Source organism: Melitaea cinxia, chromosome 2, assembly GCF_905220565.1.
Source record: "Melitaea cinxia chromosome 2, ilMelCinx1.1, whole genome shotgun sequence".
Lineage (NCBI taxonomy): Eukaryota > Metazoa > Arthropoda > Insecta > Lepidoptera > Nymphalidae > Melitaea > Melitaea cinxia.
In genome coordinates this window covers 3,271,999-3,416,177 of record NC_059395.1, presented here as the reverse complement: position 1 = coordinate 3,416,177, position 144,179 = coordinate 3,271,999, and the positions used below count along the sequence as shown (strand labels likewise).

The following is a 144,179-nucleotide window of genomic DNA, read 5'->3' as shown; positions in this document are numbered from 1 at the left end:
ACCAGAGGTCCCGGGGCGAATTGGGGATAGGGTCGGCGTTTACGATGCTTCCGGTGTTTCAGACGTCTATAAGCTACGGTAATCGCTTACCATCAGGTGAGCAGTACGCTTATTTTCCGACCTCATTGTTTAAAAAAAAGATACTACGATTTTTATAAGAACTTACGTGTTCAGTGACTAGTGACTTTATAGCCCTAATGTTATGTAAAATGTACTGTTTTTTTCCCTACACGTAGAACTATTAATACAACGTAGATGAAGTCGTGGATATCATCTAGTCATCGATATATCATTACATCCTCTTTTTTATCGTAAACTAAAACCTCAAACGATGTATCGACAATCACGTGTTCTCAGTTGTCCAAAACTGCATAACACAAGTAACGTCATTTATGACTAATACATATCGGCGACAAAAAACTTACCATCTTAACAAAAGTGTCGTAATTCCACACCGTTACAAGCTTCTTAGCTATACTCTCTATATATAAAATAAACTTTAATTTTAAGGCTTTAAAGTTTAAAATAGTTAGGAGGATGAGACTTTTGCAGGCGGTCGGCGCTTTTGACTGAGCGAGATAACATCTACATTGGACAGGTAGGCTTTTATTACCGTCCCTTAGTCCCTAACCACGAATTTTAGTGTTACATATCACACGGGTTCAACGAGAAAATTTTGTACGGCTATGATTAAGTAGTTAATACACCTGAAAACGATTGTTTAAGATAAAGTAATTTTATATTCAATTTGTTAAATTATCTTTTCAATTAGTTACATTGTTTTAAATGTGTATAGCTGTATAATATAGTTTAAAATGTTATAAGTCTTTCATATACATATATTAAAGCTCCTAATATTTAATAATATTTATTTTTAATTTTTAAAGAGATATTATTTAAAAAACAAAACCTGCGAACCGTTTTTTAATTAGTTTCATATCATGATCCCGATCAAAGTAAAATAAATGCACGCAATTGTCACGAATTATTAATTTCGATAATGACACTAACGCACCCACATACTGTGACAGGTAGGTTCAGGATTGACAAACGAACTGAGCACAGCTGTAACAAAATGATCTCCATTACCAGCACAGCAAGGGTTTGAGGAAACGCATAAAAACTTGTTCAACAGAATCACCACGCAACGAATTTAAAGCAATTCTGAACTTTATTACGACGAGATTGGGATTTTTGTGAAGCTTTGTCGGCACTCCATTAATAAATAAACAAACACCGCTCGCAACTAAGATGCTACGCCAGAGATCCGGAAACAAAACAGTGCGACCGCGGCAAATGTTTACCCTGTGAGGACAAACAGTGCGGAGACGGCATAAAGGACCCTCGGCGTCAGGTATAGCAACAAAGTAAAACTGCTCATTAACTGTTATACAAAGATCTGCACGAGACTGTGCACAATAACTTTTCTATTTTAATTGAATAGACGATAGTTAGGATAGTACTCGCAGTAAAATTTAATGTTTTGAGTATCGTTCTTGTGTTATCAGTTTAAACGTGACAGGGAATTCTTAAATTCCAAATACAAGATGTCCGTACGAATTGAGGCCAAATGATATGATGTTATGACAAATATTCGTTACGCGGACACACTAATTAGTATTAAAGATAGCAAATGCGAAGACGGGTAAGAATTTTAAAATTCGTATTGTAGTATTAACGCGAAACGCGAGTAACTTTATAGCCAGGTGTATAAGTAAATGAGAATTTTATGCGACTTATAGCGGGCGAGGTTCAATGTACGTGATCTGGAACCAGATCGAATGGAGGTCCAAGGTTTTCAATCATGCCGGCCAAGCGCCGGCGAGATGAACTGCATTCCACGACAGTCTTTGTCATGTTAACCAAATAAGCGCTTCATTATTATGTTATTTTAACAAACCTTAGCGCAACCGTTTATGTCGTCCATTATCCTTTTTGTCAGCCACACGAATACCACATACCACAATTAACATAGTAAGAGATTCAAATCCAGTACTTCTGACTACTGAAAAAGGTTACCAGTCGTCTCGTTCGGTTGAAGGACAAAAAACGTTATTAATTATTAATCACGTGCGCTGTACCGAGGAAAACAACGTGAGAATGTTAGCATAACGATCATGTAGAAATTCGTAAGCGAATTTGTATTTTATATTACGCGACGCTTGAATAATTAATCTAGCATAATTGTGTATGTAACAAACAAATCTATCTATATATAAACTGATAGCCCTATCACCTACAATTCATTCCAAGGTTTCGCTTGATATCCAGATAGGAGATAATAAGATTATGGTTAATAATCCCTGACCAATCTATACTAATATTATAGAGCTGAAGAGTTTGTTTGTTTGTTTGAACGCGCTAATCTCTGGTCCGATTTGAAAAAAACTTTCAGTGTTAGATAGCCCATTTATCGAAGAAGGCTATAGGCTATATATCATTATGCTAAGATCAAAAGGAGCGGAGCACCAATGAAGAGCGTTTCAAAATCAGGTTTTTTTTTTCAAGTAACTATTCCACACGGAGGAAGTCGCGGGTAGTAGCTAGCCACTAATAAAATAACATAATAAATTACATACTTAAATGACGAGTATGTGTTTAAATATGTATAAGAAACAGAGAGTACGTTCGATGTCGAAGCCAACTAGACCGGGGAGCGTGAGGGTAGTGAGTACTCGTAGCACCCTTATGTAAAGAGTCTTGTAGTACATTTGGCACACAGTTACAAACTAACTGGAACATATATTCACTCAGTGGCGTCCGCCGAAGTAATTACAGCTCTTCACTGATGATGAAATTGATTCGTTTTTATAAATATTTAGATAGTAATATCGCGTCCTTCTCCTACATGGGGAAAGAGGCCTATGCCCAGTAGTGGGATATTACAGGCTGAAGCGTATCGTCTCTTGAATAAATATTATTATTCGTACACGTTTTTTGTACGTTTATACACTTTCTGCAAGCTCCGACGGAGAATTTAATTTTTACGCATACCCATGCTGCAGTTTTGTGTTTATTGTTTTATCTCTTTATTCAGACTATCATATATCTATCACACTTTATTTAATTTTACTTTTATTTACGAAGGTTTTTAGAAGAAGTTTACATTCTAAATTATCATTAAGTTATTATTGCGATAAGTCAAGCTAAGTTAAACCATATCGCTAGTTAATCGCAAATTAAAAACAATCAAAAAGCAACAATGCAGCAAACTGCAGCTTTAGTAAAATCAATTTGTGATTAAAAGCGGAGAGATGTCGATTCTGGTCCTTTGTGCCGTTCGACGACTTTTTTGTACGTCCGAGTCGCCCACTCGAGTTTTTGGAATTCCATCTGTCCCCCCACCACGCACTCGCCGCCGGGGGTCTACGTTCATTCATAACACCGCGTGATATCTATCTCTTGACACCCTACTAGCGTTTGTTTCGTCTAGCCAGCGACTTCGCAGCTCACCCCTAATTGAGACTAAATTACGTAAAAAATTATCGAAAACACTTTATCACCAGAGATAAAACTAAATACTATCGAAACAAATAAAAATATTCTTATAATGAATTTTTTAATAAACAATTATAAAATTTCCAATTTTGCTATCAAAAAGTTCGTATTATAAAAGTAGCACAGATAAAATACAAAATGATAAAATGTATTAATTTGTCAATAGTTGAGCTGTGTGTATTTTTAAATCTTCCATCCGTTCGAGCGGAAACGTTGAGAAAACAAGACGTATTGTTTAGATACAATATTGTTTATTCTGAGATAAACCACCTACGTTGTCTATGGTCACCGTTAAAATATCATTTCGTTCGAAAAAGGAACAATTATACATTTTTTTTAAACCTCATATGGCACTCATTGATTTTAACTTTGCTTTGTTTTTATCTTTGCAATAAATCAGAGTAACGTCATAAATTGTGTCCGTGTGTGTGTGTTAAGGAAATAAGTCAACCACACATACGAGTAACGCAGTGTAGAATATAAATTCAATCACAATGGTGTTTGAATTTTAATACTGTTCGCGAAAGTACTGGAATAAAAGATTTGTGTTCGATATTTAAAACTTAGCTCCTGCAACAGTTTTTAGTGTCAATTAGAAAAAATACTGTTTTTCATAAGTTATTTTTTGACAGCTATTGTTTTCGACTATTGTAATATTACTGGATAAATATTGACATTGATAAATTTATCTACTCTTTTTTTTGATCATTTACGAGAAAGCTTTAGCCCTTCACCTACACAGAATATTTTTGTCCAGCAGTGGAACTCGTGCAAAATGTTACAGTAAAGTACAAATAAAATACTCAATTTCCGTGGCATGCATATTTCAGGCCCATATATATAAAGGGTTTAAGAGATTAACAAAAAGCACGTATGTCAGATCCAGCTCGTGGCGTGCCAGACAACAAACAGGCGTGATAGTAAACATTTTCATGCGATTCGCAACAGTCATTAAGGCGATGCGCGGTGGCGCTATGGACCGAGGTGATCGGCCGGCTCTCACGGCATAATAATTACGGAGCTGAGTCGCCTTCGTACTTAATACCCTGGCTCTGTGAACCGTTCACATTACACCGTTTCGGTAAAAGTAAAAGTTTGTCTATGGTATTGAAGATATATCAGACCATACATAAATGAGTAATAGACAAGAACTTTTTTTTTAAATACGCAATAGCATTGATTAAAAATTTTACATCAATAAATAAAATAATTGTGAGACAATACAAACAAATATTATATGCAATTAGGCAAAGGCAGTGACCGCTAGACCATCACACAATAACTGTGACCACTATGTCAGTTTGTTAATAACAGACATAAACAGGAGTAATCAGGAGTTTGTTTATGACAGCGTATCATATCATTTTCACACTATCTCATCAAAGATCACTCGTTAATAATATAGAACGTATGTGTCGATAATACCCCATTTAAATCTCTGTTTATTATATAATGCAGTACCTATTTATCTTTTTTTTAAAAAGAGATATAGAGAGATATCAACAGACTTGAAGACTTGATACGATAACTAAAATCCATCTATCATGATGTACAACAATGTAACAAAATGGAAACAAACGGGAAATTTCAATTCGGAAACAAAATAGGCGATAATAAATCACGTTACAGTATCAAAGAAACAAAAGTGGTAACTGGGAACAACCAGTCTGACGTGTTAAACGCGGGTGGAATTGCGTTGGCCATCTAGGACGAGATAATTATTACGACTTCATTAGAAACATCAAACAAATGTATACATATATGCAGACATGTAGTTGTACATATACAATGCCAATATATATATATATATATATATATATATATATATATATATATATATATATATATATATATACACATCACTTAAATTAAAAACTCAAACTAAACCAAGACATTTAAAGCCTCTTACTTCTCTTAACGTCAAAAGTAGTACAGGCGATTAGGTTTAAAATAATTTCTCCTAATTTAAATTGAAGACGATTCAATCAAACATGATAATTGATTTCATTTTTCTTCTTTTATTATAATTCAGTGCTTTTAAATGTGTTATTAATAAATTTGTTATTAATAAATTAATTAATAAAGACAATGCGTTCCGTGGCGACCAAGCGCTCGATTACCGTCTGGCCGTTAATAATGAGAACGGGCTCTACTGCCCTGCGTCTGCCCGCCGGACCGCATTCCACTCCCATGCGACCGCCTCCTGACTTCAGGACTCACCAAAATGTCTACTTTTTATACCATATTATACCACCGTAACGGGCAACCCTTTCGATACAGATCCGCGAACATTTCTACGTGTACCGCTTTGCCTTATCTATCTTTGAGTTTGTTGGTATAATTGTTCATATCTTTTGGTATACACAGATTGTCCATAAATGGAGCGAAAAAGAAAATCGAAAATTTAATATACACATACATATATGGTACAGTGTAAGTACTTAGTCCGTATCTTTATTATTATGCAAAAAGAAAACACATATAAAGGCAGTGCGTTTTTGTATGATTGTACTTGATAAAGTGCAGTGTGTGTGTGCATGAACTTGAGCACGTTTGTGTGGGAGTGAAACAAAAAAAAAAAAACTATCATGTTAACTCATTTGTTTTTTCTTGCAGGCGAATCATAAAAACAAGGTGTCAGACGAGGCAGTGACGAACGCTGAAATGTATCGAAGCCCGAAGGTGTAAGTCACGACAGTCGATTCACACGAGTTTTGCCTGTTCCATTAACTAAATCGGACGATGACGAATCGAGCAGTAAATCGAGATTATAATCATTACGAGCTCGCGGGGTCGCATTCTTACCGAAGAATCCGTGAAGCGATGGAATGCACGGAATCGATTCCAACTCGTTTTGTTTTCGCCACGTCATAACTCGCCCTCGATCCCATGCTCCTCGCATTGTAAACGACTATCAAATTTGCCAATCAACATTTTTAACCCTCTAATTCCTTGTATAAATACCTCTATCAAGATTCAACGCAATTGTACGCAACGCGTATGTGTAAACATCGCACCTAAACTTTTATTGTCATAGAATAAAGGAATGGCAAAGTTTGTAGAAATGGTCAAGTTTGTTGTGATTAAACTATAACTTTATAGAATCATAAAAACGACTGTAATTAAAAATTAATGAGAAATCCACATGCAATATAAATATACTGTCATATTCATCGACCTTCCTTGAAAATAAAAGGACCATTATAAAATAGCGATTTTGCCGTGAATATATTTATAATATCATCTCGTAATATGATACGTTCAATTAATATTAAGAATTTATATTAATTTTATGTATTGTTATTTTAAATCTGAATAAATAAATATAAATAAATAAAATGTTTATTTCATCAATAACCAACGCATTACAATAATAACACAAAGGTTGACTTCTTCTTTTGAGTGCAATAAGCTCCCGTGCCAGAAGGAGACTAAGCTTTACAGAGAATACAATTGAAAAACGAAAATTGTTAGTAATAACCTGTGTGAATGTGTGTGTGTGTGTGTTTTTGTGTATAAAAACTAAGTATTTAGATATCCAAATATTGAGAATGTTTTGTTAATTTGCGGTTTACGTACACAAAGTTGATGTGTAAGAAAATCATTTAAGTTATTGCTTAAAAAAAATTCGTTGCTTGTATATTTTTTGCTCGTTTAAATATTGAAATATAAATAAAATTTATTTTGTTTTGCACAAATTACAAGAAATTAAATATACTCGTATTTTTGTACACCATATTTTTAAATTTTGATCAGCGAAAGTGGGACCATAATCTTTAATTTAAAAACTTTTAATTGAAGTTCTTTTTCACCGCTATGAGTATTAAGTAGCTATTAATTTCTCTCGTTCTATATTTCAGTTGTTTTATTTTCATTTTCTATCGACTGATTTTACCATCTTAATTATTTGCCCTAGGTATTAGACTGCGATAGAATTCGGCAAATATTCGTATGGAATTTACGTCATAATAATACTTAGTGAGAAAAATCAGGGTTAGCTAAATAATTATGACGTCAATATCTTGTGATGAAAATGAATACAAACATTCTTAAAAGTTCAAGAAAGATGAGTCATTATAACCTTATTACTTATAGTTTGTGTCGATACACGCTCAATATACTTATTTAGATTATATATTCAAAACATAAACTATAAATATTAGAAACTGACTTCTTGTTTTCCCATTTACAATTTATTTAAAAAAGCTTATACGTTAATTGGCACGTGGGCCGTTGACTTCTAACATCTTCAAAACGATAAATACGCAAAATGAAATGATGATAATTAGTTGCTAAAAACGACGATTATTTACAAAATAATATTTGCTTGTAAATTGCTTGATAATTTTATCGTTTTACGTATTTTTTTCCACATATAGTATAGTAACTATTTATTTAAAGATAAGAAATGAAATTTCAAGCCACCAACAAAAAAAAAAAAAAAAAAAAACTGACGATTGCAATCTCTTTAAATTATAATCATTGTTATAAAGAGTAAATGTCACGAATCGATACACATATATATTTTTAATTAGCTTAACATCTTAATAATGCATTAGCAAGTTTGCATAAATGGAAGGCGGTGCGGACAAAAGAGGTTGTTTTACCGTCTAGACCGGTCTGTGGACAGGTTGCCACCTGCATGCCAAGGCATGTCCGGCTGGACTCTGGTCTCCGATTAATCAGAGTTTTAATCGTTGTAATTCAACCGCATACCCACTTTTACACCTGGATCCATATTGCTATATAATCTAGTATTAATGCAGGTGAGTCCAAGTTATTTGTCGAGTCCATTTATTAATTGTTTATACGCGACAAGAAATATTTTAATGTTATTGAAAGATGTCGTTTTGCATCTAAAATTAAGTATTTTAAAGTTGAGTCATAAAATTATACATTTTTAGTTTATGACATAATTGAATATTTCCTATATTCAAATTTTTTTTGCGAATATTTGACGGCCGTTTACACTAATCAGAAGCTGTCGTAAAAACGAAAACGAACGGAAAAAATCCTATCGAAAACAGGTAAAAGCAATCACTTTTTAACCATGACAAGAACTTAACAGCAATAACCGGGTCCGTAATGATTCAAAACGAATGTTTTAAATTACGTAGGAAGTGAAAAACAGTATTTTTATATTAATTTCCCCTCGAGCCGCAGGATACGTGTAGTGATGTGTAAACCGTGTGGAACGTTGACAAAACAATTTCGTCCATGGCTTGCGTCAGAACCGACCTCGATATGTTGGTACTAAACGATATTAATGATCGATAGTAACATTTAATACCGATGTTTAAGATCATGATCTGTAGGCTATTCCTATCTTATTACTAATATTAATAATAAGCTTGTATAGAATTAGAGCTGTGTGGCTAGGCAGTACAGAATATAGCCATCCCCTCTCTTCCCGTGGCGTAGGATACGACTAAGGGATAACACAGTTCCACTACCACCTTGGAACTTATAAAGCCGATTGATGGCGGGATAACCATCCAACTGCTGGCTTTGAAATACACAGTCGGAAGACGGGCAGCAGCGTCTTCGGTGCGACAAAGCCAGTCCCGCGTTCACCAACCCGCCTGCCCAGCGTGGTGACCATGGGTACCTACTACAGTTGACTCTCGTTAATTCAAACCTGCGATAATTCGAACCTATCTATAATTCAAAGTCATCAAGAGCTCCTTACAAAATCTCTTTATATTTCGAACTAAATCTATACATTTTTATACCCTTGGTAATTCGAACGAAAAAAAAAAACCATTGCCACGTAAAACGACGCGTTAATTCGAACTCATCGGAGTCAAACACTCGACAATTCAAAGTTGCAGAGAGAAAAAAACAGAAAGCTTGTAAGTAGGTACATTTCGAGACAAGTTCAAACTCGTACATACAGGTATCATCGTACACGACTCTTTTTTTAACCGACTTCAAAAAAAGGAGGAGGTTACTCAATTCGACCGTATATATATATATATATTTTTTTTTATGTATGTTCGGGGATAACTTCTTCGTTTATGAACCGATTTTGATAATTCTTTTTTTGTTGGAAAGGAAATATCCGTAGTTTGGTACCATGATAAGGAAACCAGGATCTGATGATGGGATCCCAGAGGAATCGAGGGAAACTTTCAAAAATCGTAAGGGTGACTAGTAAATTTAATCATGTTTTCATTAAGTACTATAAAGCACTACTATTTAATAAAGGTCTGGAGTCGATCTGATGATGGAGAAGAAAGATAGTAGAGGGAACTCCTCAACAATTTATAGCAATTACCTGGTTTTTGAACTTAATTCGTTTCTATTGATGAGAACTTTGCACCTGTATGAGTTATAAGTGCCATTACAGTCTGATGATGGAGACAAAAGATAGTCGAGGGAACTCTTTAACGATTTATAGCAATTACCTGCTGTTTGAACTTAATTCGTTTCTATTGATGAGAACTTTGCATATGTATGAGTTATAAGTACCATTTCAGTCTGATGATGGAGACGAAAGATAGTCGAGGGAACTCTTCAACGACTTATAGCAATTACCTGCTGTTTGAACTTAATTCGTTTCTATTGATGAGAACTTTGCACCTATATGAGTTACAAGTGCCATTACAGTCTGATGATGGAGACGAAAGATAGTCGAGGGAACTTTTCAACGATTTATAGCAATTACCTGCTGTGTGATCATCGGTGTCGCAGGACCAGGTTTGATGATGGAGCCCAAGAACACTCGAGGGAATTTCTCAACAATTTACAGCAGTTACCTTTTGCTGTTTGACGACCGCTTTGATATAATGGTGCATGTGCCGTGTCGGCGGCGCCTAAACACCGACGGTCGCGGGTTCTATTCCCGCTCGGAGTGGATATTTATGTTTATACAAATATTTATTTTCGGTTTAGTTGTTAATCCTTGTGGTTCTCCCAACCTAGCCTCAGAGAACACGCTAGGCTGTCAGTCCCGGTTGTTATTACGTACACCTGATAGCGAACTTTACTCATAGTATGTCGACGCTTTAGCGCAGCGGTCACAGCACCGGCTGTTGCGCTGGCGTTAGTGGGTTCAATCTCCGCGCACGACAGATATTTGTATTGGCCATATAGATTTTTTTTTTTTGTCATTGTCTGGGTGTTTGTGCTTGTGTATTGTGTATGTTTCCGGTCTCTCGACACAAGAGAAAAAGCATCCTTGTTAGGTCTACCCATCACTAAAAATAGTAAAATAAAATAATTTTTAACAAAAAAAAAACCGACTTCAAACAGGAAACTAAAAAGTGAAAAATAAATTTACTTAGTACAAAGTAATTCGTATTTTGATTTAGTTAATCAGAAATGATTAAATAAATATTTTATAATTTTGAAGTTGGTGCCAAGTAAATACTACAACAACCTGGTAACAATAACAAATACAAACAACACACACACAACAAACAAGTACAAAAAATATTATTAGATATGTCAAAACAATAACAGAATAATAACAGTATTCAACCTAATAGTCAATGAAACAAATTATGAAAGAAAACTGAGTACAACTTACGAGTAGATACTAGAGTAGTTATTGTTTTACTTGGCACCGACTTCAAAATTATAAAATATTTATTTAATCATTTCTGATTAACTAAATCAAAATACGAATTACTTTGTACTAAGTAAATTTATTTTTCACTTTTTAGTTTCCTGTTTGAAGTCGGTTTTTTTTTTTGTTAAAAATTATATTATGATTAGTTTGACACACACTTCCGCATGTATTGGTTTGTTTAGTTATGTTTCAATTACTGTTACTCTTTCGTTGTATACAGATTAAAAGTTTGCGTCAGTTATGAGTCCTAAAAAGTATAAATCCTTGACAATTGCTGAAAAGAAGTTAAACGAAAAAGTAGAGGGAGGTAAGAAGAAAGGTGACTTTTGTCATTGTTAAAGAATAGCTGTTAATAAATTTGTATGTAATAATTGATCAACACTTAATAATTCGAAGTTTTATTTATTTTCTCCCAAAAATTTCGAACCATTTGATATTTCGAACACTCGATAATTCAAAACTGTTTCGAATTAACGAGAGTCGATCGTGTATACTTACTTAATAATATAAAGTTAGGGGGCGTCCATAAATTACATGAGGTGTTTTTTTAAATTTTGTGCCCCCCCCCCCCCTGGTGAGATGTCGTGAGATTTTATTCAAGACCCTCGCCCATCCCCCAATCTTACGTGAGATTTTTCAAAATGTGGGGTTCTTAAAAACGTAAACGCGTTGGATTGTTATTGTAAATAGAAAAAAAAAAATGCTTCGTGCTTTTATTTACGACCAGTTAAGACTAGTAATCAGACACAATCAACAAATCAGACGTCGAAGTATGAATTAATTATTTTCTTTCGAACGAATTAGTGAATGATCTTAATCGTATTACGATTACGCTTAAGATTAAAACTTAAGCGTGTACAATCTGGATTAAATGGACCAAAATAGTATTTTTTTTTTGTTTCAATCATAAAAAAAAGTGATATTTGCCCCCACTCTCCAACGTAAGATTAGATTAGATTTGACTCGACCCCCTCCCCCCTTAAATATCTCACGTATTTTATGAACGCCCCCCTAACGAAGCAATAAGGGTAAACTAGAAAATTAAAAATAAGTAAAACTTCATTTGGTAAACTGAATTTTACCCTTGGTTTTAGGTTATGTTTTAAAAACTGTGCAAGAGTGTAACAAAAAAGTCAAACTACAGATCCAAAAGCTTTAGCAAAATGGATATGTGATGGAATGATTTTTGGTTATTTTTGAAAATATTGTATCCGAATGAACTATAGTATTAATTAAAGTATTTAGTTTAAAGTTTTATCGCAGAATTTGTCTGCTATTTTCCTATAATATTTGGTTTTGACAGGGAAATTAAAATAATAATTGTGTTTGCTCGCAAACGAAAAAAAAACCGACTTCAATTATATCGACAAGTAATACAACGTAGATCGACGAAAAAATAGTCAAGCAACTACGCGTTATTAAAGATTACTCAAAAAGTAGTTATCAGATCTCGATAAAATTTATATGTGACCACATGATAAACATCGGCTTTCGATTAAATTAAAAATTATCAAAATCGGTACACCCAGTAAAAAGTTATTACGGATTTTCGAGTTTCCCTCGATTCCTCTGGGATCCCATCATCAGATCCTAGTTTCCTTATCACGGTACCAAACTAGGGATATCCCCTTTCCAACAAAAAAAGAATTATCAAAATCGGTATATCCAGTAGAAAGTTATGCGGTATAATACAACGTAGGTCGACGAAAAAAGCGTCAAGTAAAAACACATTATTAGATATAACTCGAAAAGTAGTTGTTAGATCTCAAATAAATTTAAATGGGACCAATTGGCACACACCACCTTTCGATTAAAACAAAATTTGTCGAAATCGGTCCACACGGGCAAAAGTTCTGATGTAACATACATAAAAAAAAAAAAAAAAAAAAAAAAAAAAAATACAGTCGAATTGAGAACCTCCTCCTTTTTTGGAAGTCGGTTAAAAACCGACTTCAATTACATCGACAAGTAATACAACGGAAGTAGACGAAAAAATTGTAAAGTAGATGCGCGTTATCAAAGATTTTTCAATAACTAGTCATCAGATCTCGATAATGGAACTACATGACAAGCATCAGGTTTCAGGTTCAAAATAAGGAACTAGTCTACAAAAACTACTCAAGTAAATACGCATTATTAGATATAGCTCGAAAGGTACTAAGTAGCTAGATCTCAATTAAATTTAAATGGACCTACATAACACGCGCCTTTCGATTAAAAAACATCAAAATCGGTCCACCCAGCAAAAGTTCTGAGGTAACATATTATATTTAAAAAATATAAAAGAATTGACAACCTCCTCTTTTTTTGGAAGTCAGTTGAAAATAACAGTGAAGTTAGCCGGTGGCTAAAGCTTCTACAATTTTGTGAATATTCATAGCCCATTTTTAAAAGATTACTTCATCACTTCAGCCTATCGCAGTCCACTGCTGGACATAGGCCTCCCCAAGTTCGCGCCAGACATCCCGGTCTTCCGCAATCCTCATCCAGCCTACACCGGCAATCTTACGTAGATAATCGGTCCAACGGGCCGGAGGACGTCCCACACTACGTTTGCCAAGACGCGGTCTCCAATGCGCAAAAGATTACTTAGGTATTTGATATACCTAATAGGACACTGTCGATAAATATAGACACCGCATATCTAGGCAGTGTTATTTATTAAGTTTTATTACTGGAGCATATCGCTCGCAGCCGTTTGTTATGACAGGAATTTAATAATAAACAATCCTTAACATTAGTGATGTAATCAATACGTCTGCGGTTTATTCGTGGTATAAGACGGAAGGAAGTTTCGATGATATTACATATTATCGTAAAAATTTTAGTAATTCGCTTTATATCATCAATTTTAGGACGAAAAAAGAAAAAACATGCTTTATATGTTTTACTACATTTCAAAAAGTATTCCACAATTATAAAGACATTAAAATTAATCGTACAGAGAAAGATTGAATTTTTTTTTTAAATTTTAAATGTCAAGTTATTCTATACCCATAATTACTTTGCACGAAAAAAAACCGCTTGTCTTCGTATGCGGCATCCTGCTTCCCGAGGAATTCAAAGGCCTAATTACAAAATGAGAGGTTACGGAGCACGGTACAAAGGGCTCGATGAAGCCTGTCACTGATGGAGTTCCATTGAGATAACTTGATTGAAAGGGTTCATGAGAAAGCCTATAATGGCTCGTATGCTCCAATAATGGAATTCCATACTGCGGTATGTATAGTTTATGCGAAAATTCTATTCCTTACTTTTTTACTTAAAACATAACTAAGGGAGGGGACAGCAGGAAATTAGCTGCACATAATCTAAAGCAGCTCGACTGGGGTAGTAACCTCGACATTACAGAGGATTACAGGTAAATAATACTGCTTTTAAGAAGTTTTGTGTTTCTGTTGGAAACTGGTGATCAGAACTCCTGAAGGGGATTGGGGATAGGGTCGGCAACGCGCTTGCGATGCTTCTGGTTTTTCAGGCGTCCATAAGCTACGGTAATCTCTTACCACCATGTGAGCCGTACGCTTGTTTGTCGACCTAGTTGTAAAAAAAAAACCTACTAAGGTCACAATAAAATAATGTGTATTTATTTCGTTATATTTAAAACTTTATGTTGAGTACGAATAATAGTAAACATTTTGTAAACTTTGATAGGTGGTTGTTAGCCTTATAAAGTGTATGGAACAATGATCGTAAACGTTTCTTGTATCAACTTACTATTACGTCAAAGTAAGCGAATAAAGCGCTGCAGTAAAAAACCTAATGATTTTTCATATGACACTCGAGAATAATGTAGCTGTCTGCCAGTCAGAGTTTTCAAATTGGTTTAAAAGTTCCAATAATCAGCCCCTAGAAACCTTCAAGAAACCTTAAAAACTTTAGCGTGTAGTTAGCTTACTGTTATAAAATGCAACTCTTCATTTATGTGATAATAATTTATCAATTCGTCGTAAGTCTTCCAATTTTCCACGGAAGTATAACTTCGTACGACTGAGTTCATTACAAGCCCCACTTTCCCGGTAGGACGGGTAAGTGATAAATAATTAGTAATCGTTTGGTTACTAATCAATGATTGCGGTTCGTCGACCTGTCGTGTGTTTACAGAAGTCTTGTTGACCTATCAACCAGTTCTCCCACTAGACAATTTGTATGTTATACCAGTTATTAGTAGGGAGAGATTTTGATCCTACGTTATGGGAAATGGTAGTGGGATGATTGGAATGTAAATTAACTTAAAATTGTTGAGAATTTATTAAGACGCCATCTTTAATCGCCGATTCTAAATAAAATACTTAAGCTAGCTAGTCTTGGTTATACCCGCAATATTAAAACTTAAAAAAGTGTTTAGTAACACTTTAATTGTTTTATTATGCTTTAGTAAAAATACAGTTGCTTATTTTTTAATCCCGACATCTTTCCCAAAGTGGTCATACGTTATCTATGAAATGAGATTCCCGTGTCACACATGATAGATAGGCTAGTTTGGAAAGTATCTAAACAGGATACAAACCTAACGATAACGACACGCATCCTTATAATTTTGAAGACGTGCTGTACAATTTTCTCATGGATTCTTGAAATATTATTTATTTCACAACCAAAAATATAATAAGTAATACAAAGTTATTATTTATAAGTATTTTATGTTACACCAGAACAAAAATACTACACAGAAAAAGAACACAGTAAAGTATCAGATTTTTTTTTATTAAAACAAATTAAATCGTGTAGGATCTTTGAAAAAATATATGAAAAAAAAAACTTATATTTAGAGTGAAATTAAATAACAAATGGATTTCATTAAAAAAAATTAAACATAAATTTTAACAAACGCAGTATCCGGAATGTAAATTGAATAGTTTTGGAACTACAAGTATATAATCAATTTTTTTTTAAATATCGAGACGCTTAAATTAAAACTTGGTATTCAATAATAATGTAGAATTCTGGTTTCCTTCGAAAATGAAATAAAACTAAACATTTTATAACAACCATTAAATGAAGGTCAATATTAGAACTGTGTAACATCCAGTTTCGGTTGCTTTTGATGATTGTTTGATTAAAGACATTTTGTATTCACACACGAAAGATGTTAATACGTTAATATTAAATCGATTGCAGGTAAAAGCTGTCGTGAATTACAATCGTTTGAGTGACTCAGTGGATCCCTTTCCGGTGGTCTAACAATTCCCTCATTCAAATTATGATACTAAGCGAAATATAATGAACTGTTTGGCGAGAATATATACACACACAAATGCCGGTAGTTGGCGCGACAAGTCGCCCGTTAGAACCACCGGTGATCGAGCGTCGCATGCTAAATGAGCAAAGAGTATGCAAAGTTCTCAAACTTGATACACACGTAGTTACCAGAACTATCAGACGTTTTATCCTTATTTGGTAATACGGCGTCTACAAAATTTAATAAGGGTTATCTTTATAACGAAAACTGGTTAAGATACCGACCTTCGTAATAACGAACGACGACAAGTAACTACGTATTTGCGTATAAATTGCATAAGTTGCTGGACTAGTGTAATTAAAATATTGCATTCCTATAATACATAGATTATAGAGTTAATTGACGTGGAAAAATTATTCGACATTGGGTTTATTAGTTGGAAATTGATATGATAGGTGTAGCTCAGTGGCACTAATGTATTAGTTTACACTTTACATAGAGGGATGGGCTGGCGTTGTACGACTTCAAAGCTATCGTCACGTACGCCTGTTGTAACGAGAGCGTCTCATTAAGTTTAACAGTATCTCGGGATTTGACGTAAAACACGTACTTCTCTTTGCATGTATGAAGCGTTAAATAGTTTCGGTGTAATATGAATCCCACCAAAAACATTTTCATGTAAAATGTTGCCAAGACGAGATCATATGGCTCGCACTGTCAAAAAGTGATCAGATCTCATGTAGATCCAAGCTTCTAACTCTACACGCCCTAACTCTACAAACCCTAACTTCACAAACTCTACACCTTAGTCAAAATATGTGGCTTGGCCGTTTCGCTACCGTTACGTGGGCGTAAGGTGAAAAATTTATTCACTGATTATTATTCTTCTTTTTATTTTTTCTTTAATAGAACTATTGTATAACAGAAAAGTAATAAACAGTGAATAAATTTTTCACCTTAAGCCCACGTGACGGTAGCGAAAAACGGCCAAGCCTCATATTTTGACTAAGTTGTAGAGTTTGTGAAGTTAGGGTTTGTAGAGTTAGGGCGTGTAGAGTTAGAAGCTTGGATCTACATGAGATCTGATCACTTTTTGACAGTGCGAGCCATATGATCTCGTCTTGGCAACATTTTACATGAAAATGTTTTTGGTGGGATTTCACTTCTTTTTGTAAGTTGCTTATGACAATATTATAGTTGCATTTTACCTCCGACACATTTTATACCATAAATATCATCCAAACTCACCATATTTGGTTTAAGCAAGCTGTTTTTGATTTTATGTTGAACTAATATGCAAACGGTGACCTCCGCCAAAACTTAAATACCAAAATTACAAAATGTAAATTTTCGACATTGTACATTTTAAACTAATAACCGATTTTTTTAATGTATTTTTTATTATTATTTATAACAAGCAGTAACAAGTAGTTTCTATATCATTTTTCAGACCTCTAGCATCAAAATTTGCGGAAGTCTCATACAAACTTCCACCCCCTAGTTTAAGGGGTTGGGGGGTAAAAGTTCCAAGTTTTATAATTTTTTTGTTGTTTGTGTACTAATACTAGCTAACATACCAAATTTCAGCTTTCTGGGACTTCAGGAAGTACTCTATGAATTTTGATGATCATCAGTGAGTGACGAAATCGGGGTTTTTTAGATATCAATAAAATCTAAAGTATAAGAGCTATGCAATTGAAACTTTATTTGTTTAATAAGTCTACTATTGACACCATATCCTGAGAATTTTATTTATCTGGTGTAATCCAAACCCAAGTTATGATGGTTCAAAAAAACGACGAAGCACTTCGAGAAAAGATAGGTAGTGCTTTTCGTTTTTTTTTTTTTTTTTTTTTGGCTCGTCTTGGCGGGGGCACTACCGTGCCCCCAGATTAGCGTATGTTTGTTGATTATTTGTGTATATTATTAAGATAAGAATAAGATAATTATTTATAAAACTATGGCATTGTTAGATAATAGTTTATTGAATAGATAAACAGCTGAGTTTGTTGACGATTCTTTCTCAGCAAAAATTACATTCTGAATCGATGATAGCTTCACATTTAACATAATTAATTTACTAGAGTAACATAATTGATATTTCTGAATTCACGAAAGTGTTTTTTAAGTCCGACCACCGCTGTGGTGCGTGTAGACACCTAAAGGGCCGTCGGTTTGCGGGTTTGATTCCCGTTCGGGATTGATATTTGATTTGTTCAAATATTTCTTTCCGGTTTGGATGTGTGTCCTTATGGGTCTCCTCACCGTGCCTCGGAGACCACGTTAAGCCGTCAGTCCCGGTTGTTATCATAATTATCTGATATCGATCGTAACTCATAGTATGGAACATATCCGCCAACGCGCAGTGGAGCAGCGTGGTGGATTACTCTCCAATCCTTCTACTTGATGGAGAAAGAGGAATGCAGTGGGATCGTGATTGTTTTTTAAGTCTGGCCCGTATAAAGATATTTTTATATTTTTTTTTTGTCGTGTCTCATGTACCTTTAAAGTCTGCAATAAACTATTCAATAACTATTTTTAGTTAATTTACGAGTGCATACATATTGCTGTTCTGGACATTATTTGATGTCCATAATCAAATACAAATCTATACCTTAGCAATAAACAATTTTTTTTTTCAATAAACAACTCATAGAATATAGTAGTCATCACAATGAAATAGTATGACTAATGTCATAATAAAAAATAAGATTACGTATGGAAAAATGTTCAAGCCTTAAATCCATAATTATTCTTCGATTACGACAAACATGGTATCATTACGTTATTTATAACTTCCTTTAAAATAATCTGGTTTATTTCAGTCAATAAAAGTGAATTTACGATCGACTTTCATTGAAATGTTGAAACCAATACCAAGATCATCCAACTAATGTCATAAATGTAAGTTTGTGAGGTTGAATTAATCCAGTTTGTTACTACTATGCAAAAACTGCTGAAATCACTGTAATTTAATTTGGTAGCCCATTTTTTTTTCACCTGATATTTTCACAGGATCGGAAACATTGCGGTTGAAACCGCGAGACCTAAATATTTAAAAACTATCTTTGAAAATTGTATTTACCGTATGGAAGCTCGCCTACGCTCACAATACCCGTTTATTGACCACGCTTTTTTTTAGCCTTACGAACATTTTCTGACAATAGATTATACAATTGCATTTATGCATAAGTTATCTGACTGAACACATACAGAATGTCTGAGGTCATGCACTTGAAGTGTAACGAAGCTTACAGTACTCTGTTCGCAGAAACATTAGGTGATTCTGTGTATGTCGCAACTCTATTGCACAACATCGCCCACTAGCATCTACACCTACATCTTTGTTGCGGTCGGACCTTACGAACTTTATTGGTAACATTTTATAGCCAACCAATCTTTAACATCTCATTTAAGCGTTACAAAAAAGTTACAAAAGATTACAATTCATTTGTATCAACGATTCCGTAAGAAATAAGGATTAAAAGTTTGACAAAGCTTTTATTATCTCTACTAAAGTGGAATTATTGAAAGCTCGTTCGGAAATGAAAGACTTCTTGTCTTAACTTGTTCTTGAACAGGTAAAATGTAGCGTTTCCTTATCGGCGGGGGTCTTTTAAGTTTTTTTAACAATAGCTACCAACCCTTAGATGTCTTTTGTTTGAGTTTATATTTATATAGTTTCGATATTTTTAAGTTTTATACATCGCTAACTTTGACAACAAAGATTTTTTTTTGTTGTTTTACGCTATGTATTTATATTGCTTCATTACAATCTGTAGGTGCGGTCTATGTACTTTGTTTAAAATACAATATTTCAATAGACTATGAGTACTAATAAATCGCTATATAAAAGTTTTTTTTTTTTTACATATTTGTGTTTATGCATATTAATATAATAAATTAAAGTTAAAATAAAATCGATGAACTTGTATAAAAAATTAAAGTAATGCTAGATGTAAATGATATAATATTATCATTTATCGGTATCAAGTGTAGGTGCAAGGCGCGTGATTCTCACCTGAATTCGGTTGTTGTTCTATATCGATCATCGACAACATTCCTTTCTTTTCAAATATACTTTGCACAGATGCACATGATACTTCTGTGTCAGCAGCAGAAGCGGCCGCCAGGAAGCTGGTAAACAATACCAAACACAATATTTGGCTGCTCATTCTCAATCCAAAAATCGATTTTTTGTTAGGCGACAGTTTTACACTAAAACACACGTTCACAGCCATGTTCGCGGTTAAGTTATACACTTAAATGTCAATAAAAGTTAACTTAATCCACTATGTTTTTTATAAATTAAAGTGAAATTAAAATATTACTAATTGAAACTTTGGACAGTTTATACGCCATAAAAACGGCTCCCGACGATTCAACTGCGATCCATGACGGCCGCAGCAAGACTGCGCTGGCTGAAGTGCGCTGAAACTGAGTATACTCAGTGCTGACAGTAGTTGCCAGCGCCAATAAATATATTTTGATTACTCGACGTGTATAAAAGGATTAAATAGGTATTATGAAAGAATATTCATATAAGTAAAAACTAATTATACAAATAATAAAATTAAAGGTTAATTCACTGGAAGATTTAAAGCTATTTGTAAAGAATGTAATCAAGTGCAATAGTACGTGCATTGTCGCTTTCTCTGTCTTTATCTCTGACATAAGGAGTGATGAAAAGAGACGTGCGTAAATTTCTAACTTCAAGAAAAAGTTAGTTCTTTGCTTAATGGCTTTTAGGGCCGGTTTTTTGATCCGTAGTAAAAGTAGAGTTAACTATTTGTCAAATTGACTATAGTTAAGACACTAACTAATGGTTAAGCCGAAGTTTCGTTTTTTGATCGCTATTTTAACTTTAGTAAGTATTAACGAATAGTTAAAGTATTGCCATTGCAATGAACCTAGGGTAAGGTCATTTTTCGTAGGGAGTCGTTATTTTCATATGGTAACATTTGTAGATCCGAATGCATTTTGACGTTAGTCGTGACGTGATATGTCAAATTCATGTAAATTCACTGAATTTTCAAAAGATTATAATAATTGTATTTTTAACCGACTTCAAAAAAGGAGGAGGTTACTCAATTCGACCGGTATATATATATATATATATATATATTTTTTTTTAAATGTATGTTCGGGGATAACTCCGTCGTTTATGAACCGATTTTGATAATTCTTGTTTCGTTGGAAAGGAAATATCCCTAGCTTGGTACCATGATAAGGAAACCAGGATCTGATGATGGGATTCCAGAGAAATCGAAGGAAACTGTCGAAAAGCCGCATAACTTTTTACTGGCTGTAACGATTTTGATGATTTTTAATTACTTGTCGATATAATTGAAGGCGGTTTTTTTTCGTTTGCCTGCAAACACAAATATTAATTAAAGATTAAAGACTAGCTTAAAATAAACTTAAATAATGACGTCAAGCAACAAGTAAGTGCAAGAATTGTTTTTAACTTTTTATCATAATGTAAAGCGGTTCTTGAAGATCATAATATGTTTAATATTTTCCATTTCTTTGTATAGAGAACGTAATGCCAACTTTAACCAGGATGAGACATCTAAATTAACGTTGCTTCTTAGAATTACCCCATATTGACCAGTAAAAAAACTGACTATGCCAGTAATCAGCAAAAAGATGCAGCCTGGCGATCACTAGCCGAAAAGTTTAACTCTGACAGACGCTATGAAACAAATTGCAAAATTCGACATCATCCCAATGCTCCAGCGGCGAATTACGTTTTTTTAACACCTTAGGTCTTCTCATTAGAACGTACTCCGTAACTATTTCATCATCAGATGAACTCTCGATATGTCAAACTATCTGGTTATATTTAAATTCATTAGGTACCTACAAAATCGGCGTAAATACTGAACTCGATATTCAATTTCAACGAGTTACGAAATGATATAGGTACCCAATACCTTGCTTTGAAGACAAAATTATCAATGGACACGGTATAAAACAAAAGAACAGATGTTGATTTTGTGAGAACAAAAGTTAACTATTAGTCATATGGCTAAACCCTCGACGTTGCTGTGGTTAAATATTTTAACTATTTGGTTACTTTTTCAACCATTAGTTAAGCTAACTATGGGTCAAAAAACGTATTTTATAGAAATTTAACTATTTGTTGCAATTTTTAACTAATGGTTGTCTTAACTAGGGATCAAAAAACCGGCCCTTAGTTGTGTCAGTTTGACACATATCATTTCGCCAATGTCACGTGGGATGGAGAACACACGACGGAGATTGTTATTATTTCGGTGGATTTGAGAATACAATTTAGTTAAATTTTGAAAATACACGAAAATAGTATGTATTTATTCACAATACTCTCAAAATGTACAAAAATATAAAAATATTTATAAGTATATAACATTGTACTAAATATATATATATATATATATATATATACATTGTAATATTTACAATTTAATTTTATTATATTTAATATATTTACATAAAAACGAACACAGAGGACTAAACACAAACATTAATAAAGATTCAACATTTATAGGGCGGGGAACTTCAGGAGGGAGTACGTCATACAACGGATGAAGGAGTTTGGGGCAATTAAACAGGATATGGGATGGAGATCCTTCATCTAAACCGCATTCACAGAGTGAATGGTCCCGTACTCTAATTTTTGCGAGATGTCTGGGTGTGCACGCGTGACCTAAACGCAACCTGCAAATGGTCGAAGTGACCCAGCGATCGGCGTGTCTAAAACGGAAAAACCATGGTCGTCTAGGGATTTCTGGTTGCAGGCTCGCATAGTATTTACCTTTTACCATTTTGGATGATATCCAAGATGATGTCCACGAATTGGCCAACCGAGTATTCGCTACAACACCAAGATCATAACAGAAATTTTTATAGTGAGCATGGGAGCCGATTTGGATGGCAGATTTGGCACATGAATCCGCAGTCTCGTTGCCGGGAATATCAGAGTGACTGGGAATCCAAACAAGAGTGATCTGCAATCCTTTCTGATGACATAAAAACAAAACTTCCCTGATCTTTAAAATAATGACAAATCTTTTTCTGCTACGAAACGGGTTTTCCTTAATTGCTAATAGGCAACTTAAGGAGTCAGTCAAAATTACGGTTTGTCTTAAATCATGGGAGTGGGCATATAAAATAGCTTCCAAAATAGCGACTGCTTCACCGGTGAAGACCGATGATTCAGGCGGGCACTTAAACTGTAAAATAATTTTGAATTTTGGGATCCAGCAGGCTGCGCCAACGCAGCTATCTGCGGACAGTTTAGACGCATCGGTATAAATAAGTAGATGATCGGACCAATTTTGATGAACTACATAATTAAAGAGAGACTTAGTGTTCGGGGAACCTTTGATAAGACCAAGGTTCGTAACAATGACAGGACGATGTACAAGGGCTTTATAGGGAATAGAAAAAAGAGGATTTATAGGCAGTTGAATATATGGATTTGGAAGTTTAGTAAAGTACAGGAAGCTATTCAAAAGACATGATTCGGGTTTGTTGGGATTGTGAATTTGTGATAGTTCGCTTAAACGACTCCAAAGAGGATGTGAAGATAGCTGTAACATTTTGCTGACAAACCGATCACAAAGGAATTGTCTCCTTATTTGCAACGGAGGGTCAACGCATTCAACCTGCAGAGCATTCGTAGGTGTAGATTTCATAGCACCCAGAATGATTCTAAGGCATTTGTATTGTATTTTATTTAGTTTTTCTGAAGCTGATTTAAACTTCAAGAAAAAGGAATTATCTTTTTTCATTCATAATAACATGTCAAACATCAGTCAGCGCGATGTCATTTGTACTCCAACACTCATTAATTTGGCTATACTGGTGTGGTTTTTAAAATTTACTTGCCTTTCATTAAAAATAGTTTAAAATAAAGTTACGGTAAGATCAAGAAGTTGTAAAATAATTTAATAATTATTAACACCTTTGACCTTAGACTGTTGCATTATACATTTTTATCTTTTGTATCTAAAAAAAGTTTTATATAACGTTCACCGGTTCAACAATGAGGATATATTTGTTGAAAACTGTCTCAAACACTATTAGAAAACAATGTTATTCTACGAAAAATGTGAAAAAGGTGACCCACTGCATCTTCGACATGGATGGTCTGCTTTTAGGTAAGTTTGCACTTTGCATAACGAAAGTTTTACGTTCGACCTTAGACTGTTGTCAATGTTGATACACAACACGAAACGGGGTTACGTTGTTACGAAATAAACGATTTCAATTAATTTTTTTTAAGTTATAATCTTTTAGGCTGAGACCAAAAATAAGCTATTAACTGATACAATAAAAAAAAAAAAAAATATAATTATATTAAAATCAAAATATACTTATTAAAAAATGCAATTGTTACAGATACCGAGCAAGTATACAAAAAAATGATCACACAGCTATGTGCGAAATATGGCCACAAATATACTGATGAGCTGATGATGAAAGTTCTCGGTGGTACCGAGCAGAGGTTATCTGAGATATTATGTAAAGATTTAAATCTTCCCGTGACACCTACGGAATTTCGTAACGAATTATTAGAGCTAGGAGATACCATGCTCGCTGGAACACCTTTATTAGATGGTTAGTATTAAGAATTTTCTTCCTTAGTCGTACACTCTTGTCAGAGTGGTCATGGTTGTGCTGACAAGGTACATAGCGGGGAGTTTGGTGGGTTGATAACATTTCTGAGGGTAGCTCTGTCTGGCAATATGTTTCCTTTTTTTCCGTTGGAGGTGTTGCATGTATATGTTAAGAATTTGTCTTTCGTTATACATTCAAATAGAAAATTTTCTATTCTAAGGATAAGTGACAAGCTAAGATTAGGAAATTTACTCTATGTAAAAAAAAATATGGTATCAGTGTATATTAATTTAATAATTTATTAAGGACATATAATAAAAAGTATTATCAAAAAGTTTGGATCATAATTATTGTTTAATTTTGGATATGGTATCTTATCATTGAAATTAAATAATGTATGTGGTGATATTGGTCAATAGGTAACATGCAACCCAATTAAAAATTTACTAATATTATTGTTTTTTTTTTTGTTTGCCACCCGCTCTGGTGTAGTGGTACGTGAAGGTGCCTAAAATCCGACAGTATGCGAATTCGATCTTAGCTCGGAATAAATATTTGTAATTTGTGCAAATATTTCTTTCCAGTTTTTTTTTTAATAGGTACAATTCTAGAAACCTACTTTTTAAACCTTTCCTATGTTCATCATCATGTTTATCATCACAGTACCTATATCTAATTGATTAATTGGTCACTAAGAAAAAATATTGTTTTATTATTTCAAAACATTTTTGAATATCATATCAAAAATTGACCACTCCAGCGGGGTTCGAACCCACGTCTCCGACTGAACGTGTCGGCGCTCTAGCCAATTAAGCTATGGAACGATGTACCCGCTAGAATTATTAGCTTATTTGTTATAATATCAAAATAGTATCTCATATTATCTACGTAAATTGCCATTATACATATTTATATCAACAATAGGTGTGCAAATAGGGTGTAAAAGCGGCGTACAACTGCAACAGGTATTGTTTGTTAAAAGGTCCTAAAAATCATTCAAACATCATTAGAGTAAAAAATTTGGCATTGTTTGAACCCCTTGAAATGTTTTCATATAAATTATTACTTTAAACTTATTGAAGTATATAATAGACATTTCTTTTAAAAGGAACTTCTCAGTAAAAAGAAAATTCGAAAATGTTTTTAGAAATGTATATTAATAAATGCATATTTAATTAGAAAGATATACATATGTTATAACGTTTACAAAATCATTCAAGTTGTAAATAAAATTAACATCGCCATAGTCAACCTAAGCCTCCATGGCAGAGCATAGTTTTTCTGAATTATATAAATTGATACCATATACATTATACATACATTGATCCTCATAATGTCTGCCGAATTGAGAGTATCTGTTGTGTAATTTGTAACAACTGTGTCATCCAGATAAGCCCTAATAAATTTTGAAATTTTGAAAATTTTCGATCTGGGTTTAGATAAATTAAATTGAACTTGTCTTGACATATATTTCGAGCGAATCTTTTTTTTTATAAAACGCTTCATACTCAACGGCACCAAGAAGAATATTCTCGTGTGTCGAAGGTCCGGAAACACACACAATACACAAGTACAAACTTCCAGACATAATAATATAATTATAACATACAGCCAATACAAATGTATGCAAATGGGAACGAAAAGCCAGTGCCGTGACCGCTGCGCAAACGCGTTGCCTTATTGTCAATCAGAAGTTATTAACCGCGCACCTACTAAGTGGGATGGCAAAGCAAACTTTGTTTTCGCTCTGTGGGTACGTCCATCTAGCCCACTAAGAGTACCTATTGTTTCTCAGCTGCTAACTTGTCCCGTCGCCAATACCAAAGCGGTGCTTCTAAAGGCACTATACAACTTCTGTTGTTTTTGTCGCTTTTAATAATGATGTTTGAAGAATAGGTTCTGAGATAAGCACATAAGTAATTGCTGATTTTTTAACCGACTTCCAAAAAAGGAGGAGGTTCTCAATTCGACTGTATTTTTTTTATGCATGTTACATCAGAACTTTTGACCGGGTGGACCGATTTCGACAAATTTTTTTTATCGAAAGGTGATGTGTGTCAATTGGTCCCATTTAAATTTATTTGAGATCTAACAACTACTTTTCGAGTTATATCTAATAATGCGTTTTTACTTAACGCTTTTTTCGTCGACCTACGTTGTATTATACCGCATAACTTTCTACAGGATGCACCGATTTTGATAATTTTTAATTTAATCAAAAGCTGATGTTTATCATGTGGTCACATTTAAATTTTATCGAGATCTGATAACTACTTTTTGAGTAATCTTTGATAACGCGTAGTTACTTGACTATTTTTTCGTCGATCTACGTTGTATTACTTGTCGATGTAATTGAAGTAGATTTTTTTTCGTTTGCCTGCAAACACAATTATTTTTGTACTATTATCAATATAAAGAAATACTAACGGTATTGAAGGTTGATCGTAGGTAGGCATCAAGTTTCTTTTTATACCCGTATTTGACCGCAAATACGTAAAAGGCGATTAAATTAGATTGCTTCTGCCCACAATGATTGTTCATTTAAACTTATAGGGACTATGCGAAGGTCGCAATGTAGACATGGTCAAATTAATATAACCTTTTGTATTCAAATGCTTATTGTTAACGAAATTGTTTAAGGTCAGCAAACATCACAACTAATTGACTTTATTACGTAGGTACATACATTACATACCTTTTTTTTATTTTTTTAACCGACTTCAAGAATGGAGGAGTTTACAGCTTTTTTAATGTATGTTCGGGGAATAACTTTGTCGTTTATGAACCGATTTTGATAATTCTTATTTTGTTGGAAAGGAAATACCCCAAATGTAGTGGGTTCACGATAAGGAAACCGGGATCTGATGATAGAATCCGAGATAAATCGAGAGAAACCCTCGAAAATCGTAGAGACGACTAGTGCGTCTGTTAATTTTTTTTTCGTCTACTGATACTTACGTTGTATTATTTGTCGATGTAATTGGAGTCGGTTTTTATCGTTTGCGAGCAAACATAATTATTTAAGAGCCATTTCACAAAAATCGGTAACAATCCGCGAAATTGTAATATTTTGACGTCGTTAATCTCAGTGTTGGATGCATAATGTAATTTATATTCTTGAAATATAATAGAGCAACCTTTGTTGTAGTCCATAGTCAGATCAGAATTTTGATTTATATTATGTGTATAAAATTATTAACCTTTTCATCAGCCTCCTCCCTGGGTAAACGGTCGCAATGTATACTTTGAAGTCCTACTTTTCAATAACCTCTACGTTGAAACCATTTTAAAAAAATATCATAATATGTGGAATATAATTTTGTTGTCCACTATCATAGATTTTTATTCCATTTGTATCTCTATTAAACGATAAAAAAAATTTAAAGTTACGAATATTTTCCAAATAAGTACAATTTTAAAAGCGATATTTCTCTTAGAAAACTAAGAAATTTTAACGAACTATCTTCACCAAAGTAAACTTACATCATTAAGGAATACAAAAAAGATAATTAAAAGATGTAATTATTTTTAATACATTTTATATTAAATAATAAAAAGATAGTATATATTGCCACGCATCAAGCCCGGTAAATCAGTCGAGCGCTAGCGCTCTTAGAGGTAAGGTCCACGCCAAATTCTGCGCAGCCGTCTCTTTCGCTCACACGCGCCAAGCGCCTGTTGTTATAGCGGATAAAACGCATTTGATACTTTCATAATAAAATATAAATAAAATAAACATATTACGAAAATGACTGTAAAATAATATAATGATAATTTCTGTAAACAAATGTATAATTTAATTTTCTTTTCTCACACTATCAATACAAATAGGCATTTCAATCTGTTTGTCTTGTTATTTGTTAATTAATATGTTTGTCGGTGTCGATGTCATTAAATGCTTTTTTATTCATATCGTAAATATTAGATTCATTCGTAAACTGAAAAAACTAAATCAATTTAAATAAATTGTTTCATAAAATTGATTTTTTTTAATTTTATTTTAAATTTATTGACTGTTGTTATATAACATACTTAAAATTTTTAACAAATTAATTATGTAAAAAACATTTTATACCATAGTTATAATTTTTATTATACATCAGAAAATGATCACGATGGTCTTTTGGTTGTCACACTATACGTACTAGCACAAAGATCGCGCGGCTCGTACGACTCGCGCGATGCGACCAAATTTACCTAAACTTGCAGAGCGTAAAATTGTGAAATGGCTCTTAACTTTAATTCTGGTACGGTAACTTATGTATTAGTTTCGTTTACTAAAGTTAAAATTAATTCTAAAATATTCCCGAAAACTCATTTCCACACAGTAACAAAACAACAACAACAGTTAATGCATAAATTTTTATGAGATAGAGACTTGAATTTTACCAATGTAATCTTTTCTACAGGAGCGGAGAGATTAATATGCCACCTTCATAAAACGAAAGTACCATTTGCACTCGCTACGTCATCTAGCGCTCGCTCCGTGGAGACCAAAATAGCCCAACACAAGGAACTGTTCAGTTACTTCCACCACATGGTCATGGGGAGCACGGATAAGGAAGTAAAGTATGGGAAACCGAACCCTGACATATTTTTGGTAGCGGCTGCAAGGTTCCCCGATAAACCTAAGCCAGAAAAGGTTTGTAGCGAATATTTACTCTTTGGTCTAGTATAATTGATATTCTGATATTCTATAATTTTTATGGTTTAAGGTAGCCAATCTTCAAGAGAAGAATCAATATAAATTTCCCCCGCGAATGTTGGGATAAAAAGTAGCCTATGTGGTATTCTAAATCTCCAGCTATCGTCGCACCAAGTTTCATTAAAATCGGTCCAGAAGCGTTGTTTTGCGTGAATGTGTAACAAACATACATAGATATGTAGACTGGCAAAATTATAGTCGATCATTAATTAGTAGATACCTTCAAATTACAGCTTATTTAGTGCGCATGCGTTACAGCTTATTAGGTAGTCTAAATTGATCGAAAGTATTACACCAATTAATTTAAAAAATAAACTTAAAAATTACTTTCTTGATAATATTGTGACTTGATATAGGTATTTGATTGTGTGACAGCTTAGTTCTAATAGGAGGGTGGGTAAATGTATGATTATTGTAATTTTTTATTTCATTGGTTATTACTAAATAGCATCGTCATAAACCTGCGTGGTTTTTAACCAACTTCCAAAAAAGGAGGAGGTTCTCAATTCGACTGTATTTTTTTTTATGTATGTTACATCAGAACTTTTGACTGGGTGAAGCGATTTCGACAAATTTTCTTTTAATCGAAAGGTGGTGTGTGTCATTTGGTCCCATTTAAATTTATTTGAGATCTAACAAGTACTTTTCGAGTTATATCTAATAATGCGTTTTTACTTGACGCTTTTTTCGTCGACCTACGTTGTATTATAACGCATAACTTTCTACTGGATGTACCGATTTTGATAATTCTTTTTTTTGTTGGAAAGGATATCCCTAGTTTGGTACCATGATAAGGAAACCATGATCTGATGATGGGATCCCAGAGAAATCGAGGGAAACTCTCGAAAATCCGCAATAACTTTTTACTGGGTGTGGTTTTATCATGTGGTCACATATAAATTTTATCGAGATCTGATAACTGCTTTTTGAGTAATCTTTAATAACGCGTAGTTACTTGACTATTTTTTCGTCGATCTACGTTGTATTACTCGTCGATGTAATTGAAGTCGGTTTTTTTTCTTTTGCGAGCAAACACAATTATTTAATGCTGTTTATAATAAATAAGTACATTATTGTTTATTTGATAAATAAATAAAAAAAAGAAATGTCCATCCATACTCTTACGTAAGTCAAAAATACCTAAATTTTCCACAACTGGAAAAAGCCTTTGTTAATGTGTATTTGTGAAATTCTTATTTTGTGCCTTTTATTTTCCTTCATTTCATTTGATTTACTATATTTCTCGTTAATCACACCTAAGCTCTTTTGTATGACCTCCTAACATACGTAACTGTACTGGTAGAGAATGCTATTAACTTTAAGCCCAGCTTTTGGGCTTCATTTGTATTTGTTACCTAGACTATATTATATCATCATCATCATCATTACAGCCTATACAGTCCACAGCTGGAGATAGGCCTCCACAAGCTTACACCAAAAATAACGTGAACTCATGTGTTTTGTCCATCATGTTTTCACGTGTACTGTACTGTGTGTTTTGTACTGTGTGGTTACGGTACTAAAGAATATAGCCATCCCCTCTATTCCCGTGGGTGTCCTAAGAGGCGACTAAGGGATAACACAGTTCCACTACCACCTTGGAACTTAAAAAGCCGACCGGTGGCGGAATAACCATCTAACTGCTGGCTTTAAAATACACAGGCCGAAGACGGACAGAAGCGTCTTCGGTGCGACAAAGTCAGTTCTGCGGTCACCAACCCGCCTGCCCAGCGTTGTGACTATATTCGTACTATAAAATAAATAAATTGATATTCAAATTTACTACGGAAGTCATTAAAGATACAAACCTATCTAACACTGGCTTTGCAATTATTTATCTTTTGATGCTGCACTGACATTCTTTTATTTTTGAAAAGAGTTTCTAATTAAATTTTACTGCCATTTATATATGAAATCTTAGATTTTACTACTGGGTGGTAAGTCTCCTAAAGCCATTACTGTAATATCTGCCTTACCCACTTGGGTAAACGTTAGTCATGAAAGAACTACATAATCATTTCCAGGAAACTTTGTATGGAGATACATGGTGATCTGGTTTATTAAATCATATGCTAAATATTTTTATTTTGAACTTGCCACTTATTGAGGCTTTTTTGCTAAAACTGAAATGTGATTAGAGATTTTATAATAAGATTCAATTTAATTTTCAGTGCTTGGTTTTCGAAGATTCTCCACACGGCGTAACAGCTGGTATATCAGCGGGAATGCAAGTAGTCATGGTACCCGATCCCCATTTGGACAAGAGACTGACTACCCACGCCACCATAGTGCTACCATCACTAGCTAAATTCCAACCAGAAATGTTTGGGCTGCCCCCTTTCCAGTGAGATTCAAATAGTCAAAGAGGCTAGAAAATTCAATGCGATGGTTTAATTTATCAAGTAGATGGTAGTTGTGTGTAGTATTACGGTTTTTGAGAATTTTTTGTCTATATATAAGACTAAAATGAAACAATTACAGGAGTTTTCGATTTTGTGTTCCTATAACGTAGAAGTATGTACAAAGTAGAAATTAGTACAGTTTTTTTTTTCATGGGTATTATATAGTGTTGCTATATTAAAGACCAATATTTATATTGACATAAAAAATTAAAAGAATACACCAAAACATCACAATTTTTAAATCAACAACCAGGCAATAATCAAATCAATCTACTAGAATTATTTTAGCATTTTCTAATCTATTTGTAGTTTTATACAAAACTAAATAGATTATTCATGTGGCAACTATTGATTTTTAATACAAAAAAATTGCAAATAATAAATGTTTAGAACTGGATAAGGGTCTAAATCAATCCTTTGGGCATAATAAATATTTTATTATTATTTGACTTCTTATACTAATTAAATATTACTAATATGCACTGTTAAAATGTCGGACAACCTTGCATGCTTAGAAATATTATAATATATAGATATAATTCTAAACTTAATACTCTAACGTGGATTAGGAAAGAAATAGAACATTATTTTTATATTCCACTTGTTTTATATTTTATATGCGTATTAAATACACATTTTAAATTGTTATTTTTATAAATAAGTAATTAAGAATGTAGGTCTTGAATTTTATAAATATATTTTATTCAGTGTATGAAAATACGATTCTATTGACACCTTCATTAGAATACAACTTACGTATGCAAGTACGATTAAGTAAGATTTACCTTACAGCTGATTGCAGGCTTAAAATTTATAATAAATATTAAGTAAATTAAAGGAACAAGAAGTTTTTTTTATTTCAAGCACAATATGATTATACAAATATTTAATGCAAATTTGTGATAATTTTAGTCCCGTGATAGTCACTAGATGTTTTATACATTGTAGTATTAAAAGTACAATAAAAACAATACTTTATTTAACTGAGTTTTAATTGAAATTAAAATATACTATGACTATTATAACAATGTAACATATTCACTTGACGAGTTGTTTAATAGCAGACAGAACATCGCTGGCAGATAAATTTGTGAGTGGTGTGCTACGTTCAACGCCTTTATCTGAAAAAATAAAGTAATAATTTTTTGTAGAATGTTGTTATTACATAATATTTGTAGTTTTTAAATCTAATGATTGATCAGTAAATGTTACGTTAATATTATACTGCAAATCTTCTACTAGGACAATACTTATTAGCATAATTAACTATTACAGAATTCATAAATACAAAATTCCTTTTAACAGCTTTTGGTGCATTTCTTGTACAGTACATAACTTTATTAAAACGTTACTGTTTTCATTTCATTAAATACTACAACAGACTACCAAAATTGGTTGTCTGTTTTATTTATTTATTTAAACTTTGGCACGTTGCTATGTGTCAACCCTGTCGTAGTTTCGGCATTGAGGGTAAGAAAATCCACATTTTGTTTCTACTAACTATTCTTAAGTAAAGCAGGTTCTTGGTTTTTTAAATGAAAGAAAACACTACTGTATATCACAAAAAATAAATAAATAGAACTTAAAAACTACCAGTATTTTTATGTATCTAATAAATGGATCTAACTCAAATATCATTCTATAGTAATATTAATTAACCATACATATATAAAATTTAATGTAAAAGAGGTACTTTTTACAATCTTGTTAGTTTTATAATTGTAGCCATAACTTGACCACTGTTTAGATCACACAGAGATTCACATAGCTCTCGTCCTCTATCTGTAAATGTTATTCATTACTAAATTCTATGAAACATTTATTTAAAACTGTTATAAAAATATAGTTAAGTACAGTACCTAGTTAAGTAGTTAATACTTGTTTAAAACTGTAGTTTTGCTTATTGACATTAAATTTAATTCAGAGCAATAGCTCATGCGTACCATATCGAGCCCAAACGCGAGGTTGGATTCCACTGCACTCACGAATTAGTATTGGAAAGTTAGGATTCTCCTTCTTGATGTTAACATAATTCTTCTGAATAAACTCTCTGAAATTTAAAAATATTCATAGGAACAAATGTACTGCTTCTAATACTTTACTAATTTTTTATACTAAATTAAAAATCAAAAAGGTCAACTATTAAACATAATATGTAAATTAACGACGATGTTTTATATGGGTATTAAAACGTATATTGCAAAATATTTTCAAATTTGTTTATTGGAGGTTATTCAAATGTTTATGTAATCAAACCTACCGAACACCAGCGGATTGTTTACTGGTTTGACATAAATGAATCCTCAGCTCTTTAAGCGCACCTCCCAAACGAATAGACATTTTGTATAATTGCTATTAGATAATTAGGTAGGAACAAAATTTGTGAATAAAATTCTCGTTCCGCATCCGCAAAATTAGCGATTTAATTTGTCAAAACTGACAGCAATGGCTGACACACGACAGGACAGCACTGACGTTTTGGATATTTCAATTTATGCAGTTTCTTTGAGATAGTTTTTACTAATATTTACTATGTATTCTATCAATTCTTTCATTACTTTTGTAAAGTAGTAGACAAGTGTTTTTAGCCTTTGAAAATGGTAAAAAGTGAAAAAAAAATATAGTAGAATAAAACCCGTCGTTAAAGGAAGAGAATACAATGAAAATGAAAGGAAAAATAAAATACGGCTAATGCGAAGTCGGGTAGTGGGAGGAGTATAAAAAGCGGTTTATCTCGATTTCCGGCTAAACTACAAGTCCTATGGAAAAAAGTTAAATGGCCATGTTGTAGGTAATAAAAAATTCACGTGAAAAATTCAAAAAACCGAGTTTTTGGTTTTTCTTTTTTTTACAAATTTTATTATTTCACCTTATTTAGACCTCAATATCGAAAAAACATCCTCATTTTCAATCGAAAATTCTCATGTCAAAATATCAACTTTTTAAAAAAGTCGGTAGTTTTTTTGTTCTTTGAAATCTTTACTTTCTGATGATGCTAAAAATATACATTACTATGGTAAATGTTCGCAGAAAACGCAATTTTCAACCACTCTTTCCTACCTACCTCACCTACCGACCTCAGATCGCCCGTAATTTATTTTTCCTTTCATTTTCGTTGTATTTTCTTCTTTTTCGAATGAGTTTCATTCTACTATAATTTTTTCATTTCAAAAATTATCGGCACGCCTATAGATGATTCTTTATATTTCTAGGCAGAAGCTACAGTTTCTGTAGTTAAAAATTTATTTTTATTAAAGATAGTAAAAAGAATTGTGTGGTTTTAGGAATCCACGATGCAAGTGAAACTTTAGTAAATAAAAATATTTACATTAATAAGCAAATCAAAACACACAGATACCGCGGAACAATTGTGATATGCGATAGTTGAACGAAAAATTTTGGCAATAGAATAAAAGTTCCACTTTGATAAATCGGTTTGAAATAAAAAATACTAGGGAACACTGTTTAACTATAAGTAGGAAAATCAGAATAGCAGCAAGATGTATATGAATATTATTTTATATAATATCCACTTGTGAGTTGTGGGTCATTCAAGATTTTCTTTATTGTTATTGATTTTGAACGATGATTAAAAATTTAACTTGTAAGATGTTGATTCAAAGGTGCTTTTTAAGGCTATTGCAATAAAGTTACTTTTGATTTCTTAATAAAAACTAATAATTTATTTAACAGTTTATTGTAGTGTAATACTTGATACATCAATTTCCTTTTTTGTACATTAAGTCTAAGTACCAAATATTTTTGATTCGATATTACCACAGAAGCAACAATTTCTCCTAGAAACATTAGAAAATCTATTGATAAAATGTTCTAAATTATTAATTAATCAACAGATTTTTTTGTTACATATTAAAAGATCATTGACAAACATAGCTAAGGAAAATGCACTCAATCTACTGTTTAAAAGGAAAACATTATTATGATTCGAGTTTAAAGGAAAACCTTGAAGTTTAGGTTTCAAACTATTACATTTTTTTTTTAACAATTTATAAATGTAATAATTTTATCCTTAAAGTGTAATAAATAAATTTAAATTTAATGTAACCTTCTAATCACCTAATTTTTTTTTCTTTAAATTTATGAATAGAATAACTTTGAATTTATGAAAATGATATAAATAAAATTTTAACATTTCTAAATCATTTTTTTTTTATTAATTAGTAGCCATGAAAGTAAAGTTTAACTACAAAATTAATTATGCCATTACTTCAAAGTTATTCAAAGATATTTCTATAATTAATTTACAGAAACTTTCGTTACTAGTAAAAATTTGCTCTTACAAAGAATTCAAAACAATGTTTATATGTTTGTAAAATTGACAATCAATTAAAGACTTGATCAAGTTAAAGATGCTATTACATTTTTTTCTAAAATTGCAACAATAAGAAAACAGTGAAAGATCTTAATATTATAAAAAAAGTAATATCATTAATTTGTATATACATATTTACATCTTAATTTAAAAACCTCACAGATTAGTATGCAATAATGCAAATATTTTGTTTGATTAAAAACTTTTTAAAAATGAAACTTTTAATTTACTCTCCTACATATTTCAATGAAAAATTTATTAATTCACAACATATTATATCCTAGTTTCGATAAAGTTTAGGAAACTGGAGTTCTATTAATATTACTCTAACGGACGAAGAGCTTAGAGCTTTATACAGTTGAGTACTAGGTGTTGTTACTAACTTAATTGCCAAAACGCTTTAAATGTCCACACTTCTAATCCATCCTCAAAATAAATACAACCGTATGATGCCGACGACGTCACTTGCTGATTTAGTCAGCTGCACAAATCAAAAACAATAACAATAGCGATCCACTCTACTGTACACAGCTCCAGACTGTACAGGACAAAGCGAGACAGTAGTAGTATTACAAACGACCCTAATTCTTCTAAGAAGCTTTGCTCTTGACTTTCTGATTCTATACACATATTGTGTATTCTCGCTTTGTTCTGTGGGCAGCTGTTAAGCTTCAGCTAGCCGGACACCGGCTCTAAGGCTTTAACTCCGTCTGCTGTTAGTTCCTGCTTTTGACACCATTCTACAAAGTCGTCAATGAGTACCGGCCAGGCACCTTCAGCGTCATAATTACTCATTCCATCATCTATTTGTGTAGCAAAATCTAATAGGAGGTTCCACGTGTCTTTTGGTATGGACCTTTTGTGATGATCCTGAAACAGTTTTTGTTTTAAAGTAAATTATTCAGACCATGGGGCAGTTTTTTGCGATCCATATCCAGACAAGCACACCCGAGGACACAAACTGCGAAATATCAATTGTCAAGTTGCGCGCGGCACACTTAGTGCCTACCGTCCACAGCACCGTACTGCGGCCCGGTGCCGTGCCATGTTACATGCCGTGGATATAGGGCCGAGCCCTTAGTTCTATTTTTTTTAACAAACGAGCACCGAAAATTTTGACTGCGTTGTTATTGATTCACGTAATGAATATAGAGCCCGTTTCACATAAACGCTGTAGTTACATACACACTCAGTTGACTCAGCGACTACCTGCGCGTAGCACGTGTTTTAGTGAGTGAACTAGTCAAGATTGTTTGTGCCTGAGTCATGGTGGAGATGTTTCCTGTTGTAAGCGCCCTTTTCAATCTACAGATCATCCAGACAAAATGGAACTACTATATATTAATTAGAAGAGACGTGAATAAATGCCCAGATATGGACGTCAAAGTGTTTGAAAATTGGTTTCAAGAGGTTTTATCTAAATTGGATGAGAGTGCGGTTATTGTTATACATGCATTCATCGTATCATTCTCGAAAACTTGACAAAGCACGTACAACTTTATTTCGCAAATAAGAATACATTACTGAATGGCGACAGCTGAAAAATATTGCTGGTGACGTATCAATGTTAAAGTTGCAACTTTTGGATTTAGTTAAGCAAAACAAAGATCGCTTTGAAAATTTTGTCGTAAACGAGATGACTCTAAGAATCGTCGCGTCATACATTAGGCACCGCATCACTGTAAGCTCAACCCAATTGTGCTTGTTTGGGCTCAAGTGATGGGCGACGTGGCAGCAAATAACAATTTATAAAATTGATGAAGTTAGAACTCATTTTACAAGGAGTAGCAGAAGTTTTACGCACAGCGGTAAATATCCGGCTCAAAGTCTGGAGCAGCCCGACTGGGGAAGTACCTCAACCTTATAAAAGATCTTAGCTAAATAAAACTGCTCTAAAGAGTTTTGTGTTCCTGTTGTGAGTACGATGACCAGAGCTTCAAGGGAGATTGGGGGTAGGGTCGGCAATGCGCTTGCACTGCTTGTAGTGTTGCAGGCGTCTATAGGCTACGCTTACCATCTGGTGAGCCGTCCGCTCGTTTGCCGACCTAGTTGTATAAAAAAAACTATATAGCCAAAACTGGTCATGTGTTAATTATGTGATAACCAAAATCGAGACAAAAATGTACGAAGTCGACAATTATGTATAAAATATATTAGAACAGTTTATTAATTTTGCTGTGTGGCTACAGCATTAAATAATATAGCCACCCCTTCTTTCTTCTCGTGGGTGTCGTAAGAGGCGACTAAGGGATAACACAGTTCCACTACCGGAACTTATAAAGCCGACAGATGGCGGGATATCCATCCAACTGCTGGCTTTGAAATACACAGACCGAAGACGGGCAGCAGCGTCTTCGGTGCGACAAAGCCAGCCCTGCAGTCACCAACCCGCCTGCCCAGCGTGGTGACTATGGGCAAGACACGAAAGTTCCCGCCATTTTTGGCGCGATCTTGTGAAGGCCTATGTCCAGCAGTCGACTGCAATAGGCTGTACTGATGTGTCTGCAGAAAGTTCATCAGAAGGAAGTGACGGCGACAATTTTTAAGATTACCAAAATTATATAATAATTTTTTTATTTATAAGTTTATGTGTGTAATACATGTTTACTATTATATATATTTAGATGTTTGCCTCCCTTTTTAGATAAAACGTCACCATTACTCCACATTAATTATATATCATTTTATAGATAATTGCTTACTTTATCGGCATCCACAACAAAAAATTATCATTGTTTTTGTAATTAAATTGATTGTTAAAATAATTGTGTTTGCTTGCAAACGAAAAAAAAACCGACTTCAATTACATCGACGAAAAAATAGTCAAGTAAATACGCATTAGCAAAGATTACTCCAAAAGTTGTAATCAGATCTCGATGAAATTTAAATGTGACCACATGATAAACATCAGCTTTCGATAAAATTAAAATTTATCAAAATCGGTACACCTAGTAAAAAGTTATTGCGGATTTTCGAGAGTTTCTCGATAGTCGTTCGATTTCTCTGGGATCCTATCATCAGATCCTGGTTTCCTTATTATAGTACCAAACTAGGAATATCTCCTTTCCATCAAAAAAAGAATTCTCAAAATCGGTACATCCAGTAGAAAGTTATGCGGTATAATACAACGTTGGTCGACGAAAAAAGCGTCAAGTAAAAACGCATTATTAGATATAACTCGAAAAGTAGTTGTTAGATCTCAAATAAATTTAAATGGGACCACTTGACACACACCACCTTTCGATTAAAAAAAAAAATTGTCGAAATTGGTCCACCCAGTCAAAAGTTCTGATGTAAACATACATTAAAAAAAAATACAGTCGAATTGAGAACCCACTCTTTTTTTGGAAGTCGGTTAATTATATATATGATGGCTTTATTTTTGAAACAACATCAACATGATTGACAATTATTATACTTATTTAGTGCGAATTATTCACACGGGTATTGCTAGTATCTAAAATTTTTTTTTGTTGGTTATTTATAAAATTATTTACATATAAAAATAATTTAATTTTCTCTACAGTAAATTTTAGAGGTATTTAATATGAACACGCCTTTACAATTTCAAGACAAGAACAGAAGCGTTGGATCCACCCCTAACAATCTCAATCTGTCAATATTGGAAATGTGTGAGATATACTCAGTACTCGTTTGTTAAAAAAAACAGACTATAAACGATAATGTCCTATAAACTGTCAGACCGTACTGTCAGTTTCATAAACAATAACAAATTCTAGTAGTAATTACAGGCGACGGACATAACACCCACTTCCCAATGCTCGTGTACTTTATGTGTTGCTGTCTAAACATTTTTCCTATCCCTAAAAATGACATGGGTCAGTGTACACTAATGCTGACAATATTGGAAATGAGAGAGACACACACTCAGTATTTATTTGTTAAAAATAATTGTGTTTGCTTGCAAACGAAAAAAAACAGACTTCAATTACATCGACGAGTAAACACAATATAGATGGACGAAAAAATAGTCAGTTGAAGTTACTGCGAATTTTCGAGTTTCCCTCGATTTCTCTAAGATTCCATCATCAGATCCTGGTTACCTTATCATGGTACCAAACTAGGGATATCTACTTTCCAATAAAAAAAGAATTATCAAAATCGGTACATCCAGTAGAAAGTTATACAACGTAGGTCGAAGAAAAAAGCGTCAAGTAAAAACGCATTATTAGATATAACTCGAAAAGTAGTTGTTAGATCTCAAATAAATTTAAATGGGACCAAATGATACACCACCTTTCGATAAAAAAAAAATACAGTCGAATTGAGAACCTCCTCCTTTTTTTGAAGTTGGTTAAAAAACAGACTATAGTCTGTGTATGTAGTGACAAATTATTATGCAACAAATTTTATCACTGATAAATATTAAGGTTACCTACATAATAATACTTTTCTACTAAAGAATAAAGAGCAACTCTAACAGTAGTCTTAGCACTTCAAAGACAACAAAGAATTCATGAATATGTTTTTTATCCATCACCAACCCACGTTGAAGCAGCGTGGTGGATTAAGCTCTGATTCTTCTCCTACATGGGGAAAGAGGCCTATGCTCACCAGTGGGATATTACAGGCTGAGGCAGGCATGTCTTTTATATTTCAATTGTACAGACAATACAGTGAACAGCAGTAGTGATACAAATACTCACAGTTAGAAACTTGCACCAAGCATCAAGGAACTTAAATCTCCCACGGAGTACTATATTCCAATAGGCTACGGCCATATCGAGTTCTAAGCCCTTCTGACCTAGATTTTTGGCATAATTAAACGTAAATTGGTAGAAGTCTTTAAATTTATTAGGATCTTTAATCTCTGATTCTAAAGTAGGCAACTTTGCTTTTAACTTGTCTATGCTGTCGACCCCCAGTTCTATGAAACCCGTCATGAACTCTTCCTTAGTGAATTCACATTGAACTGCAGCTTTACATTTCCACGCTATTATAAGAACTAGTATTGATTCAGGACTTAAATTTAAGTCTTCTAAAAATTTCATAACACCATCAACGGTGATTTTGTCATTCTCCTGTTGATCTCTGTATTTGTTAAATAGTTGTTCTAGCTTTTTTCTATCTACTGATGCCTTGACGGGATCTTTGTAGTACGCGTCAGGGTTCTGAAAATAGTTATCGCTCGCCAAGTCAAGTTTCCAGTCGTTCTGCGAGAGACAGAATATAGCGGTACTTTCAGTAGTTTGCGTGAATGCTACGAACTTCTTTACTTTGTCTCTCTGTGATGATTTTAATTTATTCTGAAAAGAAAACGCAGTAATGTCATCATAACCTTAGATTTTGGGAAACTGTCAAAAATATTTAGGTTTGCAAATAAGATTTGGTTGTATTTAAGTAGGAATAAAAATTTTTGTTTACGTATCACAACCAACTTAAATACTAACCATTTTGAGGACTTGTTTGTTATTTATTATAATGACTTTCACTATATTCACTATTGTTTCAACATCGGAACTAAAAATGAAAAGCAACAATCAAAGACAATTTTATACTTTTACGTGTTCAATGTTCAGTCTATTCTAATAAGCTTACGACCTACGAGTCTCGATTCCGTGTATTAAAGACGATATAATAAAGATGATATAATTTTATAGATCCCTTTGGATGATGATATTTTAGATAAAGTTTTATCTTGATTACTACTGTTAAATATTTTTTTTATATATAAACTGACCGTTATTTATTTGTAAAATGAAATCAGAAATTCAATTGACGTTGACACTGATCAATCATGGCATGCATAAAACCAGCTGATTGCCAATTGACTTATTTGTCATGGAGCTTCTAATTTGTAAAGAAATGATCACGAAATGATCCTCACGGAAGCCATTATACAAGAAGAAGAAGAATAATAATAATAAATTAGTTATTTAAAATTCAATGCAGCGAGGCATAACTAACGCTTTGTATATTTTATTTACTTTAGATACGAAAAAGTGAAAATTTGTCTTAGATTTACTTTGTTTCCGTGGCTGCTTTAAAATTAATTAAAATTTGAGAAAATTTGTGTAAAAAAAATTAATATAAGTAACAAAAAATGGTCTAGACATCAATGAAATTAATTAAATAATCCGTATTTTTTTGTGAATATAATTAAACTTCTCAGAATGTGGTATTTTATTTCAAAACAAGTTTTTATTGGACAAAAACATAACCTCTATAGGACTTTAAAAACCATCGCTCCAAGAGTTAGATTTGCCCCAAGTCCAACTGGATACTTGCATTTAGGAGGTTTAAGAACAGCTTTGTATAATTATCTATTTGCAAAGTCTCGTGGTGGGGTATTTATATTACGTATAGAAGATACAGATCAGACAAGAAAAGTGGAAGGTTCTATAAATGCTTTAACAAACGACCTAGAATGGGCAGGAATAGAGTGCGATGAAGGACCAAGTAAAGGTGGGAATTTTGGCCCATATGTGCAGAGTGAAAGACTAAATATTTATCAGTAAGTTAAATTTAAAGTAACTTATTATATTTTAAAGATTTTAATATCAGCTAACTTATATACTCGCTTCAGCCTTGTAATATCCCACTACTGGGCATAGGCCTCTTTCCCCATGTTGTTGAAGGATCAGAGCTTAATCCACCATGCTGCTCCAATGCGGGTTAGTGGATATATTCCCTACTATGAGTAACAATCGTTATCAGGTGTACATGATAACAACCGAGATCGACGGCTTAATGTGCTCTCCGAGGCACCCACAAGGACTGCACAATCACCCAGACCACGGCAAACACCTGTATGGCCAATACAAATGTTTGTCATGCGTGGGGATGGAACCCGCAAACGCCAGAATAACAGGCACAATCCATTCTATATACTCATATACATATTTCTATACTTTATTTTAAACAAATGTATGTACATATGGTTGTAGTATATGTATAAACTCATTCATAATAAATGATATATACATAGACTTGACTAGAAAGTAGAATTATTACCGACTGTGTAAAAGAGCCAGTCAGTTGTTCAATTGTTTGATTACACTATTCTTTTTATGAATTTTTATGTTGCAGAGAATACATTGAAAAACTGTTAGCAAATGGTTCTGCTTATAAATGTTTTTGTACAGAGCGTCGTCTCAATATCCTCCGAAGAGATGCAATTAGAACCCAAAGGATACCAAAATATGATAACAAGTGTCGGAATTTAACCCCTGCCAATATTCAAGAAAAGATTAAAGCCGGAACACCTTACTGCATAAGATTCAAGGTACGATATTTTGAATCTAAATATTATTATTTTACTGCAAGATTTTTTAGCATCTACAAAATAAATATTTATACTTTTATGCATACTCTATTTCACAAAATCCAAAACTGTTTGTTAGAGTAAACAAAATTTGAGAGTGATATAGGCTTTTAAGTTCATCAAATACAGTGCATAAGAATATCACTTTTAATTTAAACTATAATCCTATTTTCCTCCTTCTCCTTTTACTCGAAGAAATGTTGGCAGCCCTAACTATCAGGCCTCCAACAGTTAAACTGTCTACTTACTACTTGCTTAAAGTTAGAGCTCAAAGTAAATAATTATTTCTAGCTATCTTCAGACTGTTCGTCGTTTGAAGACCTCATATTCGGTGGTATAGCTTATGACGTGTCTCTGAATGAAGGTGATCCAGTGGTCATGAAAAGTGATGGCTATCCGACATATCATTTTGCTAATGTTGTCGATGATTATTTGATGGGAGTAACACATGTTCTACGTGGCGTGGAGTGGCAAATATCAACAACTAAACATTTATTGATTTACAAGTAAGTATATTTATTGTTATCGTATTTTTTAATCCTACAATAAGTATTATAAAGTAATGTTAAGACTGGACTAAAATTTCGAATATTCAGTGGTCTAGATTTTGATATAGTTTGATTTATTTTGACATTTTAAGTGAAATATAGTTTCCCATATTTGTTAAAAGCCTAGTGAGCCATAAACATTGTGCAATATCCTGATAAATTGAGATTTTGTTTGTGTTGTATGTGACTGGTATGCTGTGTTTATGTGTTGTAAAGTAGGTTATATTGATATTTGTGACGTAAATGATTATAAAATAATTTAGTTTCTATACTTGAAATTATATTGCAATTATAAAAAAAAAATTATAAAAAAAATTGTTTTTTTTTTTTGTAAAACTTACCAAGAATTCAAAAGTACAAATAAGTTATTATAACCAGTGAAAATTAAACTGAGTAAATATTAATTGTCAGAGCATTTGGATGGACACCACCACTATTTGGTCACCTTCCGCTCATCGTAAACGCCGATGGTACCAAATTAAGTAAACGCCAGTCCGATGTGAAAGTAGAAGATTATAGGACCAAAGGTAGTCCATAAATTGCAAATGTATCATAAATTCCATAATGTTTTGCCAGCTTGCTAATAGCACTAATAAGTAATAATACTAACCCACTAACGAAAACCAAGTAAGGGCTCGTCCATTAATCACGTGATGCTGGGGGGTGAGGTGGGGTGGGTCACCGGGAGGAGTTTAATGACATCACGTGTATTTATACGAGTGTGTACGAAACGTAATTCTCTTTCTACCTTCACTAACTTATATCTCGCTCTCGAATTCCGTTAGCCTCACCCGATCACACTTTTCGTAACACTCTCGTCACGCATTCACTAGTTTACTCCCCCAAGTCAAGCGTGCGTTACGAAGTTTTACTTCAAAAACCACCAACAAAACCCTGTAACCTTAATATCTGTCTAGAAGTTTGTATCACGATGCCTTATTTTCCAGTGTAATCAGATTATGCTTGATTTAAAGATAATATTCTAAAAATTTGAATATACTATTAACTTAAATATAGTTACACGTGATTTAAGGAGGGGGGAGGGTTAGTCTGAAAACTTAATATCTCCATCTCTCTATCTCCTGTCTCAATATTGATTGTATATTCTTTTTTTACTTATTTATATACCACCTGCCCATCAGAAAATATACCTCTCGTTATCAGGTTGTCTGGAAGAGATTCCTTTTAGCAGTAAGGTCCTGGTTGTACGATTAGTGACTATAATTGCATGTAACACAAATTTTGTTGTTTATTGAATGTGCAATAAAGTATATTATTATTATTAATAATATATCCTTAAAATTTTATTAAAAAACATCACGTGATCAGTGGACGATCCCTAAAAGTGTAGACATAATAACACTCATAACGTTTACGAAAGAAATATTCATCATTTCCTTTATATATTAATTCGTGTGTTTGCCAATGAATTTAGTTAATTAAATGGACGTGATAATAGCATACGTATTAAACATACATTCATAAATTTTAGGGATTTATCCACTAGCATTGGTAAATTACATAACATTGTCTGGAGGAGGCTTTGAACACGTTGTTGGAGAAGGAATTAGACTGAAAACTATGGACGAACTAGCGGACGAGGTAGTGTTTCTTGATATAACTATTTAAAATTAATTATTACTTAATATAACTTATCTGTATATCCTCTCTTAACTGTGTGTTTTATCTGTGATCAATCGTCTCATTAGATTTCTTTTTCTTTTTTGTTGTTGCTATTTTAGAGGTTTTTAAAAATACGCATCTAAAGAGACACAATAATATACATTTAAAAAATCATAGTGATTGTTATCATAGTTTTCAATATTTGTGTTTTATAGTTAGTTATAATATATTCTTTCACAGTTTCATATAGAAAAAATATCATCACATCCAAGCCGCTTAAATCCTGATTTATTAGAAGAGTGCAACCGCTTGGAATTAAGACGACATCTTGAAGATGAAAAGCTGACGAAATCTTTGATATTAAATCTACAAAACTTAATAAAGAATAAGTATTCTAGTGAAAATTTAAATGTCTCTGAGGAACACGTAAGAAGCGTATTACTTTGGGCAACGTCAAGAATAACTAGAATAGAAGAATTGGTGACGCCAAAGTTCGCATTCCTCTGGATATTACCATCAAACAAAAATTTAGAAGTCAATAGAAATCTGTTCGAGAAATTGGTCAGTGATTTGGAGAACCTTGAGAAATTTGAACAGGATTCTATTAAGGATAATTTGAAGAATTTTTCAGCGGAAAACGGGGTAAAATTTCCAGTTTTGATGAAAATGTTAAGGTCAGTTCTGAGCGGGTTGAACGAAGGGCCGAGCGTCTCTGAAATGATGCAACTGCTGGGCAAATTTCAATCTTTGGAGAGAATAAAAGCTGCTATAAGATAATTTTTTTGTTTGACTTTACTTACCATATATACCTATCTATGTCCTTACTAGTGATAGGATTTTGGTGATATATACCTACATATATTTATATATTACTAGCTGTGCGCGCGACTTCGTCCGCGTGGAATTTAACAAAAAGTTATTGTTCAGTTCGCAGAGTTATAAAACAAATGAATTTCTAAAACAAAAGTAGCCTGTGCTACTCCATATTACATGATCTATCTGCCGGTGAAAGTCCCATCAAAATCGGTCCATCCGTTTCAGAGATTAGCCGGAACAAACAGACAGACAGACATGAATTGTAAGAAATGTTATTTTGGTATATGTACTGTGTATACATCCATATGTGCATTTGGAAAAAGCGGTTATTTTAATATTGCAAATAGACACTCCAATTTTATTTATTTATATAGATAAATAAGCGAAATCAGAGATTTGCGAAGAAGATTGGTTCTTTTTTAGACTAGAACAATATTTGAATGAAATACGAAACTTTAAGAAAGACTTTAAGACTTTAAGATTATCTTTTCGCTATTCGTATGTTTAGAAACATCTATATTAAAAGCGCGACTCCCTTAACGTGTCATATAATTATTGGATGACGCCTTACCCGTAAAAGTGTAATTTCCAACATTTATTTCAAGGTTTACCTATATCCTAAGGGTCTGGTTTCACCACCTATGGATAACGCTATTTGACGGATGACAGTATCCGAATGTAAAAAGTTTTTGATTGATTATTATTTTTTACTATCGAATTCTACTACATTTATGAAATATTTATCTTAGTATATATTAACATTGAGGGTGTAGTTCATTAATTGAAGAGAAATTTAATAGGTCCTACTGGCCTATTTCCACTTCGTTTGGCGACAAATTTATTTCTCTTAAAGTGTCCAAACAATATAATCTTAGTGTTAATCTTAGGCTTCAATCATAGGGTAGGGGCAATAAACACACAAATATGAGTAACAGTATAATTTATTGAATTCCCAAATATAATTATTGAGAGGATAATACATAATAATTATTCAATTCAAAGTTAAATATCAATTTTACGATGAGACCTTTAGTCGAGCTGTAAACAGGAAATATTCATATAAGTATTCTGTTTAGAAGGATATTTTTTAAAAAATCACTGCACTTAATATAATATTTAAAAAAAAAAAACACTAAAATTAACGCACTATAAAAATTGACTATGTAACACCTTATGAATGAAATAAAACAATTTTGGTTTTAAAATAGGTTAAATATGATTGATTAAAACGAAAAGAAAATCTTAAAAAAAATTTTACTTGTATTTCATTAAATCGTGTCTTGTATCCTTCTACGCAAAATAATTACCAATGTATTTAAAGTCTTGCTTTAAAAATACAATAACAAGATAAAAATTATGTGAACGATTAAAACTAAAAATCACCGTCCATTTTTTTTAATTTTACTGTAGGTATTTACAAGGAATTTTTATGATTTAATTGTTTTTATGTACCTAACGATGTAAAAATTGTTTAGTTTTCGTGTTAACAAAAAAAGAATTTTTAAAGAAGAGTTAAAAAATCTCGTTATATTATTATTTTAAGCAGATAAACCGATTAAATTTTACCACATAATCTTTGGTCTTAGAATTAAATGTTTAAAAACTTAAAATTAAATTGAGCAGCACTAAATCAGCAAATTAAATCAGTATATTTTATTACAACGATCAATATATATTTAAAGATAAAAAAAACTATTACTAAAAATCGATATGGGTTATATCGAAAAGATTATTGAAAGAACATCGATTATTATATTAAATAATACTAATAACAACAAATAAAATCTACACGACTATATAGAAAACATTTGTTTAGAGATTAGTAATGAAAGAGAGAAATTTACAGATTCAGTCTTATAACGAATTAATTATCGATAGTTTTTAATAATATAAAAAAAAATGGGAGGCTGGAAATGTAGGCCTTTAATTTTTTTTATATCATATTTAAGGTATTGAATTGAGAAAAAATTAATACAATGAATTTTAAAACAGGTTAAACAATTTTTTAATATCATATCAAAAATCGACCGTTCCAGAGGGGATCGAACCCGCATCTACGACTTACCGTGTCGGTGCTTTACCTATAGACGGCGCCACGGTCGCTTAGACCGAACATAAAATCATCATATCAAAAATTTCGATCTAACGAGTACATCGTTTCATAGCTTATTTGGCTAAAGCACTGACACGGTAAGTCAGAGATGCAGGTTCGATTTTTGATATGATATTAAAAAATTGTTTAGAACTTCTTAATGTGTGGGTAACACAAAAATAAATCTTACGAATTTAAAACAGGTTTTTGGTCAAAATAAAAAAAAAAAAAATAATTTTACTAAAAATAAACAAAAAAGAAATAAAAAATCGCAATATTACATAAAAATTATGACAAGAAAAAATTGTATAATAGACATGCACTTAATAATCGGTTACGATGTCGATTATTGCTCATTAAATTGTAATTTTTGTAGATTCGTTAAATAATTAGCATTATTAACACCATTAAATTAATTGATATGACACATTTAAATACAAAATAACTTATAGACAGAAGATAAAACAAAATGTAGACAAATTATAAAATAAATAAATAAACGCCTCGTACTCAACGGACCCCAGAACGATAAGAATTCTCATACACAAACACAGTCACTCAGACAACGATAAACATTTGTAATTCTGTATGACCCATACAAATATTTGTCACGGACACGAAATAGAAAAAACTATGGAAGTGTTAAATGGGCGGGGCACGCGTGTCAAAAGTAAGTGGAGCTACGCTTACTTGACTTCAGAGTTCAGTCGCCTAGAAACATTGCTTGAAGTTAATCATCGTACTCGCCGTTCATAGATCTTTGTCATATAATCATGCCTTACTGTGCCATTTTACAATGCAAAAATGACAGGAGTAGAAGAAATCTTAAGAATTAAAGTATTTCTTATCACCGGCAATTAACCATATACATAATTTTTATATAATCCTATTTAATAGCAAATAACTGAAATATATATATTTCAAGGACAAAAGATAATTTCAAAATAGTACCTTTGGATTTGGGATCGTTTAAGCTGTTTTGGATTCAATTATGTCCAGTCAATCATCATGACTGTTTGCTTGAGTGAGTTTGGCAACACCGGTTTCGGTAATAAAATTAGCCGAATCAGTAATCACACTTCCTCTAGTTTTTCTTACTCCGTGGCCACGAAAGTCAACAACCATAGTATGTCTATCTTTGCCTATCGTTACTTTAAATGACAATAAAAATGTTTAAGATTGCGATATAAATAAAAATTCGTTTTACCGAACATAGCACAAATGTACATTTAAAAATAAGAAAAATACATATGAAGTCGATAGAGTGTAATTTTAAGTAATTCATTAAAGGGTATAATCTTAGAGGGTAAAATATTAAATCGACAGTCTCAATCTACTCGATAGAAAAAACACAATTTCGAATTAAAATACACTAACAATTATTAGGAAATCACAATATTAAACGGTACTTACGACACTAAAATTTTATATTTTATTAAATATCTAAAAATTTCATCCCAAATGCATACGACTTAAGTAAAATCGATTCGGAAAAAAAGAATATTCGGTAGTAAATATGTGATTAAAATTATCTTTATTATTATTATTATTACAAAGTAGTATATTTTATTATATTAAAATAGTTCTAATAGTTCTAAGGCAATATATCCGTAAATAACGGCGGAATAAGTTTTATGCGTGTTACGTTTTTGTTTCATTTGAAACGTTCGCAAGTTTAAGAACTAATATAAATATTATATATAAATATAAGTTTAGATATACCTACGTTTATTCACACGAGTACGTATAAATAGAAATAACTCGGAGATACATTTATAAAAACACCTATAAGGCAGATCCTTTAAGGAGGAATGACCGCATCGGTAGCCATTATCGAAAAAGGAGGAAAATATTATGGAATAAAATGAAAAAGTTTGTCTATGTCACAACGAATTTTTTTTTTTTTACATCAAACCGACGCGGCCACATTACACCTAGATATAAACACGAGAGATCACATTTTATATAAAAGAGTATTTTATAAGGACTTGAACAATAAAACTTAATGAAATTGCTTATTACTATTTAGAATATTAAATTGAGATTAAGACACCTACGAGTGATTGTCTAAAGATTACTATAAAAACTTTGTAACTGCAAAGTTACAACAGTCGTCAAAATAATCGAAAATTTCACTTCTCATATAACTCAACCATAACTTGATCAATTTAACTAAGTCGATGGCGTCATTCAAGTACTTGCACACAACCATATCCACAATATATCGTATTAACAGATCTCTTGATTCAATTTTATTTCTGTGTACGATTTCTCTTTTCACAAATGATTTTTTTCTGTTTTAAATAATCGATTTATACTGGTAATTATTAAATTTTTTCATCAATCAAAATCCAAGAAAAGATGTCTTGTCATCACTGTCACTAAGCCATGCCCCTTTACCCATTAAATTATAGTAAATTAAAACGCCTGTCTGAAGGACTTACTTCACCTGGTCAATTTGAACACGACTACGACTTGGTCAAGGCTAGGCTAAGTGAAAGCGATGAGTCACTATTTTCTTAATTCAAATATACTGTAAATTGTATAACATTTTACAAAATGTACCTGTAGGTCCATTTAAATTTTTAGATATTGACTCTTGTGGCTTTTAGTCTTCTATAGAAAAATAGAACCACGTTACGCTTTTCTAAATGTCAATATTTCAAATCGATAACCAGTTAGCTGTACATGTTTGTAAGAGCGTTTTTAAATAGCCTTTACGATACTCTCTTTTGAATATCTAAGTCTATATCGGAAACGATAATATATCGTCTCCGATATTAGTACCGATAACGTGTGTGTCGTGTGTTTTGTTCCAAGTATCGTTTTTCTATTCATATTTTGTAAAATTTGCAATAAAATGGATAGTATTTATGTGATAGACCCATGTCAATCTAAACAGATTCAACTATTGGTAAGAAATTATCTATAGCCTAAGAAATACACGGTAATGACTATTCGACTAACATTGTTTTAATCTATACCTTCTTTTTAATAATTTTTAATCATTTTAGAAATATGTAGGTATACAGATTCAATAAACGCATTTACAATTATTAGTTACAATTATAATAAGTATAATTAATTTTAATGACGATACGATGAAAAAGTATTAACAATCAAATTAAGACGGATGAATAGAGTCAAAAGAAAGTCAGTTAAAATGAAAAAAAAAAAATTCTAATGAGTCTCATTCTAAACTAATTCGATTTTATCTATAAATTTTTTAATTGAATTTAATGTAATTTTTAAAGTTTAGAACGATGTTTTAAAAATGGAAATATTTTTTCAGTATTATAATATTTTAAAATCGTTAAGAACTTGAAATGTAATAATATATTGAGGCAAATAACTACGTACTTCAACTCTAACTAGATTTGACAAATTTGTAAATGACTATTTTTCTATTAAACCTGTGAATAATTTAATATCTGTCTATATTTGTAATAATTAATTTCTAACTATTTTTTAAACATGTAAACTATATTTAAATTTATCTATTTAATTTTGCCTAATATATTGCTTTTATGAGGGATAAATTTAAAAAAAGTAAATTGATGAAGGCAATACTGGCAGCTTTGTTTTACATCGTTCCAATACGGAGATCTTCAAGAAACCGAAAAGACTTCTAAAGTTTCTGGAGGAGCTTGGGTGGCAAGAGTGAATCGAATCACTCCCACACACGCAAAATAGGCGCAAAGTCGTCGAGTTGCGGAAACCAGCCCGTGTTGTACCATACCATACCATACGCCTTTTTAATATTAATTTTAGAGTATCATAGATAATTTTTTAAAGTAATAAAAAATAAAATAAAATGTGTACTAAAAAGTTTTTAATTTAAATTCTCGAGTTAGACGAAAAGACAATTATGGTAAGTTATAGGAGATAAATTACCTAGTAAATTCGCCAAACTGTTCCCTATTTTATTCGATTACATTCGGTAAACGATTGGTTATATCTTAGCACAACTTTGAATTATTTTTACTAATTCAAATCAGCAATATTGATCCTTTGTTCTCTCTTATTCTTAGTCATTCTTTACCAAATTTAAAACATTCAGCCAATCGAGAATGTTTAATGATATTTTAAGTACTGTATTATATAGACGGATTAAGCAATGAAGAATTAAGGACAGACCCTAAAAAGGTCATGCTAATAATATCATATCTGGAGAGAACAGCTGAAAATTTTGTGATTGATGAAAGATCTTTCAATATATATTTTATTATCATATATCAAAGATATTTAGAGAATCAATAAAATATTACAATTTTAAGTATTATTCTACGATATTTATTATATCAAACGAATAAAAAAAAAAAAAAAAATTGAAAATTGTTTTTTATTCTACGATTGAACTCGATTTAGAAAAAAAAATGTTGATTTTCGATTGACGAATTTAATTAGATCGTTGACAATATTACTTGTCTCGTTTTTGTTAATGAAATATGTTTAGAAAATAGTTCATTTACATCAAAAATATTAAGTGAAAATGAATTATGAATTGTAAAGAGTGAGATTTCGTTGGTAGAGGAACTTAGTTTGGAAGAGATAAAACTTCGATGTTATTTTTTTATTTAATAAAATTCACCATATATGAGAAGTAATTTGAATAGAAGACTAAAAATTTTTTTCTTACTTTAAAGAAATATAATTCGGATCGAGTATCATAAAAGTCGACAATTTCGACAATTACCATTAAATTTAGTTGATAATAGTACTTACTTATAGACAATTTTTTGGATGATTTTTTTTTGCTATTTTTTTTAATATTTAAATATTTAGAGAGCATCTATAAAGTTTTACTTTTAATAATAATCTTTCTATGAATACATACATTATTGCTCGGAAATTTGTCGAAACCGTCTGCTGTGAATGCAGTAATTTCGAAGATACATTTGTATGAAATCGCAAGGTAGATTAACGAAACTTCATTTTCACTGAGTGAGATACATAGTAAGTAACAATAGGAATGAATTAAGAATCTCTAGTTATTCTTTCGAAACATATAAAAGGCATATTTCTTTGGTCTAGAGTTGTAATTAGATTCGAAAGAATAACTTTACATGTTTCTATAGATGGCCATTCCCTTCAGAACGGCCACGTCTACGTCACTGGAGCTCCTTGACAGCCTGCAGGATTCTCTTAACGTGGCCGACCTTGGTGACTCCAAGGTCGCGAAGGTCCCGTCGTGCCAGAGAGAGTAGCTCTCGTCCCGTGATATCGTGCTTGGCGAACGCATCAGAATACTCACCGAGCTCGATGGTTTCGAGCCAATTCTGTATTTCCTTCACTCCCCAAGACCTGACTTGTGCTGCGGTTTGAGAAGACGTCGCCGCGCCTTCAGAAATACTTCGGCGACTTCTCAACCATCTGCTGCCAGCTTTCTTTGGAATCTATGAGGGGCGAGATGGGTTAGGGCGGGTCGGGCAGTGTTGGGCAAGATGGTGTAAAGACAGTTCTGGCAGTCAATTTAAAAAAAAATAGTTTAATGAAGGTGAGTTTATGAAAAATACTATACTTTTGTCTTTATGTGTGTATTTTAAGACAAAATATTTCAATGATATCTTTTAATGCCATCTAATGATATTCTACGATATGTTTTTGGAATTATGTGATATGACTGGAAAAGGTAAGGACAAATGACTAAATTAGCAGTCATTCAATCCAACATCTTTTATTATTTAATGATAATTATTAAATTGGTGCGACAAAGCCAGTACTGCGGTCACCAACCCGCCTGCCCAGCGTGGTGACTATGGGCAAAACACATGAGTTCACGTTATTTTTGGCGTAAACTTGTGGAGGCCTATGTCCAGCAGTGGACTGTATGGGCTGTAATGATGAATTATTAAATAATGGAGACACTGTAAATCGGCCCAAAATTACTAGGTGTTAGTGGTTTCTTTACTCAGCTACTTTTTATCGTGAAAGGCCTGTTAAAGTTGTACTCGTAGTAACCGCTTGCCATTTTTTTTTTAATCTGACCATAATTTTCATAAAACCCATTTGCAGTTTTTAGTAAAGTAGCTTTATTAACATTATTGTGTTTGGTCGCCAACGAAAACAATAACCGACTTCAATTACAGCGATAAGTAATACAACGTAAGTCGATTAAAAAATAGTCAAGTAAATATGCATTATTAGATAAAAGTCAAAAAGAATGGGTTAGATCTCAATTAAATTTAAATGAGACCGCACGACACGCGCCATCATTCGATTAAAAACTACTGAGATAATACAAAAAAAAAATAGAATCGACTCGAGAACCTCCTCCTTTATTGGAAATCGGTTAAAAACATCTGTGGCTGTGACGTCACGCGCTAACCTAGTGGGACTGTATGTAGGCGTCCCATTCTCTACTTCTACATCGCGCCTACACATCGGTCAAGTCAAGGTCATTGGTCAAGCGGTCTGTAGACGAGCCCTTCCCGCCCGCTACAGCCCGGCGCGAATGGAGTGAGGTACGACGTGACGTGCCTTACCTCGTCTGACTGTATGTAGGCGTCCCATTCTCCACTTGTACATCGCGCCTATACATTGGTCAAGCGGTCTGTAGTGAGCCCGTCCCGCCCGCTACAGTCCGCAGTAAAGCACGAGGTCACGTACGTTACCTCGTGAGGCTTTTTTTTTTAAATGTACCTCCGACATGGGGTCGGAGTCTGTGCTTAAACTGCTCATCCATACCGGTTCTCGCATTTATTCTTCTCGCGCTGTATGTAGGCGAGCCCTTCCCGCCCGCTACAGTCCGACGCGAGCGCAGTAAAGTGTGAGGTCAAGTTCGTTACCTCGTGGGGCTGTATGTAGGCGAGCCCGTCCCGCAGCGAGCAGCGCGCCAGGTGCGCGCGCAGGCCGGCCGCCGCGCCGCCCAGCTCTGCGCCGCTCTCCAGCAGCTCGTGGCAGCTCTCCACCTGGGCAGGTCAGCGATTCTCAACCTGTGCTCCGCGGACCACTAGTGGTGTCTGGAAGCACCCAAAGTGGACCGAGGAAGCTGGGTGCAAAATGAGTCTCACTGGGCTCATTTTTCTCCGTGCGTTTGTTTTAGTTATGTATTTTACAGTTTTCATACTAAACATCTAAGTACTTCAGATTTTACGTTCAAACAGTTGGTGGACCGTAGCAAAACAGTTATTATGTCAAAGGGATCAGAATATCAATAAAAGTTTAATCACTGGTCTAGATGAAGCCTTTAATGTTTTTGTACAAATATTTCGTCCGGTTTGAGTGTCTATCCTCGCGACTATCTAAATATAAAAGTCTAAAACTATATCATGTGCGAAGGCTTGTTTACAAGAACAATTGAGTTAGCTTATAAATGGTAGCATCCCGCTGCTGGGCGTAGGCTTTGCATTCTATCTAGGCTTAAACCTGTGAACTTGAGAGCTTGAACTGTGAGCTTAAGTGAACTACAAAGAATTGAAGTCTATCGTGGGCTCGTTTTTTTTTCGCGGTCGTCTCTGCCCGCTAGACGGGATGGCCCGAGCAACTGCTTGAGCAGTTGTGACGCACCAGCGCGGCCAGCAGATGGCCGTCCGCGTCCTGCAGCGCGCCCGCCCGCGCCAGCGCTACAGCGGACGAGAGCGACAGTGTACGCACCAGCGCGGCCAGCAGGCGGCGCAGCTGCGGCGCGGGCAGCAGGCGGCCGTCCGCGTCCTGCAGCGCGTCCGCCCGCGCCAGCGCTACAGCGGACGAGAGCGACAGTGTACGCACCAGCGCGGCCAGCAGGCGGCGCAGCTGCGGCGCGGGCAGCAGGCGGCCGTCCGCGTCCTGCAGCGCGTCCGCCCGCGCCAGCGCTACAGCGGACGAGAGCGACAGTGTACGCACCAGCGCGGCCAGCAGGCGGCGCAGCTGCGGCGCGGGCAGCAGGCGGCCGTCCGCGTCCTGCAGCGCGTCCGCCCGCGCCGCCGCGCGCCGCGCCAGCGCCAGCGCGCCGCCCGCGCGCCCGCCCGCGCTCTCGCTGATGCACGCCAGCTTCACCTGCGCCGGGGAGCGGTACGACAAATGCAATGACGGTGACTTGTTAAGATAAAGCAATCGAGAAACACCTCGCACTCCACGGCCCCCACTAGGATTTACTCCTGTGCCGGGGTTCCGGAAACGAGATACACGAGCAAAACGCCCAGATTACGGCAGTCACCATTTGGCATTGAATGAAGCTATGCGCGGAGATTTAAGCTGCTAGGGCAACGGTCACAAGTCATTGCTTTGACCGTTGCGCGAACGCGTCACGGTGAATCACGTTTTCTTCTTGCTGATTCATTTCAGCAGAATGTAAATTTCGAATCGTTGGTAGGTTTAACATAACGATAGAAACGTGCTTTATTTTGATGTTAGTGTTATTTTTATTGATTTTTGACTTGGTATAATTTGTTTGTTTGTCATTTGTAACAATTGTTGGAACTAACATAGCTTAGGAAAAAATGTAACTAACAAAAATATGGACATATGTCTGAAATAAATTATTATTATTATTATTATTATTCACATACTAGCCGACCCGTACCCACTTCGTTGGGCGTTAATTATTATATTTGTGATGCAGTTATGTTATGTTTCAATTTCGTCGACATCTGCTACGTAGGGAGACGACCACGCGAGTGAGCCGCGCGGCATCCCATCGTATAGATGAAAAAACAATAAAACGGTCATGCGATACATGATGCGCAGTGTCCAATTGTCCCCCGCGCAACAGCGGCTTACGAGTTACGGTAGCGGGCGCCTACAGCGATGAATAAAATCGTAATAGTATCGTGTATTTATTATTTTAAATTACAGAACCAAATAACATACTTTAAAGAACAAATTTTATAGCACTTACATAAATAATATGTTGCTCCCGTGTATTTATTATTTTAAATTACAGAACCAAATAACATACTTTAAAGAACAAATTCTATAGCACTTAAATAAATAATATGTTGCTCTAACGCCATCTATCAAAAATCGAGAAAACGTCGTCGATAGACTATGTCCAAACAGATTAAAATTTTGTGTTGTATACCTATAGACATGTTTAAAGAGAAACTATCTCATATCATAGGTGCATTTGTACAGTCCACTATGATGAATGATGATTAAATCAGTCGCAAATAAACTTACATTCAAACTACACGTCGTTTTCTTAAAACCAATCGCCGCAAGCAAATATCAACCTTATTCAAATGAACATTTGGTCCTTCGAGCCGGATCGTATTAAGAAGCATCGAGCCCGGCCGACCCGCGAGAACAAAAGATTATAACTTGTGTGCGATAGGGAGTCGTATAAAACGTTTTTACTTGTTGTTAATAATTATGCAAGTTATAGTTTTATAAAAGTTGGTTTTAAAAAAGCGAATTATAACAGTGAAATCGATTGATGTGAATGTGTGAAATTGTGTGAATTTATTTAAAAGTTATATATCTAGGTGACTTTTGGTGCAAATCATAATAACAGTACTTTGAGTGAGTGTTTAAAGAGATTAAAATAAACAAACTGTTACTTTACGAGAACCAATTACCTAAAACAAGTGATCGATCGAAGTATTTTGCTGTGATTGCTGTGCGAGTTTATTTGGTTCTACAATGGAGGCGCTTATTTCGTTACAATATAAGTTGTTCGATAATTTGATGAAGGCTGAGAGAAATTTCAAGAAAACTTCAAAAGAAAGCGTCAGTACTTAGAAACGAGATTGGAGTTGTTAGAGCAACTATTTAAAGATTTTAAAGACGGGCACAAGGAGGTAGTTGCAAGGGCGAAAGGTAAGAAGGAAACATATTTTACTGTGGCAAATATGAGATGTTTGAGGAGCTATATGTGCAGTATAAAATCAAGTTTACTAGAAGCTTTGCAACCTTTTTTGCCGTCAGTACCCGAATTACCTAGCCCAGCAGTTTATAATGGCGCGAACAATAATTGTAGTGATATAAAACTACCTCGCATACAATGACCTAGTTTTCAAGGCAGATATGAAGACTGGCCAACCTTTTACGATATGTTTTCCTCATTAATACACAAAAATAAGAATATTTCATCGGTACAGAAATTACATTACTTGAAGTCTAATTTAAGTGGAGAAGTGTTAAATTTACTTAGTAATTTTTCAACGACTGATGCAAATTATGAGGAAACATGGAAGCAGTTAGTTCGGCGATACAATAATAAGCGTTATAACTATAATACTGTTATGAGGAGTTTATTTTGCAAAAAGAAAATTCAAACAGGATCAGCCAATGCAATTAGGTTTTGTTGGATACGACATCTACTTAACTTAAATCTTTGGTGAACTTAGGCATTAGTACTGAATCCAGTTACGCTAACGCGTCTGTCGATTACTTAGTCGTTTCAAAATTGGACACGAAATCTGTCAAACAATGGGAACAGCAGTTAAATATGAAATGTGATGAGTTGCCCACTTGGATACAATTGAGGGATTATTTAGAGTACAGATTCAGGACATTAGAAATGATCGATACAAATGGTAATCGCGCCGCGCAACCATTAAAGTCAGCGAAATCTTTTCACGCGTCATTAGAGAAGGAAAAGGAGAAGAAGTCAAAAGCTAAACAAGAGTGTCCGATATGTCATGAAATTCATTATCTCAACCAGTGCAAGCGTTTTAGCCTTATGACACCTAAGCAAAGACAAGACTTTGTTCAAACTAGCATATTGTGTTTTAATTTTCTGGCACCAACTCATGCGGTGGTTAAGTGGCGTCAGTCGTTCAGCTGCAAGAAATGTGGGAGAAGACATCACACGATGCTACACTTTGAGAGAGAGAACCAGGAGCCAGCCAGTAGCCTGGAACAGGCAGCCACAGTGTCGTCGAGTGAACCACAACAGGAGAGGGCGAATACGACGCGAGGTGACACACACATGTTCTAGAGGAGAGCTAAAACCCGACAGCGTGCTACTTGCGACGGCGAAGGTTAAGGTATTCCATTCTAACAGTTTTAAATACATAATTCGTGCTTTATTTGATCAGGGGTCACAAGCGTCTTTTGTGTCTGAGTCAACTGTGCAGTTATTGGATCTTGTACGTAAACCGGTAAGTGGCTAGGTGTCAGGACTGGGGAATGGTCGTATGAAGATAAACACGGTTACACTTCGCTTGGAATCACGTCATAATACAGCTAGTTAATCCTAGTTATTGCTTATGTGTTGCATTAATTAACGTCACTACTTCCTTCTACCAACGTGAGTCCTTCTAAATGGTTAGAAATTGATAAGCTTCCTTTAGCGGATCCTACATACTCGACGCCAGGTAAGATTGATATTCTGTTAGGTGCAGAGGTTTATAGCGAAATATTACTCGATGGCGTTATGAAGCATTCTGATTGTAATTTAATAGCACAAAACACAGTGTTTGGATGGATTTTGTCAGGAAGAATGTCAAAGGGAGATCGAACGTTAGCAAGTGTCAATATGGTAATACAGAAGTGAGAGGGGTGAATAAGTTAGAAAGGTTAGAGAGAAAGTTATCGAAAGATTTAAAATTGAGGGAAGAATATAATAAGGTTATGAGTGAGTACTTGAGTATGAATCACATGAAAATCGTTTCTGAGAGTGAGTTGCAGAAATCAAAGGCTGTCTATTTTCCTCACCACGCTGTGGTGAGAGAAGATAAAGACAAATAAGACTAAATTAATAACACCGAAAGACTAATAAATTGTTTTTAATAGCCATAGATGGCGCTAGTTTATTTACCATTTTGATATTATATTTTAATCTTTTTCTTATTTACTGATTTTTTTGTTCAATTACAATAAAATATAGCCTATACCACTCCTGAATAGTGTAGCTTTCTGTTAGTGAAAGAATTTTCGTGATCGGATTAGTATTTGGGAAGATTAGCCCCTACATAAAAACAAAGTTATAAACTTTACCTCTTTATAATATTAGTATAGTAATTTTTGAAGTTATACTTGTTTGGCGCGTTAGGGGTTGACACACCGTCACAAAAAACCGACACCCTGAAGTTAGCTAGTCAATGAATGCGCGCGCATACCATCCCAAAAAACCGACGCCCTGAAGTTATTTATTTATTTATTTATTTATTTATTACTTCTTGCATACATATATACAAACACTTTTACGTAGTAAAAAAAGAAGAAAAAAAACAACAGAACAGAAATAAAATTAAACAAAAAGTAGTTACAATGACAGCATGCAAAGGCGGTCTTATTGCTTTAAGCAATCTCTTCCAGACAACCCCAGGTAAAAGGAGATTATTAGTAACAAAGTGCGGGATTGTGCAAAAGTAGATAAATATAAATAGAATTATAAATACATTTAATTAGTCAACGAAGAAGAAGTCAGCAACGTGAACCGAGTCAATGAAGTATAACTTCTTACGTGCGTACATAAGTACACACTCACACACTATTTTGATTTTAATTTTGAATATCGATTGATTTGTCAAGATATTTTTGGACTCAAAAAAATCACTTTATAGATTTCTCTTTACTTTATAATCCTTATTTCAGTTCTTCCTGCCTTTTTTAATATAGCAAAGCATATGTAGCATTATCTTGTAGTGACGTAATTTGACAAATTGCGATTCGTTCGCTTGTAATTTTTTATTGCCACAAAAAACTTCAGCAAAATGAAACAGAATTAATCATAATTTTAAAGCAATCGCATAATGCCATGGAGATACGTGTATTATCAAAAATTTTGATATCGAAAAGTAACCTTGGATTGTATTTATCAATACTCACGTGTTTCACAATAGTATTCACGTCATCGAGTAAGACAAGTAAATAAGCCGCTTCTGGGGGCGATAAAGCTTGAGTTGGAGCCACGGCATGCGCCTTTTGTTGTTGTTTTTCATCCCAGGCCCTACAAATAATTGGGTTGATAGTTTTATTTAAAATGTCAATATAATTTAAAACATCAGGATGCATCTCTAAGCGCAGATTTCTCAATAGTCTAGGCTACAGTCTACGAAAGCAAATTTTTATAGACAGCACAATATTTGTTTCTAAAAACAAAATGCTTTTGTTTTTTTTTTTTAAATTAATTTGTTAAAATATTATATTCTCACCCTATAGGCGGCACTTTTGAAAAACTGGCCCTGCCGCTATAACCAAAATATTTTTAATTGTTATTTATGATTTCTATTACGAGATCTTCTGATTGAGATTCAAACTTAAAAAAAAATATTTAGTGCTTAGTCGATACTCCGTCAGTATGTGTACGCATGAGTGTATATTCATCAAATTACATTAAAAAGTTAAGGTTTTATTTTTATTTTTAAATCCAATAAATGTCCTTAAAAAGCAGTAGGATACACGTAGGTACTACAAGAGTTTAAATGTTGAAAGCATCACATATAAAAAGTGGTTTTGAATTGGTCGAAGTCAGCAGTAGTTGAAGTAAGAGGAGCGGCCGTAAGTTGGTCGAAGTAAGCAGTAGGTCAAGTAAGAAGAGCGGCCGTAAGTTGGTCAAAGTAAGCAGTAGGTCAAGTGGAGGAGCGGCCGTAAGGTGGTCGAAGTAAGCAGTAGATCAAGTAAGAGGAGCGGCCGCAAGTTGGTCGCAGTAAGCAGTAGGTCAAGTGAGAGGAGCGGCCGCAAGTTGGTCGCAGTAAGCAGTAGGTCAAGTGAGAGGAGCGGCCGCAAGTTGGTCGCAGTAAGTAGTAGGTCAAGTGAGAGGAGCGGCCGCAAGTTGGTCGAAGTAAGCAGTAGGTCAAGTGAGAGGAGCGGCCCAAGTTGGTCGCAGTAAGCAGTAGGTCAAGTAAGAGGAGCGGCCGTAAGTTGGTCGAAGTAAGCAGTAGGTCAAGTGAGAGGAGCGGCCCAAGTTGGTCGCAGTAAGCAGTAGGTCAAGTGAGAGGAGCGGCCGCAAGTTGGTCGAAGTAAGCAGTAGGTCAAGTGAGAGGAGCGGCCCAAGTTGGTCGCAGTAAGCAGTAGGTCAAGTAAGAGGAGCGGCCGTAAGTTGGTCGAAGTAAGCAGTAGGTCAAGTGAGAGGAGCGGCCCAAGTTGGTCGCAGTAAGCAGTAGGTCAAGTGAGAGGAGCGGCCGCAAGTTGGTCGAAGTAAGCAGTAGGTCAAGTGAGAGGAGCGGCCCAAGTTGGTCGCAGTAAGCAGTAGGTCAAGTAAGAGGAGCGGCCGTAAGTTGGTCGAAGTAAGCAGTAGGTCAAGTGAGAGGAGCGGCCCAAGTTGGTCGCAGTAAGCAGTAGGTCAAGTGAGAGGAGCGGCTGTAAGTTGGTCGAAGTAAGCAGTAGGTCAAGTAAGAGGAGCGGCCGTAAGTTGGTCGAAGTAAGCAGTAGGTCAAGTGAGAGGAGCGGCCCAAGTGGTCGCAGTGAGCAGACCTGAGGCTGGTCTCCAGCGCGCGCGAGCGGCACAGCACCTGGGCGCGGTTCTTGTGGATGATGCGCACGCAGCCGGGCGGCTGCAGCCACGCCTCGCCGTCCACCTGCACGGGCACGCCCTCGTCGCCCAGGATGTTGATCTGCACGGCGCGGCACTGCGCGATGCGGTGCTTCTGCAGGTTGATGAGGCGCGACGCCGCCATCTGCGCCGAGCCGAACACGGCCACCACCTGCCGCACTGTCCACTTACTGGCCGACCTGGCCGACTTCGTGCCGCCGTCATATTTTAATTTTGTAATAAAAATATTGACGATCGCTCTGATGTAATGGTTCCTGTACCATTTCGGCGACGCCTAAACACCTACGGTCGAGGGTTCGATTCCCGCTCGGAGTGGATATTTGTGTTTATACAAATAATTATTTCCGGTCTAGTTGTTAGTCCTGGGTCTCCCCACCGTTCCTCGGAGAGCGCGTTAAGCTGTCGGTCTCAGTTGTTATCATGTACGCCTGATAGCGATCGTTACTTATAGTAGGGAAATAGATCCGCTAGCCCGCATTGGAGCAGGGTGGTGGCTTAAGCTCTGATACTTCTTCCACATGGGACACTCTTTCACAAAACACAAATATGTTTAGTATAGATTTATCAAACTTTTGCTTTATATCTTAGTAGATCTAACCTCGAGTATCCGATCATCGAACGACGGCGCAAGAAAGATATCATCCCCTCTCGTTCCCCCCCAAAAATTGGTTCCGCCCATAAAGGAAGGTATGTTAAGTACGACGATACCCTGAAGTTCTGGTAAAGGTATCCTTTGTCCATCGCATTCAAGTTGCACGCGTTGGCCGAGGTGTCTGAAAGTATATTTAGTTACTTTATACTACCTTACTCGTTTTATTTACTTGTTTATGAAATGAAAGAAAATGAAATATGATTCGAAGTATTTCTGGTTATAAACGCTACACGCATCTCACCTGTACGTTTTATTGACCCATTCCTTAGACCCAAGGACACCATACCACATGTAGTTCCTAGCTCTCGATCTGCATTTCTCTGGGTGTTCCTCTCTCTTATTGTGAAAGTCCAAAGTAATTTTAGCATCGATACCTATACCGAAGTAATTATTCATCACAGCTCTTTCGTAAAAGCCTTCTAGAAGAGTATCGTCTGGGTCCATCAGTGGGCTAACTGCAGCGCATAGGGCGTCTGCATTAGCTAAGAGACACTGACTTATAAAGCCTTGTGTAACATGCGGCCATGCAGGTAGCTGAACCAATGGGTTAATGATGGGTAGCTTCTTAGCTTTGTCACTACTTTCTGATTTGTTAGTACTGCTACCACCAACGGTACCTTCTCCCCAAATTGACGATACTGATGTCGATAACCTGCTTTATAAAAGAAGAGAAGAGAAATTTCATAATTAAAATAAAAAAAATGTCTATTGGTTGAAATCAGAAGCAACAAGTGTAAATCTATTTCTATAAATATTCAAATGTAAATAATAATTATTAATATTATCTATTTCATTAATTAATTATTAATTTTAAGGACTTACTTATCTGGTTCGCCGGGTTTAAATAAACTTCCACATGATATTCTTCTCGTTGCAGCAGGAGAACAACTTAAAAATTGACCGTACTCTGGATCGGATCCTAACAGCTTTGGATTATCAGACTGACGTCTCTCCCTCTCTCTGAGATTCGGTTCTGGCGAATAAACACTGAGTGTATCTGTTCCTTGATCAAATATGTCACTCAAGACTGACGCCATACGACTTTGGCAGGTTTTCATACTTCTATCTTCACTATGTGACGGTGAAGGGGGCTCTACAACAACGCTTACTTGTGGAAATGAATGCATTTGATCCTCGACATTCGGTTTATTTTCAATTGTTTTTGGTGAGACTCGAATTTGTGGAGGGCTTTGTATGTTAGGAATTTCAACACTTCTCGTGAATTCTTCGGTTGTTTTAGGCAGCAGATGTTTGACACTCGAATCATCTGATACTCTTTTCTTTATACTCTTTCTCATGTGTTTTCGAAAAGACTTTCTTGCTATGTCACTTCCTTCTTCGAATTGCGCTAAACTACAGTACTTTATTTGTTCCTCATTTTTAGCAGCGTTCTCTATATAAAAAACTCTATTTTCATAACCAAACTTTTCAACGTCAGCTTCAACCGGTTTTTTCGTTTTCGATATGTATTGATTTTTTCCTTCGTTTTTCTTCTCTAAACTAGGATGTCGACTATCCATTGGTATATCAGAAACCGTATCTGATGTGAACAAAGTAGTATCGTCAGTGTAAGTTTCGTTTTCCCCATTCTTCCCCATCATCGCTAAAAGAACTTCTTGCCCGAGCATCGAGCTTATATCATCCATAATAGACTCACCATGTAAAGTTTCGGAATTCATGTAAGTAGTATCGGATACCTCCGGAGAGTCAATATGACCAATTCCGCATCCTTCCTCAATGTCTCCCGGTTTCGTATCCATAATCTCTGAAATTAAACTAAAATCTTCACTAATGTTGGACCCTTCCGAACTGGTCGTATCTATTTCCAATTCTAAACTAGAAAGTTTTCTCTCAGGCGTGCAATTTCTGCTCGTTGCTTCTTCTCTGGCACACACGTCTTGAAAGTGAACATCATCCGTGTATGGCTTGTCGATATCTATTATAGTCAATTGGTCCGATTCATAAGTTTCTCCCTGTATTAACGAATCTCTCTTATCACTATCGTCTGAGATAACTAAATTAGGTATGGTAAGGCTACTGCTATTATACATGCCACTGGTCCGTTCTAGATCTGGCCTTAAGAGATTTTTGCATGAACTATTATCACAGGATGAGAGGAGAGAAGGCGAGAGACGGTCTTGAAGCGAAATGGAGCTTGCTTTACTACGGTCACGCTTATCGACTTCTAAATGATCTGAACTTACTGGTGGGTTTGAACTTATTAACTTAGCTATGTCTTCATCTACATCTGGAATGCTGTCGACAAAAGTAATAAATATTAGCATTATACCAAAATATAAAAGTAAATAAATAAAATTAATTATCTGAAAATTTTTATAGGTATACGATTGATCGTGTGATTTCTTTTATGGAATTAAAAAAATTGTACTAATTTAAAATATAATTACTAACTTCTCAGGCTGCATGGAAGCTGCGGATACAGCGGAGGCGGCGGACGAGCGGCGGCTGTCAGCGAACGCGCGCGGGACCGGCAGCGCGCCGCTCTCTACTTGCGGTTCCTGTGAGAAGAAAGTAATAATATAAATTAGTTCCGTAGATTTTCATTTATCTATAAAAACAGGTTATTAGCCGGATTACAAAGTAAACGCACAGGTACAGGTCACTGACCTGCGGTCGGAGCGCCAGCAGCGTGCGCGCGAGCGAGCGCAGCGCGCGGCGCACGCTGTCGGCGCGGCCGGCGAGCGAGTGAGTGAGGGTACAGGAGGTCACTGACCTGCGGGCGGAGCGCCAGCAGCGTGCGCACGAGCGAGCGCAGCGCGCGGCGCACGCTGTCGGCGCGGCCGGCGAGCGAGTGAGTGAGGGTACAGGAGGTCACTGACCTGCGGGCGGAGCGCCAGCAGCGTGCGCACGAGCGAGCGCAGCGCGCGGCGCACGCTGTCGGCGCGGCCGGCGAGCGAGTGAGTGAGGGTACAGGAGGTCACTGACCTGCGGGCGGAGCGCCAGCAGCGTGCGCACGAGCGAGCGCAGCGCGCGGCGCACGCTGTCGGCGCGGTCGGCGAGCGAGTGAGTGAGGGTACAGGAGGTCACTGACCTGCGGGCGGAGCGCCAGCAGCGTGCGCACGAGCGAGCGCAGCGCGCGGCGCACGCTGTCGGCGCGGCCGGCGAGCGAGTGAGTGAGGGTACAGGAGGTCACTGACCTGCGGGCGGAGCGCCAGCAGCGTGCGCACGAGCGAGCGCAGCGCGCGGCGCACGCTGTCGGCGCGGCCGGCGAGCGAGTGAGTGAGGGTACAGGAGGTCACTGACCTGCGGGCGGAGCGCCAGCAGCGTGCGCACGAGCGAGCGCAGCGCGCGGCGCACGCTGTCTGCGCGGCCGGCGAGCGAGTGAGTGAGGGTACAGGAGGTCACTGACCTGCGGGCGGAGCGCCAGCAGCGTGCGCACGAGCGAGCGCAGCGCGCGGCGCACGCTGTCGGCGCGGCCGGCGAGCGAGTGAGTGAGGGTACAGGAGGTCACTGACCTGCGGGCGGAGCGCCAGCAGCGTGCGCACGAGCGAGCGCAGCGCGCGGCGCACGCTGTCGGCGCGGCCGGCGAGCGAGTGAGTGAGGGTACAGGAGGTCACTGACCTGCGGGCGGAGCGCCAGCAGCGTGCGCACGAGCGAGCGCAGCGCGCGGCGCACGCTGTCGGCGCGGCCGGCGAGCGAGTGAGTGAGGGTACAGGAGGTCACTGACCTGCGGGCGGAGCGCCAGCAGCGTGCGCACGAGCGAGCGCAGCGCGCGGCGCACGCTGTCGGCGCGGCCGGCGAGCGAGTGAGTGAGGGTACAGGAGGTCACTGACCTGCGGGCGGAGCGCCAGCAGCGTGCGCACGAGCGAGCGCAGCGCGCGGCGCACGCTGTCTGCGCGGCCGGCGAGCGAGCAGCCGCGCGCCGCCGCGTTCAGCTGCTCCTGCAAGGACGCACATCAGAACACCAACATTACATTACATTAAGCATTCATTGATGCTCTTTTTGTAAGCCAACCCCTAATCCCCCCCCCCCTCCCCCAAAAGGTCACCTTACTCACCACAGGAACACAACAATGCTTGAAAGCAGTACTATTTGGCTGTGATCTGTTATGTGATCTGTAAGGTCGAGGTACTTCCCCAGTCGGGCTGCTCAAGATTATGGGCAAGATATTTCATTCTATGCTTTACCTCAATAAATACTCAGATGTTATGCGGGGATAGAAAATATCTAAATTTTTTGGTATCGTGTTTTAGTAATTCTGAGACATATATAATTTTAGAAAGTCATTTTTAGGCAATAAAACAATCGTATTTGTCTAGGGCTAACCTCAATGGAGCCTCTTAGCATTTAAAAGTTACACTTACTTTAATTATTACTTTACGGTGATAAGATCTCCATGAATATTATAGTCATCATTTGATTTTGAATACAATTCACACTAAATAGTTTTTATGAGGTTCTAGTTAGTTAAGGCAAGGCTGAAAATTATCCAATAGATAAGAAAGACCCGTGGTAACCAAGTCAGTTTACTGGTATATTAAGTACATTCAATCATAAAGTAAAGGTTTCATCACATTTGTCATTTAAATGGGTTTTGTCATTATTACACATTCTAGGATACCTTTTCAGTCTTTTCGATGCTGCCCTTTTCCGCAGCTGGTTGCGCTTCAGGTTCGCTATCGCTTGTGTCTATCGGCTCCCAATTTCTTGAAAGTAAATTAAACGTTATTTAAGGATTTACACGAATAAAAGTGTCGAGGAACCATTGCGGTTTTAAGGGTACATTATTTAATAGTATATAGTAAGGCGGTCTTATCGCTTAGTAGCGATCTCTTCCAGACAACCTTTAGAAATAGGGAAGTATGTAATGAAATCAGGTGCAGCAGCGCAATTATCATTATCATAACATTATGTACATATTATATGTTTAATTATTTGAATATTTATAATAAATTTGTTGTAACTCGTACACCTATGCTGACGCTAGACCGTTTCCTTTGCTCTAAGGTTGCCTGGAAGAGATCGCTTTTTAGCGATAAGGCCGCTCTTTGTACCTAATGAATATATTGTCAATATTTTTTCTTTCTTTGATATGTATCATATCTGTTTTTGGTGTACAATAAAGTGTATTATTATGTATGCAAGCATGATTCATTTTCGTTCCCTACTCGATAAATCCAAAAAAAAAACAAACAAAAAAAAAAAAAAACACCACACTTGACACATACGTACGTGGTCCGGTATTGTAATAAGGTGTGGTTGTGTACTAACTCGCAGCGCGCGTGGTCGTGGGCGAGGTGCGCCCTCGCGTGCAGCAGCAGCGACAGCGCGCGGCGCAGGCGGTGCGCGGCGCGCGCGGCCCCGCCCCCCGCGCGCTCGCCCGCCGCCGCCAGCCGCGTGCAGCCCGCCCGCAGCGCCGCGCGCGCCGCACTGCTCTCGCCCTGCCCGCCCTCGCCCGCCTGACACCATCCAGTTTTTTTTTTTTTTTTTTATATATAAAGTTATGTCCACAGGCTTATAGTGCCCGTGCTTTTGTTATTACGATTTTTAGTTTTGTTACTGATCGTTTACTTGTTACACTACAGCGGCTTACATTAAGAGAACTATTTTTTTTTTATGTCACTAGGTCCGCAAACAAGCGTACGGCTCACCTGATGGTAAGCGATTACCGTAGCTTATAGACGCCTGCAACACCAGAAGCATCGCAAGCGCGTTGCCGACCCAATCCCCAATCCCCCCAGGAGCTTTGGTCACCTTACTCACCAACAGGAACACAATACTGCTTGAAAACAGTATTATTTTGCTGTGATCTTCTGTAAGGTCGAGGTACTACCCCAGTCGGGCTGCTCCATATTTTGAGCAGAAAATTCCTGCTGTGCCCTACCTCAGTGAACGAACTAATTATTCTATCTTAGTATCCCTTATGTAGACATGAATCCACCGACCAAAATTATGCTAAACTTATCCACCGTTTAGCTGTACATCTAGTACTCGTTTATTCTGTCATCGTCACTACAGCCTATCGCAGTCCACTAATGGACATAGGGCTCCCACAAGTTCTCGCCAAAAAATGGCGTGAACCCACGTGCGTTTACCATAGTCACCACGCTGGGCGGACGCGTTGGTGAACGCGGGGCTGGATGGTTATCCCGCCATCGTTCGCCTTTATAAGTTTCCAGGTGGGCTGGGCAGGCGGTTTGGTAACTGCATTTATACTATAATACTGGACGGGTTGGTGACAGACTAATTATTTTATGGAAACAGAAAGGTAATAACTGCTTTCTTTTCATATTCACTCACATGATATTATCGAAATTTTATTGATCAATTTTATCCATATACTAGATCGTTCAATAAGTCCCGAGACTAGCCTGGAAATGGCGCATATATTAAAAACTCTTTTGATTTTTAAAAAGTACTGGCTATCAATACAAGAATATATGTCAAATTTTTAAAAATGGAACAATAAAATTATTGATTTTGAAACATTTAAGTGACGCTACGGTTGTAATTTCGATACAATGGAAAAAAACGAGTTTCGCGTGTTGATAAAACATTGTTTTTTAATGGGAAAAAATATCGTTGAAGCACAGCAATGGCTTATAAAATGTTATGCAGGATCAGCTCCCTCTAAAGCAACCATTTATCGGTGGTATGCCGTCTTCAAACGCGGTCGCATGGACACCAATGATGGGGAACGCTCAGGTCGTCCAAATGAAGCAGTGACTCAACAAAATATTAACCAAGTCCTCAAAATCGTATTGGAAGATCGGAAGGTAAAAGTGCAAGAGACAGCCGAGATAGTGAAGATTTCAGCTGGTAGTGTTTTCACTATTTTACATAAAAATTTGGCCATGAAACTGCTTTTTTCTAAGTGGGTGCCGCGTTTGCTTACAACTAATCAAAAGGAACAACGTATCAATGATTCAGAGCGATGTTTGGCGCTGATGAATCATAATAAAAAGGATTTTTTACGTCGGTATGTAACAATGGATGAAACCTGGATATACCATTTCACTCCGGAATCCAATCGGCAGGCAGCGGAGTGGAGAGCGGCTGGTGAAAGCCGCCCGAAGCGTCCAAAGACTCAGAAATCGGCCGGTAAGGTTATGGCGTCTATATTTTGGGATGCGCATGGAATACTTTTCATCGACTACCTTGAAAAGGGGCAAAATATAAATAGTGACTATTACATGTGCTTATTGGAGCGATTGAAGTACGAAATTGCGGATAAACGGCCTCACATGAACAAAAAGAAAGTGGTGTTTCAGCAGGACAACGCGCCTTGTCACAAGTCCGTGAGAACGATGGCCAAAATTAACGAATTGGGCTTCGAATTGCTTCCTCATCCCCCTTATTCGCCAGACTTGGCCCCCAGCGATTACTGGCTGTTTGCAGACCTCAAAAAAAAAATGCTTCAGGGTAAGAAATTTGACTCAAATAGTGAAGTTATCGCAGCAACGGAAGCTTATTTTGAAGCCAAAGGCAAATCGTTCTACACACATGGGATAGAAAAGTTAGAAAAGCGTTGGAGGGACTGTATCGCTCTCGGAGGAGACTATGTTGATGAATAAAAATTAATTTTATAAAAAAGACCTTTTTTTAGTACTTAGTCTCGGGACTTATTGAACCACGTGTTATAATGAGCGCACTACTGCTCTAACTCTCCCTGTGAGTGCGTGCGATTCGGATATGTACGGCAGGCACGCCTTATATATCCCAATACTTATTGACGAAGCTTAATACATGCCGTAATACGACGGCTCTTTTATACAGATAAAAAGGAGCCCAAACGAACTTACTTGAGAATAGTTTAGTACTTGGCAATTTCTTAAATATTACTACTTACTTATAAATTTGTTACCTGTACTATTTCCTGCAGGTTCCGAAGAAGCACGCTCTCTTCCAGCAAGTCGGGCGGAGCGGGCGGCGGCGGCGGCGCTGTGAGGGCGCGCTCGAACGTCATTATGGACCATCTACAAACAAACACATCGCTTGTATATTAATGTAATAAAGCTAAAGTGCTTGATTGTTCGTATTAATCTTAGGATATTTACGAAAGATGGCAAGGCTTGATACGAGCGTATTAGGAACTACCCAACTAGTAAGTTTGGAAAATCGCTAGTATAATTCTGACTAGCCTTATTGCATACTGTTTGTCTGACAAGAGACTTATGTTTGGGACGTATCATGTATATCCTGAATTACACGGTACAACAATCAACAGGAGGGTGCAGGATTAGTTTAAATTTTTTCTTTTTAACAGAAGACGAATCTGCCTAACAGTGATATCTGCAAGCAGATGTTACAATAACTTGAAGACAAACTATTTACCGATCAAGCATCTTGGTCGAAGCTCGCTCGTATCTTTCCAGCAACTGCTGCAGGTTAGCGGCGTCGTCACAAGACGCGCCCCAGCCGAGCACCCGCGCGAGATCGTTACCAGTACCCAGCGGCAGCACTGCTGTTTGTACCTGCCGCTAAAATGAAGGAATCTTTTTAGGTGGTAGGCTATGACACAAATTAAGAAAAGTTTGGGAACTAGAAAGCATCGTATTCCTAATTTCTGCAGCTTGCTTTTTGATATTATGTGGGTTATTCTAACGCTACTGATGTTATAAAAACAAGATTTTAATGTTTTACTATCTAATTATAATGAAACAGCTTTTTCGGAAGGACTCCCGTGACCATGGTTGCTGTAAAGTATCCAAAACGACGGGCATTTAGAAAACTTGATAAATCGCGATAAAATCCGAAAAAGTTGTTTCATTATAATGAGTGAAACTCGCGTAAAAATTAGAAAACAATATATCTTACAATACAATACAATACAAATACTTTTTATTGTACACTATCAGAGAAAAATTTTACACCGTAAAAGAAAATATAGACATGTACAAAAGGCGGTCTTATCGCTAAAAGAGCGATCTCTTCCAGACAACCTCTAGCATGAAAAGGACATGACTAAAGAATTAGACGGCATGGAGGTGTACATACATAATATATACATATAATACGTAAATATACATACATATACACATTAGACACACACATATATATACATACATACACATACATATACATATCTTACTATCTCTTATGACAAAAATCCAATGGGAAAATCATCATATTTTCCCCATAACATTACATTTCCTAGTCGCTAGTCAGTGATTATTATGTTTATTATTGTAAAGCTTTACTTTCAAAAAAAATATCATTAGTCACTATTGAATAAATTTCTCTTGCATTTATTTGCCGTTCATGACCTACAGCAGAAGATTTATATTTTCAACATAAATAAAATGCTAAAAAGTCTTACATGCATATCCAATTTGTCCACTTCCTGAAGAACCCAACCGACCGAGCCGTCGCCGCTACAGACAAGTACCCTCAGAGGCGCGAAGTGTCTAAACAATCGCAGGCCGAGGCGAGGCCCGGCCCCGCTCAGTTCAAACACTTGGGCAGGATTTAAAAGCTGTTTGAAGCGACGAAGGAATTTAACGCCCTGGTTGTCGCCTGCGGAAATTGTTCTTTTTCGTTTTATCGCCGCTATTTTAAAGCTTTCTAGCTTAAAGAGTTTTATGAGTGGCTTATATTGCCATCGTTAGATTGGAATAGATAAAAATAAATAAATTGATTTAAATCCAGTTACTGACAATATAACCTATCTTATATTCATTTAATTGTATATAATGTATGTCTTCGACACATAATCGTTAAAGTTATTTTGGTTAATACCTATGTTAAGTTTCGTTTCTCAAGACAATCCTCACTTAAAAGACGTGATTTTGAAATAAAGAGTACTGGAAAACTACACTAGGAACAAAATATTTACTAAATTAGGTATAGAAAAAATTATTACTGTTCATTAAGCAAGAAATGAAGTTTTAGAACAATTTATAAACTATGCTTCAAAGCTGTCAAAACAAAGATCTTTAAAGGCAGACGAAGTTTACATAGTTACTACGTAACAGGTCATGAGTAAATCAGTTATTCTGCCAAAATAAATGAATTCAGATGCAATTTGAAACTTACCAGATCGAGAATTGACAAAGACGATGAGCGGTGAAGCGTTAGGCGGTCTATCTGGAAGCCATCCGTCGTCTGGTCCAACGGAGTGTAACCTCGTGGGAGGGACGACGGATGCCCGCGCGGGACCAAGAGAGCAGGCGGCGCGCCAGTTTGGCCGACAGCTTGCGTGGACGCATTTGCGACACCAAATACAGCGGAAGTCTTGTAACCTGTTATAGAAATAGAATAAAGAGTTATAGTGACGACTACTCTGGATTAGAACCTAGGCGAAGAAGAAGAAGGCGCCTAGAAGCCTAAGCGCTTAAAAATTATTTCCGCTCTGGGTGTATCTTTTTCTGGATCTGCCCACCGTACCTCGCGCACGTTAAGCTGTCTGTCTCGGTAGTCGCAGACACTTAATAGCGATCGTTACTCATAATAGGGAATGTATCCACTAACCCGAAATGGAGCAGCGAGTTCGTAAGCTCCGACCCTTCTAATACATGAGTTATAGGCTGAATCAATCACTAAAAAACCGATTATTATATTTATGCCATCGATCAAACTCCTCCGCGTATTATCCATTCGACGTAACATTGGCGCAATCATCACGCGATACGTTTTTTGACACAATCTTTCGTTACAGAAGCACACCTGGTCTCGACATTTCAAAAAAAAAGGAAAAAAAAACCTGTAGTAGACTAAGAACGTAGACTGTCTTCTGTTCCCCTTGGTCACATTTTATGATACTGACTAATTAAGTCTATGACTTATGGTAATAAGTTTTGTACACACACACACAAAAAAAAAAAAAAAAAAAATAGGTAGTAAAAAATATATACTATTTTTATGTTTATTTAATGTTTCTGGAAGGATTATTACGTACACAATTTTGAGTTTTATTTCGTAGTGCAATTTTTTCATTTATACATTTTTATCACATCGACGATACTTTAAAAAAAGAACTATTCTTTATTAACTAATAAATTTCAATTTAGCTTTTATTATTTAATTGACACACTTGTAGAGGTTGTATTTGAGTTCGTCGTTAAAATGAAAAATAAAAAAAATCTTTTTCAATTTTTAATTGGGGTGCTACGCATTCTTTACGTCACAATTGCTATTGGTCCAAGTATGTTTTTTAGCACTGTATTTTATAAAGTAGGTATTCGATGAGCGTTCTGCATTGTAATTTTAATAACGTCGATAATAATGCGTTTAATTATTATTATATTGGAACTAGCTCTGCCCGCGACTTCGTCTGCGTGGATTTAACCAAAAAAGTTATTGTTCAGTTCTTAGAGTTATAAAATAAATAAGTTTCTAAGATAAAAGTAGCCGAAGTTACTCCTTATTATATCAGTTATCTGCCAGTGAAAGTCCCGTCAAAATCGATCCAGCCGTTTCAGAGATTAGCCGGAACAAACAGACAGACCGATTAAATCTGTAATAAATATTATTTTGGTATATGTACCGTGTATACATCCACATGAGTTTTATAAAAAGCGGTTATTTTATTATTACAAACAGATACTCCAATTTTATTTATTTGTAGTAGTTTGAGTGTAGATAAGATTTAGTATTAGTTATAGTGTTGTACAAAAGTTGTGATCAAATCTTGATGAATTTACATGTGACCACATGATTCACTCTGAGATCCCATCATCAGATCCTGGTTTCCTTACCATGGTATTAAACTAGGGATATCTTCTTTCCAACAAAAAAAGAATTATCAAAATCGGTTCATAAACGAAGGAGTTATACATACATAAAAATATATATATACGGTTGAATTGAGTAACCTCCTCCTTTTTTTGAAGTCGGTTAAAAATACACAAAAAAAAACTACACGAATCGTTTTCGACAAGAAAAATCCCATCGTAATATTTCGTCCTTAACTTTAGGCCAATTGTCATACATTTTCATTTCTCTTATCATACTTTACGACTATTACCAGCAAATTGCCGAGAAAGCCCTGAATTTCCCAGAATCTACCTGAGAAGCGTCGATGTTAGAGTGCGGAAATTTAACGTTGAAGTAGAAAATAAAACCGCGAGGGATTTGCTTGAAACATCCGAGTAGCATATTACGGAAGAGCTTTGCTTAAAACGACCGTAACAAGAGGTGCTGAGAATTGTACCTGAGCTAAAAATAGGTTACGAGGTGCGCCCGGTTCCATTGAAAAATCAAAAAAAAAAAAAACACAATTTGAAAAAAAAAAGGTTGAATTTTATATATATTTTCTAGTTCTTGATTTTTTTTTAATTTTGTTGATTGGTTTTTAATTAAATACTCAAAAGTTTTTAGGAAATTTAATATTTTAGAAAATAACAAATACCGTAAAATAAAATAAATCAAACGAAATAATAATAATAATAATTCAAACTATTAAGTGAAATAAAAAAATGTCTGTATTTATTTTTGTCGACAGTATAAAATTACATAAATAATTTTAAAAAAAAGTTTATTAGTAATATTTTAATTTACAAGCGTCATATTATACAGTCGTGTGACTGATATTACGTCACTTCCGTTATATATTTTTTCTTACGGTTTTAGTATCACATTTTTTTCAGTTCGCTCGCCAATGTTAAGGCTGCCGTAAGGAACTTCGTTCCAATAAATATCAATATACATATATTATAAAAAAAGAATATTTGTTTACGGCAATACGTATCTACAGAAATAAATAAAATAGGAATGTCTGTTTTTAATATTAAAATAACTGCTTTTTACTAAATTCATACGTATGTATACACGCTACATATAGCAAAATATTTTTTTTTTATAATTTTTCTGTCTGTCCGTCTGTTTGTTTCGGCTGAAATCTGAAACGGTTGGACCGATTTTGACAGGACTTTCACTGGCTGAGGTAATAAGGAGTAACTAAGGCTACTTTTATTTTAGATTTTTTTTGTTTTATAACTCTTCGAATTAAACAATAATTGTTTTATTAAATTCCACGCGAAGTCGCGGGCACAGCTAGTTACAAATAAAAATGTTCATCTTGATACAGCTGTTGCGCTATTCTAACTATACATAATAATTAAATATTGAACACGCCTAATACGTAAAACTCACACGCCTACATACGTATTATCAAAAGTACCATATTTCAAAAATAACGCTAACATCTTCTGCAGTCCATTTCCACCGCAATATAACTTATATAACTAAGACCTCTTCATCCGCGGCGGTTATTATTAAGATTAAGACGGATTTAGAACCACTAGCTCTAGAGCACTGAGTGTATTATATAAGCGTGATTTAGTGGACTTTGAGAACGTAACACCGCAAATGTAAATATCATGTAGTGGCTTGTGGCTTCTTGATTGATCTAAATAGTTGACTGTTTTACTATTAACTTATATTCCATATAAGTTCGGCATTAAAATAAACTAAGTTCCTTTCCTAAGTAGACTGTGTATTATTTTGGATATATATTGAGTTATTATTTTCTTATGTTAACGCGAATTTCACTTATTATAATGAAACAACTTTTTCGGATATTATCGCGGTTCATTAAGTTTTTCAAATGCCCGACGTTTCGGATACTTTGCAGCAACTATGGTCACGGGAGGACCGATAAAATCCGAAAAAATTGTCACATTATGATATATTGAGTTACCTATACTTATCAAGTTTAAAATTTAAAAGTGCATTGTTGTGGCTAATTTTCGTATTTATAATATCTATATATTAGTAACGCACGTAGGAATGTAGGGTAGGTTACGACCAACACCTTTGCACATCTTTCCATTTACAAGATTAAAAAGTTAATTATAATGTACAAAAAACAATCAACAACAAAATAGGCTAATCGACCTCGCTCTTTACCTATTATACTTAAAATAGACAAAACAAAATTCGTCCATTCTTCGCTCTGCACTTGTATTGTAAACAGCTTTACTATAAAGAAAAATTTTAAAAAGCATGTTTTTTTTATATCACAAGGTCGGCAAACAAGCGTACGGCTTACCAGATGGTTAGAGATTACCATGGCTTATAGACGTCTGCAACCCCAGAAGCATCAAAAGCGCGTTGCCAACCCAACCCCCAATCCCCCCAGGAGCTCTGGTCACCTTACTCACCAACAGGAATACAATACTGCTTGAAAACAGTATTATTTAGCTGTGATCTTCTCTAAGGTCGAGGCACTACCCCAGTCGGTCGGGCTACTCCATATTTTGAACAGGAAATTCCTGCTGTGCCCTACCTCAGTTAATTGCGTGTTCTAAATTCTTTCAAAAGGAGACTGAAGTAAACAAAGTTTAAAAAGTAAATATTATTCGTGGACCACCGCGTGCATTTGTATGCTAAAAATGATAAGGCACGGCTACAGTTTGAAATGTATGCAGAGTTTCATTTCAGATCAATATTCAAAAAGAACTTTAATAATAACAAATAATGCGAACGAAGTTGCTCATTATATTTTGTGTCTGTCTATTATAACTGCGAACTTAAATTAAAATGTTGTGTAAATTAAATTTTGTAAATTTTTGCTACAATTTATTGTAAAATAATAGCTTCATTGTTGATTGTGTATTAAGATGAAATCGAACTTCAAATTTTGTATTAGACTTTCGAAATGACATCGATCTAACTACATCCAATTTGGCAATGCCAAAACAAAAACTGGTAAAAATCTAAATAAATAATTGTATTTGCTGGCAAATGAAAAACAACCGACTTCAATTATATCGACAAGTAATACAACGTAGGTAGACGATAAACTGTCACGTAAATACGCACTATCAAAGATTACTCGAAAAGTTGTAATCAGATCTCGATGAAATTTGAATATGACAACATGATAAACATCGGCTTTCGATTAAATTAAAAAATATCAAAATCGGTAGACCTAGTAAAAAGTTATGCGGATTTTTTAAAGTGTTTCCCTCGATTTCTCTGGGACCCCATCATCAGATCCTGGATCCTGGAACACTTAGGATATCTCCTTTCCAACAAAAAAAGAATTATCAAAATCGGTTCATAAACGACGAAATTATCCCCGAACATACAGATATATATATATACACGGTCGAATTGAGTAACCTCCTCCTTTTTTGAAGTCTGTTAAAAATAATTTCCTTTTTCCAAATATCTCTCATCAGTATTACTATCTACAGACATCGGCATATTAAAATATCATTTAATATGAAAATAAAACATGCTTTCTGTTACAAATTAAAAACACCACCGTTTATTTTTATTCCGTGTAAAAGTGTTCAACTATTAAACGAGCCTCTGTAACGAGAAAATTGTATGGAAATTTCCGACAGATCCGGCGGTTCTTTATTACTTTTTTGCAGGTTTGTAAATTGATTGCTGCAGACACGTGTCGTTTGCATGCTAATAAAATTTTTTGCATCCATATACACGACACGTCGACACGGATAGTGACGATGAATAGCAATTTTATTAGTCTGTTAACAGACGTATATGTACGTATTTTATCTAGCTACACACGCAGTTTCGCTCGCGACCGCTATTTCAATTTTAATAATAAGTATATATATATATATATATATATATATGTTGGTATTTAAGTTCAGAAATTACAGACATATATTATATATATACTAGCATTACGCCCCGACTTCGCACGGGTATTTCACAAAAATAACAAAACAAAAGAATTTTTCAAATCTGTTCAGTGGTTTCGCAGTCTATTCATTCCAAACAAACAAACAATAAAATCTTTCCTCTTTATAATATTAGTATAGATAATAATCATGAGAAAGATGACAAAACAACTTGAAACTCAAATCTAAAGAAGCTTTTTTTTATACTACTTATAAATAACACAGTTAGGTTACCAAAACTCAAAACTTTGTATATAAAAAGGTTTACCGTCTTTGTTCTTAGAGATAGTTGTTCAAATACAACGAGTTTTGTGATGAAAAAAGGGTATGTATTGACCAAGAGGGTAAGCTTGGAAAGATTCTTTTAGGGTTCCCTGTCAGGAGCGTTATTTATATATCGTTATTTCAGTTAATTTAAAAGGCCGACAACAGTTGGTGTCGGATGTTAATTATTACAATGAAGCAGCGGTGAAGACCAAGGTATAAGGGATTTCAACATTGAGAATTTAGTAAACAGGATTTACCAGTATTTGGGAAATAAGAAGTTGAACTTGTTGTGTTCTTTAAAAAAAAAATTCTGTTCCCGCAGCAAAGCCAAACAAATCTAAAAAAGCAAATACACATAATAAGTTTAAAAAAAAAGATAAAGCCAGTCGTATCATAAGTATAACATACTGAACTGATATATATATATATATATATATATATATATATATATATATATATATATATATATATATATATACTAGCGGACACTACAAACATAGGGCTATAAAAAATAGATATATTAGCCGATTTTCAGACCTACCAGATATGCACACAAAATTTCATAAAAATCGGTCCACCCGTTTCGTAGGAGTATTTTAACTAACATTGTGACACGACAATTTTATATATAAAATATATATTATATACAGTAAAAAGATATACACATTGTCATAAACTATATTACTAAAACCAGTCGGAGTACACGTTCCATGCAAATGCGATCCCGTCGGGTCCGGGATGACGACGTTTCCCTCCCTCTATGCAGTTTTATTGACAGCCACGTGGCAGTTACATTTGCATACTATTTATTCAATTTCAATTGCTTCTATTTATATTCTTGATATTTCTTTTTAAATGACAACGGTTTAGTATTATTGAAGGATAGTTTTTTCATTTATTCAAGGTAGGTGCTACTGGTCAATATGGTCACTCGTTCTAATATTTTACGACTTGATTGGTCTACGGATATGGCTAAACAGATAAGTCATTATTTTCTTAACGCGAAAAGACTATATATTGTTGTTGTAGCTAAAAAAAATTAAGAAGTAAGACACGTAAAAGTTTGTTAAAACAATTTAGTATTGAGTTCATTCTTTTCACTAGAACTTTCTAAACTGAGCGGTATCTTCAGAAATTATTGGAAATGTTGTTATGTAACAATCAGTATTTAAAAAATATTTTACAAATGTGCATGCATGTGCATCATATAATTTAGCCTGTTAGAGTTTTCGTTTTTGCCCTGTTAGAAGTTACTAGAAAAATATTAATTTTTGACATATGTTCCTTGTTATAAGTTTTTTTTTACATTAAATTTTATTGCAAGAGACTGATGTTTGCAGAACATAAAAGATTTTTGGGAAAAATAAATTTTAGGTGTGTATATAAGACCATTAGAAGTCAAACAAATATTTTTAAAATTTTCGTTAGTGTCCTGTATGTGTTTGTTTCAGTGTTAGTAAATCTATTGCACGAAATTGGAGGCGGGTTTAGTCAAATTTTTGATATAAGTGATCTAACTTACAATCTGATAAAACCTACATTTTTTGTTTTGATGGATGATCCGAAAGTTTAGTTATTACTGTTTTAAGAATTGTGAATTTCGTATGAAGTCGCTTTGTAAATCACCAATAGTATTTTTTTCTTTAGATCAGAAAAATAAAAGTACCTAAATCCAAATTCCATGAGTTATTAGTCTTGGGTAAGTTACTTAAAAATTTCCGTTTTATAAGAAATTTTATATTACGTAAAATAAGAAGTTTCCATCACGCGTATTCTATTTGAACATCAAGAGCAATGAATTTGATATTGATGAAATAAGTTTGAAGATTTAATGTAACTCCAAGTCGACTTCAAGTTTTCTCACTCGAAAACTTACACAATTTCATAAAATCTCGACTCAAGTTTCTTATTTTTGGTGACATTTATAGTGCTGGACTGGACTTTTTTAGGGTAAGTAATTTCTTTCTAATCGAAAAATATGTTTAAGATATGGTAGCCAAAATTACACTTTTTTGATGACGCAGAGTCTATCTTCAAAATACCTGGAAATTGAAGACAATTTTTTTTACCAACGAGTAATGAGAATATCTCTTTCAGATTTTCGAGATTTACAGAGTGAGATGGGTCAATAATAACACAATAAAAAATTTCGATACTCGTTTGTTAAAAAAAACTAGACTGTTGTTATTTTGTCCTTTACTCCAACAAAACTTTTGTTCGCGCGATGATAGGAAAAATCCTATCGCCTACACCATTAAAATTGGTCTGAGTAGTAAATCCCTTACACGCAGATACGTTATCACTACGCCAGGAAGATGGTTGAAACGTAATAAAAACCTACGTTACACGGCAATTAAGTAAACATAGTCCGAGACCCTTTTAAGCTTCGAAATACCCAATTCGTGTGCTCATCCGAGGGACAAGATAATGCTCCTTCGGGACTGAACCTGAATGATTTCCAAGAAATGGTTGAAGTAGCCGTGGAGTATTAAATAAACATCTCACACTCGATTGAAGCACCAAAACGTAATTGGTTTCGTGAGTTGTCTGATATAAATAAACATTAAATAGTGAATACATCATATGAAAGCTACTTGATAATTATGAACATTTTTTACCATAAAATTTTCGGCGTTCAACTTTTTTTTTATAAAAAAAAAACAATTGTTGCTACAAAGTAGCCAGTTTGACGGAAAAACGTTTTAGTATATTGCTTGCAGTTTATATAGCATAAAATACGTTGTGTCAGCTAGTGTAAGATAAAAATAATAAAAGAAGTTAAAGAATCGATATACAACTAGCAAACGTACAATTAGTAAAAAGTAATTTACTTGAAATATGAATTAGATACCAAGTGACTAAATACCCTTCATCCATTTCTTAAAAAAATACTTCTTTACAACTAATAAAATATACCTGTTTACCTGAGCAGTTAACTAAGAAGTTAAGCAAAAAAAATTGATACATATTTATTGGCCAGAATGTAACTAGCAAGTTTTGCTTAAAATATATGTACTAACCTGAGCACCGAACCACAGGTCTTGTCGCAGACGTCGCATTTGGCAGCCACTGGCAAGTTGCCCTCCAACCACTGGTGCGGCATTATTATATTCTAGAACGAATAAAAATAGGGAATTAAACTATGCAAATGAAATGATAAAATTTAATATGGAGAATATGTGAAAGCAAGTATTTTAACATCATGACATCTTTCTTTTAAATATTAAAGGTTGTAATAGAAAAAGTGTTGTTGCTACGTTACACGCATAATTTTTTAAACACAATTCTAGTGATAAAAATAAAAATAAAAAACGAAACTACATAAAACTATGGTGTCTACTATTTGTCAAAATCTATTTTGAACACGACTGCCGTTAAGTCACACAATTTCCAGACACGCATGTCACCAACAAATTTTAATTTGACGAATCACTGTGACCATTACATCAAATCGGTTTTTTCATATACCAATGATGAACAAAAAAACATATGACGTTACAAACGTTCGGCCATTTCAATTACATTACGACAGAGATAAAAAAAATTGCGACATTTTGTTTGATAAAAGAACGTTGAATTTTAAGCTTAATTAGAATTTCGGACCTTTGACTTTTTACCCTCAAATTTAAATATAACAAGGTTTTACGTTTTAAATTACAATTTATTAAAAATGAAAAAAGTTGCTAACTGATGTCTATTAAATTTTTTTTTTTCGGGCTTTTATAATTAAAATTTCGCACGAGAACAATACTTTGATGCCTAATAACTGTTTTAAAATAGAACGTACTTTTTAATAATAAGATAACGAACGGTTTTTGTATCTATACTATTTTATAATTTTAATGATTTCTTTGTGTTTTTTACACGAGTTTAAATTTTAAATTCAAAGCTATATTTTGGAATTCGTTGTTTTCTTTAGTAGAACATTAATTATCTCAAGATCAATATTACAAAACATTACACACATTTTGATTTTTTTTTCATTTTTTTAAAATCTACAAAGTATTAGAAAACTTAAAAAAATAGACGAATTTGTCCAGCCGTTCTCGAGTTTTGCACTTAGCAAGGAATTTAGTGATTCATTTTTATTTATACATATTGCGATTCGTAGATGGTGATAAGAATTCGTTCTACGTAGTGACGTCACACCTAAGTAAACTCGCGATTCAAAGACCATAAAACAAATCATTACATCTAGTCGCTTCCCATGTGGTAATTTAAATCATACAATAGTAAATTTTCGAATAACGTCGTTCTCAAAGCATAATACCATAGAATCGTGTCGTTACGAAATTTATTGCCCTATAAAACGACTTATTTGATACTTCATTCATCAATACTCGTAAAACGAAGTGATCTGGATTATCCAGAGATCTGTCCATTATAAGTATTCTAGATTTACTGAATTAAGCGCCTAGACCTAGTGTAATATTCTTACATTTGTTACTGTCTTTTTCAGCTTAAAGTGAAATCATTTTTGAGATTATTAAGTGTTATTATGTAATCGAATTGAAGATCTAGGACGAGCGTTAATGAAATTTGGTATGATGTAGAATTGTAGATTTAAACCTGCAACTCCCCTCTTAAGATTTTTTCTTATTTGAAACTATTTTGAACATCACGAACAATACTTTGGAACTATATAACGGTATAAAATAAATTATATTATACTGCAATTTTTTTTTCAATCGTCTCATGTTTTTGGAAAGTAAATTTTTAATCTTAATATATATAAATCTCGTGTCACAATGTTTGTCCTCAATGGACTCCTAAACCACTTAACCGATTATAATAAAATTCGCACACCATGTGCAGTTCGATCCAACTTGAAAGACAGGCTATATTTTATTTTGATATATTAATTATTATATTTAAGAAAAAAATAAAGAAGGCGGTACAAAGTTCGCCAGGTCAGCTAGTTGTTACATATTTTTGAAGCCATCATTTCTAATATCGGTGTAAATTCGACGCCGAATACTTAGAAGTTTAAGCAACCTAAACTAGGTACATCTACACAGAGTCCCACAGTACGGTAAACTCCTCAAAGCAGTACATCTATACAAGCTCATCTTAAATTCTGTTTTATAGCATATCATCCCTTTGTAAGACATTTTTAGTATTTACGAATAACAAAATTGTATTAATAAAAATTACAATATAAAAAACGAGTTTGCTTTAGACCACACGACTAAAGTCAAACTTAAGAAACGCAACTCATTCTCTTTCTATCTTCACTACCTTATATCTCCCTCTCAAATTCCGTTCGCATCGCCCGATCACACTTTTCGTAACGCTCTCGTCACGCATTCATCAGCTTAATTCCCATGTCAAGCGTGCGTAAAGAAATTTACTTAAAAAAAATTGTCTTACGCTGTCTGTGTCTTCGACGAGGTGAGGTCCGAGTGAGGCGAGCGTGCTCCATTTGCAAGATGGCGGCGCCCGCGCTGCGCAGCGCTTGTGAGCTTTGTACTTGCACAGTTCGCAGGCCAGCGCGTGTGCGGTCCCTAACGCGCCGAGAGGCTCCCTACATACGTTGCAGAACGTCGGCCGAGCGTGTGTTGCCGCGTACCTGGGGAATTAGAATATAAATTTATCTATTCACATGGTTTAATTGCTTTTGATATTATCACAGTAACAAATCGAAATTAATACGACAGTAACGAGACAAATATTAATCGGGCAGCAACAACTGGTCGGTTGACGAACTTTTCTAACTGCAAATTCTGCTGAGCTGAATCTTTCAAATTGAAATTTATCCCGCAAGCAAACATTTAGTGTCAGTTTTAATAATGTAAACGTACATACATAATAGTCGTTCCTGTGGGCCTAGCCAGTGAGGTCGAGAGGGTGCCGCAGAGCTTAGGCAACTCTGCGTTTTCCTGCACAGTGGCCTAGGCGACACAGTGTCTGTCTGATACTGTCTAAATCGTTTACAATAGACGGACTAAGGCCAATGATGATGACATACATAATGTAAAGGTGTAGTAATTTTTAAATTGTATATTGTTTTTGCTAAAATGACTAATTTTTAGCTATTTAAAAATTCTGGACGTTCGTCGTTTGTGTATATATATTATTGTTCGCCATATATATGTTTTCATTTCATTTCATACAGGACAAAAAATACAATTTGTTAAAACTGAGGTAGGGCATAGCAGAAAATTTTCTGCTCAAATGGAGCAGCCCGACTGGGGTAGTACCTCGACCTTACAGAAGATCACAGCTAAATAATACTGTTTTAAAGCAGTGTTGTGTTCCTGTTGGTGAGTAAGGTGACCAGAGCTCCGGGGGGGGGGGGATTAGGGATTAAGACGGCAACGCGCTTGCGATGCTTCTGCTGTTGCAGGCGTCTATAAGCTACGGTAATCGCTTACCATAAGGTGAGCCGTACGCTTGTTTGCCAACTTAGTTACATAAAAAATATATTGGAAATGACTAAACAGTAGCAATTTATTTAATAATCTTACAGCTAATTGTTATTAAGTTTTTTAATGCTATATAGAAGGTTTTTACGGACTGGAATACAAAGAAAACTACGCATAATATTTGAAAATATTCTGAAAAAGTAATGTCAATTTTATATTCGCGCGTTTGAGATTTCGCAAAATAGAACAAATTTTGTCGGGTCAGAAAGTACATAAAAAGAAAACGACAAAAGATAATTTACATTTTTTTTACAAGTTTGAAATATTCGTGTAACGTTAATTTAACTCCACACAGTTGTATTCATCAGTTTCGCTCAAATTTTAAATTCTCATCACAAATTTCGCCATATTGTAACAAAAACAGAGACAAGTTAGACACGAAAATTTAAATAAATATGAATAGCCTTAACGAAGAGTTACAAAAGTTTAAAATTTTTGTTAATTTTACTAATTGTGTTTTGTCGCTTGTAATGTTAAGTTAGTTATTAGCATTTAGATTATCAAAATTACGAGTAGATACGATATACAATAAATAAACTTGATGACGCGTTAGCGCAAGGGTCACAGCCCTGGCTTATAATTATTGAGCTGGCAGTCGCAGGTTCGATCCCTGCACGTGGCATAGGAATATACCTTATTATTTATACGTACATTTAACACATGACATAACAACATGTTAATTCTTCCATTACAAGAGCTACAAATCAATAGGAAATATGTCGATAATTCAAAATAGCTTCTAGAAAAAGATATACAAGTAGATATACAATAGACATAGAATTATACAAGTTTTAATAGCAAGAATTCTTTGAAAAATTAAAGGTAACTTTAAAAACTAAGGTAAACTAAGGCCACAACACAAAATACTCTGCTCGAAATCTGAAGCAGCCTGACTGGGAAAACACTTCAACCTTACAGAAGATCACAGGGCAATAATAGTGTTTTTAAGCAATGCTCTTTTTGGGGCTTGGGTACTCCCAACTCTCTCAACTAACCAGTAAGTTAGGCACGCCTTATTTTAACACGTTCAATGCCACTACGATTTTCATGATGTCTTCGCGGATGCCTCATACATTTCACGTTGGACTCGCTAAGCGAGTCGCCGGCACTGCAATATAATTTGAATGGACTCGTCACGCGAGTTCACTGGCATTATGTAAGGGTAAAATTTATCTTTTGTTATTATTGTGGCCGGCTTAGTTTCCGTAACATTTGTATGGGAAGTATAAAGTATTTGAGGACTATTCAGTGTGTTCTAACTTAAAAACATGGCAAAAAACTCAAAGGATAAAATAAAAGGTAAATTTGTTTCGTAATTTAGGCAGTGGTTCTCAACTTTTGATACAGTGGTTAATTTTAAGGTTATATTTTATACTAATAATATTTATGAACAGCAATTTCCTATCCTATTGAGCACTAATGGGATAAACTAAAAAAAAGAGTAAGGGCAAGAAACGCACCGCCGACAGGTCTAAGAGAGCTCCAAACCGCAATCAAGGAAGAATGGGACAGCATACCACAAGTGTTTGTAAAAAAAAATATTTCTAAAATGAAAAATCGAATGGAAGCGGTTATTCAGGGGGGGGGGGGGGGGCAATACCTCGTATTAACAAATCATTGTCGTCGAAAAAATATTTTTTTTAACCTTTTATACCTGCTCAACGTCTTACAAACCGAACTACCCGAACGAGTGAATTTGGGTAATTCTATTGTTTTGTTGCTATTGTAATGATTTCGAAGGTCAAAGCTGCACATATGGGTTTTTAGAAAGCTAACAATGTGTACTTCAATTTAATTCAAGTTGTATTTGCAAACAACATTAAATTAAAAAAATACTTGCGGTCAAAATTAAAATGTAGGGGTGTGCGATTTCTTTGCTCTCGAGTGTATTTCACTCACTCACATTTCATATCATGAAATTAAAAAAAAACTTATGTTAGTAAAAAAAAAGCTTTTAATTTTCTTCTAAACGAAACTTGTCCTAACAATAACAAACACAAAAAAAAAGAATTATCCAATTTCATATTAGATTTACAGTGAACGCCACATCAACCCACTAAAAATCTAACATAAAACCATATCTGTTAATAAAACCGTAATTTATCTGTTATTTAGATGTTTGTGATGCTTTCATTCTGTTTTAGGTTCATATTATAAATAGTATCCAAGCTATTAATTTGATGACGTTAAAATTTGAGAATCTGCGACATTGAACTCGCCTAGCGAGTTCATGGCATTGCAGAATATTTTTTTTCTTTCAAATGTAAAAATGTTCTTTACATCCAGGCCACCATGTAAATGTTTAAATAATGTCATATTAAGTCTACACTGTAATTTTGAACAGAATATACAGAAGCGTTTTGAAAATATTACCGAAAAACACTGAACTCGCCACGCGAGTCACCGGCACTGGAATAAAATTAACGTAAACACGCAGGGCGAGTCGGTGGCACTGAACGTGTTAATTTAAAATTATGCATATCCTACAGACTATTTATTACTAAAACTACAGTCCTGTAACAGCCTAGTAAGGCTACTAGTAAGGAAATTTCTGTTATAATATCTTAGTTTTATTTTTACTGTTCATTTTTCATTTTTTTGGCGTGCACTATGGGCGTATACTGTTTCTTATAGATTGTTTTTTTTCTTCTTCTTGCAAGGCGATGCGTTTGCGATGCTTCTGATGCGGTAGCCGTCTATAGACTACGGTAATTGCTTACCATCAGCTGATCTGTAAGCTTTTTTGGCACTAACCTTGTCGTAGTATAAAAAAATGAGACTAATTTTATCTATAATATAATCAGGAGTTACCATAATACAAATAAACCAATTTTTAATAGTAAATACGAAATCAAGTGTTAGAAATAGTAATTTATATACCAGTGATGGTCTCCAGAGGACAGGCTGGCGACGAGGTCGGCTACATCAGCGCCGCGGTGCAGGGCGCCTCGCAGCGCGCCCGCCCACGTCTCCATCTCGCCGCGGCTCTCCGCGCACAACACTAGGCACCGGCTTGCTGTTATTACCTGCGAATAAGTACACAAGTTTAGAGAATTTATTGTGGTAGGGTACAGCAAGTTCAACTTGTTCAAAATTTTAGCTTGATTGGGGAAGTACCTCGACCTTATAGAAGATCACGGCAAACCAATGCTGATCTCAAGTAGTGCTGTATTCCCGTAATAGGTAAGATACAGGCTGCAGTGACGTAGCGAGCTTAACTCGCACCCGGTGCCCCCCCATTCGAAAACCATATAATATGTCCAACCATCCCCCATCCCCCCTCCCATCGCTATACCACTGATATTGCCGGGTGGCAACGCGCTTGTAATGCTCCTTTCGTTATACGTGTCCATAAGCAAAAGCAGCTATTGCTTTATCATTAGGCAAATCGTACGCTTGTTGGCCGGCTTTTAAATATAAAGATACTGCTTAAAACGTACATATATATATTATAAACTTTTAAAGCTAGTCCTCTGCCTAAAGTTTGCCAGAAAAAGTTCGCGAAGATGTGACAAGTTATGAACACAAAATTATGCTTTATATGGTAGGCGAAAAGGAGTCATCATAATAAATAAATAAATAAATATTCTTTATTGTAAACCAAAGAAAAATACGATATATTAAGATTAGTGTTAGCTTTGTACAATAGGCGGCCTTATCGCTAAAAAGTCATCATTCTTGTCAGTTAAGTCACATCAACAACTGAAGTGTTAACGATAAGGCCATCTGTTGCATAATTCTAGTTAATTATTTTTAATCTTATTTGTTTTATTGTTTTAATTTTGTATTATTGTGCAATAAGTTTAAATAAATATTATATATTTTGGCTCGTTGAGTTCGACTACGTTGCATTCACTGTGAAAGAAGCTTAGCAAGTCAAATAACATTATGTCAATTAATATATTAAAAAAATCGAGAAAGCTGAAACATTACAGTCATGTCTAGAACAGTTTCGTTTTTTTAAAGCGTGTTCAAACTAAAAATGGGTTTTGAGAATAGAAGACTACGAACGTCTATGTAGAAGCACTTTCCACTGATTGTGAGTTACTCCTATTGCGTTCTTGCATCATTGTACGAGGCTGTCAAACAGAACCACAGCACTGGAAGTCTGACACATTTCTTTTAACATTCTCGTGCAAAGGTTCATTCCAAAGCTGATTTGGTAAAACTAACAGCCTCAACTTGTAAAACAAAATTTATTAATTTTTAACAGTCATCAATGACTGTAATTATTGCACAGATAAAAAATGTGAGAAATAAAATATAAGGTTGATCATGTATGTGCTAGCTTTTGTCGAAGTTAACTTAAAGTGTTCCAGAAACATGACAATATAAATAATTACGTTTTGATCTATTTTTAACCGACTTCCAAAAAAGGAGGAGGTTCTCAATTCGACTGTATTTTTTTTTTTTTTTTTTTTTATGTATGTTACATCAGAACTTTTGACTGGGTGGAGCGATTTCGACAAATTTTCTTTTAATCGAAAGGTAGTGTGTGCCGATTGGTCCCATTTAAATTTATTTGAGATCTAACAACTACTTTTCGAGCTATATCTAATAATGCGTTTTTACTTGACGCTTTTTTCGTCGACCTACGTTGTATTATACCGCATAACTTTCTACTGGATATACCGATTTTGATAATTCTTTTTTTGTTGGAAAGGAGATATCCCAAGTTTAGTACCATGACAAGGAAACTAGAATCTGATGATGGAATCCCAGAGAAATCGAGGGAATTTCTCGAAAATCCGCAATAACTTTTTACTGGGTGTACCGATTTTAATAATTTTTAATTTAATCGAAAGCTGATGTTTGTCATGTGGTCACATATAAATTTTATTGAGATCTGATAACTACTTTTTGAGTTATCTTTGATAACGCGCAGTTACTTGACTATTTTTTCGTCGATCTACGTTGTATTACTCGTCGATGTAATTGAAGTCGGTTTTTTTTTCGTTTGCGAGCAAACACAATTATGTTAAACAGTTCAAGATTAAGTTACATTTCTGTCAATATATAGGGTTTCACATTCATAGCAATAGATGATAGACATTGAGCGAATCCGTATAGCAATAGTCATATCAAGTGTTAATTACTTTAGACGCAATATTTGATGTTAACTTGCAACGTTTGATCGATATGTTTGGTTGATTACTCCGCCAATTAAACGCATGCATATATTCTAACAACTAATACTGCTCAATAACATTGCCTTTGAATTTCTATGTACGTAACATTAATTAATGTAATTTGATGTGGCATATCAAATCTTAACTACATTTTGCTGTACTGAACTATGTTATAATGGCCTGTATTACATTAATGGCGTGTTAACCATTCAACTGACAATGAGATAATTCAACATAGATGTTCCCTTCTGAATAAGAAAGACTAGAGCTTAATGTACCATCATAAACTACAGATTGACGGATAAAATCAGAATGAGTTATGTGTTATCATATTTTTATAAAAAATAAAATTTGATTAAAAAAAATCAAACGCAAACTCGGCGTAAATAACATTTTTTATCACTCCTATACCACAACAATCGACACAAAAATAACAACGCCAAATTTAAATATTAAAATCGAATATTTAACAACCTTCGACTGAATATTCAGACAAGCAAAGTCTTAAAATAAATAAGAAAAAGTTTAGAAATAAGCTCGAAGAATGTAGACACGGGTCAGAGAAGTCAGTAAAAGTTGATATGAGTTTCAAGTTTCCACATTCAGACAAGGGAAGGCCGCGCTATTAATATAAGGTTAAGCACCCTACAGCCCGAGACCAATCTTCTATAGAAATAAAAAATGTTCGAATTATAAAAATCTATTTATTTTATAATTAGAATGCGTTTTATTATATCCCTAATTAAATACTATAACCTTATTGTGTGGGTGTGTATGTGAGCGTCTGTGAGTAATTTATAGTTATATATTTTTTTAAATAGTTGTATACGTATACTATACATGACGAAAAAAAAAAAACAATTAAAATGAGGTTTTATATCTCAAAAAAAAATGCATTATTAAATATGTATCTAAGCGCAAAACTCGAGAACCGCTGGATCAGTTCTAGTCGTGTTTTTTTTAAAAGTGTTCTAATACTTTGTGAAGGCTTCTTAAGGAATGAAAAACTATGAAAATTGCCCAGAATATCGGAATATTTTAGAAAACGATAATATAAAATTTGTAATATAATAATATTAAATTTGTAAAAATGGAGGTGTGCTCAGTATACACTTCCCTTTATCCCGGAGCAAAGTCGTATTGTAATTTTTAACTGTAGTAACAAACAAATTTAACTTTGGAATTACTGTCTTGACAGATGAAATTATTACGTATTGTGGAAGAAAATGTTACAAGAAATTTCTTATTCAAGTAGGTTTCACGAGCTCTTTTGAACCGTAGTTTTAAAGAGTAAATTACTTTTTGAAAGTAAATAAGGAGTCGTCCATTAATCACGCGAGTCTCCAAAGGATGGGTTCTGTAATAAGAATATACGTGTATTTATTTTTTGTTGTACACGCGATTACTAGATCAAGAAAGAAAAAAACCAACAAACACCTTTCAAACTTGATGTTAGTAAGTTTTTTTTTTATCACGAAGCTTAATTTTCCAAAACTTGTTCAGATTGCTTAAATTTTTTTTGGTTTCTTTTTATTTAAAAACTAGCCGACTCGTGCCCACTTCGTTGGGCGTTACTTATTATTATATTAACCAAATAACATACTTTAAAGAACAAATATTATAGCACTTAAATAAATAATATGTTGCTCCCGTGTATTTATTATTTTAAATTACAGAACCAAATATCATACTTTAAAGAGCAAATTTTATAGGACTTAAATAAATAATATGTTGCTCCCGTGTATTTATTATTCTAAATTACAGTATCAAATAACATACTTTAATGAACAAATTTTATAGCACTTAAATAAATAATATGTTACTCCAACGCCATCTATCAAAAATCGAGAAAAGGTCGTCGATAGACTAAAATAAGACTAAATAATGTCGAAAGACTAATAAATTGTTTTCTAATAGCTATAGATGGCACTAGTTTATTTACCATTTTGGTATTATATTTTAATCTTTTTCTTATTTACTGAATTTTTTATTCAATTACAATAAAATATAGCCTCTGTCACTCCTGAATAGTGTAGCTTTCTGTTAGTGAAAGAATTTTCATGATCAGATCAGTATTTGCGAAGATTATCCCCTACATATAAACAAAGTTATAAACTTTACTTTTTTATAATCTTAATATATATAAATCTCGTGTCACAATGTTTGTCCTCAATGGACTCCTAAACCACTTAAATAAAATTCGCACACCATGTGCAGTTCGATCCAACTTAAAAGATAGGCTATATTTTATTTTGATATATTATGTTATTATTATATTTCAGAAAAAAATAAGGTGATACGAAGTTCGCCAGGTCAGCTAGTATTAGTATAGATTTACATCCACGAGCACAAAATGCCCGTGCCTTTTGTTAATCATGCATGCATTATAATAATACCACAGGCGATTTTTCATTATCACTACAGATCGGCAGTGTGGCCTGTGACTGCCTAGTAAAACTAGAACGTGGTCCAACGTTGACGGTTTTTTTTCCTTACAAAATACAGTTTGATGGAAAAGTACACATCATTCTTTTGTAATTTCTGAACATATCTTATCTATGTCTATGTTTACACTTATTTGCTAGTTACGATTTTCCTAATTAGATTGCTTATATTTAAAGATAATACGCTGAATATTTCAATATACTTTGCACAAAAAAATACACTTGATTTTTGGGTAGGCGCGGGTAGTCGAAAACTTCACCACGCATCAGCAAGAGCGGTGGGGGGTTACAAAGTCGCTAAAAAATTATGTGATTAATGGAGGAACTCAAAAGTGACTTCATTACTTGATTGGTTATTTAATTACAATTATTGTAAAGTTATCCACCAATTCGCAATGTAATTCTTTTAGTTTGTTAATATATAAATACGACTGTCCGTGAAGAAAACGTATCGTTTTTTGTATATATAAGAACCGGTCTCCTGCGTACAAATCAACTGTGGAAACCGAGAAAAGTCCGATTTAAAAAACCAACTCCCTGTTTCACTGTTTAGCTTTAAAATTATCAGACGTATAACAGGATCAACAAATAAAAGTATGACATAGTATTCTTTCACACCAACAAATACCACTATGTTATGGGATACTAGCTGACCCGGCAAACGTTGTCTTGCCACTAAAAGCTATTCAAAATAGGGGTTGGTGGTAGAAGGGTGAAAATTTGGGGTTGTATGTATTTTAATGCCAAATCATAATAAAAAACACATTTTTTAATAAAAAAATAAAAATATTTAGAGGCGTGTCATTCTTATCATTTAGGGGTATAAAAATAAATTTTGGCTGATTCTGAAACCTACACAATATGCACACAAAATTTCACAAAGATCGGTCCAGCCTTTTCGGAGGAGTTTGACAAGAAAGACCACGACACGAGAATTTTATACATATTAGATTTCTATTTACATTTGTGTCTAAAAACTGTTGTTACTCATTGATATAAATATGATCTAATGCCCCATTTTACCTCCTGTTGTTAAAGTCTATTCGTAGCTTATGTGCAAGTTAAACTTGATCAAAAACTGGTAAAACAAACTCTAAAAATAAAGACTAATAAAAAGTGTTTCAAAACACGTTACCACAAAGTGAAAAACAATTACATTGTTTATTATTATCAAAGACGCAAGTTTCTAAAGCCGGCCCGGATATTATAACAATACATAATGTCTATTTTGCTTCAGTTCTACTAGTTGTTTATGTACTTCGACGCCCGACTCCAAAATAGTACGCGGATATGAAAATAAACGAAATTATTATTATTTTTTGTTTGCGTTGTAAGAATACGTTTTGAAGTCGATTCTAAAGAATTATCGATCTAAAATTTTTATTAGATGTTTTAATTGTACGTACGTTTTACACAAAGAGATATAGATTTTTATATGTCCTACATCTATACAAATAAATAAAATTGGAGTGTCTGTTTGTAATATTAAAATAACCGTTTGTTACTAAATGCATATGGATGTATACACGGTATATATACAAAATAACATTTTTAAACACTTTTTGTCTGTCTGTCTGTTTGTTTCGTCTAATTTATGAAATAGCTGGACCGATTTTGACGGGACTTCTCCTGGCCGATAGGTGATGTAAGAAGGAGTAACTAAGCTACTATTTATTTATTATACACGCAGACGAAGTCGCGGACACAGCTAGTATATAAATATGACTAGAAATAAGACATATCTCAGAGATGAAATGATCCATTGTCACTCTAGGAAAAATTTTCTCTAGTTTTTAATTGTCTAATGTTAGTTAGTAGTCGTTGCCAAATAAACATGTAAGCGTAACCACCTTGTGTCTGCCCTTACTTTAAACAAATGTCAAAGTCCATAACGGACACCGAGTACTGACTAGGTGGTCACATTATGAAAATGACATAGCAGAATGACAGTCGAAAGACTTTAAATCTATTATAAATTAATACGTGAAGCAAAAACTTTATACCCCTCTTTACGAAAATTGCGTGGACGAAGAAGTATTAAAATTCGCACACTTATAGTTTACATAAAGAAAGAGTGCAGAATGCTACTTTTTTTTAATTATTCCTAATAATACATTAAATCAATAATAAAAAACATTACACACACTACCATGTATTTGACGCACACACGTCTATTAAAATGAGAATAGATTATAGACTATAGATTAATATTGTTTGTCTGAATTTCAAACATAATTGACTGAATGTCAAACATAATAACTAATTATATATAAATTGAAACCTATAATTTAAATTAATTGTAGTCAATTTCGACCACTGGTCGACCACTAGTTATTATAATTATTTGTTACCGAACACTCATCAATGTGCTTGTCTTTTGCGATCTAATAACCTTCTTTAATTAATGTTACTTAATTAGTTCTTTAATAATGTCTTCGGTGCGACAAAGCCAGTACTGCGGTCACCAACCCGCCTGCCCAGCGTGGTGACTATGGGCAAAACACATGAGTTCACGTTATTTTTGGCGTAAACTTGTGGAGGCCTATGTCCAGCAGTGGACTGTATAGGCTGTAATGATGAATTAATGTTACTTCTTGCGAAATTGCTGTTTTTGCATATACCTTAGACTTCCGTACTGCACATATGACGTATGTTTTTAACCGACTTCCAAAAAAGGAGGAGGTTCTCAATTCGACTGTATTTTTTTTTTATGTATGTTACATCAGAACTTTTGACTGGGTGGAGCGATTTCGACAAATTTTCTTTTAATCGAAAGGTGGTGTGTGCCAATTGGTCCCATTTAAATTTATTTGAGATCTAACAACTACTTTTCGAGTTATATCTAATAATGTGTTTTTACTTGACGCTTTCTTCGTCGACCTACGTTGTATTATACCGCATAACTTTCTACTGGATGTACCGATTTTGATAATTTTTTTTGTTGGAAAGGGGATATCCCCAGTTCGGTACCATGATAAGGAAACCAGGATCTGATGATGGGATCCCAGAGAAATCGAGGGAAACTCTTGAAAATCCGCAATAAGTTTTTACTGGGTGTACCGATTTTGATAATTTTTAATTTAGTCGAAAGCTGATGTTTATCATGTGGTCACATATAAATTTTATTGAGATCTGATAACTACTTTTTTAAGTAATCTTTGATAACGCGTAGTTACTTGACTATTTTTTCGTCGATCTACGTTGTTATTACTCGTCGATGTAACTGAAGTCGGTTATTTTTTCGTTTGCGAGCAAACACAATTATTTCTTATATTATGTTTCGTATATACGAATACATAAATTATCTTAATAAATTCAGTGTTAGATCCACAGACAGTGATAAAAATAAAATGTATTATAAAAATATATCAACAAAAACTAAATTACCTTTTTTTTGAATCGGTAAATAGTAACTAAAAACTTCTTGGTGATTCGTTATGAAAAAATAAAATAAAATAATTAAAACTCTTTTTTACGTAGATTTACTTTTACAATAATTTTATTATGAACGAGAATAATCACGGATAAAACAAAAGGACAAAGTAAATAAAATAACAAAAAGACTTGTATTTGTTTTAAAGGGTTCGTAACAAGTCATCTGCAATGCGTAACAGCATTTGACATAAATAACCGTACAGTTATAAATATACGTAGCACCCTCTCGCTAGCTTTCAAGCCTCTCACAAAGACATCTACATATATAGCACACAACATCGCGATGTTCGTAGCAGTCATTTGAGAAAAGTAAACAGAGACTACGGTTAATTAAGATATGGGAAAATAACTAATATAACTCTTTGTTATCGTAGCAAATTTGACGACAAAGGTCTGTTGTAATTTCACAGAAATTTCAGAGTGATGTTTAAGAAGAATAATATAATATTAAATCAAATTAAATATGCACACCTTAGAGTGGTTTGAAATATACTTTACGACGTATTCTCATACCTACTCACAAGATACACACAAAAAAAAAAACATGAATATGGGCCGAGTCGAGATTAAGACTAGAGGGGTCGTTCTTTATTCACGTGATGTTTTTTAACAACTTTTTGACCCCCTTGGTGATATTTAGTAAAGTTTTAAGCTGACCCCCCCCCCTCCGAAATCACGTGCATTTTTTTCTGCAAAGTATATTGTAATTCTCAGAATATCGCCTTTAAACATATGTATAATCTGATTAAATTTTGCAAAAATTAAGCATTGTGATACAGACGAACGTTTTCGACTGTGTCCTCATCGTTAACCGCCTCCGTTAACGCCCTCATTTCTCTGGCCTCACTTCTGGTTCGTGTCAGTAATTAGAAAACTTAAGACATACATCAAACAGTATTATAACATTTAAGTCTTAGCAAATTAGTGAGTTACGGAAACGTCGGATTTGGAAATGTTAATGAATGTAAACAAGACGAGAGTCGGAAAATAAAAAGTTATTTTAAGACGCAATGTGTCTGATTAGAATCCTTTTTGGATATTATAAGAACTCCGTAAGTAGTCATTAATTCTCTAACTCAATATAACAAAACAAAAAAAATCTTGACATATTAAAGCTATCGCCTACTTTTTTTCCCTCATTGTCATAAAAATATCTCGAAATACTATTTAGTATTGTGTTGTATGCTTTTTGATCTATTACAGTCAACTTCTAAGTGAATTAAAAGCACAAATCAGTAACAACTAAAACAACTTACTACGAAAAGTGGGGACTAGTATATTATGTTCATATAAAATAAATTTAAACTGTTTTTTTATTTATTAAATCGTTTCTAAATGTATTATCTCCATTATTGTTCAATTTAATTAATAAGACTTAAAATTATTATTATTATTTTTAATCGATTTTATTGGATTGTTTAAATTAAGTGTTAAATGTAATAGTATTTGTATACAAAAGTCTGTAGGTAGATGTAGAATGCGTGATCAACTTAACTAACGAATTGGGTTCAATGTAATGCTAGATTTAAGTTTTTTATGCATTAAATAAATAAATCAATAAATAAATAAATTTTGAAGATTAAAAGGGATGAAATGAGTTTTTAATGAGATTACCAACCAGCCTATAAATAATATATAACATCGGGCTTAAATCAAGATTCAGTCAAGTGGAAGATTGTGTCTGAAATGAAATTCCGGCGAAATATCGCCAAAACAGCACGAGCGAGAGAATATTTGATTCTACACTGATATATCTGAAACAGTCAGCGGAATCGAGAACTGATTCACTGAAACATAATCAAAGTCAAAATGACAACGTTGCGCTTTTTTTTGAATGTCAGAAAAACTTACTAACATAAGTTTGTCTAGAAGTAACAATCATTCTTAATGATCATAGATCGTGTGCAAAGAGAAAGCATTTTTAATCAGATCCTTAGGTTCAGGATGTAGGGCTCGTAATAGACAAACAAAAAACCATTACAGTTTTATAGTGTTAGTAATATAAAATCATGTTATTATATAAACCTTATCATCAACTCTTGCATATATTTTTATCCTTCAAATCTATACAGGATCTCAACGGTACAAGTTTTATTCGTCCCCGTTTCAAGCAAATATCTGTAACAATTGTGAGACTAATTAAAAATCGTAGCGACCTCCCAACGTCGTCTGCTCTTAATTATATATAAACAAAGTCGTTATGCGGCGAGAATAAAAATTAAACTAATAAATCTTCAAATGTTTTCTAAATTAACAAAAGAAACGCTTAGAATATGAAATGTAAAAGTAAACTAAGATAAAATCAAAAAAATAACAAGTAAAAGTTTATTATAAGTATTTGAATGTAGACATTTGTATGTAAGTTTATTATACATCTACACCACCTATCCAATTTAGATAATAAGTTTCCTTTCTATGTATGGGTTGTCTGGAAGAAATGGCTAATTAGCCATAAGTCCGCCCATTGTACTTCACTGTCTGTAACTATCTTTATGCTTTGTTTGTAATATATTTGTGATGTAAAATAAAGTATAAAATAAATAATTAAATAAATAAAAGGTAACGTAAATTTAACAAGTAGTTTCAACCGCACTGAGTTTCAATTTTTGTCACAGAATGCAAAAAGCACATACCATGAATACATTATTAGACTGTATTATTACAGTACGGTATTTAGTTCATTAGTACAGTACCACCATTAGTGCGTGTTCCGTTTTATATCTGTGTGTTCCCAGAAAATAGAGAGGCGCGGAAAGGAAAGCTGCCTGTCATTAATCTTTTAACATTTTAGTGTTACAAATACGTGGCGATGCGTCGCCACACCCTGTCAACCACGCGAAAAGCAAGTTTACCCTCGCCTATAGAAAACATTAAAAAAAAAAATCACAATCGCCGAAAGTCAAAAAATTAAAAGTGTTTTAACTTGCAGACGACCGTGAACTTATTTTAATCATATATTTAGTACATTCGATAACTTCTTGCATTGTTGAGTTACACTGTCGAAACAGAAACGTTCGTACGTAAGCAGCCCTCAAACGACGTCAAAACGCCACGTGCGATAATTATAAACTCGTTAGTGAGCTAAACATTCGAGCGAAAACGTAACTCGCTGTTGTCCTTTGCGAGGAATGCAAACACTGTCGGAACGATATTCAGAAACAATGGTCGAAGTCACGCGCGGCAGCTGCTACGAACAATGTTTTAGAGGTTGTGTAAGAGTAATTTAGTAAATCAATTAAAACTTTAAAGGTTTCTTTTTTCACACTAAATTGTTAATCAAGAGTTAAATGTAATCAAGATAGAAATTATTATGCACATAAATAATATCATAAAGGCTTATGTATGCTATACATATCGTCGCTGAATAGGCAAAACTACTAAAGCGCCATTTTGGTCAAAATGAGTTATATATATGGTTCGACTGCATTTTTTTTTCTCTGCCTATTAGTCCGGGTCTCGTGGCGATCAGAGCATTTTTTTGGCGCTTTAGCACTCAAAATGGGGTTAAAATCTCACAAGATGTGTTGCGACTTTTTACTAATGTGTGGCTTACTTCGACACATTTTCGTATAATTGTCGGTTTAGTATTATGCTCGCTGCAACAAGCCCTATTCAGGTTTGTTAGTAATTTTCGAAAGTATACTTTTGATAACCGATGGTATTTATATAACTTTCGCTTGAATCTATTTTTTTACCACGGGTCCTTTAAGTCAAATGAGCTTAAGAAAAAACCACAAGATATGGTGATTTAGTAGTTTCTGCTGATTGAAATCACGTATACTCAAGCTTATAAGTAAATATATTTTCAGCAAGAATCATCAACCATGGCGCTTTAGTATTTTTGCTTTACTCAGTAATTTAAGTAACAGGATATTAGCATTTTTGAGCGGCTGATGTAACAGAAGCAGAAGAGTTAACTGTCAATGGAAAAAACAAAAGTGTGTTAAAAAAGATATATAAAACTCGGCTGCCTATTTCTAAAAAGAAGTACGATGATTTATGGAAATTGTGCACATCAAAAGTAATCGCAGAAGAACACCACGATGAATACAAAAACATGCCTTGTATAGCGAACATTCAGGACACGCTACCAGACACTGACGAAGAGGATGAGATTAATGAGGATTAAGTAGATTATTATTTCTCAATCATTATTTTATTAGAATTAGAAGTTAATAATGTTCAGTTTTGATCTCTTATTTAAATTACAATAAGTATACTGATTATTGTTAAAATGGAGTCTTGTAATTGTAACTAACTTAAGTAACTCCGTCTAGGATGACTGTTTTGAACGACAGGCGTGATATTGTTATTTTAAACTAAGCTTAGTATAAAAGAACAATATAGCGCCTGAACTGAACAGTGATTCCAGAGGGAGTTATTTGTGTTAGTTGCAATAGCGAAACTCCACATTATGTTTTTATTTAGTACGTTTTTATAAACAAATGTGGAAAATTACGGAGGAAGGTGATTTTTGTTTTATTTATAATCTGAGAAAATGTCAATTTTGTTTGAACAAATTTTTTAATTGAATAAAGATTTATGTTAAATTGGTGTTATTTATTTATTATACGGCTTGTGCATCAACAGCTCAGCAGTTTCCTTTTGAAACACCGTCTGTTGAATCCCATGCAATCCGGTTTTCGTCCAGGTCACAGTACGACTACTGCGCTTGTAAAAATAACTGATGATATACGATCAAATATGGAAAACCAACAGGTCACGGTATTAACGTTACTCGATTTTAGTAACGCCTTTAATACTGTGGACTTTGATATACTATGTGATATTTTACGTTCTCTTAACATATCTCCTGAGGTTGCTGATTGGTTTCTTAGTTACTTGCAGGGTCGCCGGCAGCGAGTTAAATTGAATGACTCATACTCCAATTGGTCAATGGTCAATACCGGTGTCCCGCAAGGTGGCGTGCTCTCCACTCTTTTGTTTTCAATATTTATAAACTCTATCTGTAATGTAATATCTTCTTTCTACCACCTCTATGCAGATGATCTCCAGATATACTCTCACTCCACTGTTCATAACTTATCTCAGTGTGTATCGCGTATAAACAATGACCTTTTAGCCATTGGTAAATGGAGTAAAGCCTATGGCCTAAATATAAATCCAAATAAAACGAAAGCTATTATTATAGGAAGCTCCAGACTGCTCAGCCGCATTGATAAATCTGAGGTATCTCCTGTTACATTTAATGGATTCACCATTCCATACAGCGAAAGCGTGAGAAATTTAGGTGTTATCTTTGACCAACATCTCTCTTGGGGTCCTCAAATATGTGAAATTAGTCGCAGACTGTTCGCTTCGGTTGGGTCTCTCCGCAGATTGCGTAATCTACTGCCCATTCCTACTAAAATTGCTCTTAAACATAGTCTCCTATTACCAATTCTTGATTATGCTGATACTTGCTATCTTGACATTACAGAGGAGCAGCTTAATAAGCTTGAGCGCATTCAGAATGTATGTATAAGATTTATCTTTGGACTACGCAAATATGACCATATTTCAGAATTTCGCAAAAAACTCAAGTGGCTCCCAATTCGCCTTCGCAGGAATCCTCATATCCTTACCCTACTTTACTCCATTTTATTTAATCCCTTTACCCCTTCCTATCTGAAAGAACGTTTCAAATTCCTTGGTGATTCTCACAAACGCTGTCTTCGTTCTGACAGTAATTTTCTTCTTGAAATTCCTTCTCAATCCTCTTCCTTTTATGACAAATCTTTTACAGTTCAAGCCTCTCGCTTATGGAATACCTTGCCCTTGAATATCAGACGTGTACAAACACCTGCAGATTTTAAAAAGACGGTTTGGAAGCATTTTCTTCAAACTCAACAATAAACAAGTAATTCATAATTATAATGTATACATATATGTATTTATATGTATGTATGCATGTATGTGGGTATATATGTATGTATGTATGTATGTATGTATGTATTTATGTATGTATGTATATGTTTAATTATTTGAATATTTATAATAAATTTGTTGTAACTTGTACACCTATGCTGACGCTAGACCATTTCCTTTGCCCTAAGGTTGCCTGGAAGAGATCGCTTTTTAGCGATAAGGCCGCCCTTTGTACCTAATGAATATATTGTCAATATTTTCTTTCTTTCTTTGATATGTACCTGTACCTAAAAAAGGTAGTCGTGCCGACCCGGCTAACTATAGACCTATCGCGATCACCTCCATACTGTGTAAAAGTTTGGAGCGTTTACTGAATGAAAAGCTCCTAGCATACCTCGAGTTGAATGACCTCCTGTCGGACCAGCAATACGGTTTCCGCCGTAACAGGTCCACGGGGGATCTTTTAGTGTACGCCTCGCACATCTGGGGCGAAGCCTTGGACAAGCACGGGGAAGCGCTAGCTGTCTCACTTGATGTATCGAAGGCATTTGACCGGGTCTGGCATGAGAGCCTATTGAGCAAGCTTTCAGCTTACGGAATACCCCCGAGCTTGTGTGACTGGATATCAGATTTCCTGAGTGGACGAACATTTCGGGTGGTCTTAGATGGCTCCTCGTCTGAGTTGATGGCGGTTAATGCCGGTGTCCCTCAGGGATCAGTTCTCTCTGCAACCCTCTTCTTGATTCACATAAATGACCTCCTCAGGCCCGGTATCTTTGGATACGCGGATGACAGCACTGTTACGGAGAGATACGTGTCCGGTCCCCGAGCTGGTGGGGCTGAAACTCATGAGCATAGAGAGGCCCTGGTTGAACGCATGAATTTGGCTTTGAAAGAGGTATCCGATTGGGGTGACGCCAACCTAGTCAAGTTTAATGCTTCCAAAACACAAGCGTGTCTTTTCACTGCTAAACGGAGTCCATTCCCATTAGCCCCAACTTTCCGGGGTGTATCTGTTCCGATCACCGATAGTATTGATCTTCTAGGCATAAATATTTCGTCTAATATGAACTTCGGACAATGCATAGAATCCAAGGCAAAAATTGCTGGTAAGAAACTTGGTATCCTCAATAAAGTCAGGCAGTACTTCACACCGGAACAGCTTCTTACTCTCTACCAAGCACAAGTTCGATCGTGTATGGAGTACTGCAGCCACTTATGGGATGGCTCTGCCAAGTACCAGCTCGCTGCTTTGGATTCTGTGGATCGACGCGCCAGAAGACTCATCGGTGACAAATCGCTGGTTCGCTCTAGACTTCAAAGTCTCGAACATCGGCGCAAGGTTGCCTGTTTGTCGGTATTTTATAGGTTATATTTCGGAGAGTGTGCTCTAGAACTATACAATTTGGTTCCACCATCACCTTTTTACCACCGAACCGCAAGGCATCGCATGAATCTGCACCGCTATGTGGTTGAAATCCCACGATCTCGCACTAAACGATTTGCTTCCTCGTTCCTAATACGCACCGCAAAAATTTGGAATGCCCTTCCGGCTTCCGTTTTTCCAACGAACTATAACTTGGGTATCTTTAAATCAAGAGTGAATAGGCATCTTCTAGGCAAGCGCGCACCACCTTAGGCTGCATCTTCACTTGACTTCAGGTGAGATCGCAGTCAAGCGCTAGTCTATATATTAAAAAAAAAAAAAAAAAAAAAAATATGTATTATTTCTGTTTTTGGTGTACAATAAAGTGTATTATTATTATACGGGTTAATATGTCATAATAAACATTTTTGTTGCTCACACTAGTAATAATATTTAGGCTGGAACAAGATAAAAAGTGATGAAAGTATAATCATCCCATTATTTAATTGGCAACTATGTCTTGAAAGTAAAAAACTTTCGAGATTTCTCTAGTAGGTATCCGATGCTGAATGTCTTTTTGCTATATGTCTTTCTGTAGTAGATTTATCTCTTAGTAATTTTCGTTTACGACTATTATATTTTTTAAATAATGTTAGTATTTTTTTCCAAAGAGAATGTTAACACACTCGAGTCTTTAGTAGTTGGCGACTCCCTAACCGTGAACTTAACGTGGAGGTTAGTAAATTTCCCTTGCTGGTTTTTTTTCAGGACTCAGAGGATTTATCCTAAAGTGACAGCTAACTCCGTAAATAGTTAAAATACGAACAGTGTAATAGATTAATTGCGTAGATAAAATTAAATCATGATTATGTTTCCTTAACAGTTCTTACTTTCACCCAAAAGAAAAAAAGTTGTGACAGGTTAAAGCAAAAAAAAAACTTAAAATTGTTTTTTCTCAAAACAGCCCTTGTGCACGTTAGCAGTTTTGCCTATTCAGCGACGATATGCTTCTGACATTTTAAATTTATAAATTCAAAACAGTGTGGTGTCGTGGGACACCAGATAGGAACGAAGTTCCTTATTACAAAATATTAATTTCAAGTTCTATTCGATGTATAAAGAAAATAATCATTCGGGTGTACATTTTTTGATAAGGATTTTTCTATCGATAAAAATAAAAAAAATTATTTTACAAAATTTTCTGAACACCTTCATTTTATTCACAATCATTTATAAAAATAGATAGTAATTATCGAATAAAATTGTAATAATAGGAAACTGCAATAGTTATTACTATTGCATCACGTAGACTATACACTAGACACCGTATAGTCATCGTACATTACTATACATAAAAATCTTACGCTTTTTTTAACGTTACGGACGTTTTTTGCCGGCTATGGTACCTCTCCATATCGACCCATAAGGAACTTCGTTTCAATAACAAATGCAATTCAAATGAAAAGGCCAAAACAGATATTTCAAATTACCAATAATCCGACACAGCCTTGGGTACACAAGTAAAAACATAGTGCCAAATGTCGCCATCGAACTCATGTGTGTGTGATGTTATTCAAGGTCAAAAGTCATATTTCAATTTTTTGGATTTTACTCGAAAACGATACGGAGTTTTTCGGAGAGAAACGGAGTTTTCAATATAAAATTTTAATGCGACTTTTTAGAGCTCTTTTAATGTTTACTATTACAGTTTTTTTTTTACGACATGTCTAAGAAGTTGTCACATATTCTCTTAAACTTTTTGTACATCTTCTTGTATCGCTTTTTTGTTTAAAATTTATTAAATAAAATGCACCGAGCTCACATAATATGTAAAACGCATATTTCAAACACAAACGAATAAAAAAAATCGAATCGTTTTTGTGTCTATGAACCGGTCCTTAGATTTTTTTTAATTATTATGCAAATTTTAACATGACCATGTAATTCCAGCAAAAATATACATAACCGCAATCGTCCACAGAGAACCGGTAATATGGAAATAATCCCGGTATTCCCTGAGGCCAGGCCGACGCTGATTCATGAATGTAAATTTATATAGACTTCGTCCGATGTATGCATGACCAGTTATTGTGTACTAGCTGACCCGGGAGCTTTACCATCTAATTTTTTCTATCGTGAAATTTTTTTAGTTTGTGCAAACTTTATTCTGAAAATAAGGAACGCAAATACCTAGTAACCAATTTGGTTCATTTTTATTAAGTAACTAGCTGTGGCCGCAACTTCTTTTTTTTTTTTAATTTTGTTGGAACCAAAAACAAGTTTCCAATAGACATTAATTACATTAAATGTAAGTATTACAATTTAAGTTATTGCAAACTCAACACTAATGGTCACATTGAACATAATTAAATTGCAAATGGTGAACCTGTCTTACACTTCATTGTTTCTATAATTAAATTTGATAATTTTTAATCAAAATATAATAAATCTTAAATATAATAAACAATGACTGAAAATCGCATAAACATCAGAAAAACAATATAAAAACAAATTAGATAAAGTCATTTAATTTACTTATCTAAAAAGGTAAATCATTCACCAAGATTACGTTTTAGTAAATATTATTTCAGGAACACGTCATTGAAGTTGATGACGTCGAACACTAAACATAATTATCGTTAAAGTTTTAGTTCAAGAATCTTTTCTGCAGTAAAACGCAATGGCTGGTACGAGGTTAATAAAGATATGAAATTAAGGACAGTGTCTTTAGTAAAACGCACTTAACTGTAGTTATTACGCCGTAGAGTACGTTTGCGGAAAACTTTCTAAGCCTGCTCTCTCTTATCGCTTGTCTAAATTGTTACTTTACCATATAATTTCACTGCGGATCGGAGGCAAAATTTAGGATTCGTCTAAATCGTGTATATTTTTCGACGACCTCTAGAATATTTTTAACCTTACTCAAAATGTGGTGGTCTTGTCTAGTCTCATATATAAAACTATCATGTCCGAAATCTCCGAAACGGCTGGACCGATTTTTATAAAATTTTGTGTGCACATCGGGTAGGTCTGAGAATCGGCCAACATCTATTTTTCATACCCCAAAGTTATTAGAGGGGGAAGGGGATTGAGAGGGTTAATAACATATATGGCAAAACAACGTTTGCGGGGTTAGCTAGTCTTTATATGAAATTACGGCTAAAATTTTCACGTGATTCGCGTATTGTAACCATCGTTTATTATCATAAAATGTGATTTATATAAAAAGTCATATTTAAATCAAAACCTTGTAAACTATTTTCATAAATAAAACATCATAATGCTGGTTAATTAATTATTTTTATCGATAAAATAATCATAGGTATGTTAAAAGTTTTGACCGATTTTTTTTTATTAATTAATTTTATCAGTAAAACATTTAGAACATCACAACATTAAGCTATTGTATTATGCCAATTAAATATCTGTTTGTTTGTTTGTTTAAATATCTGTTTGTTGTAATCTTCTATCCATTTTAGATCATTCGTACTACAAATAAAATCTTGACAGAAACTTCATACGATTGCTTTACGCAAAATTTTTAGTAACCTTGTATAAAGTAAATTTTATGACAGTAAAATTAATACCTTAAATGATATTTATATATAAATAAATGGAACATGACCATAGTTACGTTTTTATTATCTTTCCCGTAATTTTAGAGACTAAAAATAAATCAAAATATCCCAAAACAACAACACGAATTCAATAAAACATAACAGAAAAAACCTACATCTCGTCGCTTATTAGTTTTGCGAATTCAATTAGATTGTGTATTTTCTTTTAAAGGTTATTTTTCATTACCTTTAAATCTTAAACGAACCTTAAGCCCGAAGGTCTGTAGATAATCCGGGTTTTACGAACTTCGCGTGCAACTGACTCGTACAGACATGCTACAACGTTCATTTAATGAAATTATAATTTTCAAAGGGTAAAAGAAAATAGAGAAGGCTTTTTCTTGTGCGTTTTATGTATGGGTTTTATGTATAATTGTATATACTCAAAAAGAGATACAACATTACAATATATATACACAATAACTGTACATCACACAAACATCAAACAACATTACAACAAATAACCACACACATAAACACAGTTTGTCTGTTAATATAAATGGAAGTGCCACAGATTTATTAACATAACAAACGTTGACAAACGTATAAACAAACGTTTGCTCCATTTGTACAAGCTCGTATTCAACTTGAAATGTTCGTAAATTAGTCGTCCGGTTCCAAAAGCGAACATTTTCCAACAACTTGGTGGTAGCCGATTAACTTGGTGGGATAAGCAAATAACTTGAGGTCTCAACGAATTTTTTAAATTTAAATGACTCTGTAGCTAAAGGATAATTTTCTAATTAGTATTAGTTTTATGATTCCTTATGTTTATATATATGTATATCACAATTCTTATTATGTTACTATTAGATATATTTCTTTTTTTTCTGATATTATAAAGTAAAAAAAGTAATGAAATATAATTAAAAAAAAAAAACTTATTATTCGCATTTACAAACATATTTTTTAATTTCGTAAAGTTCGATTCTTGAAAGCAGTATTAGGCAAGATACTTGCCCAGTCGGAGTGCTTCAGACCTAAAACATGCCTTTATATTTCCTACTGCGTTGTTCGTCGATTATAACTTCCAGATAAAAGGAACATCCCGTGTTATATTCACGATCATTCGATCCGCGGTAGCATTCTACATCAAACGCAACGTAGGTACACGTATTTTAATACTTTCACCATGGAAATAAATTTCCATTACGTCGGCTGTCACTTTCAGAATTTTCTGAGGAATGAATCGTTTTTTCATTCGTAAGCATTATCAACGACAATAGAACTAGGGTTGCAACAACTCTACTGAACTGAGCTTAATCTTTTAATGACAATTGCTGGAAAAGTCTAACACAATACAGGTAGGGTTGAAGCTTATTTCAACAACAATGATAGGCTTGCGTTTGAACACTATTTCACCTGATGATAAGTGAAACGCGGTCTAGAATGGAGCACGCTTACCTAGAAGTAACCTATTCACTCGCGACTTAAAGATCCCCAGTTATAGTTTTCCGGAAACACAGACGCTGGTTCCATTCTTTGGCCTTACGCATTAAGAATGTCGTAGCTTACAATTTCCAGGAAGCCATGATTGTCGGCGATAAGGCGACTGCTCGCTCCCCTACACTAGTTGTCTTTGTACCGCATAATTAGTCGAATACCTCTAAAATAATATTTTGTGAAATAAAATTACTCGTATTGTTTAAAAAAACAAGAATAGATATACGAAACGTAACTCTCTCTCTTTTTTATCTTCACTAACTTATATCTCCTTCTCGACTTCCATTCGCCTCACCCGATCACATTTTTCGGAACGCTCTCATCACGCATTAACCAGCTTAATCCCTAAGAGCAAACACAATAATGTTGGAACAATTTCTGATGCAATAATTGACTCTTAAGCACTTTTCATAGGCATATTATATTAGCTCAATTATTCTTTAGCTTCAAAAAGTATCTCAAAGTTCACTATTTGTCGCTAAATTCGCCATAATTGTCTTTTCACCTTTGGATGATATAAATATGTATGAAGTGTTTCTAATTATTTATATGTATGTGTATATGTGAGTGTATGTAAGTATGTATATATATTTATGTATGTATGTATATATGTTTTATTTTAAATTCTATTGTGATGTATTCTAATTTATATAATAATTATTTGTACACTTCCTAACCGCTTTCTATGCGCTGTCCTATACCCAAAGTTTGTCTGGAAGAAATCGCTCTTTTAGCGATAAGACCGCCTTTGTACATCTTCCTCTAATTCTACTACTTTTGTTTGTATCTTTTAATGGTGTGCAATAAAGATTATTATTATTATTTATATTATTATTATTTATATTATTATTATTACATGTATGACGAGTGACAACGAAAACGAACAAAAAGTCATATAGAAGTTTTTATGTTTCACCTGGTCACACGTACTAAAAATGTATTAATCAAAAGTTACTAACAATCTTTTATTCAGTTTGAATATAAAATATCTGTTCTTTTACTAAATAAATTCGAGGTTCATGAAGCGTGCTCGGCCATAACGACGGGTACGGTATAAAATTTCAATACCTCGCGGTATTAAAAGTGATTTATTTCATGGATACCTTTGAAATAAATGAAATTTCATTCTATTTTTATGATTTAAGAGACCTTAGGCCAAATTTTGATATAATAAAATCAATGTAATCAAATCCTACTAATGTTATCCAAAAATATTATAATAAAGTTTATGAGGATGGATGGATGTATGTTACATACGTACAATGTTTGTTACTTTTTCACGCAAAAACTACTCAACCGATTTTGATGAATCTTGGTAGGTACGTAGATAGCTGGAGATAGAGAAGAACATATAAACTACTTTTTATCCCGACGTTCTTACGGAAGCGGAAATCACGAGTGTAACCGCACGGCGAAGGTAGTCTATAATAAATTCATAGAAAAACTGTGACTCTAATTGAAAATTGAAGATGTTATTGATTTTTATTATTTCAGACACTCCATAATTGATACTGAAACTAAAACCAATAATTTTTCGTTTTTTTTTAAATTAATTATTGATGATTCATTTTAATCTGCCTGTATCTAGACAGTAACACGCTAAAACTATACAATGAATAATAATATACATAAATGGAATTATGATTAGTATAATTATTATGGTTTTAGTTTATACTACGAGCTAGGATCTTGAACACGTTTTACCCTTAAAAAAGTAATGGGTAACCGTACCTTCCATTACAATATTGCCTGTAAAATACGGCAAGTATTTAATAATAGTAAAAAAATATATGAAAAAAAAATTAATTATAGATTAGATATATTAAAATATATCTAATCTTCTTTAATTAATTTTTTTTCCATAATTTCGAAACAATTTGAGACACAGCAGACGTAAGAAACACGTTACCATAAAAAGTAGAAAAAATGTAAACAGTAGGTATATTCTATATAAATAATAATTATTATAATAATTATTTATTTCAGACTAAAGTCCATATTGGGTTAGTACAACAAAACAAACTCAAAATATCGATAAGTGCAAGTTAGTGGAAAATATGTTATTGTGTCCATTTCTCGAGGGTCGGTTATTGATTATGTTAGTTATATTTCCCTACGGAATTATCTAGTGAATGAAAACATTCCTTTAAAAATATTTATTAATAACAATAAACACACACTTCAAACTCAACGGTGCCCTTGTGGCATTTTCTCTGTATCGGTCTAAGATCACAATACATAAGCACAAACAACAACGAATACAACTTTACCCTTTGTAAGTAACTCATCATATCTATATTCTTTGTTTAACTTTTGACTTAACATGTTTAAAAAAGGATACTTACAAAACCCCGCTGCACTTATTGCTAAATTGGTAGACTATAAAAAATACAGCGGCTTATAAAATGAAAAAATGTAAGCATTATTGCATAGTATAAAACAAAGTAGCTCCCCGCTGTCTGTATGATTAGATCTTTAAAATTACGCAACGAATTTTGATCCGGTTTTCTTCAGTAAATAGAGTGATTCCAGAGAAAGGTTTATATGCATAATACAGAAGAGGAACACTAATAGTTTTAGAGGTTTCTAATGTGATGTTGTAAACTAACACATACATTGCAAATAGTAATTTTATATTTAATATTTAGACTTCAGCAACAGACATGAGTTCACGCCATTTTTGGCGTAAACTCGTGGAGGCCTGTCCAGCTGTGGACTGCGAAAGGCTGAAGTGATGATGATGATGATGATGACGAGGATGATGATGGGGATGATGATGAGGATGATGATATTTAGTATCAGTATTGTACCCGTGCGAAGCTGGGGCAGGTCACTAGTAAATAATATAAATTAATAGTCACAAAGAGAGATAGAACCCTGTCCAGAGCCTAAGCTACTATTGCTATTTGACAAATTTTTTTAAATAAAATTATAGCCTATAAATTGTTCGTAGTACACGTTTTTATGTTTAATTTTATGTCCCTTGCTAATATACAATCATATGTATTAATTAGTAACAGACGAACTGATGTAATAATATTTACTAAAATCATACAAACGTAATAATTATTTTTATTTAACGTAGCATTAAGTTTCATTTTGATTTATATTTTCAACGCTTTACTTAACGTTAATAGACTATTAAATATTTTATAAAAAAAAAAGTTTTTCTTAATCGACTAACAAAGAGGCGCGATGTCTGACCAAAACAATGAACCAAAACGCAATCTCTGTGAAGCGAACTACATCATTTGTTACTGACATTCCTTTGAATTAGCGAGTCACAAACGGCTTGGTTTAGTTTGTCGAGCCATTCGTAATGCAACTAAAAAGGGTTTCGGCGAATTATCTTATTAACAACATCAAAAGGGAAATCTAAGAAAACAAAGCCCGAATCAGGCCCGGTTAAACTTAACAGAACTAAGATGATTAATATAGAAAGCAATTCTGGAATAGTAGTTTTTATATTTTTAATTTTTATTAAACAAATAGTTTCATAATATATTTAAAGATAACTTCATAAATCTGTCCCACCTGCCTGTTAGGGAACATTCCTATAGTACGTGACCGGTTTTTACAATTTTTCAACCCCTCTGTCCCCTTGGTGAACACTCGTTGCATTTGCTATACCCTCCCACTTCCCCTCAAGTCAAGTTTCACGTAGTAATTCAGAAGTATAGCTTAAATATTTTTGTAACTATACTTCACTGCTCGATATACTGTCAGTTTTAAACCAGCTGACTTTCTGTCATATGTGCGCCAGTGTTGCCATCTGTGAATTAAAAATGTGCCATATTTGAATATAGCTTGAAGAACCGAGAGATTTTTATAGAGATTATTGACTACGAGACGAAAACCTAAGACAACCCTCCCGCCCCTGTGACCAAGCGTGGTATTCTTAAAGATGCCCTTCCTGAACGGGCATCTAGTATGGGTACGTTTCCTTAGTGCCTTGTTAGTTGTCCTTTAGTGCTATTCTATAAAGGTTATTAAAAATTTAAATACAAATTTCTTTTTTTCAAATTAGAATAGGTCACTGTTGCTTTCAAAACTAAAATATTTTTACAGATTTGATAGGACAATATTTAAAAAAATGTAATTATGATACGATTTCTTTTCAACCAGTCGTTTTGCGAGTTCAAAATTAATTTTAGCGATACGTAATGATAAGCAATTAAATTTACATAAGTGCGTATACTCGAAATTTAATTACTGCGATATGTTTCGTGTACAAAGTTCGTTTACTTTATAAATAGGAATTACGTTTCGCATTTTAATTACAAGATATCTATCGTATCAAAATTCAATTATAAAAGTTAATATCAATTTAAGTTTTCTTATGAATATCGATCGCGAAATGTGATAAAGATATCGATTTTATTTCCGATGTAAAAAGTTTTAATGTTGTAATGGCTTTTTATTGTGTGGCTACGGTACTAAAGAATATAGCCACCCCCTCTCTTCCCGTGGGTGTCGTAAGAGGCGACTAAGGGATAACACAGTTCCACTACCACCTTGGAACTTAAAAAGCTGACCGGTGGCGGGATAGCCATCCAACTGCTGGCTTTGAAATACACAGGCCGAAGACGGGCAGCAGCGTCTTCGGTGCGACAAAGCCAGCCCTGCGGTCACCAACCCGCCTGCCCAGTGTGGTGACTATGGGCAAAACATGAGTTCACGTTATTTTTGGCGTAAACTTGTGGAGGCCTATGTCCAGCAGTGGACTGTATAGGCTGTAATGATGAATGGCTTTGTGTACGGCGTCGTCCTAAAGTTACGGCACGGAAGGGCCATTTAGCATGTTTAATATTTTCTTTGACTTTCGATGGAATTATTATCAAAATTGACGTATTTATTTAACAAATACCTAGCCATCGCAATTCAGAATTATTTGATTAATAACATTTAACCACCTGTTTGTGTCTGTGAGATCACATACATAAACAAAAGTGCTTATACTAAAAACAACTGTGGAGCCTATTAAAACATATGTCACAATATGATTTACCACTTCTCCAACCCGTTAAATACATCAAGCTCGCCTCATAGGCAGGTCTTTAGTCTTTCTAATGCTATACAAAAAATGGCTTTTATATAGAAAAGCAGGACCGATAGCGCAACATCTACATATTTCCCGTAATCACTGCCTCAAACCAAATGTATCACGCTTGGCTCATAGAATTTTGCGATCTTCGTAACACCATACGAAAATTACTCTTATGTAAAAAAAAAAAAATAATAATAAAACTGAGATGGTTACATCGTAAATAAACATTTGTATGGTATATTATTGCTCTTATAAGAACCGTGATACCAAACTGTAACCCAAATCCGTTGCTTATTGGGCTTGTCACGTAGCTTTAGTTATTCAGGCTGTTTTACTATCAACGCCAAATGTTGGTCGAAAAATATCACCCGATGATCTATAGACCAAAACTCGATATTATTTTTAGTTAGGTTAAATTTTTTTGGACTTTACTAAAGTCCGGATTCAAATTAGTATCGATTCTCACAACGAACAATTACCAAAATGTACAAATAAGAATTAATCATTTCAGCCTATCACAGTCCACTGCTGGACACAGGCGTCCACAAGTTCACGCCAAAAATAGCGTGAACTCATGTGTTTTGCCCATAGTCACCACGCTGGCTAGGCGGGTTGGTGACCGCAGGGCTGGATTTGTCGCACCGAAGACAAAATAAAATATATGTCGCAGAGTATGAATACGGAACGTCAAGTGTTTGACTTGGGTGTATTCAGATAATGTCAGTTGTCAATTATTAGCTGTTAGAGTAGTGGGGTGATCGACGCGCCACCTAGCACATCGTTCGATAGTCACCTACCCTCAGTTATTATATTACTCGAATTGTTCTGACGTGTATAAAACGAACGGTGTCACCTCGGCTAAGGCAGTCTTGGCTCTGGCTTGGCACGATACACTTGTTGTATCCTGCTAGTAGCTTAACCTAGACTCATTCAATAATTAATTTGTGCAATCGAATTAATTATTACCTATTACGATTAATTTGGCTAGGCGGGACGTATAACTCGAGCAGTGAAGGTGAGCGTTGATGCGCATTGCAAAGGGGGCCTCCTTAAACCTACACTCGGCTAAGGCAGTCTTGGCTCTGGCTTGGCACGATACACTTGTTGTATCCTGCTAGTAGCTTAACCTAGACTCATTCAATAATTAATTTGTGCAATCGAATTAATTATTACCTATTACGATTAATTTGGCTAGGCGGGACGTATAACTCGAGCAGTGAAGGTGAGCGTTGATGCGCATTGCAAAGGGGGCCTCCTTAAACCTACACCTGGGTCGCAAGTCCTAGGCACTGCTCTGAGTTACTCCCTCTGCCACACGATGGACTCGGTACCCGCACGGTGAACCGTGAATCCATCGAATGCTAAGAAGTTAGTCTTCGCCCCCTTAACTAATAACTACCCGCCTTCCGTACTGCGTTACCTTTCTGTTAACTGATTCCTGTGTTATAATAATTTGGTGATATCATTAATTGTGTTTACTTGTGTCAACATTACCCACTTATGCCCACAGTAGACTGAGTGAGTACTCTGAGACGATGAGAAAGAGAAATATACCTTCAAGCCGAAAAGTATACCTTCTTCTTCTTCATATCTGACATATAAATTATGCTTCATGAATTCTATTATAGTAAGTAGTATCAACTCGAATCGTTTCCAGGTTCATAAATAATAGTAGCTTAGTGTAATTCGAGGCCGTGATACAGACATAAAGAAAGACAGATAGATAAAAATGGAAAATATTGGTTATTATTGATGAATATAGACGAAATTTAAACAACTCCAATCGATAACAATCAGCAAACAAAAATGCTGTGTGGTTACGGAATTAAAGAATATAGCCACCCCCTCTCTTCCTGTGGGTGTCTTAAGAGACGACTAAGGGATGACACAGTTCCTCTACTACCTTGGAACTTAAAAATCCGACCGATGGCGGGATAACCATTCAACTGCTGGCTTTGAAATACAAAGGCCGAAGACGGGGAGCAGCGTCTTCGGTGCTACAAAGCCAGTACTGCGGTCACCAACCCGCCTGCCCAGCGTGGTGACTATGGGCAAAACACATGAGTTCGCGTTATTTTTGGCGTGAACTTGTGGAGGCCTATGTCCAGCAGTGGATTGTATAGGCTGTTATGATGTTATGACGTATATGATTTCGAAGTCTCCCTAAGGGAATGAACGCGTAAAAAATACGAAAAACGCGTAAAATATTTATAGTCGAAAAAGTACTTGTTATGTTATTAAGTAACGAAAAATTAAATTCAAAACCAGTATACAATTGACAAAAATAATGGTGAACATACAAAAAATGCATTCGATTGAAAATAGGACTTATTAGTAAAATTCAAATCATATACGTACAAAAACAAAAATATTATTTTATACTTTGCAGAATTTTCCGAAGAGATGAAAAAGTTATATTATATAAATCTATATAAAACTTGATGATAAACGGGAAAAAACGTTGTACGGGAAACTTTTACGAGTGTTTCAAACTTGCCACGGCAAATCTAATACCCCTTTACATTGCGGCTTAAGAGGGGCTCACTCGTGACCCAATAAGCTGACACATCGTGACGCGCTCATTGAGGTCACACGGCTTTCAACGGGTATTAGGTAATCCGTTTTAACTTTGAAATATGATCGACTTTTATCAAAACACAGACACACAGTTCGTGTTTATTTTTTACTCGATTTATTTTCAGTTATTAATTATGCACGTAATTAAAAATATGGTAAAAATAAAAGTAAATAGTGATTCTAAACATTTTTGAATATCATATCAAAAATTGACCGCTCCAGCGGGGATCGAACCCTTCGCTTAAACCGAAAATAAAAAATCATCATATCAAAAATTTCGATCTATCGGGTACATCGTTTCATAGCTTAATTGGCTAGAGCGCCGACACGGTCAGTCGGAGACGCGGGTTCGAGATTCCCGCTGATATTCAAAAATGTTTAGAATTCCTAATGTGTGGGTAACACGAAAATATAATCGTAGATATTATAAATAGTGATTGTTAAGAAATTGCAAATAATTGCAATTATTGCTGTCAAATTAAAATTGAAATGTGATAGAGAAAAAACTAATAGAGCTATCTCTATTTAACTAGCAGCTTATAAAATATCAGTTGTCTGTAATAAAGAATTGGTTGTTTAGATATTGGTAATGTAATCGTAATAAATGTGAAGCAAAAGAAGGCGGAATTATTGCGCAATAATCGATAGCTATTTTTAACCAACATGAATAAAAAGAAGGAGTTCTCAATTCTACTTTATTTCCACGCTTCTACTTTTTTTTTGTATCATCGCTAGTAAAGCATATTTATTTGAATATTTATTCGACTACCCATGATGTATTCTCAATCGATGAAAATTGAAGTCGGTTTTTTTTCGTTTTAAAAGCAAACACAATAGGATACACCTATAGTTAGAACTTTGTAATATTTTATTTTTTATGTCACTAGGTCGGCAAACAAGCGTACGGCTCACCTAATGGTAAGCGATTACCGTAGCTTATAGACACCTGCAATACCAGAAGCATCGCAAGCGCGTTGCCGACCCAATCGCCAATCCCCCCAGGAGCAGGAAATATACGAATGGCCAGCGAAATATCAGCAATAGGTCATCAACAACATAACTTTCCTTCTGTCACAGCTGGTTAAAGCAAATAAATCAGATTTATTTCTCGATCTTTCTATTTAAAAGGAAATGAATGTATCAAGTTATTTTTGAAATCGCGGTCCTAATGGCAAATTTCTGCTGAGTCTTGCTCAGCCCATTAATCCCCTAATGCCCCGGGTATACGTGGACGGGTGACTAACGGTCAACTGTGACCTAGTGAACTAATGCTAACCCTGTGTGGTGTCGACTTACATACTTCTGACTCCATTAGCATATTAATACGTAAATATAATTTGAATCCTTTATGTAAAAATATGTTAATCACTCTTGATTGAGTGACATAAAAGGTAACAACCTTTTTGAAGGTAAGATTAAGCTAGATATAAGTATAGTATTATAAGGAAATAATAATTTAAAAAAAATAAATAGAAATTGTACCATACATTAGAATAGGAACCGGTCGGTGGACTCACGTCTCTTTTGGAGACATTAAAAACATAGTCTAACTTGAACAGCAATGTTGCTGAGTAACCGCCTACCTTGAAATAAAAAAATAAAATAAAAATAAAATTGCATGTTTTTAGAATAAAAAAGGACATGGGTTCATAAGCCCGTGGATGTATATCACTTGTAAAAAAAAAAAAACCTTTTTGAAGATAGTATAACTTACATGATATATTATTTCCTAACTACAATTTAGTTATGCTTTTAATATAATTAACAAAACTGTATTAATAACATTTAATTTATTCGTTTAACGTCTTTGCTTTAGAACACATAGGTTTGAATTAATTTATTTTAGAAATCTTGTTTTATACAGAAGAATCTATACTACACGTTACTATTCATAGAAGTAGAGAAGTAAGCATATATAAAGTTAAAACCACGCATACTATGTTTCTCTAATACTGTAAGAATCTAATTACGAAAAAAAAAACTAATCAAGTAGATACATACCGTGTCATTGTGTCCTCGACACCGTAAGCTGATCACGACACATTGATTTGACGCGTGTCCTGTACGATTCCATCAAAATGAATCTAAAAGTTTTAATGAAAACATTTTTTTAAAGTGATGTGACTAATCATGTTTTGTCTACCCAGATCATAATAGTACATTTTCCAAGTCATAAAAGTACAATTTTACAATAAACTATCATGGATTATTACTTCATACTTGTACTAACACATCTAAATGTACTAAATTTATTACTTGGTAACATTTTAGAAACAAAAGGCGACTTAAGCCGATCCAAAACTTTATTATAGATATATCTTGAGCTCTTTGTAATATCTTAACTTTTAACTCGTCTGGAACAAAGTTTTACATTTTTATATCATCAATCAAATTGATTGATTTGATGAAAACTTATGCACGTTCACGAAGACCACCCATCTTTCAACGTTAAAAAAATATATGTGAATAAAAAAGTTCTAGAAATAATATTTCATCGGATACCGTAGCTTATACTAATCCAAATTTTCGGAACGTTATGACGTTACTAAAATGAACATCATTTGTCTTCATATAACACTGAAATGTTAAAAGAATAAGGAGGGGCAGCTTTCCTTTCCGCGCCTCTCTATTTCCTGGGAACACACAGATATAAAACGGAACACGCACTAATGGCGGTACTGTACTAATGGTGCCATTTGGGGTCCTTTATTACAATAGAAGTTTTACGTAGATTACAAAATTTTGTACGGTACATAATGCTTATGAAAATATGAAGTGGGGTAAAGTGTAACAATAATTATATTCCGTATACGTTCTTTCAGGAGAGATTTTTGTTTATTTTGTTACTTTTGCAAAGGTAAAGTTAATCTAAGTGAAAAACATTTTTTTTAAATATTTTTTATTTATTGTTATAAATGTAAAATATTAAGATTATATAAAAGGTAAGAAAGTGTTTATACAGATAATAATTATGATTAGCTATTAAATAAACACGTGAATAGAAAGCTTCAAAAATGTATCAATGCAAATTGCATGTAAAAGTTGTATTATTTGGAATACGTGTCCCACAATATAATACATATTATGCATATTTTATATGGACTAAAAATGTCTACGAAAGACTTACAAACCAGATTTTTTATCGCACACCTCCAGAGCTCACTACCAAAATCCCGCTATATGTCTATTGGACCACAGACCCCTTCCAACAAAAGTATAATAATGTAAATCGTCCAAGATATCTTAAAATCGGGGCAAAGTGATCCAAAACCCGCAAATTTCCTGCTCAAAGTATGGAGCAGCCCGACTGGGGTAGTACCTTAACCTTAAAGAAGATCATAGCACTGTTTTCACGCATTATTGTGTTCCTGATGGTAAGGAAGATGACCAGAGCTCCTGGGAGAATCGAGGGTAGTGTCGGCAATGCACTTGCGATGCTTCTGGTGTTACAGACGTCGGTCTATAAGCTACGGTAATTGCTTACCATCAGGTTAAAATATGGTGGCAAATATACTAAAAATATGTATACAATCAAACGCAGGATTTTTTTAAATATAAAGTTATGTCCATAGGCTTATAATGCCCGTGCTTTTGTTATTCCGATTTTTAGTTTTGTTAGTGATCGTTTACTTGGTACACTACTGCAGCTTACATTAAGAAAACTAATTATTCTATCTTAGTCTCCCTGATGCAGACGTGAGTCCACCGACCAAAATTATGCTAACTTAATTGATATCTTACATGCAAAAAGACATGGATTTTTTTTATATATTTGCGCCAAACGCAGGATTAAAAGTATTTATTATTTGTTTAAGCCCGGTAATTAAAATTAATACACATCTGTAACCGATTTTCAACTTTCTCATACAACAAACTCATAGTTTTGTTAAAGTTCCAGTCCAGTATAAACATAATTCATACTTAATAACTTTACAAACAGCTTCGTTTCATTTAATTTTCACGATGAATTAAACCTCATGGTTTGATGGAAACTTGTTTATATTTCCTTTCGACTGAGGTTTAAAAGCAAGGCTTTGAATAGCGGTTACATTGGGGTCACATATTGGGGTCATACCTGATTTTATTGTATGCGTGACCCACAACTGTTTCAACCTTTATATTGCATATGCTCATATAATATGTATTTACAACGCCAAAACCGAAAAAATAATTATTTATAAATGTGGCATGAATGGAATTTACGTAGAAGAGTCTCGAGAATTGGGTTAGACCATGAAAAATATTTATGTACGCCATTTAAACGTCTATCGTTATGTAGGCGTTTGTTTGTGTGTTTTCGGAACCTCGACACAGGATATAAGGCTATTGAAGGCGTTTAGTGGAAGATCTTGCAACAAAAGGAACACAATAAGATAAATAAATATTCAAAGTTTAGAAAATTCTGGAACGTCTCTCATCAAAAACTTCTTGAAATCTAAGGTCAAGCCGTAGTCAAGAGGCCTATCGAACATGATAATTTTTACCAAATATCAAACTTAACCAAAAACAAACACAGTGAAAGTGACAGTGAAGTAAATCAATGCGATAAAACTAGGACGTTGGAAGAAATTCTTACACATATCTAATCTGCAGTTGCGCAATGCGTTGGATAAACCCCAATCATCCACAGTAATGGAAGAATGGAATTTCCCAGCGGTAAAACATTTTGATACTGTAATTTTTTTTAGTAAATAAATAAATATAATATAAATATAACATACACACATGGGCGTCTGTTCCTATGGTAAGAAAGTAATGCTTGTGTACTACAAAAAAATACTTTTTTTTTTTATGAATATACGTAGATTTTTTTTAATATTACTAGATCGGCAAACAAGCGTACGGCTCACCTAATGGTAAGCGATTACCGTAGCTTATAGACGCCTCCAATACCAGATGCATTGCCGACCCAATCCCCAATCCCCAAGAGCTCTGGTCACCTTACTCACCAACAGGAACACAATACTGCTTGAAAACAGTATTATTTAGCTGTGGTCTTTTGTAAGGTCGAGGTACTACCCCAGTCCGGCTGCTTCATATTTTGAGCAGGAAACTCCTACTGTGCCCTACATCAGTACTTATATAAATAAAAATATTACACCCAGACTTAGGCAGGAATCGAACCTACAACCCGCGGAGCAGAAAGCAGGGCCACAACAAACTGCGCCAACGAGCTAGTCCAATTTGATTGATTGATTGATTGATTCAGCCTTTAAAACCCCACCGCTGGGCATAGGCCTCTTTCACCATGTAGGAGAAGGTTTTGCTGTTGTTTGTTTAATCTACAACGCTGCTCCATGGCGGGTTGGTATTCGCTATTATGAGTGACAATCGCTTTCAGTTGTCTACGATAACAGCCGGGACAGAGAGTTTAACGTGTTCTCCGAGGTGTTTAACGTATTCTCCGAGGTGGAGGAACCTAGAAGGACAGGTATCGAGACTGGCAAGAAATCTATAACTAAATACTCGTATAAAAATTTCGTGTCACAATGTATGTTAGCGATAAACTCTGAAACCAGTGAACTAATTTTTATCAAATTTTGTAAGCATCTGTAATTTGGTCCAACTTGGGAGATAGGGTAGTTTATATCTCAATTGGACCCGGTAGGTGGCGCTACTATCGGTATGTAAGCAATCAAATTTGGTAGCTATTTTCCGGGCAGGACAACGTCTGCCAGATCCGCTAGTATTTTTATAAATAAAAATATCTATTTAGATCGGGAACAAATAATTCCGACCGCCGCCTGTGTTAAGGCACCTAAACGCACTACTACATCAGAGGGGTTGTCAGAGGCTGTTACATGGTTCTTAAGGAAAAAAATATATAGTAAAGGAAATTTAAATAACACATTTGTGTAACTGACATCTGGAGGAGCGGCAGGTTTGTAATATAAATCAAATTCACTGAAGGTATTCTGATTACTATCAACTAGATGTGCTATTGAAAAGTACAGCTGAGGTTTTGTATGTTTTTGCAAATATAATGAAATCTCAATATTGAGGTAGGAAAAAGCAAATAACTTGATCAGAGTCTAGAGCAGCCCGACTGGGAAAGCCTTTCAAATTTACAGAAGAACAAATCCCTACTAATATTATAAATGTGAATGTAAGTTTGTTTGTTACGCTTTCACGCGAAAACTACTCAACCGATCATCATGAAACTTTGAACACATATTCTTGGAGGTATTAGAAGTAACATAATATACTTTAAAAAAAAATCAATGCGAGCGAAGCCGCGGGTAATTAGCTAATTTTTAAATAAAATAAAAACTTCAAAATTGCACTACTACTATAAACATATGTATAATATGATTATATCGTATTCGTAAAATTATACGATCCTCCAGTCCGGTTTATACCGTCTTTGAGGTAGAGCTAACATTAAAATGCCGACCACGGTCCCATAATAGGTCATTTTCGGTCCAGTAGATGCGGTATAAGATTCTTAATCGAGAAATAAAACGTTGAAACTGGCGGTGACCGCCTTATTCCGGTCCAAACCCGTTCAAGTCACGATCTCACATAACTACACGATAAACCTACCGAATCGACTGTGAACCGCAATGTAATAATGTACTTCGGTCTTCAAATGATAACCAATTTGGCTAATTAATTTTTTATATGTTCCTTAAGGCGCATTGAAGGTTTTAATACTTAAAAAAAATATTAAAAAAAATCCGTGAATAAAATTTATTTTTACTTTTAAATATTGACAGAACGAAGTCTGACCGGGCAGCTAGTATACTAATAAACTTATATGAATAACCAGTTCAACTGAATCAGCCCCTAAACATACCCACTACATATAGGCCAGTGGAGCCGCAATGATCCGCTTCAAATTGACAGTTATTTTAATTTTATATTTTATTGTTTGATGCTTCCAGTGTTGCAGACGTCTATAAGCTACGGTAACCGCTTACCATCAGGTGAGCCGTACGCTAGTTTGCCGACCTAGTTCTATAAAAACAAAAAATTTAATATTCATTTCCTTACAGTGATAACGATTGCTACTAGGTGAGATGGTATTGTATTCAGAATTGACGAATGTAGGCTTTCTCCGAGGTACGGTAGGAAAATTTACATAATTATTGTTCAATATATTACAAATCTATCATTACACCATAGAGTTTGAACAACAAACAACACTATATTTAAAAAATAATTTATCGAAGAGAAAAAAAATAAAACAAGGAGTCTTATAAAAAATATTGGAAGCAGATGGGATACGTTGATTATATTATTTTCCCTTCGATATAGGTACTGAAATAAATTGCTCCTTCGCGACCTTGAACTTTGAACGAATTGAAAACCTTCCGTCACGAAATATATGTTTACTTTAACATAATGTTTTTTTCATTACATTAACTTTCTTTTTATTATTATTATACTAATGAAATTGTTTTGTTTTTAGAAAATGATTGAGAAAGTACGTTTGTAAACACACTGTTTATTTAGGACTAACTAAATAAAGATACAAAATAAATAAACGTTTCAATCGATCATTAGTTCCTAAAAAGCTACTAGATGGCGCTGCAAACTATACTTTTAAAGTAGTGCGTGGAGGCGTGCAGTTGTGGATTTTCCATTAATAATCTTTTTTATGTGTGTACTTCGTAAATTCATACTGGGTGTATCGATTTTGATGATACTTTTCTTAACCGAATGTTGGTGCTTGTTGGTCCCACTCAAATTTAATCAAGAGATTTTTTTAATACGAAAACATATAACGAAGGTATTCGTTGTCTGTAGATCTACATACATTCCTGAAGTACTTAAATGTCCGCATTAAAAAATCTATAAAACCTTAAACAAATGTGTAACGATATTCAGATTAAAACATTTCCTGCTTTGTAAATCATATATTATTATTATTATTGTTTATATAAAGGAACATCACTATGGCACGAGTACAAACGTACATACCGATACAAATACATAACGATATTATGAAACAATCAACTGTGTGACTACAAGCGCATTTATGTGTGTGTAAATTGTACTATAAATAATCATATATGAGCAACTCAAAGCCACTGGCATGTGTGTGTACACATGCAAACACGTACCACGAGTCTCTAAATTCAATGTCTTTGATATTTCAAAGCAAACTATACACGATGACGCGAGCTGTGTCGTCTTTGATGTGAAATTTGTTGGAAAGCGCAATTAAATGATCAAATTGACAGACGTTGTATCAAACGTACAAACTGAAACAGAGAAACTGATTATAAGATGTATATCAAATACTTGACGTACAGTGCCGTTTTAACCGCATTCAATTTCTGTTCTAATCAGACTGTTAATAATAATAATTTAATATTAATGCCTACTATAATGATATGTAATTTGATATAAATAACAACTAGAATTTTCTTTTAGAGTTTAATTAAGAAAATTAAAAAATCAAAGACACTCTCTAAATTTATCATATTAGAAGAAATAAATAAATATTAATAAACGCTTCACAGTGAACTGCCCCCAGTACGATTTTCTACTGTGTCGTGGGTCCGGAAACACACACAAAACACAAGCACAACGCCCAGACCACGACAAACATCTATATGGCAAATGTCTGTCGTGAGCGGAAATCGACCGCCAGATAGCAGAATAGAACCATAACATTCGTTTTTCAATACAGTCTAAATAAAGAAGTGAAATATATACGGTTAATATTTCTTATTTATAAATATAATAAGATAAAATAAATATCTAAAAAGTAGATGAAAAAGTTTTGCCGCGTACTCATGATTGCAGAAAACCGAGATGTTTGGCGCGAACTTGGGTAAGTCTATGTACAACAGTTGACTGGCGCAAACTTGGGGAAATACCACAGTCTACTGCGACAGCCTGAAGAAAGAGAGATAGAGAAACTTCTTGCTTGCCGTCTCACGCTATACTTCAGACAGCGTATAATTAGCTTGTGACCCAATGGATGCAAATTTTGTCTAAACATGGAGCATACAAGTTACACGGCTATTGCTGTGATAATTATTTCATCAGTCAGTCAGTTCAGCCTATTGCAGTCCACTGCTGGTCATAGGCCGCCCCAAGTTCGCGCCAGACATCTCGGTTTTCCGCAACCCTCATCCAGCCTACACCGGCATTATTTAATCAGTTTGTTCTTACTAAATCTACTTATATGATTTGTCTTCACCGTCGTAATAATATTTCGTTTGAAAGTTTAACATTTCTAGCTCGGATTTGAATTTGATCTCTCGCTAAATTCACGAGTATCGTTTAATATCTAAATGTGAGGATCTTAAGTCTTCTGAGGGACTTACTTGAAAGCTGTGGTTGGCGTTGTTAATACTGCACTCTGCGAACGTGGCGTCCTCTAGCTCGTACTCGTCCCACAGTTGACTCTGTAAAAATAAAAATAAAAAAAAAATATAAGAAAAAATAACTTCACAAGGCATTGTCTTCTCTTCTATATTTTCTGTATTCATTTTCGAAGGGTAAAATTTTTTCGTAATCTTACGAGTACACGTTTCCAATTTTCGTAATCTTCGGACAAGGTATTGTTAATATACACACAAATAATAATGAAAAACGTTCACATTTGAGACTTATAAGGATTAATGCTCAATGCGAAGCTATTTAGAGGAGTCACTTTGCTATCCTGTTAAGGTACGGCAGTCTAACGGCCGAACCCAATATTCAATCTATCTCTGGTTATGTCCTACTAGAGACAGAAATATCTATCTATCATTCATTTTACTGACCCAATAAACTTGTCGACGATAGGCAATCTTATCCTTCAAAGCTGTCTATCGACGAGTGGGAGGATAGCTTACTAGAGATAACAGTTCGTATGAAAATGACAGTGTAAGCGTCCCAATAATAATAGAGTTCTATCTGTCAGTAACGTTGGTTATCTTTAGTAACAACAATATCCGATCTATAGTTTTCGGGGGATAACTAAGATTTATTAATTGAAAAAGTATTTTCTTTGTTTAAAATAAAATTAATTTCGAGTGAAAAATAATGGCAGACTCAAGTTCAAGTAGCAGTTCAAGTGATATTGCTCTTTTGCAACAATTAATTGAATAAAAATAATATGTTTCTTGTGAAAAAATATTTAGTTTACTCATCTTGTGAATAAAACAAACAATTTGGTGAATGATTGTACCTATAATTTGCAATGATTTGTATAATTTGAACTTTGAGTTGTAAAAAAAATTATACAAATTCAAACGAAACAACGATTCAATAAAGCGTAATGGCGTCGTAGCGTCTTTTCGTGTCGTGTTAAAACGTTCCGTTACTAGATTTACCATGGATTCCATATTAAAATAATATCATTTATTATAAATTAAAAAGTCTGTGTAAAAATTAATTTGTCCATATTTTTATAAAACAAGATTACTTTAATATGAATAAAATTTGTATGACAAATTTAAATACTACAAAACATCTGTGTAACATAACTGAGGCCATCTGTGACGCTGCGTATACTAGAATGTAAGGAAGAACTCAGGTAGCCGGCCTATCTATAGCTAACTGGAGACAGTAGTCCCCTATGCGAATTATTGGGACAACTACAAAGGATAGATAGTTAGTTATTAGCAGTCGATGATAACTACCTATCTCTATCTTTAGATTGAATATTGGGTTCGGCCGTAAAACATTTTAAAACATCTCTACAAACCAATTTATAAATACATAATGGCGTTTTTTTTTATCTTAAGACCAAATCGTTTCATTATTAAAGAAAGTTAATATTAACTTATAGATACTAGAAAATTTCTAACATGTACTGATCCGCTTGTTACCTTCGACGTACGTGTGAATTTTATAATAGAAAACTTCTAACAGAGTGAGGTAGAAGTCGTACGTGCAATGCGGCTTACGTTTAGAATTTTTCTAATATTTCTTTCCGTAGCACATTTCGTAGCGCATGTTTAGTCGCAGTGCTCGTAGCAAGTGACGTAGCAATTCTACGAGTCGTATATGCCAACGTCGTTTAACAACCAATTTTAAAAATAATCGATGTTCTCAAAACAGATTGTTAATTTTTAACACAAAACATAATTTACTACCATTCACCGTTCCTTCTTCTTCTTGTCTATGTAATGTTGATGACCATTCTTTACGTTTTGGAGTATTTATAGTAAGTTATTCAAATTATTTCATCATTTTAATTAATTTAATAGTATATTTTTTATGCTTATTTATTTCTTATTATTTGTTTAATTGTGTATTTATTGTTTTAATTAATTTATAATTAGTACCTATTTAGTGTTCCTATAGAGAATAAGAAAAAAAAATGTATAAAATGTCGTATGCTTATAAAAAATATATATATAATAAAATTCACGTTATTTACTTTTCGTCTATTGCCAATCACATGTAAGCGATTTTTTTTTCTTTCTATATTTCTTTGATTCGTTCTGAAATTTATATAATTATGTTAGAGAGTAGGGCGCGACGTTCCAATATATTCGTAATTTCTGGTTATATGTACATCATACACACGTATATTACAATCAACTCCTATTGAATTTTATGGTAGGGTCATGCGCTTCGAATTTAAAAATATGATTTATTTTTAATATAAACATTTTTTTAAATATCATATCAAAAATGACCTGACCGTTTCGGTGCTCTAGCTATGGTCAGTCGGAGATGCAGGTTCGATTCCCGCTGGAACGGTCGATTTTTGATATGATATTTAAAAAAAAAATGTTTAGAATTTCCTGGGTAACACAAAAATAAAGTCGTAGAAATTATTTTTAACATATTAAATAGTATAAAACTTAATATTAAATTAACTGTTGAAACTAAAACTTATTATTAAATGGATTAATGGTAAACTGAGGTAAAGCACAGCCGGAAATATCCCGCCCAAAATCTGGAGCATCCCGACTGGGGTAGTACCTCGACATTACAGAAGATCACAGCTCAAAAATACTGCTTTCAAGCAGTGTTGTGTTACTGTGGTGAGGAAGGTGGCCAGAGCTCCTGAGGAGATTTGGGGGCAGAGTCGGCAACGCGTTTGTGATGCTTCTAGTGTTGCAAGCGTCTTAGCTACAGTAATCGTTTACCACCAGGTGAGCCGTGCACTTGTTTTCCGACCTAGTGGTATAAAAAAAATGGACACGACGGAGCAGTCAATAAGAAAAGGATACAACCAGTACTGAATAATTATTGATTACTAGTGTTTATTTACTAGTATTTATAAAGTTATTATTTATTGGTTGTAACATTTTTTTAAATTTTTTTTCTATGTTATTTAGTTTACATTTACTGTGCTTATTTTGAAAAGTTGAGAATAAGCTATGTCATTAATATTAAACAAATACATTAATTAATGATCAAGAAGCTCATTGAATGTTATCACGGGTTTTATTCCCACTTCAATCAGATAAACATATTTGCATAAAAGTTTTATTACAATACTTAGGCATATTCAAAGCATGCAAAGGCGTTACTTGTTCCTTAAGAAGGGTAATATTTTGCAGTGAGCAGTCTACTAAGTCAACTTCAATTAATTTTATTTTCTAAGAGATGTGATATTTGCCAAAAAAAAATTTGTGAATTTGTTGACATTAATAAAAAAAATTGAATACATATAAAGTAATAAAATTGGTCGAACTAACAGCCCTGTTTTCCTACTCTGTAAAGTTATTTATAAATCATCAAATTAGTCAATGTTGTGACTCATATTAAAGATTTATTTAAAGGGCTTATTTTACCTACCATAATTTATATAATGATTGATTCAATACTGAAAGTTGTTTTTTTATAATCAATCAATACATACAAATTTACAGAGATTTACTCCAGACACAAGTAATAAAAAAAAACATATGTCTCTGCTATCTTTGTTAGTTATGAAGCGTTCGAAATAATAAGCAGGCGTCTCTAAGCAACGGTAATCATTTACCATCAAATGAGTCGTAGGCTTGTTTGCCGATTTAGTTGTATAAAAAATAATATTTAAAAGCCTTTACACAACGCCCGCCGGAGACAAGACAAGCGAAAACATAGCCTACACTGAGGTAATTGAACCATGAATATCCTTTGAGGCCTCGTTCAAATTGTCTGAATTTCTGGACGTTTCCAACCCGCAAATGATTATATAGTATATACGCTTACGTTTCAGTCTGTAATATCCCAGTGTTGGGCATAGGCCTCTTTCCCAATGTAGGAGAAGGATCAGAGCTTAATCAACCACACTGTTCCAATGCGGGTTGGCGGATAGTGATTGAATGATTATATGTTTAATTTATAAAAATAGGCGTTCATTTTCATTTACGAATGTCGGAAGATCATTTTGCTCATTTTTGGTGATAAGATAAATATATCTTAGTTTAACTGAGGAATCACATTTCAATATACTTTTTATTATTTATTATAAATTTGTAGCGACATCTATCTAGCGGCATACAAATTAGAGAAAACTGATGTATCCTACATCGCGCTATCAAAGTTATCAAAGTGATTAAGTATATATACAAGAACCCGACAACAACCGTTGGGGCGTTAGCCCACCAGACACAACACCCGTCTGTTTGGAGGATCCTCCCTTTGCGATGGCGGACGAGGAACTGAACACCTCCCTTTTCGATGGGGGATGAGGGACTCAACACCATGTTCCTCCGCGTTCCCAAAAATTATAACGTTAGTGCACATAATATTACTAGCATTATATAATACTAGCTGTGCTCGCGACTTTGTCCGCGTGGAATAGTGACTTTACATGTTTAACGCGATTCTTTAAATTGGCATAACTTTTTTATTTATGAACCGATTGACATGAATGATATAAACACTAAATGTTAAGCTAAGCTTGCTAAAATATATCACTAAAAAGCACATCTAAATCGGATAAGCCATTTCTGAGATTAACGTGCACAAACGCAAGGACGAACAGACAAAAATTTTGACAATTAACTTTTTGTGTGCTATTTGCGTTGATAAGGGTCATAATAATGTATTTTTTTTTCTATATCTTAAATGTACAGACAGCGACCCGCTACATTTTTATTATATGTATTGATATATTAAACAAAAGGCGGACTTTAGATATATAGTATATATGTCTACCAATCAACTTTAAGAAGGTCAAGAAAAAATTTAGTCAGACATACAAAAGTTAGAGGTAATTTGACGACGCGTTAGCGTAACGGTTACAGCACGTGGCTTGTGGCTGTTGCGCTGGCGCGGGCGGTTGCGGGCTCGATCTCCACACATGCATTTATGCCATACGGATGTTTGCAGTGGTCTAAGCGTTTGTGCTTGTGTATTGTGTGTTTTCGATTCCCCGACAAAGGGGTGAATCCTAGTGGAGGCCGTCGAGTTTTAGGCGTGTATTTATTCATTCAATACACACCAATAAATATATATGTATATTCTTATATAAATGTATGCTTACAAACATACAATTTTAATAATAATAAATTTATTTATGACATTAGATAATTATTTTAATATGAACTTAATTTTTATATCGGACCGTGAAATCACCAGATTTCGAACAAAAAATACAATAATCAGCATTGGCAAAGCAAGGAACTTTGTAATCAAGAGGTCTCTTTCAATAAATCAATACCAAGTTAACAGTTTAGTCGGCATTTCAATTAAAAAATAGTGCAAGAGCCTTGCCTATTTACTTATCGATCCCGTTTCACCAATAGCTAGAACGACGTTCAGCTAATGCAATAGAAACGGTCCATAGCCTTTTTCATGTAATTATTCACAATTTTCTGTTCCAAATATAGTAATAAACTATTAAAAAAATATAATTGTATGTTATTAGACATCTAATCTAATGTAACACAAAACGAACTGCTCAAAATTTAGACATATATGAAAATGAATAAGTAAATATGACAATACTGGGTAGTTGGTACTTTTGTTTAGTAATTGTATAAAAAAATACCATTATTAGGATATAAGTATTATTTGCAAAAGTAATCAATTTCAATAATAATCTTTTATATGATTAACATCATAAATAAGCATAATTTAAAGCTTTTTTTAAGTGATATCAAGTGACACGGATGGAGTCGGCAACGCGCTTGTAATGGCCGTGATATTGTCGGCGCTCATAGGCTATCGAACCACTTACCACTTACCGTAAGGCCACTATACGTTTGTTTGCCACTTTAGTGTTATAAAGAAATTGTTAAAATTTCTTAATATCACGTAACACTGATTCCTTGGTATGTTTTGGCATTGGTCCATGATAGAGAAGAGTTTCAACGAACCAACCAAACTTGTAACAATTGCTTGCCAAAATTTTACAACTCTTATAATATTTATGAATATAGCGCAGACTACGCGAGTTGGAGTGACGAATTTTGGCGCGGTAAGATCCGGACCAATTTCCCGTTCCACCCCTAAGACAATTTGTGTAAATTTAGGTTAATGTGAAAGTTATTCACTTGTTAAATATAGTTACCAGGAAAAATCAGTATTAAAAATCATAATTTAACAATCACGACAAAAACCTTAAACTTACTCACTTTTAAATTATTCGATTTAGGTTGTAAAAACGAAGCTTACCTGTTTCATTGGTAATAAAATAGGTTAAAATTAATTATTATTATTACTAACTAGACGACGTAAGTTATCAGACTTAAAATCTAAAATAAAAGATTATGTTGAGTTGTTGCGTCGACATATATATCTGTCATCTACAACATCGGCAGCCGGTAGTAACGAAACGGCCAAGCCAGATATTTTGACTAAGGTGTAGGTGTGAAGTTAGGGCTTGTAGAGTTAGGGCGTGTAGAGTTAGAAGCTTGGCTCTACATGAGATGTGATAACTTTTTGACAGTGCGAGCCATATGATCTCGTCTTGGCAACATTTTACATGAAAATTTTTTTGGTGGGATTATATTGACACGATATCTATTTCATTTGTTTCAGTTTTTTATATTTTATAATTAATAAATACCTAATAGTAAAACGAATTAACAATTCAATTAATAAATAATACAATAAAAACAATTGTTAAGTCGTTGCATAATAAATCGAAGCACAATCGTAAACCCATTGCAATGTATTTAATGAAATACCGCATCGAAATTGACTCTTAAATTCCGAAGTTTAACAATAAAGACAAATACGGGTCGCGAGTTTGTGTCGTACCGTTCGGAGAACTTTTGAATACTGTGACGTAACTAAGGCTGAATAATGGATGAATAAAGTTCGTTTTGTTCCTCATTTCATTCAGTGAGTTTGAGTGAGCGATTGTGACTGGTTTAGATCGAAAGCTCAGGTACGGTAGTTAATATTTGTAATAAATATACTTATATAAACATTTTTTTAAATATCATATCAAAAATCGAGCGTTCCAACGGGGGCTCGAACCTGCATCTCCGACTGACCGTATCGGTGCTCTAGCCAATTAAGCTATGAAACGATCTATCCACTAGGTCGAAATTTTTGATATGATGATTTTATATTCGGTCTAAGCGACTGTGACGTCGTCTATAGCGAGTTCTTTACAGAAACCCGTAACGTAAATGTTTAGAATTTTCTAATGTGTGGGTAACACAAAAATAAAATCGTACAAATTATACTTTTATAAATTCTATTGACGGCAGAGAATACTTCATTTTCCTAAGCTTCGTTCAATTGAATGTTCAATAATGAATTCCGTGAATTTCAAATGTCGAGCTCGTTTTTTAATATTTAAAATGCTCTAAGAATATTTATGATATCGCTTGGAATAAGAATTCTTTGGATTCGTTATGGATTTTAACCAAATTTAAAAAGGAGGTTTTATTTATTTAAAATTGAAATGAACTATTTTTTACCAATTGTCAAGTTATCGGAGAACAGATAATTAAACAAACGAGCCATGCATTTATAATTGTGTTTGCTTGCAAACGAAAAAAAACCGACATCGATTAAATCGACAAGTAATAATACAACGTAAGTAGACGGAAAAAATTAACAAACGCACTATTCGTCACTACAATTTTCGAGGGTTTCTCTCAATTTCTCTGCGATTCCATCATCAGATCCTGGTTTCTTTATCACACTTGAGATATCTCCTTTCCAACAAAAAAAGAATTATCAAAATTGGTTTATAAACGTCGAAGTTATTCCTGAACACACATATATACATATATATATACACTTTTTATAATGTCTTTTTTTAAAACGGACCGAAATCCGCTAAAATAGTTTATTTTTTGTTGTTAAGTAACCCTCTTCAAGTTTTAGTTTTATTCGACTTTGTAGCAATCACTTAAATATATTATGTAAAAATTTAAATTTCGATTTATTATTATTACACTTTCAAAGATAATTTCAGTGTCTGACAGTCAGGCTGCCACGACATGGTCTCCACCTACGCTCGGGTCTCCTTCAAAATATAAATTTATATAAATAACAATATAACGTACGCGTTTTCTTTCTAACAAATAAAAAATATTTAGCTACCTAAAATAAAATAGAATAAAAGAGAACGGCTAATTCTTTTACTACACTTTAATTAATATTCTTAATTTTTTTTGCCAAAGAGTTTCGCAAGGGCCTCTTGAGCCTTTATAATATCAAATATAAATGTAATATATTAAGTATACCTTTGATCAGTTTCGGGACCGCAACTTTTTGCATAATTAATGGAAAGTGGGTATTATGGACGTACGCACAACATCTGAGGTACTTCAAAGGGCGAATTATCATCATTAACGAAATTAGTAATGACGCGGTTTTTATACTATTTTGTGACACATTTGGTTCGTCGATGTCTACAACTTGATATTTGCCTGTTTTACTTCTGAATAAATAAAAATGAAATATCCTTCCAATTTAGATAAATTTCAAACGTAAACAAAGCCCTCAATTTTTTTTTACTTTATTCAATCTAATTGTTCGTGTATTGATAATCAATTCGCTTTTAATCGGTAAAATATGATTTATAATGCGCTTAAAATCCACATAGTTTACTAAGATAATAAACAAATACCTACAATGTAATAATAATAATATCATCTGTACTAATAACAAAACTGTAACAGATCCAATATATTAAAGACACAAAAATATTATTAAAATTCTATTAAATGGCTACTATCACTCATGTTGCGTTGCCATCCTTTGGGGCTGTCTATATTTGGCCGTTCATCTTAACAGTCTTAACAAAAGGAATGGCAATTACTAAAGTCAGTCAGTCAGTCAGTTCAGCCTATCGCAGTCCAATGCTGGACATAGGCCTCTCTTAGTTCGCGCTAGATATTCCGATTTTCCGCAATCCTCATCCAGCCTACACCGGCAATCTTACAAATCTATGATGTAAATCGTCGGTCCAGCGGACCCCATAATGAAATAAACCCCAAGCCTAGCCCGTTCCTATGCGCGTTGACCGACTTTAAACTTGTGGACCAGTCCCTTCGTCAGTGTTCACGTCTCGGCTCCGTATGTTAACACAGGCTGGACGCATTGCTGGGAGACTTTTTCTTCAAGCATTGTGCAATCTTAATTACCAAAGAAGCCGTGGTAGCCGAACAGTTAATTACTAAAATATTAATTGAATGATGATTATTTGATTCAACCTGTCACATCCGATTACTAATAATAATTTCTACATATAGAAGATAGGTACTACCAAGACTACGGGTAACTTACATATTATTATTACAAACAAACGACAAACTAGCGCTTAGGAGGCCGATTTAGGACATACGGCAGTTACATCAAAGTTATACTCTCAAATTTAGATTTTTTAAGCATGCGTACAAAGACCTCACCTTTATAAAGCTTCATAAAGTATAAATTAAATTCAGATAAAGACTTCTGCTCGTGACGTTAAAATTATATAAGCGTGAAAGAACCACAAAATATACACTAACTACTCGTTCGTCGCGGCTACACCCGCGTAATTTTTGATCTAGAATTTTTTTATGGAAATTAAATCAGTGAATTAGTTATTCTTTTTTTTATTTATATCTCTTCTTCTTCTTCTTTTAGCGACAAGGATGGCATTCAAGCGTATGGACCACTTGATAGTAAGCAGTTACCGTGGCATAGAAACGCCTGTAGCAGCAGAAGATTTTGATTACTACAAAAATTCTAAAAGATTTTCATTCCTTACTAATTTTTTTTTAACATTTTAAGTACAAAATATTATATTAATTAGTATTGATTGGCGCAGTGGGCAGTGTTTCGGTTTTCCACCACAGGGTTGTTGGTTCTATTTCAACTCCGAAGCAGGTCATTATATTTATACGTCTACTAGCTGACCCCGTAAACGTTGTTTTGCCATGTATGTTATTAACCCCCTTTGACTCGGCAAACGTTGTTTTGCCGCTAAACGCTATTTAAAAATAGGGGTTGATCGTAGAGGGTTGAAAATTTAGGGTTGTATGTATTTTTTAATGTTGTATCATAAAAAAAAATAAAAAAATAATCTTAAGTGGACTACCCTTAACATTTAAGGGGATGAAAAATAGATGTTTTCGATTCTCAGTCCTACCCAATATGCACACAAAATTTCATGAGAATTGGTCAAGCCGTTTTGGAAGAGTTTAACTACAAACACCGCGACACGAGAATTTTATATATTAGATTACACCTCAATACCGTCTAATTCTTTGCCATGTCCTTTACATGCTTGAGGTTGTCTGGAAGAGATCGCTCTTTTAGCGATACGACTGCCTTTTGTACACGTTATGTTTTCCTTTTCGATGCATAAACGTCCTCTTTCAGTGTAAAATACAGTAATCCCCGGACTTACGCGATAGGTGGGACTGAGCGCTATCCGCGTTAGTCGAATTCGCGTAAGTCGGGGTACAGTTTTGCGGGGTACTTTTCGTAATTGATCTGACTGTCGATTCCCAAAAAACACAAAATCGTAACTTATGTACCTACGTGCCGATTCCGCACTAACCGTCTGTGCCTGTTGTAAACTGAACGAATAATAATGCGGGTGGGGGGAGTCAAACAAAAAACGAATAGACGAGAAAATTAAATCGCGTAACTCCAAATTCGCGTAAGTCGAGGTAGCGTAAGTCGGGGTATTACTGTAAAGTATATTTGTGTTGTATTATATAATAACGTTACGCATTTTTTAGTTAGTTTCTATATCAGTCGACATTTAGCTAAAATATTATATATATATCATTCTGCACCTAAAACAGACATTGTCTACCTTGAGAATAGTCGAACTTATGTGAATTATATTTATTATTAGCTGTGCCCGCGACTTTGTCCGCGTGGAATTTAACAGAAATAAATATTGTTCAGGTTGCAGAGTTATAAAATAAATAAAATCGTAAAATAAAAGTAGCCTAGCCTTCAAAAAAGGAGGAGATTTCTCAATTCGATCGTGTGTCGTGATATATTTTTATGTATGTTGGCGGATAACATCGTCGCTTATGAACTGATTTTGATGATTCTTTTAGGTTGAAAAGTAGATATCCTAAGGTTGGTACGATGATAAAGAAACCAGCATCCTAGAGAAATCGAGGGAATCTTCGAAAATCGTAGTGGCAACTAGTGTGTTTTGTTAATTTTTTCGTCTACTTACGTTGTGTTACTTGTCGATGTTTTTTATTGTTTGATTACATAATGATGGTGAATTATTATTTATATCGATTATTATTTTATTATCTTTACAAAAATTGCGCGACAAAGCCAGCCCTGTGGTCACCAACCAGCCTGCCCAGGAGGGTGACTATGGGCAACACACATGTTTTCACACCATTTTTGGAGCGAACTTGTGTAGGCCTATGTCCAGCAGTTGACTGCAATAGGCTGAAATGATGATGATCTTTACAAACAAATAATTGAACAGAAACACGTAAAGTTCAACAAATATAAAACATTTCAATCGACCTACCTTACATTGTTTGCCAGAAATCTCCACTGGATCTTGTAAAAGTATTCAGACCCCGCAAGTTTGATCGTAAAACAAAGGTACATATTCTTTAAACAACTATGTCGAATTCTTAATCTTAAGGCTTATCGTGATAATACTTTGAGAATAATTTGTGGTTGTATTTCTTTAGAAATGGATAAAAAGAGTTAGCTTGTTCGCCTAAAGGTAACAAGTATTCCCGTCTTTAGTAATAAAATAACATTTTTAACAAATGAGATACACGCGATTTTAATGAGAACTCATTAAGGTTCACTGTTAAACATATAAAACACACATAACGAACTCACAACTAAAATGAACGAGGTTAAATTAAAAATAGTAATTGAATGATCCCATAGAGATGTTTTTGGATCCTTGACAAATGATCCTCATCTTAGTCCATATCAATCTTTAACTGAGGTAGGGAACAGCAGGAAATTTCTTGCTCAAAATATAGAGCAGCCCGACTGGGGTAGCGACGTTATAGAAGATCACAGCTAAATAATACTGTTTTCAAGCAGTGTTGTATTCCTGTTGGTGAATAAGATAAACTGATTTAAGTAAAAGTATTTCGTAGCATAACGCAAGACACATTTAGGCATGCACCCACGCATGCAAGCACACGCACACTCACGCACGCGCACACGCTCACACAGGCAACGCGCGCGCCCACACACACACACACACACACACACAAAACATCGTATAGGACTGTTTTAACATTTACAGATATTTTTGATGAAAACTTATTCGATATTAAACAGAATAAATAAAAATTTATTACTTATTCTATTTTAATCAACGTTATGAAGATAAAACATTCTCTTAAGTAAATACACCATTAAATAAAATACTTTGAATACAATTTTTCTTTCCTCCTCCGTTCGAGAAAGATTCTCATATTCTGTAGCCGTATCTGTGTATTATTATAAGAAATGATGCTTCTATTTCTTTTTAATCGTAACATTATTGGTAACAAAAAAAAACCTAAATAAAAATAATAGTTGTTGATATTGTCTCTAATTTTGGACAAAATGACGTATTTTGATATTTTTTGTACGTTTTTAATGCACTTTATGTGTTTGTGGTTCTACGTAACATTGGGGCAATCATCCCATATTCGTGCAGTCGTGTATGGAAGTCAATAATAATACCAATAAAATAAAAATAAGCCATACAACAAAAATCGAATAGAACAATTTTCCTGCATTATTATGTACTAACTTAAGTTTTATACATGTTTTTTTTTTTTGTAATCAAATATCAAATTCTGGCATTTTTGTTTATACATCACTTGATTATGGAAATTAAAAATATTAATATATAGCGTAGAAAAAGGCATGGACGAAATTACAAGTTAGTAAAAAAATATAGAAAATAGCAATAATTTAGATAAAAAAATTAATTGGATTGTTTGGAAAAAATGGCCTAATAGCCACAAGTCCATCCATTGTGCCAGACAGTCTGTAACTATCTTAAAACATGTTCAATGAGTAGGAATCATGTAGTTGTGGTGTACAAATAATTAAATAAATAAAAACACCTACAATTACACAAACATTGAAGTTGGTAGTGTAACTTAAAGAAGTATGTTGTAGTATGACCTTATATTTTTGTAGAGGTGACGGCCTGACGTCCTATATAAAATGTCAATTTTTGTGTCATACTAATGTAATATTCAGGTTGTGAAACAGAATGGGCCATTAGCGTCGTGTTGATATTAACTTTAACGCGACACAAAATTCACGTTAATTTTGTTTATCATTATAATCGATAAATTTTGGTTGCCTTTTTTTCATACAACTAGATAGGTTAAAAAGCGTACGGCTCACGTGATGGTTAGCGATTACCGTAGGTTATAGACGCCTGTAAATCCAGAAGCATCGCAATCGTGTCGTAAAACCTATCCCAATTCTAACTAGGAGCTCTGATCACCTTACTCACCAACTGGAACACAACACTGCTTGAAAGCAGTATAATAATAATACTTTATTTACCCCATATTATACCCCAGTCAAGCTGCTACAGTCCCGCCTTCCTGCAGGAACTGCCGAAGAGCGAAACTTGATAGTATTCAGCACAATGCCTTCAGCAGTGACTGCCCAGTGAGAGGGAGGTGGGACGAGCTGGCGCGATCGTCCGTCGCTTATTGTGACGGTACGATGGTAAGCACAGCGGTGTATTATAAAGAAGTCTCCGTATCCCTGGCACAGAGTGCGCGAGACATTCTGCGGGGACTCTGGATCTGGAAGAAACTTATAAGTTTGTTGTGGAACAAAGTTCCCACAGAACAAGAGGGATACATCACGCGTCCTCCGAATCTAGTAATAGTGATGAAAGGAAGAGTGCAAAAAACTTTGGGCAGCAGTTTTAAAACCAATTCCTGTCCGGAAAATAGTAGCAAAACACAGACAAATTGTAATCACAAAATGGCGAGCATATATGTTCCAATTATATAATTTTATATAGTTAGGTAGCATATACTTATTAAGTATAGGATAAGGATCGTTCGGTCTGACACGCGCTAGCGGACGGTCGGTCATTGCCGATCTACGTGAAATTTCTTTTTTAAGTCAAAATGTCAACAACTGTAAAATGTGTGTCTTGTAATATTGTAATCAATGAAGTACTTGCTTTCATTTGTAATAAAATGGACATTATGGATGAGGAGAGTATCAGCCGTATATGTGTCACGGCGTTCTCTCAAAATGATATTGTGACTGCGAAACGGTTACTGTATGAATCGTTATCGAAGCAGATAAAGATCAGAAAACGTGATGGAAAGACTTTAAGAGATATTGATGACATCCTCTGTACGCTGAAAGAAGCTGATCCAGAAGTCCTACCGATCTTCGTCGCACGGGAGTTGCAAAAACTACCCCCAGTTCTTTTCGACCATGTCGATGTTACACAAATTCTCAAGGACTTAGTGAAGATGCGTCAGGATCTCAACAATATTTCTCAGTACTATGCAAGTAAGGAGGATTTTAATATACTGAAACATGACATTGAAACGCTGAAGGGTGCCTCGGTTGCAAATAATCTCTCTAGAAACATAAATCCGAAGAGGGGAGCTTGTATGTTACAAAGTTTCGAATGTAACAGTGGTCCTATGGGGTTGCAGCCTTTCAGCAATGAGAAGGACATTTGTGAGGGTCCCTGCTCATTATCACCGAGCAGAAAAAACCGTTATAAAAATCATCATCCCGAAGAGGGTAGTATTGAAAACAAATCATCGACCAAACAAATGAATAACGGTGCGTCACCGGCTGACTTCGTCGAGTCAGCTGTGAGCGGATCGCTCGAAGAGGTAAACAAACCAAAGCTTACGCCGAGCGAGCGCATGACTCATGCGTTGAATGTTCCTGCGCCTACAATACCGTCAGACGGGCCGTTCTACAATGACTGCAAGCCGCAGGATAGAAAATCTTACTCTAAAGTTTTGGAACAGGGCGAATGGAAGCCTCAAGAAGAAAATAAGCAATGGATATTGGTACAAAAAAAAAGATTGAAAAATCAATTTGTTAGTAACAAAGGGAAAGCCGTTGTCGAATCAAATGTAAATTTTAAAGCGGCGGATATACGAATACCGTTGTATATTTATAACATAGCGAAAGATGTGACGAAAGACGATATTCTAAATTATGTAAAAAATAAGACGGAAGTCTCTGTTGATTTGGAGAAAGTTATTATGAAAATCCCAAAAGATTATGATGCATACAAAGTCTATGTGCCTAAAAGTAAAATAGCATATTTTTTAAGAGATGAATTTTGGCCGGAAGGGGTGGCATTTAGACGCTTTATAGACTTCAAAGGAAGACACCGAAGTGGTCAAATGCCCAGGACTACCTTTAATCAATAATGGATGTTACAACTAAAATAATTAGTTTCAACTGTAAGAATGTACAGCGGTCTGTTACTTGTGTGAGGTCTCTCTGCCGCGATGCTGACATAATTGCTTTACAAGAGACATGGCTCCTACCACATGATCTTCACTTCCTGGGAAATATAGATGAGGACTTCGCGTTTACTGGAAAATCAGCGGTAGACACTTCACAGGGTATTCTCCGTGGAAGACCGTACGGTGGGGTGGCACTATTGTGGAGGAAGTCTGCGTTCCCGCGTGTGTCGGTAGTTGAGTGTCATAGTGTGCGTTTAGCGGCTGTTAAAATACACCTCGACAGTGGTAAGTCGATGCTAGTGATTACTGTGTATATGCCTACGGACTCGGCGGTGAACCTTGTTGATTTCACGGACTGTATGGGTGAAATAAGTGCCTTAGTGGAGACAAACAGCATCGAATCTGTTTTTATACTTGGGGACTTCAACGCACACCCCGGTGAGCAGTTCTCACTAGAACTTTTAAATTTTTGTAACGAAAATATGTGGTCGTGTGTAGATATGGAACTATTACCTAGCAATACCTATACATATGTTAGTGACTCACACGGCTCTCGCAGGTGGCTCGACCATTGTATTGTTACTAGTGCCGCACGGTATTCTGTACTTAATGCATCTGTTTTGAATCATGATGTTTACTGGTCTGATCACTTTCCCTTATTAATTGAATGTAACATAAGCAAGATTCAGTGTAAAATTGTGGCCCCCACACAATATTTTAATCAAATAAAATGGGGTGAAAGGGACAGTGATCAAATACAGATATATACTAATAGTTGTAATAGTAAACTACGCTTAATAGACCTTCCGGCGGATTTTTGTGGATGCAATGATAAAAAGTGTTCAAATGTCGATCATAAAATTAAAATAACAGATATGTATAATAAGATTGTATGTATTCTGAGGGAGTCGGCAGCATGTAGCTATGTCGATAAAAAAGTGACGAGGCATAAGTGCATAGCGGGCTGGAATATGCACGTTAGTAGCGCTCACAGGGAGGCTCGGTTTTGGTATCAATCTTGGTTATTGTATGGTAAACCGGACACTGGTTTTATTTATGATAAGATGCGTGACTCGAAAAAATTATTTAAAGCTAAGTTAAAATATTGTCAAAATAATGAAAAACAAATAAAATTAGATATTATTGCTCAAAATCATGCTGATAAAAATTTCAATAAATTTTGGAAAAATACTAATAAGCTTAATCCAAAATCGAGCCTCCCTGTGAGTGTAGATGGTAAGTTTGATCCGTCTGACATAGCAAATGCCTTCCGTGAACACTTTAAAGTGGAGTCTTCCCTCCCTATAGAGTCGCAGGTGTTCGATGTTGGGTGTTGCGACGGGGACTTTACTGTTAGGTTTTCTGAAGGTGAGGTCGCCTCGGTTATTAAAGGAATGGCCAGAGGTAAGTCTCCCGGTCACGATGATCTCAGTATCGAGCACCTGAAGTACGCGGGGGTGCACTTGCCTCGAGTTCTGGCTACGTTTTTTAATTTATGTATAAGCCATTGCTACCTACCAAAGGAATTAATGTATACTGTTGTTGTACCTATAATAAAGAATAGAACGGGGGATGCCTCCGACTTGTCCAATTACAGGCCTATATCTCTGGCTACGGTAATAGCCAAGGTGCTGGATGGTTTGCTTGACAGAAGACTGGCCGAAAATATTAAAATCCACGATTTACAGTTTGGTTTTAAGCCTGGCTTGTCCACAGAGAGTGCCATTTACTGTCTCAAGCAAACTGTGCAGTACTACACGGCTCGAAAAACCCCAGTCTTTGCTTGCTTTTTGGACTTGTCGAAGGCATTCGATTTAGTATCGTACAATTTGTTGTGGAGAAAACTACGGTGTGAAAGCAGTCTACCTCTTGATGTCATATCAATATTTAAATATTGGTATGACAACCAGAGGAATTGCGTCAAATGGGCTGGCTCGCGATCGGATGAGTACGGGTTGGAATGTGGGATGAGGCAGGGGGGGTTGACCTCACCCAAGCTTTTTAACTTGTATATTAATAAGCTGATCGAGGAGCTCAGCAGCACCTACATAGGATGCCATGTAGGCGGGACTTGCATCAATAACATCAGCTACGCAGACGATATGGTGCTGCTGAGCCCATCGATCGGCGCCTTGACTAAGTTGCTTCACATATGTGAAGAGTACGCAGTGACTCATGGGCTCAGATATAACGCGTTGAAAAGCGAATTCATGGTTTTTCGGGCGACGGGCGCGAGGAGACAACGGAGAGTAACTTGTGTTACTCTAGGGGGCTCTCAGTTGAAAAGAGTTGATCGATTCAAATATCTGGGTCACTGGGTCACTGAGAGCTTGACAGACACGGTGGATATTGAAAGAGAGCGTAGGGCGCTGTCTGTTCGATGTAACATGTTGATTCACAGATTTGCGCGTTGTAGTAAACAAGTCAAAATAACACTTTTCAACGCCTACTGTCAATCGTTCTACACGTGCGGTCTGTGGGTCGATTTCACGCAGCGAGCATACAGTGCACTCCGTGTCCAGTACAACAACGCGTTCAGGATGTTGTTTGGTTTGCCGCGCTTCTGTAGCGCGTCGTCTATGTTCGCCGAGGCACGCACCGACTGC

The 144,179-nt window shown here is 34.7% G+C and overlaps 6 protein-coding genes across 6 annotated transcripts; 3 read left to right on the top strand and 3 right to left on the bottom strand.

Annotated features, from left to right (window-relative positions):
- Positions 1-24,059: 24,059 nt before the first annotated feature.
- On the top strand, positions 24,060-32,947 carry LOC123662953 (probable pseudouridine-5'-phosphatase). Its single transcript, XM_045597720.1, has 5 exons — positions 24,060-24,161; positions 24,259-24,400; positions 24,642-24,860; positions 29,270-29,502; positions 31,737-32,947. The coding sequence occupies exons 2-5, from the start codon at positions 24,286-24,288 to the stop codon at positions 31,911-31,913; spliced, it is 744 nt and encodes a 247-aa protein (XP_045453676.1). The 5' UTR covers positions 24,060-24,161; positions 24,259-24,285; the 3' UTR covers positions 31,914-32,947.
- Positions 32,942-34,456, bottom strand: LOC123662997 (NADH dehydrogenase [ubiquinone] 1 alpha subcomplex subunit 2). Its single transcript, XM_045597758.1, has 3 exons — positions 34,228-34,456; positions 33,911-34,017; positions 32,942-33,088 (listed from the first exon to the last, which is right to left on the bottom strand). The coding sequence occupies exons 1-3, from the start codon at positions 34,305-34,307 to the stop codon at positions 33,006-33,008; spliced, it is 270 nt and encodes an 89-aa protein (XP_045453714.1). The 5' UTR covers positions 34,308-34,456; the 3' UTR covers positions 32,942-33,005.
- A 1,081-nt stretch (positions 34,457-35,537) lies between these two features.
- LOC123662942 (probable glutamate--tRNA ligase, mitochondrial) lies at positions 35,538-46,534 on the top strand. Its single transcript, XM_045597712.1, has 7 exons — positions 35,538-35,611; positions 42,503-42,775; positions 43,351-43,546; positions 43,877-44,091; positions 44,545-44,660; positions 45,626-45,735; positions 45,997-46,534. The coding sequence occupies exons 1-7, from the start codon at positions 35,553-35,555 to the stop codon at positions 46,531-46,533; spliced, it is 1,506 nt and encodes a 501-aa protein (XP_045453668.1). The 5' UTR covers positions 35,538-35,552; the 3' UTR covers position 46,534.
- Positions 35,649-41,884, bottom strand: LOC123662931 (DCN1-like protein 1). Its single transcript, XM_045597701.1, has 3 exons — positions 41,712-41,884; positions 40,968-41,567; positions 35,649-37,170 (listed from the first exon to the last, which is right to left on the bottom strand). The coding sequence occupies exons 1-3, from the start codon at positions 41,712-41,714 to the stop codon at positions 36,976-36,978; spliced, it is 798 nt and encodes a 265-aa protein (XP_045453657.1). The 5' UTR covers positions 41,715-41,884; the 3' UTR covers positions 35,649-36,975.
- A 6,688-nt stretch (positions 46,535-53,222) lies between the features above and the next one.
- On the bottom strand, positions 53,223-88,918 carry LOC123662919 (diacylglycerol kinase eta). Its single transcript, XM_045597692.1, has 19 exons — positions 88,809-88,918; positions 84,874-85,072; positions 82,524-82,615; positions 73,676-73,881; positions 72,960-73,156; positions 71,975-72,120; positions 71,505-71,616; positions 68,912-69,099; positions 68,262-68,346; positions 67,367-67,580; positions 66,091-66,187; positions 64,501-65,934; positions 63,920-64,333; positions 63,625-63,799; positions 62,948-63,177; positions 61,361-61,481; positions 56,489-56,641; positions 55,453-55,575; positions 53,223-54,060 (listed from the first exon to the last, which is right to left on the bottom strand). Exons 1-19 carry the CDS (start codon positions 88,901-88,903, stop codon positions 53,776-53,778), a joined length of 4,566 nt encoding a protein of 1,521 aa, XP_045453648.1. The 5' UTR covers positions 88,904-88,918; the 3' UTR covers positions 53,223-53,775.
- Positions 88,919-140,250: 51,332 nt separating this feature from the next.
- On the top strand, positions 140,251-141,534 carry LOC123667072. The gene has a single exon (XM_045601070.1). The coding sequence runs from the start codon at positions 140,251-140,253 to the stop codon at positions 141,532-141,534; it is 1,284 nt and encodes a 427-aa protein (XP_045457026.1).
- The last annotated feature ends 2,645 nt before the right edge of the window (positions 141,535-144,179 follow it).

Excerpts from the sequence above, each read along its gene's own strand:
- LOC123662919 (XM_045597692.1), bottom strand. The coding sequence starts at position 88,903 with ATGGAGACGTGGGCGGGCGCGCTGCGAGGCGCCCTGCACCGCGGCGCT. Across the intron at positions 72,121-72,959 it reads TGGACAAATTGGATATGCAT|CGGCAGGTACAAACAGCAGT; the intron begins GTAAGACTTTTT and ends CCTTCATTTTAG. Across the intron at positions 65,935-66,090 it reads GCTTCCATGCAGCCTGAGAA|CATTCCAGATGTAGATGAAG; the intron begins GTTAGTAATTAT and ends TTTTGTCGACAG.
- LOC123662942 (XM_045597712.1), top strand. The coding sequence starts at position 35,553 with ATGATTAAAAATTTAACTTGTAAGATGTTGATTCAAAGGTGCTTTTTA. Across the intron at positions 35,612-42,502 it reads TGCTTTTTAAGGCTATTGCA|CATCGCTCCAAGAGTTAGAT; the intron begins ATAAAGTTACTT and ends GACTTTAAAAAC. Across the intron at positions 42,776-43,350 it reads GAAAGACTAAATATTTATCA|AGAATACATTGAAAAACTGT; the intron begins GTAAGTTAAATT and ends TTTATGTTGCAG.
- LOC123667072 (XM_045601070.1), top strand. The coding sequence starts at position 140,251 with ATGTCAACAACTGTAAAATGTGTGTCTTGTAATATTGTAATCAATGAA.
- LOC123662931 (XM_045597701.1), bottom strand. Across the intron at positions 37,171-40,967 it reads CTTGGTGCAAGTTTCTAACT|GATCATCACAAAAGGTCCAT; the intron begins GTGAGTATTTGT and ends AAACTGTTTCAG.
- LOC123662997 (XM_045597758.1), bottom strand. The coding sequence starts at position 34,307 with ATGTCTATTCGTTTGGGAGGTGCGCTTAAAGAGCTGAGGATTCATTTA. Across the intron at positions 34,018-34,227 it reads AAACAATCCGCTGGTGTTCG|AGAGTTTATTCAGAAGAATT; the intron begins GTAGGTTTGATT and ends TTTAAATTTCAG. Across the intron at positions 33,089-33,910 it reads TCGCGTTTGGGCTCGATATG|ATAAAGGCGTTGAACGTAGC; the intron begins GTACGCATGAGC and ends TTATTTTTTCAG.
- LOC123662953 (XM_045597720.1), top strand. The coding sequence starts at position 24,286 with ATGAGGATATATTTGTTGAAAACTGTCTCAAACACTATTAGAAAACAA. Across the intron at positions 24,401-24,641 it reads CATGGATGGTCTGCTTTTAG|ATACCGAGCAAGTATACAAA; the intron begins GTAAGTTTGCAC and ends CAATTGTTACAG. Across the intron at positions 24,861-29,269 it reads TGGAACACCTTTATTAGATG|GAGCGGAGAGATTAATATGC; the intron begins GTTAGTATTAAG and ends TCTTTTCTACAG.